This window comes from Coturnix japonica, chromosome 4, assembly GCF_001577835.2.
Source record: "Coturnix japonica isolate 7356 chromosome 4, Coturnix japonica 2.1, whole genome shotgun sequence".
NCBI lineage: Eukaryota > Metazoa > Chordata > Aves > Galliformes > Phasianidae > Coturnix > Coturnix japonica.
Genome location: NC_029519.1, coordinates 74,811,865 through 74,931,871, shown reverse-complemented (window position 1 = coordinate 74,931,871; position 120,007 = coordinate 74,811,865). Strand labels below are relative to the sequence as shown.

At 41.0% G+C, this 120,007-nt stretch overlaps 2 protein-coding genes and 1 long non-coding RNA gene across 5 annotated transcripts; 2 read left to right on the top strand and 1 right to left on the bottom strand.

Annotated features, from left to right (window-relative positions):
- Window positions 1-2,321: 2,321 nt before the first annotated feature.
- On the top strand, window positions 2,322-67,905 carry FAM193A (family with sequence similarity 193 member A). Its single transcript, XM_015862793.2, has 22 exons — window positions 2,322-2,803; window positions 29,584-29,649; window positions 32,401-32,646; window positions 34,629-34,795; window positions 35,081-35,248; window positions 38,412-38,646; window positions 40,403-40,527; window positions 43,504-43,648; window positions 47,983-48,060; window positions 49,582-49,694; window positions 49,849-50,091; window positions 51,407-51,560; window positions 51,661-51,840; window positions 53,312-53,563; window positions 55,880-56,078; window positions 57,267-57,539; window positions 57,861-58,143; window positions 58,838-59,024; window positions 59,948-60,178; window positions 61,833-62,676; window positions 64,843-64,924; window positions 67,016-67,905. Exons 1-22 carry the CDS (start codon window positions 2,552-2,554, stop codon window positions 67,107-67,109), a joined length of 4,617 nt encoding a protein of 1,538 aa, XP_015718279.1. The 5' UTR covers window positions 2,322-2,551; the 3' UTR covers window positions 67,110-67,905.
- A 22,803-nt stretch (window positions 67,906-90,708) lies between these two features.
- Window positions 90,709-102,553, top strand: LOC107314055. 3 transcript variants are annotated; one of them, XR_001555284.2, is made up of 5 exons: window positions 92,020-92,694; window positions 92,785-92,877; window positions 94,859-95,124; window positions 99,142-99,226; window positions 100,526-102,553. It is a non-coding gene; the product is annotated as an uncharacterized LOC107314055 (long non-coding RNA). The 3 variants fall into 3 exon arrangements; XR_004307067.1 differs by lacking the exons at window positions 92,020-92,694; window positions 94,859-95,124 and adding an exon at window positions 90,709-90,905; XR_001555281.2 differs by lacking the exon at window positions 94,859-95,124 and having other exon boundaries at window positions 92,355-92,694.
- On the bottom strand, window positions 99,667-107,760 carry TNIP2 (TNFAIP3 interacting protein 2). The gene is given in 8 exon segments (XM_015862925.2): window positions 99,667-100,676; window positions 101,146-101,277; window positions 101,733-102,014; window positions 102,555-102,644; window positions 104,306-104,611; window positions 106,946-107,511; window positions 107,514-107,696; window positions 107,699-107,760. Coding segments are annotated over 8 exon segments (1,902 nt in total). The 5' UTR covers window position 107,760; the 3' UTR covers window positions 99,667-100,394.
- Window positions 107,761-120,007: the final 12,247 nt, after the last annotated feature.

Sequence of the window (120,007 nt, the reverse complement as noted above, 5' to 3'; positions counted from 1 at the left end):
CACAAGGAAGGAATTTTAAAGAGGAGGAGTTCATCTTTCTCTCTTCCACTGTTTGGGGGCCTAGCCAGGCATCAGTCAGTAGGTGGAGAGCAATTGCTTGTGCATCACTTGTTATAAACATTCCTATATACATATGTATGTGTCATAATTGTTATCATTTTCTCTATCTTAGTCAATGATTTTATCTCAATCCACAGTTCTACTATTTTTCCACAGTTCTCCCCTCCATCCCACTGCAAACTGGGGAGTGAACAAATGACCGTGTGCTGCATAGACACCTGCCAGGTTAAACTACAACAAGTAATACAGATACCTTGGATCTCAGATGTATATGCAAGACAAGACCAGCACAAATATTCCAGCCAGAAAGTAAAACCATATTGAGTTTCCCCAGCCATTGTGAAGGCAGAACTTAAAGATAACTGTGACCAGTAGGGCTGTCCTCACAGATCTTTATTTGCCTTATGCTTCACAGATAGAACTGTAAAACCACTGCAATACAGCTGGTTCAGAGGCAGTCTAAGCTGATTTGGCTGCTGTGATTTGGGTTGAGTGATTTAACTATAATATTTCCTCATAACAATGCTTTATATCTGTAACACAGGGGATAGAGACGCTGACAGCTGGGACCATGTGAAGGTGTCATTCTGAAGGGAAGATAAAGCTGGCTGTATGTAGGTGTGAAATAAGCCATGTCAGCCTTTCAAATCACAGATACGCACCCTGAGAATAACGCTGTGGATTGAGACGTTGAGAAGTCAAATTTGAGTTCGTATTACGGGGCCTAGCATCCATTCATTCATGGCAAAAGGCCGCACACAACTGTGTGAGTGTTGTGTGACCCTACAGCTGGTCATCGGTTGTGTGTGCTGAGTGTGTCTGTGGATCATAGAGTGGTCTGGGTTGAAAAAGACCCACCATGACCATGATCATACCTGCAAAGCTCCTTCGTGTGTATCAGGGCAAACTGAACTCCTTCAGCACAGACACATGTTATCTCTGGAGCTGCTGGTGCCTCTGGTAGGTTGTGTTGTTTTGGGTTGTGTTGTGTTGTGTTGTGTTGTGTTGAGTTGTGTTGTGTTGTGTTGTGTTGGATTGTGTTGTGTTGTGTGTGTTGTGTTGTGTGTGTTGTGTTGTGTGTGTTGGGTTGTGTTGCATTGTGTTGCATTGTGTTGTGTTTTGTTGTGTTGTGTTGCGTTGTGTGTTGTGTTGCGTTGTGTTGGGTTGTGTTGCATTGTGTTGTGTTGTGTGTGTTGTGTTGCATTGTGTTGTGTTTATTGTGTGTGTTGTATTGTGTTGCATTGTGTTGTGTTGCATTGTGTTGTGTTGTGTGTGTTGTATTGTGTAGCATTGTGTTGTGTTGTGTTGGGTTGAGTTGTGTTGTGTTGTGTTGTGTTGTGTTGTGTTGTGCTCTGTTGGGTTGTGTTGTATTGTGTTATGTTGTGTTGTGTTGCGTTGTGTGCGCATTGTGTTGTGTGCGCATTGTGTTGTGTGTGCTGTGTTGCGTTGTGTTGTGTTGCGTGTGTTGGATTGTGTTGTGTTGTGTGTGTTGGGTTGTTGAGTTGTGTTGTGTTGTATGTGTTGCACTGTGTTGCATTGTGTTGCGTTGTGCTGTGTTGTGTGTGCTGTGTAGTGTTGTGTTGTGTTGTGCTGTGTGTGTTGTGTTGTGCTGTGTTGTGTGTGTTGTGTAGTGTTGTGTTGTGTTGGCCAAGCTCTGCCTCCAGTCACCATGTGGCACCTCCATTTTACCAGCAGTGCTCGTTGCCTCCTCACTCCCCGCTCCCACATCCCGCTCCATGGGCCATCAAAGCTCGGCTCCCGCACAGCTCTATATTACAAGGCGCTGCTGGTTGTGCCGCCTCAATCCGGCTCTGAGACTCTTTAGTGCCCGATGGCAGCATGAGGGGCCGCCATTCCCCGCGTTCCCCGCGGCCTCGGCCCGTGTCTCCTCAGGTGCCGGCGGCCCCTCGCGCCTCAGTCTCTGTGGGAGCGCCCGGCGGCCGCGGCCCCTTTAAGACGCGGGGCTGCGCGTCACGTGGTGCTGGCCGTGGCGCTGCCGCGCGGCGCTGTAGTCCCCCGCCCGGGGTGGCACCGTCGGCCGGCGGGGCGAACGGCGGCGGGCGGGACTACCGCTCCCAGGAGGCCTCTCGGCGGCGGCTGACGTCAACGGCCGCGCCCAGCGGGGTCCCGCGATGCACGCCGGGAGCTGTAGTCTCCCGTCTGAAGCGTCCAGCGGCAGCGGGGCGCAAGAGAACTACGATTCCCGGCGCGCCCCGCGGGGCGGGTCACCGTCAGCGCGAGGGGGAGCCCCCCGACGTAAGGGGGGATCACTTTCCCCTTGTGTCCGCCATATTGGACGGTAACTCCGCTCACGGCGCTGGGGCCGAGCGGTTCGTGCTGCCGTGACACTCGGTGCGCCCCGCTCCGCTCCAAGGCTCCGGGCCGCCCCGCCCGCAGCCGGCAGCTCCCCGCGCCCCTTCCCCTCCTTCTCCTCCTCCTTCTCCTCCTTCTCCTCACCCCGCTCCCTCCTCCCCGCCCGGGTGTCAGCGCGATGAGTCCGGCCGACGCCAAACGCGGAGCCAAGCGCCGGAAGAACAAGCGGGGCGGCGGCCTCGGCAGCAGCGGCGGCCCCGGACCCAGCGGGGGAGGCGGCGCAGGAGGACTCGGCAAGGCCGGGAACGCGGCGGGAGCGGCGCCTCTGCGGGCTGCGAGCCAGGCGGCCACCGGCAACCAGAGCGCGGGGGGCGGCATCATCAGTGCCACGGGCGGAGCGGGCGGCGGGGCGGCGGCGGGACACGGAGAGGTGAGGGAGGGCTGGGGGCGGGGGGGGCTGCAGCGCCATCCGACATCTCCTCGCTGCCCTTCGCCGGGCCCGGGGGTGGGGGGAGCTGGGGAGAGGCCCCTCGGGGCCGTGGGGATGGGAGAGGCCCCGGCTCCTCGGCCTTTGTGGGGGAAGGGCGGCGCGGAGCCCTGCTGAGAGCAACCGGCTGCGGGGTCCGCGCCTCAGGCCCCACCTTCATCGAGGAGCTGATGGACGAGCCGCGGGGCAGCGGAAATCGGGGGGGAGAGGGACGGGAGCGTGGGGCTGAGCCGGGCCGGCAGTTGGCAGCTCGGGTGGGCGTTGGGCTGCATGGGAGGTTGGACCGGGGCCTCCAAATCGTGTAGATCTGGTCCGTTATTCCTTAAGATGGTGACACTCATTAGGAGCTGAGCGTGGGGTGTCATTGGTTCTTTTTTCCCCCCCAAGAAATCTCTCAAGGATTAAACCTTTAGAAAGGCGTCCGATGGCTCAAGTGATGAGAGAGTAAATAAGTTGATATGTCTTTCCCTTAGAAGGGTTACCTCGGGTTTTTCTGTTGTCCACACAAAGGTTGCATTGAGGTTTTCTATTGACAAAAGGATTTCCTGCTGACAGCATCTTCAGCCGGCCATGTGTGTCATGCAGCCTGATCTGCTTCCTCTCTTGCCCTCACAAACTTGTACGCATGAGGGGGAAGGAGAAATGGCTTTTGTGCTATGGGGGGGTTGAGATACTGTCATGCAACAAATGCTCTTTATATATATATATATATATATATATATATATATATATGTATATATATGTTTTTATATATATATATAAGGCTTTCAATGTAATATTTGGCCCTGCTAGGCAGGGGGGTTGGAACTACATGATCCTTGAGGTCCCTTCCAACCCGGGTGATTCTGTGATTCTGTAATATTTTGCCCATCTATTTTGGTAGGTCAATGAGCAATTTGGTAATGGTAGGTGAGCATATTTTGTTCTTTAAATCTTTTTGTGCCATCATATTTTGGTTATCTGGGGCTCGCAATGGTTCATAGGAACCGTCTGTGTGTTCTAATCTAGTGCTTATTTCCAAGTGTTGTTAACATTTGTGATGGTCCCACTTGTATGACTTGGGGTTGGACTCGATGATCTGTAGAGGTCCCTTCCAACCCCTACAATTCTGTGATTCTATGGCTTATTCAGAACATTGTGCACAATGGTGAAGAGGTGTGGAAGTTATTTGTGACTTTACAAATTGTCACTGAGCAGTGTTTGTGGTAAAGCCTCTTGCTTCACCATCTCCTGTTGGGAGATACATCTTCCTCTTTGGTGTCTTGGAATCCAGGTTTATTCTGGCACAGGTTCCTAGGTGTCACTGGGATAAACATGATAACACCAAAGGAAACAAGCAGTGGAGTGATGTGCAGAGCAGCACGTGGATGTGATTCAAAGCAAAGGCTCCGCTATCCGTGAGGTTTTGATCTCCTTGTGTCTCATGGTTACGATGCAGTCCAGGACTTTGGTTGTCAACTAATTGTACTCGATCAGATCTGATGACATTTGCATTAAAAGCCAGCAGCACCTCTAGGTTTTCTACTTTGTGTTTCTTCTTCACTTTGGACCAAGTAGTTCTTAAGAAGATTTCTTAGTCTTCAGGGTTCTTTGATTGAAGAGTGTAAGTTGTGCTTCCCAAATTAAATGCGGTATTTCAGCATTCAATTTCTGGAAAAATACTTTGGTCTATTCCTTATATTAATCCATTATTCATACTCTTCCAAGTACGTGCAACGTTATTTTGAAAACATTTGTGACTTTGTCCTAGTTTTTAAGGTCTCAGATGTGCGTATGATTTCATCAAGTGTTTCTGCCTTGTTAGCATGGTAGGAGTGATCCCGAAGGCTGGTGGACGTCAAAGAAACCATTTAGTTAAGCCAGAATAAACCTGTGGCAAAGATCTTATTTGATCGAACAGTGAACATTATGGCCTCAAGTTGCGCCAGGGCAAGTTTAGGTTGGATATTAGGAAGAACTTCTTCACAGAAAGGGTAGTTAGGTACAAGAATAGGCTCCCCAGGGAGGTGGTTGAATCGCCATCCCTGGATGTGTTTAAGAGCCGTTTGGATGTGGTGCTCAGGGATATGATTTAGCAGTTGTTAGAGTTAGGGTACTATGGTTGGGCTGCAATTGGACTTGATGATCTTTGAGGTCTTTTCCAACCTGGGTAATTCTATGATTCAAATTGGTATATAATGGAGATAGATAAATCCCAATCCTCAGTTTCCAAAGGGTAAATGCCTGTGCTTGCACCTTTAAAATTGGCACAGAAGTTGCCAATACTTAACATTTAAATGACAGTTTTGTTTCAGATGCGAGATCTCAAATTGCCATTAACTTGTTGCTTATTTGAAAATGTGATATCCTTAATGGTTAATAATTCGCTAATTAAGGGTACATGGTCAAAACAAGAGTGTGTTCTGTGAACGAAGGACTGGCATATGTTGCTTCTGGATGAAGTTGAGAAGGAAAACTGTGTGTTTTAGATGACTGATCGCTTCTAAATTAGGTGCAATGTTTGTTTTGGCTGGATGGAAAGTAAGCAAGGCTCTAATAGCTGTGAAGTAGTAACCAGACTTGCTTTACTTGCATCTTATGCAGCACATTGTAAAGTTCCTGTTAGTGGGCAAGAACATCAGCAGTCAGTTCTCTGCTGGACCCACGTATTTGGGAATATAAGTTTATTCAATTATATAAAACATTGAAAAACAAAAAAGGAGAGGGGATTTTTGTATTTTCTGCAGTGTTTCTAGTTGTTCATGTGCTTTTCTGTTTCATCTTGCATCACTTCCATGAGCTGATATGGATATTCTGGATATTGTAGGCATGTTCTTCTATTAAGTTGCATTAAATGCTTCTCCCAAGATTTATCTAAACTATAGAATGAAAGAAGAGGTTTAAGAAATGATCCTGTATGTGTTCTGTGTTCCTCTCTATCCATAATTGTTTAGAATTAAGTATACATTGTATATCTTTTATAGAATGGCTTTATTTGTGGTTGAAACTAAAGTGCGTGCTCTAGAATTGATGTTCTAGGTGAGACTGTTGTAGCCAAGTAATATATTTTAATTGAGCCTCTTATTCATCATCTTTGGAGTATTATTTTTAAGACTGGAGGCCTAATTGTGTGTTAAAGTGTGTGCTAAGTCTTGCTCTGAGCTTCAGGTGGGTGACACCTAATGGAACGTTACTGTTAGCTACCTTGCCCCGTGCACGTGCTTAAGAGCATCAGAATTCACCCACTGCAGCATTAGCAAATGTTTTAGAATGACTGAAATGAAAGTTGAATGAATGTTTCATTGCCTGTGTTTCGTCTTACAGAACTGATCACAGAAGCGTTAGGAACAGTCAGGTATCCTACAAGTGATGGTCATTTGTGATCAGAAAATGAAATATTCTGAACTTTGATATGTGTATTTAAAGGGAAAGGCTATACTGTCTGTTTTGAGTTGTTTTCAATTCAATAATACGCTGCATTGGGCCTTCTTAATTTCCTCCTCTCCATTTTTGGGTATTGGTTGGATTATTCATGCTGTAAGGAGCACTGGGCTGTCTTAACCCAAGTGCTGCTGTGGGCAGGTGGGCTGTACTTGATGTGTTGGGATAATAGGGATGAAGGGCTGCTGTCCATGGCTGCCCTGCAGTGGTGGGATCTGCTGCAGCCCCGATTGTCTTGTATTCAGCTGAATAATTCAGAAGCCATTTGACCATTTTCTTCCTTCCTTTTCTCAAAGTATTGTTTATATCTGTCAAGTGTAGCAATGATTAAATCTTGCATTTGAGAGCTGGCTTAATTTTCATAACCTATTTTGCTGGACTTTTCTTACAGATACAGTTTCTTAAATAGATACACTATTCATAGCGGACTGTACATCGCCGCTCTATGGAGCAGGTTTGCTCATCAGCTTTGTAGTTGAGTGCTCCAGTTGATTGCATTTCACAGATATCCGTGCTTGATTTGTTGTTTGAGGTTTTCCCTTTTCTCTCTTTCCCCTTCAGTGATTCAAACATTCAAAAGAAAAGATATATCTCTAAAGGTGAGCTTTCTCGTGAGCTCAAAGTTGATTGAATAGCCAGCTTTTGTACTTTTGTGTAGCCCCAAAAAAAGGCAAATGTGTTTTGATCAATTTTTATTGAGGATCAGATAGATTAGATAGCTCTAATAAGTAATGTTGTAACTTCAGGTTGAGGAAGTAGGTATTTTTATCAACTCAAAATACTTATTTTATGAAATAAAATCTTTGGACAGTCCAGGAGCACATTTATTTCTCTAAATGCAATTCACTCTTTATTTTAAATGGAGGTGCAATCTCTACCTTGAAGAGCTTATGCTCTGCTTGCTCCTTAATAAAAGGAGATATAAGAGAGCAGATGAAAGTATTAGGATTGGTTTTAGGTGGCATGGTTGAGTTAACTTGCTAATTTAGAAGGGGAATCTATTGTGACTAAAAGTTTGAAGTGTTCTACTTAGATTCATTCGAAACAAGCTTAATGGTTGCATAACATTCGCATTAATAGCTCTTTCTTAGCGTCTTCTCATGATCAGTTAAGGCATTTTTCTGCTAATAGATGTGAGGCCACAGGCATATCCCTATTACTGTTTGTTCAGATCGTGTAATGCTGCTCCTGGGAAGTGTGTGCCTGCGTGTACTCGTGACCTTGACGTATTTCCAATCCCCGATGGCTCCATTTCTCCCCCACCTCCTGCACCTGCTGCATCGTGATCAATTGATAACGAGAATAATTGGTTGTGAGCTATGAAACTAAATGTGGGGAAAGTGTGTCCAAAACAAATTGCATCTGGGCAATTTTAGTGGTGTCTAATCAGTACTAGTGAAGTGTCCTACTATGGCTTTGTTATGAAGGCAATGGATTTCTTTTCATTGCTTCATTGGTTACAAAGCGGTTGAGAGATGAAAAAGATATTTTTGACTATTAAAGTAGTAATAATAATAATAACTCCGTTCCCTTCCCAACTTCTGCTTCCTGACTGTAAATGAAACCTTGTTGATTTAGAGCTTGATTAACATGAAAAGTTCCTCTTGAAATGTGTGCATATTGGTGACAGTATTCAGGATTCAGGCTGCTCTTCCCTTTCTATTATTGATCCAAAATAGTACCTGGTGTTTCATTTTTTGTGTTTAATCTCGTATTTTCTTTGTTACTGCATTTATCCTTTTGTAGTGGTGTCCCACCATGAGGGGAGTCCTCAGATCCCTTTTTGTTTCCAGTTCACGTATGGAAGGGATTCCTCTTCTTCCCTGACATCGTTGAGTGCATGTGGAGTTTCAGTTTGGTTGTACTTGGTGCCTAAACGGGTAACATTCACTCCCTGATGTGTTTGAAGTTATTAGGAGAAATAACTAGAAATCATCTTGCATTACTTAGGATATATAGGGCTTCTTGTGTGTTCCAGGCAGGGTTCTGGGATTTATGTGGATCCTGGTAATCAGAAAAGATGTAGTATTTGTTGGGGCTTCCTCAATGCTGGGGAAAGAGGCTATTAGTCATCTTTTATTTGAGTTTTGAAAGCCGTTCCTATGCTTTCCTTTCTTGTGGTAATTTTTTACTTTAATGGTGACCAAGGTAGCTTTGAACGGATCTGTTTAGAGGCGCATTCTATATGTGAGAGCTTTGTAGGATAATTAAAATAAGGAAATATTTGAATTAAATAGATAGATGAATGCTGCGGTCCCTGTTAATGACTTAATCTACAAGTTTCTTGTGCTGCAAATGAAGAGTTCAGCTGGGAAATGACACTTATAATGCTGCCCTTAATGTTATTATGGGAACTGCCAAAAATGAGGCTTGTCAGGGAATGCAGTAAAATAAATACACCATTATTTTTTTGATGTGAGAGTTATTTAATTATATATTGTTAAGATTCAAGGCAGCCTATGACATTATTGACCTTCACCTCATAGCCGTGTGAGCAAATAAACCAGAAATAGCATGAAAGCTATGTCTGAGCAGCATAGTGATTCTCCCATAGTATATTTTCTCAGGGCAAATAATTTGCTATATAGGATATACAGCTACTCTAGTGGTGCAGAGCTTAGTCTGAGCACCACCTTAGTGAGTGGATTTCAGGGAAGCTAATCACTGCTTGTGTGATTGTGAGTCTGCCTGTGAGCTGTTTGGGGCTGTGGAACTGGAACTGTCTGTGTTTGACCGGTGATAGTGTTGGAGAGAGACTTCCTTGGAGTGTGAGTTTTAGCTTTGTTCTTATATGATTAACTGAACTTCTTTTGTACAAGCTACGTAACATAGGAAAAGTGTAGTTCTCGCCATTCTAATAATTATAAGGGACACTTGAGCACCTGAGAGAGAAGCAATTCTGAATCATACTGTGGAAGAACCTTCTCTCTCTGCTCTTTGCTATAGAAATCCCTAGGGGAATTTGGTACAAGCTGGGTGCCCAGAGTTGGAGAGGGTGGAAATCTCTGTAGTAGACTGTATTTATCCTTTGCCTCTTTATATATGACTTTCTCATTAAAAATAAAATAGAATTAGAGCCCAGAAGGGTTTAGATCTTGCTCTCATCTTAACCTTGGTCAATTCTTAAAACTGAAAAAAAAAAGGAAAAACCCAATCTTCATTCAATTTTAGGAAGTAAGAAAGGATCGACTAATTCACATTTCTTGGAAGAAAAGCTCTGAGTATAAAGCCCTATGAAACATGTTATGTGTGTTCTCTTCTGAAACCCTAAGGAAGAAATCAAGTTGGCTGTGGATGCTTCTGTAGATGTGTAGTGTTATCACATTGGCACTTCATGAAGTAGATCCTCTTGCACAGTGCATTTTGGCTGTAGTCATCCTTGAATGCATCCGTTTATTGAACTGCTGTGTAGTAGGTTTGTCAAGTGTGTGCTTCTGAAGGAGCTCCAGAAACGTGAGTCCCCAGTCACCAGGTAAGTCTTTGAAGATTTCTGTGACACTGTATTTTGGAGTCTGGAGCTTTGGCTGTCATAGGTCTAGAGCAGGTTCGTCAGCAGTGGCATCGGGGTTTCAGGACTGTGGCTGGGGAGATGCATTGCTGCTACCGCAGGAAGGCTGGGAGCCTGCGCTGTAAAGGGAGCGAGCGCTGGTTGCTGGGGGTGCATGTGGATGGCAGTGGCTTTTTGAGAAAGCGGATGGATATTTTTTAACTGATTTGGCAGCAGTTCAGTGGTCTGTGAGCCACGAACAGATGGAGGATGTGATCAGCTGTTGGGGCAGTGTTTGCTGCTCTAAATAGCTCTTGCTTGTCTTCTCCAGGGAAAAGGTACCAGGCTGGTTAGGTGCGCCCGGTTGGCAGCCCAGGGGACTTTGCTGTTCTAGATCTAAATCTTGAGATATCCATCTTTATTTTTCTAGGTGCTAATTATGCCTATGCCATCAAAAGTGTTGGTTAAATGATGCCTTGCAGCGCAATGTCAGCGTTTGCCTGTAAGTCAGTTGTTGCTCATTTTGGAAATTAGAGTTTCTCTGCTTAAAAATTAAAGCAGAATCAAACAATTTAGAGACAGTGGTTGGTTCATTTCATTCTGTGTGTATGCTGAAAAAATAAGTTTCCTGAATACTGTATAAAATCATGCATCACTAGCATATGTTACTCTACTGATCAGTATTGGTTTACTAAGCACTAGTTGATATATTCCCCATAGTAAATAAATACAGTAGTTGTCCTGTGAGTTTGTAAAGGGCTCCATGGGCCCATACCAAATGTGTAGCTTCTTAATTAGGAATGTAAACATTAGCAACTTAAGTCTACACTGGGGCTTTTAGCACTTAGACTTCTGTGGACAGCAGTGAAATAATTGAGAGATGTTTTTGTTTACTTACCTTTTTCCTCTGCCCCTTAACGTCTGCTCACTCACCTTCTTTAGGAAATCTGCAGGCATAGTAGAGGTAACCATTGAAACTATTCCCCAAGCGGAGTATTGGAGATTGAAGGATAGAGTACTAGGCATGTTTCTCCACAGAAGCCTTAGGATGCTGACCATGGTGGGAATCCCATTTAGTTAATAATACTCAGCTTTTGGGGAGAAAAACAGACGTGGCGCTTTGTGTAAGGACCATCCATCTCTTGAGGTGGCTTTTATATGGAGTTGACCATCTGAGGTAAGAAATGATCTGGATTTGTGGTAGTAATATGCCTTTCAGGTGGACTTGGCACAGCTATGCAATAGCATGGCTGTCCAGCTGGTGTGGAGTAGCCCTGAATGATCTTGTACCACCATTACCACCACTAACAACTGTTTGGGAGTTGTGAATCTGGGTATATATAAAAAGACCAAGTCCTGACCAAGACCCAGAAACAGCATCTTGATGCAGTTTGTGTGCAGGAAAATACTCCCATCTCAGGGATTGGAGTTGGGTTTTGTTGGCATGCTGCTTGTCCCCATCTGTCAGAAGAAATGGGTGGCAATTACAGGTCTGGTAAGTTAAAGGAAGTACAAGTCTGTTCTGTGGTTAGTGAATGAGGAAGGAAAGAATAAGACTAAAATGGTAATTCTTTTCCTCCCGTGTGCCATGGGAGAAGAGTTCATTTGGATGAGGAGAAAGAACTGCAAAAGAGCAAACATTATTGATGTTGCATGAAAAGAAGCCTAGCCTTTTGAGATACGTGAATGAGCTGAGGAATGAAGGACTCTCAAACATCAGCTGGGCATGTCTGTATGTAACCTGCTTCTGTTGAACTTGACTAATAAGGTTTTTTTAATGTATCACTAATGACAAACACTCAAAATCTGTGAAGGGCACGACCAAAACTGAATTATATTGGCATTGTAAAGTGGCACAAAGGCCATCCATTGTATCCCAGTTATGGAAGAAGTCTATTAATGCAAGCTGCTAGTCTTTAAAATATGCTTTCCTTTTTTTTTTTAATTAAAACATACCTTGTTTGTAGCACTGGAATTTGTTGGAGAGTGCATTAAAAATAATGTACGTGTAATGTTTTGCAGAGCACTGGGAGGCTTTACCTTGACTCCTGTTCTGCATGAAGCTTTGTACTGTCAGGCTGTCGGTGGCAGCTCCTCACAAACAAAAGAAGCGGCTTTAGGCAGAGGTGCCAGACTTGAATGCGCACTGCCACCCGCTTCTTGTCTTTGATGCTTCTTTCAAAGAGCAATAGCTCACACAGCTGCGTGTTGGTGCGGTTGGAGTCGCTGTGCTGACTGTGGTCACTGCAAACTTTTTGCTTTCTTCTGTATTTTGTGACTAAAGTAGTTTTGCTTTTCAACTACGGTTTTTCTTGCTGCATACAGAAATGGCAGCTCTCAGGGCAGATTTCTTTCAAGGCTATGAAGGTGGTGCTACGGCTGCGTTGTACCTTCAGCTATTTCTTAATATTATGTGGTAGCTGTTTATTTATTTATTTTTTAATTTCTTTTTCTCCCCTTGGCCCAGGTGCAGCGAACTAACAGGAATGGTGTGGTTTGAGAAGTACTCGGAATTAATGGTGTTACCATAGCAAACTTTGGTTTGGATGTGACATAAAAAGTTAGAGAACCTCTTTCAAGTTCCGTAACCTTATCAGAGAAGCACCCATTAATTGACTGCTTCACACTTGTAGGGAATGTCCCACAAAGGAGAAGGTGAGACACTGCATTCGGATAGTCCTGATGTTGATGTGAGCCCAGAGGCTTTCACGGACAGATGTGTGGGTGAGAATGCATGTGTGCTCATATGTGTGCATGTAGGTATCCCAGCTCTTTTAATCACGGCGTTCTTGAATGTGGGTTGGTGATGTTTCTCTCACAGTGTAGGTGTGAACCGATCTTTGTGTGCATGCAAATATTTTTGGGTTAGGAGAACATGTAGCATATGTGAGTGTTTAGGCTGCTCACAAGTCATAAGTAAATGTCTGAAGATGTTTTCTTTTAACACTGAGTTGCATGGTGAAGCCAGTCATTGGGGAGCACAAGTTTGCCTGAAAAAGCAGATCTGAGCCACAGTACAATTTTGCCAGCCTTTAGTGTTTAATTGGTGTGGAGTTAATGACCAAAAGATTTCTTAATTGCAGTAATGCTTCCAGGCTGCTTATCTTCAATAAGCCGCTACCACAACAGATGGCAGGTTAGTGGTTTAGCTGAGGTTGACTGGAAGTTTTTCACCACTTGATTAGCCATAAGTTATGTATGTGACTATAGAAAGTAAGAATCTTCATTGGAGCAGATATCAGATGCATTTCCTGGTATTGTGTTTTATTTTATTTTATTATTTCATTGAGTAGGCAGTTGGCTGAATATGAGGCAGCAGTGTGCCCAGGCAACCAAAAGAGCCAATGGCGTCCTGGCTTGTATCAGGAATGGTGTGGTGAGCAGGACTAGGGAAGTCATCCTGCCCTTGTACTCTGCATTGGTGAGGCCTCACCTTGAGTTCTGTGATCAGTTTTGGGCACCTCAGCACAGGAAAGACATGGAGGTACGGGAGCCCAGAGAAGGGAAATGAGGCTTGTGAAGGGCTTGGAGAATCAACCCTATGAGGAGAGGCTGAGGAAGTGGGGGCTGATTAGTCTGGGGAAAAAGGAGGCTGAGGGGAGACCTTATCGCCCTCTTCCAGTACCTGAAAGGTGCTTACAGTGAGAGCAGGGCAAGTCTCTTCTCACTCGTGACAAGTGACAGGATGAGGGGAAATGGCCTCAAGTTGCACTAAGGTAAGTTTAGACTGGATGTTAGGAAACATTTCTTTATAGAAAGGGTAGTTGAACACTGGAATAGGCTCCCCAGGGAGGTGGTTGAGTCGCCATCCCTGGTTGTGTTTAAGAGCCGTTTGGATGTGGTGCTCAGGGATATGATTCAGCAGTTGTTAGAGTTAGGGTACTATGGTTGGGCTGCAATTGGACTTGATGATCTTTGAGGTCTTTTCCAACCTGGGTAATTCTATGATTCTAAGTGATGGAATGATTTTATACTATCAGAAGGAACGGAACTTCACAGTATTGTCTGTGTGATCATCTGTACTTCATATTTGCTTCTTATTACTGGCTATTCCTGTGATTCATCTCCACTTGCTGTGATTCTGTGCTCCTTGCCATGGGCTGTTGGGACTTGTACCACTGTGTGCTGTGATTTGAGGCAGCTTGGAGCAGCGGGCTGGGGCTGACGGGGCTTTTTGTTACTGCAGCACTGGCTGAGAGGCTGAAACCCAGAAGGAAGAGTGGACAAACTAAAGCTTTCATGCTGTATAGGTACACATCGCTTAAAACAAACAAACAAAACCCCAACAACTTACATTTTCTATGTAAAAAGGTGATGTTTTTTTCTGTCCTGGAAGCTGCTGTACTTGAAGGCTTTTCTCCCCTAGCTTGAATTTTGAAACATTAAGTAGGAGAGGCAGGAACTTTGTACTGAGGAGCATTGCATTATAATGAAGTTAAATATTAATTACTATCTGATGTTTTAGGAAGGGCTGTTGCTGGCCACCCAACATACTGGTTTTGAGAGTTACAGGGCAAATCGTGACCTTAATAATGATATATTTAAAATACTATGTCAGTTGCATTTCTTTAAACTGGACTTGAATATGTTTTATAATGAAAGTGAAGAGCAATAATCTTCTGTAGATGTTTCAAGTTATTTCGGGCTTATGTTTTCATTTATTTCATTTATTTTCACTTTACGCTATTGCTTATAGCTGTTCCACATCCATGCTTTACCTTTTGAACTTCATGCTAAAGGCTTTGCTGCTGGTCAGGAGTAGCTGCTTGCTCTGACAATGCGTTGCTACAATCTTACCAAAATACATATCTTCAGTGTCACTGGTAATAAAGATAGTGTTGCTGAATAGTTGGGTGGTTGGTTGGTGTGTGCAGGTCTTGGAGGCTTTCTTGCTAAGGAGCCCTTTAGAATCTGATGTTTTATACTTGCAAGGTATTTGTGTATTGCCACAGCATTCCCTAAAAGTTCCTTTTTCATAACCCGAGCTTATTAGACTCTCAGTGGGAGCTCATGCTGCTGGATAGTTTTTTGGTTCCTTTTGCACTTTAAATACTATCTTCCTGTTTCATACCAGGGCTGAATGTGATGTTCCAGAATCTATCTGTGCTGTGAGATCTTAATTTCAAGTTTCATTCCTTCTTATCTCATTCATTTCTCCCTCTCCTGGCCAATGGAGACAGTACTGGTTACACTTGTCAGCTGTTTGCCTATCTGTTCTCATAATGACCCTATTGATGGAGACACCGCAGCCTCACCATGCAGCTTATTTTTGTCCTGAAATGCTTTACTGTTAGTTTTCTACTGTATGATTTGACTCTCTTGCTGCAATTCAAGCACTTCATTGCTCGTTCTGTTTGAGAACTGACTGTTCCTACATGCAGTAAGCTGGGTGTCCCTGCTTCCTTCCAGCCTCCCTGACAGGTAATACTGTGTGGATGTCATACTTGTTCTCTTGTAGAGTTTCACCACGCTGTTCATGTCTGCCTTGAACTGCGCACAGGATGAGTTGCAGTTCTCCACCTAAGACCTTCTGGAGCAGTATTAGGTGGAAGGATTATGTCATGTGTCACATAAGCTATATGTCCCATTGTAGTATTAGCCTTTTTTCAGGTCTGACCTTGCTGACTCTCATGTATGTGTTGCCTGTATCTGTTTGGAAATTCACAGCAGTTCTATCCAGATCTTGATTTTTGTCAATTAAGCAGTTTCCTGAGTAAGGCTGTCAAAAACTGGATTAATCAAGTAAATCAGGACACATTTTATTTTTTTTTTTTTTCTCGTGTAAGTCTGTCATGGCAAAAAGACGTACTGATTTGACAGTGCTTTTGACAAAACCAGAGTGGTGCTCCTCTTCTCATTATCATCAAAGTGTTTAACAGTAATAGGTTCAGTTACTTACTTGACTTTTCTGGGAACTGAAGCAAGGCAGAATTGTTCCCCGGGTGCTTGTCCTTCTTATTCCTTCTTTTTATTTATTTATTTATTTAAGTAGTTTGTTCGTTTTAAAGAAAGGGTCTTCATTCACCTTAATCTTAACTTCTGGTACTTTGGGCATCCTCAGAGTTTTTGAAGATGATTGATTTCAGGATGACTTGAAGGGCTTCCTGAGCTTCTTAACTAATGTTATCAGATAAAGCCAACCTGAGGAGGGAAAAAAGCAAAAACAAGACCAAAAACCCACAAAATATGGCTGTTCCCAATGGTAGGCTGACTCTGAGTGGGCATTTTTCCTCTTTTGTTGGTACTGATTGTGCGAGTCATGTGCTTGTAGCTCATCTCTGTAGTGAGGACCTATTCTTCCTATATACTTTATTTCCTCTTCAGTAATGGACAGATTCCTTCTCATTATTACTAATGTACTCAGCGTAGCAGCCTCAAACTGAGAATTATTTCATTTTGTGCCTTCAGCCTTTTTGATTTGTCCCCTCCATTCTCTTGCTCTTGCTACGCGTGTTATTCATTTTCTCTGTGCTTTTTCTGAGTCATTATTCTCTTGCTCTGTTTTCTGTTCTCTTCTTGTGCTTGGTTGTCTTGACTTTGTGTCTTTTATGCCATTTGAGACTTAGTTCTTCCTTGCCTTAGTCTTCTCTTCTCCGAGTTCTTATTTAATGATGTTAAATCTGTCTCAGTTTGTCTCTTGCTGTTCTTTTTTCCTTTCCCTCTTCAATAACCGTTGACTTTATTGTTGCTTCTAATGAAACTGTCTCTCAGTGTTTACTGTCAGCCACTTCTTTCTTGCTGTCTGCAGCTAAAGGGAGACTGTTGCTGTATATGTTTTAAAACAAAAAGTCAGCAAGTTCTTCAATTCCTGGTGGACGTCTGTGTTCTGTTTCCAGCAGATGCTTAAGTTCTTAATTCCTTGTGAGAAGAGCTCCTGTGATGTACTTCACTCTGCCTTGTGTCCAGAAGAGGTATCACCCACTCATGCACTGTTTTAGGTGGTGTGTTATAAGCTTGTAGCTTTGTTGTGCCCACGTGCTTTCTCATATTTATTTTAGCTATAAGGCCTAATATACCTGGGCTTTTGGAATTAGTTTGTTTGGTATTTGTTTCTTCTGTGAACTGATTGCATCCTCTTTCTTTCAGCCTTCCAGCTGGAATTTGGGGCAGTAGATCATAGTCTTGACCATGTCTGAAGAATCCCATCTCCTTTTCTCATCACACAGTAGTGTGCACATTGGTAATACACTAGTGGGTTGGTTGCTTGTTTCACATCGACTTGATGTGAATAATTACATTCTTCTTTCATTTTTTATTGGGTTTCCATTGCTTATCTTGAAACACTTGTGTTTTGCTTGTGTAAAGAAGTATTTTATTTAACTGAGGTTGGGAAACAGGACAGGCTTCTTTTATGTCTTAATTCCTTGAAATCTTTCTTATTCTTGCTTTTCAGCCTGTGGAGCCTCATCATAGGATCAGAGTAAGCAGTTTCTTTCTGGTGCTGTGACCAAACACATGGGATTTGGGTTGTCTGCATGATTAATTATTGTCATGTCTGAGTTGTTATATGAAGGGCTGGTTGGGATCTTTCAGCTTCAACCTCTGCTTTCTGCGGGGCTGTATAACTGCTGCTCACGTGTTCCCGTTCTGTGTTAACAGTGTGATCAATTCCTGCATGAAAAAGCAATCAGGAGCAGTAGCTGATGTGATGAGAGAACACTGAACAGACCCTGTGAAGAAAATACCTATCTGCTTGTAGGTTGGACGTGGTGTACATAGTTTCTGCTTTTCTTAGGAGCTGCTGCAGTGAGTTACTCGGGGCTGAAGGAGGGCAGAGAACAGCTAGAAGAATGGAAGGTGAAGCACACCAAATGTTATGTTTCAGTAGCGTGTTTCATTTGGCTATGAGAAAATTAATAAATAGTACAATGTATGAATGTACAGTGGACAGCTTGAGCTGGGCAATTTTGGGAAAATGAGGTGCAAAGACATAGTGTGATATGGATGGTAGCTCATCTTGCAGTTCATTAGCTCTGTGTTCTAAGTAAGGCCTCTATCTGGTTGTTATAATTCCCGTGTTAACACTTAGTTGCTGTGTGTTCTGTAATTCTGATGATTGTTGTTAGGTCTGGCTATTATACCAGGGCTCTGCATCTTACTGATGCTCATCTTGCAGAATTAAAGGCACCTAGACCCAGCAAACTTTCTCTGCCTTAATTGTCTGCTCCTGTCCACAGCGTGTGCCACTTACCTCACAGCTTCATTTCTCTGCTGGGGCGGAGAAGAAACATAACTGGTTTCAAATATTATATTTCGTTGGACCTTCTGAAAATGCTGTTCCTTACACAGGGCTTTCCTTCATGTCTCAGGAGATCTTACTGTCAAGAGTATGGTTAACTCTTTATCAGTGTGCCTGATTCTTTTCTACTCTGCCCTGGTGAGGCCTCATCTGGAATATTGTGTCCAGTTCTGGGCTCCCCAGTACAAAAAAGACAGGGATCTCTTGGAAAGAGCCAGCGGAGGGCCACAAAGATGGTGAAGGGCCTGGAGCATCTCCCCTATGAGGAGAGACTTAGGGAACTGGGTCTGTTTAGTCTTGAGAAAAGAAGGCTGAGAGGGGACTTGATCCAGGTTTATAAATACCTGAGGTGTGGGAGCCATAGTGGTGAGGCTGGTCTCTTTTCAGTAGTGCGTGGGGACAGGACTAGGGGTAATGGGATGAAAGTACAGCATAGGAAGTTCCGCACAAATGTGCGGAAGAACTTCTTTACAGTGAGGGTGACGGAGCACTGGAACAGGCTGCCCAGGGAGGTGGTGGAGTCTCCTTCTCTGGAGATAAATTTAAGACCTGCCTGGACGCCTACCTGTGTGACGTGGTGTAGGGAGCCTGCTTTGGCAGGGGGGTTGGACTCGATGATCTCTAGGGGTCCCTTCCAACCCCTACAATTCTGTGATTCTGTGATTCAAAGATGAATTTGTCTACAAAGGAAGGAAGGATTGTTATGTGGAGCGTGTGCTTCTCATGAAGTTTGGAGGTGTGCAATTGAAACAAATTCTTCTTTCCCTTTTTATCCAAAAAAGCCTGGGTTTTGGTGGCTGCACAGCTAGGGAGTACAGACCTGAATCTCCTTTACTCAAGTCTAAGGTTCTCTGCTGTTAAATTCTGTATTCTGTATTCCTGCTGCCATTTAACTTGTAAACTAGGGAACTGCATTTAATGCTTACAGTGAACTCTTAAAGTATAGCTAGTTATTGTATTTTAATGAGTAAGAGACACAATTCTCTTCCTCCCATCATGACTTTGTGTTAAATTTGACTTTATCATACTTCATCCTTCTAGTAGTCAATACTTTTGCAATACTTTAGATAGTGAGTGAGCATTTTTGAGGGCTGTGAAGCAGCACTGATACTCTCCAGTGTCTCAAACAAGCAGCATGGTGCATCTTAGAATCGTGTTTCCCTTTAGCAGCCTTTGGGATGAGCTCAAACCACTAGTATAGGCATGTCCTTTTGCTCATTCACTTCCAAATCTTGGTAGAGAATTTATCTCAGAGTGTTTGTTAGCAAATACAGCAGGAGATGCTTTTGAAGCCCTGAACTCTTCTGAGTTCTTTAACGTTTCTTTAAGATGAGAAATGTTTAGATTTGGAGAGAGCTGGTGACTGAAAAGCTCTGACAGTTGGAAGTGTGAAGTATAAGAGATGATGGGGAGAACTTAAGATGGAAGAAAGACAAAGTTATCAGTACAAATCGTAAAGTGTGGGCATACACAGTCATAGCACTAAAAAAATAAAAACAGAAAAGTTATTTCTAATACTTGCTTTTCAATTTCCATGCAGTATCCCAGATGGATGTAATACAGAATTTGGAGAAGATAATGGTATTAATTGCTGCTGGCTTTAATTGAATGAATGTTCTTATTCAGCCAAGTAATTGATAGCACACAGACATACTGTAGTTTCTTGGCTGCGTAGCTTAAGAGCTGAGAGCCTCGTACTGCCATTTGTTGGGTTTTGTTGGAAAATACTTTTGTTGTTGTTGTTTTTAGTTAGGAAGAGAACTAAGATACAATCACAAACTGGATGAGCACAAACTTATGTTGTGGTTTGTGGCCTCCTGGTTTGTATGGCATTTCTACTGCAAAACACAGGGTTTGGATTCTTCCTGTCACTGCAAAGGAGCAGTGAACATGCAGACGTCTCATCATTTTGTTAAAGCAAGCTGTAGTATTTCTGCGCTAAACTCCATTTTCACTTGTTCTCTCATTAAAATTAAGCATAGATTTTTATGACCAAGATTAATGGTTTGGTTTTGTTCCGAAAGTGAGGTTTTTCTTCTATTTGTGATCCTGTGGGAAAATGGCTCACGGGCTGAGACTGTCCAATTGCACGGAGTGACGCTGTTGTTTAAAAAGGGAAACTTGACAGTTGGATAAAACTACTTACTGTTGTCCCCCAAGGGCAATATCTTTCATCTGCTGCAGTACAGTAGGAATTTCACTATGGTAGATGATGCGGGTTTTGCTAGTACGTGTTTATGGTTTTAAACGTGGTGTCAATTCTCATTCTGAGACTTGAAGCTCTCTTATGAGCTGAGGCGGATGGCTTTGGGCTCAAGGGAAGGGGAAGACAAGATCAGACCTGCAAGCAAGAGGTGTTTCTCATTGCATCCAGGACCTCTTGCTTTCCCCACTGAAAGGCAATTAACTATTAACCACGGGAGGCTTCGGGCAGCACTGCTCACTATACCATTAATAGCTGTTGCTTGGAAGCCTGCGTCCTCCTCTGGGAAGGGCATGTGCCAGGCTGCAGGGACGGGAAGGCTGTGTCTTGTCTAGAGCTTTTATCTTTTTGTCCTGGGAAGCTGTTGGTTAGTAATTACCATTGCAGCTGTAAATGTGTATGTGCCTGGTGGGTTCAGGGAGCTGTGGCAGCTCTGTGAACTTGTGTTTCTGTTGCCTTGGAAGAATACATGAAACTTTATCAGTGAAGTTTCTGAAGAGCACAGCGTCTGGGATTTAATAAAAAGAGTAATAGGAAGCTTTCAGGTGATACAGGATGGATGGTTCTAATGCAAGTGTGGCCATGTATCATGTAACCTACCTAGGCAGATAGACCTTTGTGGTTGCAGCGCTGAAGGCACCTATATGCAGATGGATGCACAGACTGTAGTTTATTACAATAACTCCACTAAGTAGCCTGGGCCTTGAGTCTATGACTCTTAATAGTATCCAGTAGAGGAGCTGGGTGGCTGTTTTGTATCTTGTTTATGCTAGGTCATGTCTATTGAGAAAGCCTCCAAGCAGGAATGAATTCAGGAAGATCCTTGGCCTTTGTTACACAAATTTCATGTGGTAGGCAGGGCTCAAATATTTTAGTACAGCTTATGTAGGCTTGCTTGTATTGGTGGAATTCAACTTAGACTGTCTACAGATTTAGGCAGCACTTCAAGTAGGATCTGGATACTTGATTCTGCAATGCAGCTGCATATTTAGTTTTTGTGGTGTTTGTTTTTTCCTTAGGACAGTATTTAATAATGATTAGTTATCACATCAAACTTAAGAAAAGGATAAGGTTATTGCTTTGCTTGACGTGAGAATGGATAATACCCATCTGTAAGTTTCAGAGAGTTAATAGTTCAAGTCTGCATCACTGAAATTAGTTTCCAAGAAATACGTTTTTCCTTGTTTAATAAATGAAAACAAATGTATAATGTTCCTATAATTTCCAGCTTAAAAATTAAATGCTTGCTGGTCATGGTATTATAAAAATCTGATCTATATTCAAGTACCTTAGCTCCTTTCTGTGCGTGCTAACGTTTTCCTATGGTTGGCACTATAACTCATGAACTCTATTTCCTATCAAGTGCTCATTTCCTGAAGGATGTAATTCAGGTTGATTCAGCTGGAAGAGAAATTGAGAGTGCAGGAGGAAGGACTCTAAAATACAGACATGGCTCCTTTAAAGCTCGTTATAGGATAGGGATATCAGCATCCTTTTGAAAGCAGAGCTTTAAAGCTGCCTGTTGTAGATACTGTTTAAGAGGAAGAGGGGAAAAAGGAAATTGCCAACCCTTTCCTAGAATACTTCCAGTATTCTTGCAGTGTAGCTCATGTCACTTAAGATGACTGTGTTTCTGAGCATATCATTTTGTCAAGGTTTGGTGGGTTTGTGAGTTTAAGAGGCTCCTAAGTGTTCAGTCTGTTCTGATTACTGTGTTAGGATAGAAATATTGTATCTCCACTCTGAAGACCTGAAGGGAAAAAAAATGCATCTGTATAATAAACAATTCTGTGTACGTTCACAGGAAGTGTTTTTCAGAGGACCTACATTCTTAAAGAACTTAAAGTTACACGTGTTTTTTTTTAAGCTATTCTGCTTTGTTCAATGCTTTATTTCCTTCCTGCTGTATTTCTGAGCTTGTTTTTCTTCTGCGTCTTTAAGTCATCTTAAAAGCAAAACAGAACTTTGATTACGTGTCCTTTTTACAGTGATTTTTTTTTAACCTATGTATTTGATCTGTTAGTTGCTAACAGTGCATGGCATTGAAAAAATAAATGCCTTTAATGTTCCCAAGCTGTAAATCTTTATGCTGTAGGTTGAACAATGTGATTGTATACAGGTTGGCCTCCACCCACCTCCATCCCAGGCTGGCTGGGTAACTAAGGACTGTTTTAGGAGGAGGAAGGAGAGGGTGATCATTTTGGTTTTGGGTAGCCTTGCAAGGATGAGACATGGACAGCCTCCCCACTAAACCGACCTCTGCATTAACTCTTGTGCTAAGCCAGAGGGTTTGGTCTCTCTGAACAAATCCGGTGTATACCTAATAATTAAATTTTCTTTTCTTAATATTTTCTCTCTCTAGGCAGAACCTCTGCAGCAATAAATGCTTCAACTGGAAAAAGTATTTCCTTTGTAATTATGTCAGCTTGTTGAAAAGTCTCTTGAAATCTTTCACCTAATATTGAACATCCTAAGGAACCACTATTGGAAAAGAAGCACAAGTTGCATCTGGCATCTTGGGGGTGGGAGAAGGACCATGTTGCAGGGGTTTTTTACTCATTCATGTTTCACGATCGATGTGTGAGGTAGTTCAAGTTTTCTACATGTAGCTGCCTCACCTTATCAGTTTGTTTGACCTCATTTATCACTCACACATATTTATTTTAGATGTATTCTTTACAAAGCCATGGAGTTAATACTGTTTACATAAATCCATGTGACAGAGTTTTAGTAATAGGACTTGTCAAAGGGAAGCCTTCAAAGAACCTGTCTTGCAAGTTAGTCCAATTCTGTAATTTTAATGGATAGACGAAGCTCTGCAAGTCCATGTTACTGCATCAGCTGAACAAAAACTGCAATAGAAGTGTCACCAAACTGAAGTCTTGTAGAGTTGAGAGTGTATGAGTAATGTGAGTCATGAGCATTAATGAGGAAATTATGAACAAAAAAACCTGTTATATTGGCTAAAAAGAAGTTCACCTGGGATTACACAAACTTTGTTTTGGTGGTAGCATAATTTTAACTGGATTGAAGCCACTTTTCTTATAGATGTTTTTAATGGAGCTGCTTGGATAGTGAGTACCTGATTTTGGGGTGTCAGGTATATCTCAGACACTGAATAGATTTGCTTTAATATCTTATTCCTAACATGTTGAAATGATAGCATGCTTTACCTTTCAGAGAGTGAAATGAGTGACCTACTTGGCAACAGCCTTGTTAGCTTCTGGAACTGAGTGTTTGGTTTTGTAATTGAGAGCAGTACTTGAGCTGCTCAGCGTTTTTCTGTCTTCTTCTTGTCTTTACAGACAAAACAAGTGCAGATTCTCTCAAGTTAAATGAATCATCTTTTTGTGATGTCAACATTGTCTCTCTTCTTCCTTCCCCATTACAGCTGATTTCCCATGCTTGGTGCTCGGCTGCATAATTCCCAGTGGCTGAGCAGGATACAGGGACGGTGCTGCAGCTGGTTGCTGTGCTTTGCAGTCTCAAGATGTCCAGCCTTCCGCAGCCACCTGTCTGCACACAACATCTTAAATCAGCGCTAGTGCTGCTGGTTGTCATGGCTGGATGATGCATCTCTCAGCTAATGTGCTCTTCTGCTACAAACCTCGTTTTGATTCCCCTTGTTCCTCAAATGTGACCTCGAGGGGTTTGTGCCGTTCCCTTGTGCTGCTCCTTGTGCTGCCAAGTGGAGATTTGGCCATTTCTACTTGAGATCAGTATGGTGAAATGAAATGCTTGAGCTCTCTGACACACTGTGATATTAATGATTTCTGTTAAGTACCATAGCTGTTAAATGTAAATGTGCTGTATGTTGGGCTCTAGCATAGATACGGATTAACTGGACACATTAGCTGTATTGATGTGGAGGGCTTTCTGCCATCTGGAACCGGTGCCAGGTTTCTCACTAATGCGCTTGGCAGCTGTTCAACTTCTGGCAATTTCTGTTTCTCCCACTACTTAATTAGTTCAGAGCTACGAGGTAGTTTATCTATATTTATCTATATTTGAGGTTCGGTGTTTCAAATCTTGGGGTATATCAAGAGTCACCAAAGCCTTACAGCATTCCTTGGAATGCCTCCTTCTCAGGCTTCATTAATTGAGGTGGGTTCATTGTAGAATTGCAAGCAGTCCAGTAGCTGTTGAAGGAATGTGAAGGGGCTGATGTGTCTCACTGACTGACTTATGGTAACGTTTACCTTAATTGGGAAGTTTTCCCATCTCAACAGTTTGGGCTGTGCTAGAATAAAGCTCGGAGAGGATCAGGTGGGAGGCTGAGTTTGTGCTCTAAATACCACGCGTGCTAAAATGGATTAGTTGTCTGCACAATTAATTGTTGATATAGATACTCAAATTTAGATTATCACCACCTTGTCTGTTCTTTCTCTAGTTTCTATTTGTAACTCTGAAATCCTCAGTAGGAACAAAGATAGTTTTTTGTGGGAAGCCTTCCCAGCATTCCCTCTCGGTGCCTTTCAGCTGGTGACTCCTGCAGCTCCTCAGTAATCACTTCCTCCGCCCCCTGCAATGCTGAGGCTCCTTGGCAAGCCAGCGTGTGTGAACAAGTACAAGTGTCACTAAAATGTGTAATTATCACGTTCACCTCAGGTGTTATAGGAGCAGTTTCCAAAGCAAAACGCTGCTACTTCTAAATCAGTGTCAGACTCAGTGATATTTTGTTCTTTTACCCCTATGATGACCAAAACTGTTTGCAGGAGCTTATTTGTATACAACTTGTCCCCCTAAAAATGAAGCTCAGGGCAGTTTCGCTTCTGTGTCATGTTAAACCACGGTTATGCTTGTAGGTAGGAACCTCCAAGCTCTTCACTGTTGCCAGTCACATATTTATACCAATTTACAAGCTGTTCCTTAAAAGCTCTTTGGAATTAAATCCAGAAGGATTTCTTTTTGTCTAAAGCAATAATAATTAACTCTAGCTTCCTGAGTTTCATGAGCATTGCTGTGCTAATAAACCTCGAGGTGTGTTATGCATTGCTGATTACTTTCATGCTCGTTAATTTTGCATTCACCTTGCTCTAGTGCTAGGAAGACTATTTAATCCTATTTTGGTATGATTTCTTGGAAGGGCTTGACCTCTCACTGAAAAATCTCTAGTTATTTAACAAAGGAAAGCAAAATGAAAAGAGAAAGAAGTGTAGATATCTGCTTTCTGTTACAAAAACTGTGCAGTCAAGAGCCTCTTTGGGGTGGGAGTTGCATGACTGTGGGCAGGGAGTGGTGGTCACCTCCAGGGAGGTGTATTGATGGTTTACTCTGTGTGTGTTTATGTGTGTGCATGTGTGTATTATAACAACCTTGAAGATACTGTGGCACTCGTGGAAAGCGTAGGTTCAGGTGATTCAACAAATGCCACTGTTGAGCTCTCTATAAAAATACAGGAATGCTCTGAAGTGGTACAGAGCACCTTTGTTACGTTAGGGCACAGAGAATGAAATGTAACCTTAATCTGTGCTCAGTGCCATCTCTGTCTCTGGTCTGTGTCATTCCTAATGCACTTGACAAAGTCAATGCTGTGTTTCCTATCTTTTTTTTTCTTTAGGAGAAATTTGATTAAAGGCTGCATTTGGAACAGGCTGCCCGGACGTGTGATAGAGTCACTGTCCCTGGAGGTGTTCAAGAAACATATAGATGTGGTACTGAGGGATGTGGTCTGGTGGATGTGGTGATGGGTTGATGTTTGGGATAGGTTATCTTGTTGGTCTTTCCCAACCTTAATGGTTATGTGTTTATGTGATTTTATTTATTTATTTATTTATTTTTACAGCATCACGTTGCTGTTGAACTGCCGATGAGCTGAATTTAATTTATTATTTCCTCTGTTCTTCTCATTTTCCTGAGTTTTCATGTGACTTTGCATCTCTTTTTTTTCATGGAGCGTGACATAGCCAGTCTTCCACTCCAGGGAAGCCTGGGGTGCGTTTCCAGTGCAGTAATTTACCCCTCAGCTCTGGCTTTGATTGCAACATGAGGTTACAGCAGATTATGACAGACTTGGAGTGTGTGCACTCTAATTGCTCAACCAGTTCGTCAAGGTCAATCAGGTGAGCTCAGAGTGTTGGCTGTGACTGGGATTCTCACTTTCTTTGTACACTTTGGTACAAATTATCCCGTGTCAAATAGTCTGCCTGTTTTCCAGAAAATTCAGGTTTTAAAGAGGTGTCTTATTGTGGCAGCAAATTGCAAGGAAGAGTTTTGTTGTTTTTTTTTTTCCCCATTATAAATAACATCTATAGAAAGGACAGAAAGATATTTCTTTTTTTCCAATTAATGTACAGTGAAGAGTAGGTGTGCACAGTTCCCCTTTTCCTGATCCATGTCTGCTTTCTTTCTGGCATTGACCTGTGCGAAATAGCTTTTTGAAACAAGTTTTACAACAGCTAAAATGGAAATCTGGGTCTGATATATATATATATGTGTGTGTGTATACATAAATATACTCATATATATATTTTTAAAGAGCTTTTTGGTGTACAGATGTGACAGTTGTCTAGCTTGTCTCTTACTCTAAATTTATGCACCCTGAATTGTATCTGTCAGCATAAGGCTCAATAACCAGGTCCTGTAAGGTCCTTCTGCCATCCTGCAGTGTCTTGAGTAATGCAAAGGATTTGATGTTATTGGTTAACTTGGTCAGTTAGGGACTTTCTTGCTACAGACTTAGGACAAGGGAAATTTCCATGGTTCACTTTGGGAATTTAATAGTTTTTAAAAGTTTATCTTTTGCTCCTTTTGGTGGTGGTGAAACAGGAAACACACGCTTTCATATTCTAGTTATTAGTGCAACTGTTAGATCATTAGGCTTCTTTAGGACTCCTGGTTGAATGTCACCTGCTCTTGTTGGCTAGTTTGTGTATGTCCTGTTGCCCCCACCCCTCTGAACTGTGCCTTGCATGGAGGCAGCTCTTCCATTCTTCATCAAGATCTTCCATTCTTCATCAAGGCTTTCCCTGGGAGAACCTTTCAGCCCCTCCATAGTGAACATGAATCACAGAATCACAGAATGATCCAGGTTGGAAAGGACCTCAAGGATCACGAAGCCCCAGCCCCCCTGCCTGTCAGGGCCACCAAACTTCCACGTTTACTAGATCATGAAGGCCACGTTCAGTGTTTCTTGCCACGACCTTAGCTTGTTTTGGCATTTCTTTATGCATCTGTTGTTTGTTTACTTTAACCTTATAGTTCCTACCAGGTTCCCTACTCCCCATTATTACTCATTTACCTTGAAAAAGGTGATGGTTATAGCTCTCACATTTCTTTCCTCATTTCTTTAACTTCTGGGTGAGAGTATCTCATTGTATGGTTTTCTGTCTGTTTTAAGCTTGCTATTGTTTCAGCCCCATCTGGACTTCTATGAGATTCTTCTAATATTTCCTCTAATATGCAATCCAGCCATCTCCTTCTCTCCCGTCATGTCATTGTTCCCTTCCTCCCCATTCCAAAGTCTTTGCTATGGATATTCTTGTATTTTGTCTGTTTCACATAATGTCATAAATCTCCTCATTGCTTACAGACATTTTACTCTTGATGATTCCATTTGTTTCATCTTTTGAGGTTTAAAAAAACAAACAAACAAAAACAACAACAACAAAAACCACTCTTGCTTTAAATTCCTTGGTTTTCATTCCTCTTCCAGATATTGTTACTAAATTTGGGAATTTTATACTAATATTTTGAATCTATTAATGCGCGGTACCTAAGATCAAGAGACCCAATGCTACTAACAGAAGAAAAGGCAACTTGTTCCATGAAGCAAGCACTCCTGACACCCAATATTGTCTTGACATTTACTGGATATTGGAAACATCCCACTATTTTTCTCTTGTCTTTTCCTAACATTTCCGGGTGATCTTATGGTCACTGAGCACCAACATGTTTAAATAATACAGCTGGTGGTTTTTTGTATGATCTCAGTCTTGAGTGTAGAGAATGTAAATGGATCTTCTTAATGAAAAAGTGGGGATTTGGGACAAATTTGTTTACCAGGATTTTCTCAGAAAAATGTTTTTAATGCTTAATTCTAAATTTTGAGCTGGTTTCTGTGTTTTTATAGGCATATATATCCCACTGACAAAAAATAATATATATATATATATATATATTATACATATATACATATATATACACACTCTTCAAAGTTTGAGTGTAATATATTAGTTGTGTTGTTTCCTATTTGTATGTTTCCTAGCAATTATTTGAAGTTTGTGTTTTATCTTCTATTATGCTTTTGAAATCCTGGCTGAAGGTGGTGGCTTCCCAGAAATCTAACTGGCTTATGAAGCAACTGGTCACTGATCCTGTGGATGAATGAAGTTGAAGGATGCTACTTTGTGTTGTGGGAGACTTCGTTTTGAGTTCTGGGTTTGGTAGCGGGGTTACAATATTGTCTGATGTGTCCATGTGTTACTGAAGGTGCGGAGATTCCCAAGTTAAACAGGGGAGTTGCTGTAGCTGCCTTGGAAGGAGTGTTAAAAATAGTATCAGACTGTACTAGGTAGAAAAATGGAGAGCAAAAGGAAATTACCAAAGGTAGGAGAAGCAGAATGGAGGCAGGAGTTAAATTATGTCTGAAATTTGGGAGATGAAGCAGTGCTTACAGAGGGGTGATGGGGGGTGAAGAAAATTGACTGCCTGTCCCCCTCCCTCCCTTTTTTCAATCAGATACCTTTATATTTCTCTTCACATCAGTGTGGTCTGGGGCCCTTTGCCATCAGCAACTTCAGTTTGTATGCTGTCTTAACTTTGCTCTTGTTCTAGTGTCCTCAGATAATACTTTATGGAAACACTCATGGCTTTTGAAAGGCACTTCATCACTATCTGGTGCAGAAGAGATCTGAGAGATTTCTGTATGAATTATAACTGGTGTAGGAGGAAAGCTGCAGTGCAAAAGCTGGATGCATTTCAGTGGCTTCCTATGGAAGTCTTTCTGGTTAACATAGCGTATGTTTCTAAGCAGTATTGTATTCAGCTTTCTAAAGGAAGGAATCTTTGGTAATTGTCCCAATTTACAATAGAAGCTTAAAAGCAGAAAGCAAACAACCAAATGCAGAGAGGAACGAAGTTGTTTTGCTTGTGTCTTAATTTTTCCTGTATCAGTTCTTTCTGATCAGAGTTACGCTGTTAATAAAACAGCTGTGCTGCAATAGCTTGAAATACGTAACTTGAATCGGTAGGATTTTATTACAAAAAAGTTATCCGTGTCTACAGTCAATCACTGAAATTTTAGAAGCTGTTCTATCAGCCCTCAGATTTGGGAATTGATTTTTTTTTTTCTTTAATTTTATTTTTAATTTTAATGCTGTTTTTAGGATAAAGCTTGATTATTGTAACCATTTTGCTATTACTTTTTGTTCCAGGTTTCGCTAAATGGTACCCAGTTTACAGATGGTTCTGTTGGATCAGAGTTCACAGGCGTTTCTCAGGTAAGTACAGACAGATTTTGTGGGTCCGTATGGTAGCACAGTGATATTAATGGAAGAGAGAATTACAGTGACATGCAGAGGAAAAGCCCTGAAAATGTTCTGTTTGCATTGAGGACTTTGCTAACTGAAGTCAGTTTGTGATCACTTCACGGTTCAAGCTTTAAAAAGCAGTGGAAGTAAAGTTTTATTGTTATAATAAGCTTGAAATTGGACATGGGTGTGAAAAAAGCTATGCAGTTTTATGGTAATAAAGCTATTCTTGGAAATAAATCTAAATACATAGCAGAGGCAGTTATTTCTGTTCCAGCTTGTCCTACTTCCAACTTTCCTTTATGAATGTTACATCTGAACATGTTTCAGAGAGAGAAAGCGAGACTGGGTGTTTTTTCTTTTTAAGCTTGACTGGTGAAAAAGTCTCTTGCTTTGCTTATAAATGTACCCTTAACTCTGATGATGCTGAGGAGAAACACAAAATGTATGCATGACTGAAAACCAAGATAATGGGAAAGTTGATTACTGTTGTAATGTTCACCAATGTTCACCACATTTGTAATGTGTTAAATACAAAATGGCAATTCGTAGCTTGCCTTTAGGATGACAAAGCTATTACAGGAGTTGGTCATCTATGTGATATAGATTTTTGTCTTGGTGTCATTTCCAGGGAGGTGTTTGAGTCACCGTTTGGATGTGGTGCTCAGGGACATGATTAAGCGGAGGGTTGTTAGATTTAGGGTAGTATGGTTATGTTGTGGTTGGGATTGGTGATCTTTAAGGTCTTTTCCAACCTGAGCAATTCTGTGATTTGTAATTCTATGCTTCTAGCTATCAATTTATTAGAAGGAAACTGCTTAGTGAGAGCACTTGGACGTGTGACCACCCCACTTTTCATTCTTAGTAGTTGACTACATCTCGGTTTTGGAACTAGCTCTCTGTTTGGAACTTAAAATCTTTCTTTGAAGCTCTTGGTTGTGAATATCAGCCCAGTTGGGAGACTCTACTAGGATTTTACTGAGTCAGTGAGTTAGCAGCCATTGAGATGGTTGTTCCTGCTCAATTTGCTGTTGTGTGTTTTTGTTTGTTTAATGATACAGATAAAACTTGCATAACTGATGCTGCAGCTACAAGAAGTCTTTGTAGTGTCTGGGGTCTGTTTACCCTGAACCTTACCTTAGTGGAAGTGTCCGGCTGCCTTCATTTCTGGATGTTTGCATTGCTGTCCTCTACTTTTCCTCCTCATTGAAAGGTGTTTTGCTGCTGATGTTTGTAAGATTTTGCCTTCAGAAGCTGTAAACTCGTCTTTGTCATATCCACAGAAATTTAATCTGGCTTCAGAAATGTATTTTAAGAAGGAAACTTTCAGACAGAGGCCTCAGCAGCTCACTGTGCTTTCTGTGCAGTGTTTAGGCATCAGTGTAAGATCTGCAATGCAGTCAAGAGGAATGTTTAACTTCAGAAATCTTTTTGTGTTTGGAGAGTCTGTAAGGGGGTGGCCCCAGACCTCCAGGAGGCAGAGCAAGTCTTTTCTCTTCAAATCTGAAAACCTGCATTAACACCTGGCAAAGCTGTGTTTTTGATTTAGTGCTCAAGTGTGAGTTCTTGAAATGTCACTGAGGGAGGAGTTTAGCTGTTCTAATTAAATCTGTTAAATTAAGATTATCTTCAGGTTCTGAAAGGAGAGGTATTAGGAAAGATTATTTAAATTTGGGGTTTTTTTGGTCTATAATTTAGTCTTTCTTTCCATATTGCTGAGTTAATTTTATAAATGCAAACAACTTAAAAATTAAGCTCAATAATGCTGTGCTGTTTCTCTTCAGATGTCAGCAACAGAGAATGGAATTTACTTACTATGAAGACAAGGGCAATCAGTTGTGTTATAGCTTACTTAGTTCTTTGCTCTGGAGAACTTGTTTCACCCATGTTTGTTCAGTACAGGCTCACAGGATCATAGTGTTGAATTTAGAGTAGTATAAATGCTTGAATGCTTTCTTTAAAATGTCCCTTTCCTTTGAGAGAGATAACAACTATTTTCCAGTGTCTAAAAGGGGCCTACAAAAAAGCTTTTGTCAGGTAGAATAGTGATAGGACAAGGGGTAGCAACTTCAAGAGGAAGGGTATGTTTAGATATAATACTAAACTATTATGTGTGGCGTTGTTTGACTTGCTCTGCTTGACGTGTTTTAGAACACCATTCTTGATGAATAATCATTATCTCATGAACCATAATTTCATGCACAGTAGCATCTTGGAAGAGAAAGTAAATTTTTGGTTGCCTCTGTCCTTAGAAGTTTATTTGATTTAATAGTTGATTCTAAGGCCTCATTGATTGGTTTTGTTAAAGTAAAGCTAAGCTTTTCTTTTGCAACAAGCTTAGCTAAAAGTATCTTTCTTTCAACAACTATTTTAAAAGGGAGGTGACACTGACCTTCAGGGTTGTTATTTTCCTTTCCAGTTCTGAGAATGACAACAGTAAAAGAAATCATCCTTTTTTATTTTTACTTAAAAGATTTTTTCCTCTTAGGTTGAATTGTTTTGGAAAGGAAAGCTGTATCCCTGGAAGAATTGCTTCGTAGATTGAATTTATTCATAATCACAATTGTTTGCCAGGCTGATGTTAAGACTGCTGTATTTGATCTTAGGACAATCCAAATATTCACCATTGAATGACGAGCTTTACTTTGAGAATATCAGAATGTTTTTTTCAGGTGTGTGTTCTGTGAATAATCACTTCTCCCACCTACCATTTATTTGTAGACACCATTTACCTTTGGCTTGGGCCAAAGGGCACCATATTCAACTGGCGAGCATTGTCTTCTTTGTAGAAGTGAACGAAAAGATAGTTCGCTTTCAGAGAGCGGAATAAAAAACTCTAGCAAAACAGCACTTTCCACATCTCCAAAAGCAAACAATATGCTGCATCTTCCACTGTGGGTGTGTCCAGACTGTAGACGGACAGTCGAAAAGGAGGAGAGGCATGCTACAATAGAGCAATCTCTTGTGGTAAGTTGAAGTACTTCAATAGAATAAGATGTGCTATGAGATGCTGAGTGCTACTTTGTGCTTTGGAACTACTTCAGCTTCAAGTGCAGAGAGTTTTAGTTAATCTTGAGTTTTTTTCTGTGAGCTAAATGAAACAGGTGTGTTGTTCCATGAGTTCAAAAACTGGGTGGGGGGTTTCAAGCCTGAGATTCAGATGTCTGAACAGAGAAGTTTCTTGTGCTGATGTTATTGTTTTTTTCCTTAAGAAAGAAAGACAACTTTTTATAGTGTGAATGTAACATGCTTTAATACCCAGTGTAAATATTTCAAGCTGTGCTTTTTATTTAGTTTTTTTAATCTAAGTGCCAAAATATGTTTTCAAATGAGAATTCAACCTCACAACGAGTAGTCTTTTCATGACAAAGATACAAAACATGAGTAGTTGTGTCCAGCAAATCCCATTGGAGCTGAACTATAATACTACATCAAAAAAACAAATCTTCACATATGATTTGGGGAGCCTTAAATTTCTGATAAAAAAAGGCACATACAGATTTTATTTCAGTAAGCAAACCAGTGTGAAATAAGATTGTTTTTGTATAGCGTATGCAGTTAAACTCATATTAATGTATGAGTTCCTATGGGTTATAATATAGAAGATTTAAGAGTGTATAACTTGTGCTTACAGCTGAAGTTTGCTTGTTTTCTTACTGTTAACAAGGCTTAGGGAAATTAATCCAAAAAGATTATATCAAAGGGAATTATATTGATTTCTTAGATGGTATCATATTCTAAAGATGCCAAAGGACAGCTGGACTGAAGCACATTATTGTTATATTGAGTAAAAAGATCTGACACATTTCACTGTAACTGAGCTCAAATGGAAAAGAAATCATCCTGCATGTGTGAGCAAGGCAGAACTTGTAAAAATCTTGTTCAGTTAAATATACTCCGGATAAGATCAAAGTGGATGGTATCTGGCAAGAGGAATTTTTAAAAGCAAAATGTCCTCCAATTCCAACAACTTTAAAAAGCATCTGAATGGATTAAATGGCAATTCACATTTGGAAAAAACAGCTAGGGGAAAAAAGAAGCTCAGAAACCTGTTCAGTCACTGCGAGCCAGAGTGTGAGTGGCTTGCTGCAGATGTTCTTGTGTTCAGGCTGCTGTTGCTGTCGTTACCTTGATGTTCTGATGCTTGATTTGCCTCAGCACCAGCTGCAGTAGCTGCTCATGCTGTTGGTGGTAGATGTGTACGAGTTTGTTTTAATATCTGTCTTCATCCTGCTCCAGGATCTGGGGTGAAGTACAGAAATCCATTCAGTCCTGCTCCTAATCTGAGAGAGGTTTCTGCCAGGCATCTCAGACTGCTGGTGGCAACCTGGGGAGGGTGCAGGAGGGGCAGCGTGGTTCGGTGGGTGGAGCTCAATAGAGGAACAGAAACTGGAGACTGAAATACCAGCGGCCTCTGGAGAGAACTGTGTCATTTGTTAGCAGTGAGCAGCACTGCACACAGGAGATTGCAAGCTGCTGTTACAGGGAACTGATGCTAACATCCATTACGGTCAAGTAGTAAGTCTTGCTGTTATATACAAGGAGATTTTATGCTTTCTCTGGAATGGGTTATTAAACTACACGAGTCAAACATACTGTCAAATAAGAAACTAAAGAGATATGACTAGTTTACGTGGTTAATCGTGGATGATGCAACCCTTCTTTTAGCTTAGTTCATTGTTTATGCTGGAATGCGTAAAAGTGGTAATTATAACCAACGCACTTCAGTTATTGGAAATGAAACTATTTACACTGCTGGCTTTCTCAGTCCATCTTGTGCATTTATTGGGCTTTTCAAAGATAAATCCTTTGTGACCAGTTGAGTCTTCTCCCAGAATATATTCAGCACTAAGGACTGCCATGTCATTTGCCTGTGTATTAATATTTCTCACTTGGATCTTGCAAACCAAAGTTGCTACCAGTTTTGTTTTTGTTTTTTTTATTTTCAGAGCCAAGACTTCCTTTTGCACATGCCTCTTGGAAACAGTGGATCACAGCAGGAATCTGTAGGAGGAGGAAGGATAACTGTTGGTGCGCAGACAGTGCCTGCTGCCGATCTTAACAATTCCTCTCCTTCAGACATAGCATGCAACTGTGAGGCCTGTAATGAGCGCAGGTAAGGACTGAATTCAGGCTTAGAATAATGCCTGTACTCAGACTATCAGCGGTCTTGTCACTTATTTGTCAACATATGCTTTAACTACTTAAATGGGGTTATCTATCAGTAGCAGTAACTTAAGCATGGCAGCTTTTATTCAGTTTTTTACTTTATTTTCTGCATGTACTCTTTAGGTGTTATTAGACATGATTTTCCTGAGAAGAGTCTTTGGCATAGTGGGAATCAATACACCTGTGTGATGTACAAATTGAGAGGGTTTTTTTTTTTTCTCATTGTTTGCAGAGAAATTTCAGCAGAGACTGAACGTGAATCTCAGCAGCTTCAAAATTACTGGTCAGAAGTAAGATACATGGTTCGATGTATATATCGCCAAGCTGGGACCCCTTTGGCAGACGACCAAGACCAATCATTGGTACCAGATAAAGAAGGAATGAAAGAGCTGGTGGATAGGTACAGCACTTCAAAAAACTACTTATTAATTACTAAGAGATGTTTTTTTTAAATGAGTTCTAAGTTATTTAGTGCATTTCTTTTTTACCAGAATTTTGTTTACCAGCTGTAAGACTGATGGCTTAGAATGATTCCCTCTCCACTAGAATGGAAAGTTGTCAGCTGTATTCCATGCAGGATTTTAAAGTGCTGGATTGAGTGTGTGAAATACGTGATAAATATTTGTATGCATTTGCAGTAGGGATATTAGTGCATAATTATGAAAAGATCCCCAAAACCTTAATCCTCAGAAGATATTGAGGTGATTACTACTAACAATAAGATGCTGTTAGGCTTGAATTTCCCCTACATGAAGAACCTTACCTTGCTGAACTAGCTTGGTGATTGCATTTTATAGTAATTGTAGCAGATAGAAGTTAGAGAACGAAAAATTTGGACATTGATCTTTAGGTAAGGCAGATAGTGAGAAGTTTGTTTTCATTTCAGAAGTTGAAAGTGCTTCTTTTTCTAGGTGTAAGTCAATGATGTGCTTTTGAATTCTTTGGTTGTTGGTTTGTTTTTTTCCTTAGGAGAACAGTGTGGCTGTCTCTCAAGTGCTCCAGCATGTTCATTTCATTTTCTGTCCACTTTAGTGTGTGGTCAAAGATTCTCTTATTGGTTCTATACTTACTTAATTTGCAAAGGTCTGACTGGACTAAGAAATGGTAGTTCTTAAAGCAGAATTTTGACTTGAGGCAATGCTGGTAAGGTATAGAAACTTCTGAAAGATTCTGATCTAGTACAGCTCTTTGTGACTATTTCTGAATGAGTCTTAGTAAATAATTGAATAAGCTTCGTGTGCTTCTGCTGTAAAAACTTGAGTGCTCAGTTTTGAAAGTGAGTTGTGTTACTGTAGAGTAATACAGTATGCCTTCCTGCTAGTCACACTTGGTTTATTTAAACTAAGTGATCAAAACATGCAATATAGCTTTTGAAATCAAAGGTTCTTAAATTGTAGTGTAATGTCTGTGTAATTAAAACTGAGTCACAGCTATAGTTTTCCTTAATGGAAAAACCTTGAAAACTGTAGCACGTACTGTGTAGCTTTCTTATGTACATAGATGCCTTTCTCTAGACCTGTTTGTCACTGTTGAGAAACATGATTAAAATACAAAAGGGAAGAAAAGAAGAAAAGAAAAAGAAGAAAACTTTCATTACTACTATGATGATTTTTCACTCTAGAATTTCTTGTGGTCTTCAAATAACGAAGTGAAGTTAGGATGCTTGGATAGTGTAGACACTGGTGAGTCCAGTCTGTGATGCTGATGTCATGCACAAATTGAGCAGAACTTGTCACTGTAGGTACTGAAAATGTTTTTTGTTTGTTTCTAAAAAGCAATTGGGGAGAAAAAAAGATGTAGGTAGCATGCCAAATATGCTCTGTGTAATTTAAAAGGCAACTTCCTTATTGATAACTTAATGCTCAGCTGTGTTAAATGCAATTGGCAAGAAAAAAATCACCTGCTTTGTTGAAGTAAGTAGTGGTGCCAAGTATTGTCCCTACTGTACATCATAGCAGTTCATGATGGTGCAATAGTACTCTATAAGTGATGAAGGAAGAACAAGGACTAGACAATAGTGAACTTATTCATTTCAGTTGTAAGTGCTTCTCTAATCTCTTTGTTCTTCCTGGCTTCCCTGCACTCCAAAAACCTGAGACAAATGCTTACACCCAAAGCCACAGGTTTTTAAATAGTACAATTTCTATTTCAAAATGCTTCATTGTAGCCATCGTGTCAAGTGGTTCTGAGTATTGCTTTGGCTGAAAGCTCTGAAGATGGCTGACTGGGATCCTGCTCCTACTTTTAACTTAAGTGCCCACTGAGATTATGAATGATTAAGTCCGTTTAGAGGCTGGTGACTAAACCTTTGTTAAATATGAGAACTCTCTCAAGGCATAACTCTTCTGTATGCCAGTTTAGGCTCGTGCTATCTTCCCCCACCAAGTAGTTGTGCCCAGACACACCATCAGCAGAAGGCAGACCTTGTTGGGCAGTGTTCGCATGCTGCTTCAACTGGAGCACAAAGTTCTAGATTGTCGGAACTTCTGATGTAGCCACCAAAGCACCTGTCCAGGAGCCAGAGAACTATTTTCCTCTATGTGAGGAGGTTCAGACCCATGTCTCATTTGTAAGACAGTGTCAGACAGCTCCGTGTTGTCCTTTGCAGGAAGTCCTGGCCCTCTCAAAAGCTGTGCCTTTCAATATCTGCAATGCTTCTTACTGTATGACTGAAGGAATGCATTGAGGGCAGTGTATTACTGGAGTTTTTATGTTAGTCTTCTTCCTTAGGACAGACAGCTCCCAAGTTCTGGTCTCTACACTGGATTCAAAACAAAACTAGACTAAAATCACCCATCCCTTCTAACGATTGCAGCTTATGTACTAAATGGTACCATAAGTCATGTTCTGTGAAGGATGTTATTTATGACCCTGTGAATCCTGTACGTCTCTCTGTGAAGTAACATAGCTTTAATAAAAGTGTAAAAACTGTTTTTGTTCAGAAGATCTGCATCTTAGGGTACAACAAACTCAATGAAAATGAGTTTAATGAGTGTCTTAAATATGTGGTGATTGTATGAGTTGTCTCCTTCAGTTGAATTTAACAACAGAAGAGTCACACAAAGCAGTCACTGCTGAGTCCTGTCTGGCTAGTATGTGTTTAGGCAAATGCTGAGTGCCTAATGTGTCAAGCTTCTCTAATGGCTTGAGGTAAAGGAATGTCCTATATACATAAATTGAGTTCGGATCTGGCTGTACTAAATGGGACATTTATTAAGGCTGTATGGTAGAATATTAAGAAGTTGTAATGTGTGTTTGTAAAGCTGTATGCCAAATAAGTACGGGTTTTTAGCACACAACTAGAAGTGAAGCACTGAGGTCCCAGATTTATTTGTTCTTCAGGTGCAAATGTCCTTTCCTAGTCCTAAAGCTACATAGGAATTGAGTTCCATAGCCTAGAGTTAGGAAACTGGGCTGTGTTCTCCCAAACCCAAGGTAGTTCTGTAAACCCTGGTCATTGTTTCTTTTTTGTAATAATAATGATGATAACCACTAAATATTTTTAAAATAGTGAAAATTGTTGATTAGATATGTTTTAAATCACAAATATTCTAAAACTACAGGCTTTGTGAAAGAGATCCATATCAGCTTTACCAACGGTTGGAACAGCAAGCTAGAGAGTATGTACTTGAAATGAAGGTTCGTCTGCTCAGACACTTGTCACTGGGATCTAAAGTTGCATCAACATTAGCAATACAAGGGCCACCGCAGGCACATCAGTTCATCTCACTCCTACTTGAAGAATACAGTGCTCTCTGTCAGGCTGCGTGCACAATCAGCGCCTTCCTAGTTACTCTGGTAAGACTGAAAAACAACCTGGTAGGAGTGATGCTAACTGAGCTGTTTCTGGGTTCTTTAAGAAGTCATCTTTGATTTGTGAAACATGAGGTCTGTGTGCAGCTATCTGTATTGGCAGCTAGAAAATGAGCAGTAGCCTTAAATCATCTGTTCTTGTTTAACTGTCAATGATGTGTAATTAATAAATGTTACTGTTTATAAATAACATTGGTCCTTAAACCTTTTCCTGTACAACCATTTCCAATAGCTGTATTCAGTACTTCCTTTTTCTTGTAAGTGGTGATATTTTTTATTGCCAATTAGATAAAAGTGATTGACTGGGAATCTCAAGAAAGCAAAAGTGTAGCAAGTAACAAATTATCACAGATAAGAGAGATGAGATGGAGAGGAACTTGAGTGTCAGTTCTGAGGAGGGACTGTTGTGAAATGGAATTGACCGAAGCAGGAAGATGTTTCTGTGTAGAAAAACAGGCTTTTTCCTGTTGTCAATGGCCTTTATTTGTTATTCGCTGTACTGTGTTTCCCAACTTTAACACTTCGATGGAGATATGTGGTCATTGCCATTTCCTGTTAATTGGCACTTTTTAAGTCATCAAATCTATGTGCTGTAGGGAAAGTAACTCTTAAAGCTGAATGGCATGGGAACTTAAGAATTTTCAGCTATGAAGTGAGTGGATTACAGTAAAAAGGTTTGTTTTATCACGGTAGATTCACCACTAATGAATCCAGTAGTGCCAGAATTATAGAGATGATGAGCAAATAGTCTTCTCATATTTTTTCCCCAGTGCTTATTATCAGTCAGTATTCAAGAAAACTTGGCAGTTATGGAAAGTGGGATCAAGTCTTCAAGACAGAAAATGCCCATCCTCTCCAATGTCACGCTTTTCTGACAAAATTCAAAGTAAATAAAAAGGCCTCTTGTCTTATAAAAAAATTTCTGAAAAGCATTTTATAGTAGCTGTGAGTATTTTGAAGACGGAGTATTCAAACTGATACGGTGCGAGTCTTTTGTGCAACTGGGAGGCAAAACCAACAATATTTCTAACTAATAGCTACTCAAAGAAGAACCTCAAACTTCTCAATTCCTTTTTTAATCTTGATAGTCTGGTATTTAGATCTTGTATAAATACATTTTAATTTTTTTAACCACCACATTAAACAAAATGTTGAAATTCTGAAGCACTCTTGTATTTCTGGCTACTCAAGGCTATAGTGCATGGGCCTTGCTTGCTGATATGATAGAACAGTTGCATTTAACTTTGCTGTATTAGGGAGTCCTGCGATAGGAAAAGCTGTTACTCCTATGTATGTATGGAAGAACTTAACTTGAAAGAAAAAATTTTCCTGTCTTTGGTAGAGAACTCTCTACTTGACTTATGTCTGTGTTAAATGAAAATTACAGCTTGTCATCAAATGTCTGTTACTAGATAGGTGAGAAGAAATGAGAAACAGTAACTGATTCATGAAATAAGTCTTACAGTGCAGGAAAGAATGGAAGCTTTCAACAGCACAGTCTGTTGTTGTGGTTTTTTTTTTCCCAATCCATGACAATTTAGAAAAGATATGAAACTATGTCTGAATCATTAATTGTTAAAGAACTGTTCCATATTTTGAATATTAAAATGGAGTAATTTCTCAACTGGATAATGCAGCCTGTTGGTTGATGAGTTTAATAAAATATATGTATCCAGACCTGAAAAAAGCATATCTTTGTGTTCTATGATCTGAGCTTATTTGTGGTTGTTATTCATTGTAGGAAAATGAACACTTGAAGAAATTTCAGGTGACGTGGGAATTGCACAACAAGCATCTGTTTGAAAATCTGGTATTTTCTGAGCCACTCCTGCAGAATAGCTTGCCAACATTAGTGTCACAGCTAAGGTAAAGATTTAAACTTCACTTTTGTAATTTAAAGGAGAAAGCAAAATCTATCTTTGCAACCACCACTTAAAAATACAAAAACAAACAAACAAAAACCCCAATAACCAGCAACAACAAAACAAGTCTGCTGCTTGTCCAGTTTGATAGGTAACAAGTCTTCTTGATCTGTTTGCAATTGAGCAACCTGCTGTCATGACTTGCTTGTCAGAAGAATTACTACCCTAATCTCCTTACTTGTAGGTTATCTAGCAAAATGTCAGTGTCCTGTTAAAATGCTGATGAACTGTAATGTCCTCACTTGTCATAAGGCACTGGTACTGTTTCCATTTCTCTACAGGTGAAAAGATGGATAGAAGAAAACACAAAACAAAAAAAACGCCCTTGTTTTGTGTAATGCATTTCCCAGGGCTTTAAAATATATACTTTGTCAGGATGATTCTGTTTGTGTTTTGTGTACCTGAAAGTGCTTGTTTTGTCCAGGAGAAGTATTATTAATTTAAATAAATATTGTTATTCCTCTTGAGTTCTGAATTTTTATGAAGATTAACTTCATAAAGTACAGCCACACATTGCTCATGTTGACCTCTCAGACTTGTTTCTGATCAAGCTGTTACTACACTCTGTGTATTTGTCCCAAGTGTGTTGTTTTGGGTATTTTTTTTTTCCAAGCTACAGGGACTATTTGATTTAGTGTATCAATTGCAAGAAATATTGCTTGTTGCAAGTGAAGGAACTTCTGAGTTAGGCTTTTGCTAGCATTTATTAGAAAGGATAGCAGGAAAATTTAATTGTCACTGGACTCAGTACTGGGTTACTACCAAGACCCTGTTTTTCAAGCAGGTAATTCTGCCACTCTGTTAAACAACATGTTGTTCAATTGCAAGCTTTCCCTTTGATCTCTTTGATCTGTGCTTGGCTTTCCAGTACTATTTTCAGTGACGCTGTCCTCAGGCATCTTGCACGTTTTCTGCCAAGGCTTCTCTGCACTTCTTGATCCTTTAGTTTCTGGTTTATTGAGGCTGTTGATACTTCCTTTACCTATGGAGATCGGTCTTATGTGAAACTTAGAGTCATTTCTTAACAGAAGTGCTGGGATTGCTTGCATCTACCTGTTCTCAAACGCGTTTGGAATTCAAATCTAAGCAACAGAAGTTGTGTCTTTGCTGAGCTTCACTGTAGTGACAACCATCGTCAAGTTTTCAAGACAGAGTCCTCTTCCTTCCGGAATTCCTTTCTGGATATGTCTGTGCTCCCTGCATAGTGTTAAGGGTGTTTCAGTTAAGAAACAATGATTTTGCCAAGACTGGTTATCAAAGGCCTTTTATTGAAAGGAGAGGTTCAGCACAGACTTGTCCTATTCCATGATTTCTATCCTGTTTCTTCTGTAAGCATGGACTATTGCTGTTACTTTTCATATATCACATGTTTTTTTCACTTACGAGCTTTTTAAGGCCGAAGTCTTTCCTAATAAATAAATAAATGAATCTGTTATCGAATCATTGCCTTAAGCACATAGTTCTATTTAACTGCAAAGCAGTAGAAAAGTCTTTGAAGAATTTGTAGGAGCATTATGTTGTCTGCTGTTTCTACAAAAAGGCATTTTGGACTTAATGTATTTTCTCAGCAGAAACCTATTCCTAATATGAATCTGAAGGGTCAGCACCTGTTTTCTCTCAAACTTACTGAGGTACAGGTAGTCTTACTCCTTGTTTAGGATACAAAACAGACTTTATTTTTTGGCTGAAGTTCAGGTTCCAGGTTGGGCAGAACCTTTCACTTCTTCCCACCCTGCACAAAATAACAAATGGCAATAAAGTTGCCTGGAATGGATGTTTTTCTGGTGGTAATCTTTACTGACACATAACCCTTTTCAATTTTGCCTTAATGTGGTTAGAAGGTCTTTCTTTGAAGCGATAGATAAAGTGCTGCCAGAGTTCCATGACAGAAGCCATTGGCTTCCTTGCTTTGTTCTTCTCCAAACGAGAAGTAGTTTTGTTTTGGCATCTTGGCTTCATTTACATTTTGAACATTCACCCCTTTCTCTCATCCCTTAGCTAAGGGATATCACTACATCATTTGTACATCTCTGACTTTTGAAAAAGACTTGGAATTATCCTGTTTTCTCCTTAATTACCCAGTAAGAATAATGTTGAGAAGCTTTGGTCTTTACCAATTCATAGGTCGTTACAGTTCAGTGTGCTTTCGACTTATCCCTAAGAGAATTTTGACTTCTTTTGTAGTCAAGATTTATGGAGCTTGCTTATTTACTTGAGACATTGTGATGATGTGCTTTACAGCAAATAAAAAAAAAAAAAGAATAAAATCATTATGAAAGCCTATTGGAAGTATTGGAAAGGACATGAAGTCTTTTTCCTGTTCCTGGGACCACTCTTGGGGACAGTCATCAGTGAATGGCATGAGCATTTTGAAGTTGATGTTGCAACTCAAGTGACAGTAGATTACTGCATGCAACCAAATTATCCCTCGAGTCATTCCACAGTCATTTCCCTCTACTGGACCTCCAGTTTGTCTAGTAATGCTTTTCTCATTGATCATGAGATTTCAGTTTAACAAGCTTCTGGCTTTATTTTTACAATCTAACTATTCAATAAATAGTTAACAGGTATATTTAGGATTTGAAAGGATAAATATATCGAGCATCAAAATTTGAATAAATATTGCTCAGAAGGGTTGACATCTGGTTACCTGTGGGAAAGAGGCTCCAGAAAGGTTGCACTTCCCACATTCTTTCTATTATTGGTTATGGAACACTGGAACAATTGGGTATTTTTTGAAAAACGACTGAATATATTCATTTTGAGATACAAGCAGCTATGTGGGCCTATGTCTATCAATAATTGCACTTCAGCACTTTACTGGCTGGTAGAACTATGTGTGATTGTTTTTGTGTTTTTTGTTTGTTTTTTTTTACCTGTCCAATATCTCATGTGTAACAAGTGCTCCTTGATCTTGTAGGCTTGGAACAACACATGATTCCTGTAGTGAAGATATGTATAGTACCTTGCTACAAAGGTATCATCAACTGGAACAGGAAATGGGGCAAGTTGCTGAAGCATGGCTTGAATGCCAGAAAAGAATAGATGATTATGTTGATGAACAGGTAAGAACTGTGTAAACAGTTTCATGACTAATTATGTTGGGAGTGGCACATGGAAGGCTGTGCCTCTGGTGATGAATTTCTTTGGCATTGCTTTCCAGAGCTTTGAAGCTGCAAAATGTAACCTTTTTAGTGATGTCAGTCTTCTGAAATAGAGAAGAACTCTAATATGCCAAAATGGGACAGTAATTTTACAGAAATGCCATCAAATTATTGAAGCAAGTTGTTATGCTGTGGTTTGGAGGTAGTCTTGGAATGTTTTTGAATGACTTTAGTCTATAAAACACTTGTAGTGCGTGAATACGAACATTTCTTTCCTAGATGTTACTGGGGGAGAAAAATCCCTGAACACTAGGCTTCAAAAATAATTTCATTGAGTGAAATGAATAGGAAGAGGTGGCTTTAGAACGACTTGTATTTATACATGTTTTGTAGTGTGACAGTGACCTTTGTACAGCTTTCAAACGCAGAACTTGTACATCTCACTTCACAAGTATTTGAAACATCTGCAGTTACCTGCTTCTTAATTGTGAATTTTCACAGCTGAGTATTCTTTGTCTATGCTGTGTTACAGGACATGGTGTATTGATTTGTATACTATCAAGGGCTTGCTTTCGGAAAAGTTTGCTGTTTATTTGGAAAAGTGTTTTACATTTTCCTGAATTTACTTACTTTTTGTCCCTAGTTCAGACAACTTGAGTAACTGAAGATGGAGTTTTATAGTCATATTTGTATCTTAGTTGTATGAGCATTTCAAGTATGGAGATCTAATTTAAGTCTTATTAATGCTATGCTCCTCTTAAGAATAGTAAGATGTTTTCAAGTGTTATGGTAACACTGTAAATGCCCTTCAGAGGCTCTTCTGTGTGATGAAGACTTAAGTAAATTTTTACCAGTAATTTCAGTGCATTCAAGATGGAGATAGGGCGTAACTAAGTTTATTTTTGGAGATTGTTCTATTTTTAGGGTCTGCATCACTGAGCTATTGGTTACAAAGTTTTCTCTTGGTCATGCTGCTTTTGCGCACCTAAATAATAGATGGCAGCTCAGTGAAATTTCACTTCTTGTGTTACTACAGTGCATTTTCCCTGTGGTATCAGGGTGCTCTGGCTGTTATTGCTGCCTCTCCAGTAAGAAAGGGAACCCAGTTCAGTTCTCATCATGTTGGGACTTAAATATGAATAACATCAAACTTTGGTTATTTACACATAGGCAATAATTGTCACAGTTTCTCCTTAGAACCTTTGTTGATGTTGTCTGTGGTGGTTATTATACTTTCTTAATCAAAATTGTGTAATTCAGTTTGACCATCTTACCTGAATTTGCAGTGATATTTTTGTCAAGTAGAAATCAGAGAGACAAGCTATTATGGAAACTGTTGATCTTAACTGTGAATGCATGTTCATTATTTGTTGCTTCTTGGCTCTACAAAACAGTTAAGTTCTATTGCTGGTGTATCAAAGGTTAGAACATGCAGATCAGCACAGATAAATGATCCTTCTTTGTCTTTGGAAATATACCTCAATGTTTAGACAGGGCATCAGTGGAGATAATACAGATCTCTCCTACAGTGTTTTGATGCTTGTTCTATATGAATAATGCAATTTCTTAAAAGACTTTGCAAGACAGCTTTGTCTCACACACACTTGTAGTACTAATACACTCCTCTTTCATGGATGTACACTGTAAAAAACTCAAGCAAATCATTTGTTCATATCAGCAGCTTTATTAGTGTCTAGCTCAGGTCTGAGGAAGATGTTCAAAGTATCTGAAATACAGGAGTTTAGATAAATGTAATCTGTATTTCCAGGTCCTGGTATTTTCCTTACCAAATTTAGATTGTATTTGACTTGAGAAGTCTGAAATATATTTGGATCATTACCATAAGTAATGGCTAGATGTGTACTTTGTGGGCATTTCCATTTCCATAATACTACTGGCTCCCACAGAATGAAGGAATACAGAGCTGCCTTTGCGCAGCACCTCAAGAGCATAGAGTTTCTTGCTCACTTCTCTGTTGAGTTTGTTGGAGTCCTGGTGAGCAGAGTAGAAAATAACTTTTGTATTTTACAGGTGTATTTGTTGGTGTTATTTTGTTGTCTTTGTACTACCTACATAAATCCAAAAATCTCTTCTTGTTTTTGGACGTTGAAAGTTTGTGATGAGAATAATTGATTTTTACTTCTAGTGAAACAGGGTAGGAAAATAGATAAGTTTGACAAGATGGAATTTAGGATGCTCAAAGGTACTGTCCATATTTAAAAGGTATTAAAGTATCACAAGATGCTTGATGCTTCCAAACATGTGAAAGCAGCAACGTTTCTTGTAGAAGATTTATTGCTATATGTCAGTTCTGACCAAACTTGGTTTTGTTTTATGATTAAATCTGTTACAGATGGAAAAATTAATTATTCACCTGCCTGTCTCACTTAAGTTTGTCTGATTGATCTCAAACACTCGTTAGCCTTTAAATAAACAGAGCATGGTGGTGGACATGTTTTTTTTTTCCCACTGGGCAGCATTGCTGGCATATTCATTGCAGATGTGCCAGATTGAAATGTATATTTTTCTTTTTGATACATCTGAGTTTATATCTCCCACTTCCCAAAAGATTTCTTGGACATGAATCATGTGGTTTGTGTTGAAGCTGCTTTTGTCTACTGAAATAACAAATATTCATGAGGAGAGGGGAAAAATGATGGTACAAGTGATACCCTGCTATTCATGGAATTAATAAGATACTTGCAGACAGGGCTATAGGGAAGACTACTAAGCTGGAAGTAGGAAAACATTAATTTCAGCTCCTTCTTCCATTAATACTTAAGAATACAAAGAGTTGAACTGTGCTGTTTTCCTTGTCAGTTTCTTGGCAGGCTCGATTGAGTATGCAGCTCCCAGTTAATGCACTGGCTGTTTGAAGCAAGTATAGGTGCATGTCTTTAATGGTAACATATCTGGGCATCGAAAGCTATGAGTTCTATTGGCTTTGAATGTAGCTGAAAGGTGCTTAGAGATGACAGTACAACCAAGATGAAATCTCTCCCTTCTGGTCTCAGGCTCTGCAGTAATTAGTAGTGTGTCTAAGAAATGGTACCAGTGGTTAAGCATGTTTTATACATGCTGTTCTGTTTAAAAAGGCACATGCATGAACATGATTAACTCTTTGTTGTTTGTGGGTTTTTTTTGCTATTACTGTAGCCTCTCCGTACCAAGGGAAATCAAAATTCACTGCAGTAATTAGAACTGCATGCTGCTGATTGTGGTACAAATTGATTAGGTGAAACTCTGCCACTTAATGCTGTTTCATATTCCCAGTTTTAGAATTTCAGTTTCCCTGGTTAAATAATGATAGTAGCGATGGCTCAAATTAATATTCTGGCATACAACTTCAGTTCAAGTATGAGTTTGGGGAGGCATATTTCTGAAGAATAAAGGAAGATTGCAGTGGTGTAGCCTACCGAACTCTGATTGCATTTTGTTTTAACAAATCTTTATGAATGAGGTTGGTATATTCTAGTGCTGGAATTCTCTTTAGTAACAAAACAAATGGGAAAAAAAATGTATAAGATAACCTAAATAATTGCTTTCACTCAGCAATGAACTTGTGCTCTTCAAAAGGTGCAGTGTACAACAAGAGAAGATTTGTTCTTGTATTTTGCTCTGTTAAAGTTCATGGAAAGTGTTGGGTTTGTCAGTAAGTTTGTTCGCTAAATTGAGAAAAGTTGTTTCTGTACAAAAAGTTTTGGACTCTGTGCATTTACAGTGTGATTCGAGACCTAGTAATTATAAAATAGTGTTCCAGCTTTAAATAAATCACAGGTATGAAATACATTGAGATAACAGGAGTGGTGTTAGTTGAGGTCACTACTACTTATGTTTACTCTTCTAATTTTATGCACTCATAAGTTGGATGGTTAGTTCTACATGTGGTACATGGGTTGGCACTGAGCCTGTGTTGAGGCCTTGCCAAAACTTGTCGCTACATTTTAGTGGTTTTCAGTGGATTTGAGTTGTGGAAGATTTAATGCCAAGCACGACTTACGAAAAGTACTGTGAAAATACTTAATTTTTGGAGGGGAAGAAGCAAATACACACAAATCCTGAAGGAGTAATAGTGGAAAAATCTGTCTTGAAGTGTAAATGAATAAAAATTATTTATTTAACCGATTCAAATAGTAGGATTAGCAAATAAAACAAGTGTCATATTGACTGAGGATGCGAGTACATTAGAAATGATACAGGTAAGTTGCATTTCACAAAACTCTGGTAGAACAACTGACTGTAAGTGTATGATTTCTGTGATTAAACCACTCAGTTTTCCTTCAATTTTGTTTTAGATGGCAATGAAAACAAAACAACGCATGCTAAAGGAAGACTGGGAGTTTTTTAAACAGAGACGTTTTATTGAAGAGCAGGTAGGACTTTTTTTAAACCATGTGAAGTAATACTAATGCTCCATGTGTATTTTCAGAATGCAAATGTTTGAGTGCAGTATATTGTACTAGTTCTATATGATCTAATTGTGTGACTATGCCAGGCTTTAAACTTGATCAGTTAAAATACAAAGTGAGATCCAAGTTGAGTACATACGCTTAGTTACAAAAAGGTAAAAACATAAGCACTGTGGTGTTAGCGCTGAGCATGCAGTATTAAAATTCTTGATGCTGCAGAAGGGGAATTCTCTGTGCCTCCAATCCAAAACAGCCAGTACACTGAATGTGGAGCTGCCTTGATGTACGTGATAGGGGAGTATTATGTTTGAGAATGTATCAAATTCTCCTGTGTATGCAGAGCTGCAGATTGAGAGAAACAGCAGCAGGGCAAGATGATTGCATCTATTCAGACTTTGGAGCTGGGAACCCTGGAGATGGCTCTTAAATCTTTTCTGGTGGCAAAGCTTGAGCAGAGCTACCTGCTTGATTTTAAGCTGTATCCGGGGAGGCGCCAGCAGCACTTCCCAGTATCTGCTGTTTGAGACACACTCTATTCTCTAGCCTGAAAGTGTTCAAGCATGTATTATTTTTTCCATAAGAGTACAGAGTGACTAGGCTAAAGCCAAAGTTGGACCTCTGTTCATGTACAACTGTATGGAAAGAAGTGCTAATCATGAATTAGAGTGTATTATTATATGTTTTAATAAACTTGAGCGTAAATTGCTCAAAACAGTCATCAGTACTTTTTTCTATATGAAACATAAGTATTTATTAGCTGCAACTTTAGAGCATCTGTTGAACAGAGCTCCTTAGAGGACTTGAGAAAGAATCCTCTTTTTGCTTGATCCTAGTTGGGCTTAAGCGAGCTGTAAGCAAATGGCTGCTTAGGTAAGGGTCAGGTCTGAAGCTTAGGCACATCCTTGTTTAACCTAAAGTTTGTAGGTATGTAATGAAATAAAGTGCTTTTCAGGATTAGGCCTCTGCCAGTTGGTGGTTATGTGGATTTTCTTTTTTTTCACTATTGTGGTGAAATCTTGTTGTGGGCAGCTACGACTTTGCTTGAATTTATCTAGTTGTGGCTACACATTAGTCCTATTTTGTTTTATTTTTTGCAAGATAAGGATAAGTTTGCGTTCTTTCATCGTTTGTCATCGGTGTCCTTTTGTGCATACTATGGAACAAGATGAGAACTGCTCAAGCTCAGTATGTGTCAGCAGAAATACCATGCAGGATGCATTTACAAATGACTAAGGGAGGTGGACGTGACTACTTTACTTTTTCATAGAAAAAACACAGTTTCTTTGAAGTTTGTCAAAAGTGTGTTGTTTATAACTTGGAATCTTTTAACTTGTGATCAAAAAACTGCTTCGATTAAAACTTTCTTTTAAAATATCTTGCCCAAAGAACCTTTTTTGATTGTGCCATTTGTTAATCTGATGTGCCATTGAATTGTTAACGAGAAGACTTGCAGTACTAAAACAATGCCTTTATAATTTACTTCAGCTTAATAACAAGAAAGCACTAGCTGGGGAGAACAACTTCACAGATACAATGAGGCACATGCTGTCATCACGTTTGAGCATGCCTGACTGTCCCAACTGTAATTATAGAAGAAGGTGAGCAGATGTTTTTAACTTGAAATCATAATAAATCATTCATTTCTTGTGTTAGAGGAAAAAAAAGGAAGCATTATTGCAAGAAAGAGTCTGGTTGCTTCAAATGAATGCTACTTGAAGGTCATAAAAGTCTGTAATCTTAATTCTTGAACAGATGTACTTGTGATGACTGCAGCCTTTCACACATTTTGACGTGTGGCATCATGGATTCTCCTATAACGGATGATATCCACATTAACCAGTTACCACTGCAAATTGACTCTGCTCCTGATTATCTATCTGAGATCCGCCCACCTAGTATGTCTTCAGCAAGTTCAGGATCGGGTTCCAGCTCACCTATAACAATTCAGCAGCATCCAAGGCTGATCCTCGCAGACAATGGTTCTGCACCAACTTTGTAAGTTCTCAGTTTAAAAACTTTGGAACAGTGAATTGAACTTGAGAAGGCAAGTTATGCAGGCTGACCATTGTTAGATAATGCTGTTTTTAACATCAGGAAATTATCAGAAATTAAGTTAATCCTGATATTGAATTCAGAAGAAGCACAGATGAATGGGATGCTTCTGATGAATATGATTTCACTAAGTTCAGTTTCCTGTTGTATCCACTGTGATGTATGACTTGCACTTCCATAACAGGACTAGAGTTTCTGTATCAATTTGTGGCATGTTTGAAAACAGGTTGTGTGGCAATGCAGATTGCTACATAAGCCACATGTTTTGCTATTTCTATAAACTCTCATGAGCTTTGATGCTTAAATTGAAACAAAGAATGCAGAATTCAGAAAATAATCCAGTTGAGTCCAAGTATATACTATAAGTATATAGTCTATATATATAGATAGATTTTTATTTTTTTTTTAAGGGAAATGTCACTGCTTCTTGAGGGAGAGACATTCCTTGTACTGGACCTAAGCCTGCTTGTTTTCTTTCCTCATTGCACATTTCAAGCATGACTTACGGTGCCATCACTTAAATTTTGGTGAAGTGTCTCATAGAATACAAACAGATGTGGTGCTCAGTGTGAGAGCTCTTTCTTAAGAGCTTTGGATTGCTGTGAACTAAACAATATTTGTACATGAACTAAAGGATATTTGTAGCATTTCCCTAGAATGGGTACTAAAACGTGCATGTTCTAGCTGTCTGTAATAGGGGAGAGAAGGCTTCTGTTAACTGAAGGAAGGTTAGCAGGAAATTGCTTAGGTGAGGGATCATTTAGGAACTAATTACAGTAGAGAAATTCAAGATTTACTTTCACATGTTCAGTGTCGATTACTTACAGTTACTTCTTTGACATATTGTGTATATATTACATTTTTTATGCCACTTCACGCTCTCTTTAAGCAAAATCATTGGCAGAAGTATTTTTCATCAAATTAAAGGTCATCTGTATCCTGTAATTATAAAGACAGTAGATCTCTTGGTCACAAGGCAATGATGGAATAATATTTTACACAGAAATAGAAGATAATCTTATTTCAGTACCAATTAGCTGTTCAGGCATGAAGCCACTGTATTTAGTAGGATTGTACAGAGATTGCTTGACATTTATTTGAAAAATAAGGCCAGTTGACTGAAAAGAAAATAGTTGAATTCCTAATTGGGGTTTTTTATACAAGTGATGTTCTAAACTTTATTTCATTTTGGTGACTGCTTTCATAATAACTGAGGTTACCGAGCACAGGGATTTATCTAAGCTTCTTTTCCTCTCAGTGGTAGTGATGATGAAGATGTTGCTCCATTATCAGCAAAGTTTGCTGATATCTATCCATTGAATAATTACGATGATGCAGAAGTGGTAGCCAACATGAATGGAATTCACAGTGAGCTAAATGGCGGAGATGAAAACATGGCACTGAAGGATGAGGTACGGCACTTAAATTGTCTTCTTTTTTCTGGCGTTTGGATCTTGCTGCTGAAGAAGAGCTTGTCCTTCACTCCTGTGTTAATGAGTTGATGTTATACAGTCTCCTCAGGTGAGCAGTACTAGCAGCAGTTCCTCAGAAGCAGACGATGAAGAAGCGGATGGGGAGAGTAGTGGTGAGCCACCAGGGACTCAAAAGGAGGAAATGTCTCTAGGAAAAAGGGCATTAAGGAAAGATGAAGCGAAAATGGATAGTCCACCACCTTCTTACCCTAGTCAACAGGTATGGTAACATATGAAGAAAAAAATGCAACCTTTTAGTAACATCAGGAATTTGACTGCTTGATTGATAATGCGTTTATGTCTTAAACCTGAATTATATCTTCAACTTTGAATATATTGAGTTATCAGTAGGTAGCTGTTGATTAAACATTGTCCTAGGTAATATCCTTCTTTTTTCACAACCTTAAACACATTAGTTATATTGAAGATGTATTCAGTAAAAGTGATTTCTATCTTTGTGCTTATATGAATGAAAAACAGATACTAAGAAATGTGTATTGGAGGTTTGAACGTGGTCTTTGTTAAATGTTGGTATTATGTGAAACTGCTGTTGAGGGGGTTACAATGACGGCATGTAGTTAATGGGCACTTTTTAATGTTACATCTGAGGACTAATTTGCCTTGTTGAAACCCTGTGTAGTAGCCTGTTGTATAGATAATGTGTGTAGGTTTTTGGTTTTTTGTTGGTTTTTTTTGTGTGTGTGTGTGTGTGTGTTTGCATGTTTGGTTTTTTTGTTTGTTTGTTTGTTTTTAAGATAGTTGCACTCTCCTTCTGTAAGTTCACTAAAACACACAGGGAACCTCACCCAGAGTATCTGCTCAGCAGGGGTCTGGTTTAACAGCTGAGCAAATAGCTCCATGACCATCAAAGTAATTCATCTGATGCACGTGTCTTTGTGTATCTTTCAATCTGAGTTATCCTCAGCTGTAACATGGGTTTACCACTTTGAGAGAGGAAGTACCACTCACTCTTATTGTACAATAGGTTCTACAGCAATTGAAATCTTAGAGTGGTTTGGCCCTCCCCCTCCATTTTGCCCTGATGAGTCCACATCTAAAGTGCTGTGTCCAGTTTTGGGCTCCCCAGTGCCAAAAAGACAGATCTCTTAAGAGTCCAGCAGAGGGCCGCAAAGGTGATTTAAGGTCTCTTCCAACCCCAGAAATTCTGTGATTAGGTGATAGTCAGGTGGGAGCTCCTGAGCAAAAGAGAGAAAATCCCTTCCCTTGACTTAGTGGCCATGCTCTGCCTAAGTCCTAGGACTTCTTCCAACTTTGTCAGCTGATCAGCCCTTACCTCTGCTGTTCTGTGTACTGTTTTTCCATATACTTTGATATAAACATCCAATTCCACTATAAAAATGGAACTGATCTATCAACTATCTAATGTTATCAAGGTTTCCTATTCCTGTCTGTCCTTGGTAATTTGATACAAATTTTTGTATTGCCACTGATAGTAGGTGTTCAAAATCTGGTATCAAAATGTGTTAATCTTGAGAGCGTTTGATATTTAACTAAGATAAAGATGCTCCATTAGTGCTTTTAATGTTTTTTCACAATGAAGGAATTCTGTGGATGCTCTGAATTTATTAATACATGTATTCAAAAGTAAATCGTATCTATGATTATTAAGAAAAGGGATCTAGGGAACTGATTGTATTGTCAAGTATATTGATTTTATTTTGCACTTACAGGCTGACCAAGGTCCAAATGCTTGTGAATGCCATGTTTGCAAACAAGAAGCTTCAGGTCTAACAGCCTCTGCACTTGCAACTGGACGCCTGCCTGCTGGCCATCAGTTTATGAATCCTGAAAAACCTGCACATCCTGCACTTCATCTTTATCCTCATATCCATGGACATATACCATTGCATACAATTCCCCACCTTCCTCGTCCACTTATCCATCCCACCTTGTATACAGCCTCCCCCTTTACACACAGTAAGGTAAGTCTGCCAAGGTAGATGTGTCCTGATCCTAGGAAATTACTGAATGCTGGTATAAATTAGCAGGTGACCAAGTATCTGTAAAACTGTAAATGTTGCTTTTTAAACTGTGGTCTGTTTGGACTCTGATAGGAGTTCTATTAGAGGGAATAGCAAAGTGTAAGGAATAGGGCATAGTCAGAACTGGAGAAAGGCTCATGCAGCAGAGCTAAGAGTAGCTTTGCATCAAGAAGACTGATACTTTCCTTGCTTTCATTAGAAAGAATTTAGAGTCAAATGGGTCTTGAATGGTGGGAAGGGTAATAAGACTTTCATCTCTATAATAGGACTAATTAAATCTTCATTTAATATATATTGGAGGTCAAAATTTAATATTCCATTTTGGCAATAATGTTCTGAGATTTTTAGTTCAAAATGCAAGTACTTTTTTTCATTTTTATTTTTAGACAGGCATTAGGAGCCTTTCGAGTGGTTTTTGTGCTTTGAGGGAACTTGGTTTTTTGCAGGCTCTGCAAAATTCTTTTCACTCAGAGCAAATGAAAAAGAAGGAGGTACAGAGCAAGGAGAAAGACCTGCTGTCTCTTTTTTGGAAGTATGAATCAAAAATTAGGAATTGATATCGATGTGGTGCCATTTCACATATTTCATTCAGCTGAACGATGGGCCCTGCTTAAAGGGGTTACTGTGATGCATTCCTCTCACCTTCCTTTTTTTGATCCAGAGATCTAGTTGAAAGAAGAGAAGATAAGCTCACTGTGATAACCATTAATTAATTCTTAGCACTGCTATTAGCATTAACTTTGTTTGTCCTGTCTTATTGTTGTCTTTTCCTTCTCTGTTGCGTTGTATTGACATTTCTTAACAGCCTACAGCCTTTCTTCTGAAATCCCAAATTTTACCACCTTCTGCCATCCTTCCTGCACTCATCCCCATCCCTTTGTAGCAGTCTACTCGGGCTGTTGTCCATGTGATACTCATATCTCTGCTGTCATTCTTTTGAAAAGATCTTTGCATGGTAAAAACATCTGCAGTGTATTTTTGAGGCTACACCAGCAGCTCCATATGGAATGGCAAGCTGCTAGCACCGAGTGGCTTTGTTATACTGACCTGATCTAGTAGTTCTGGCACAGCACCTGAACGAGCTGGGCTCTGTGTGTTTTTGTTGTGTTGGAGCTAGAAAGACATATGTGGAAGCTGAAGATCTGGGGAACTTTTGTATTTGAACAGCCAGATTAATTCAGCTTAGCTTGTAGTAAAAGGAACTAATAAACTCTGCCAGATCGGGGCTTGGTTCTTTATATCATGGATAGGATGTTCTGTCCCTGTGATGTTTCTTTTGTACCCACATGTGCAAGTTTTCTTTTATGGAGGATGCTTGAGCTGCTTCGACCTTCCAGATCAGTGAGATAATGAAAATGTCTAGATTAAAAAAACAAGAGTGACTGGGTATATGATGAGTTTTCTTCAATGTGTTTAGGTGTTAGTGTCTGAAGTGTTACTGATCTCAGCTTTTAATATTGGTCTACATCTGTGTAATGTTTCATTGCATTAAATGTAGTGCAGAAACAGGACAGAATCACTTCCCTTTGGCTTTTTGAAATGTGGTAATTGAACATAATGCTTGCATTGCTTGAGGTCTCTGAACCCTGAGCAACAACTTGCCTGTATAAGACAGGAAGAAGCATTTCTTTTGTTTTAGTTGATTTCAGTTGCTTTTCCATTGCCTGTGGAATTTTAAGTCCGGAATCTGTTAATACTTTAGATGAGAAGAGCAGACAAATATAACCAAGTTGAAATGATGCTTTCAGATAACAGCATTTTATTTGTTTTTCTACTGTGCTTGTTTCCAATTCTGAAGTGTTAGTAATCCCTTTATCACAGCTGTTTTATGTAGTAATGGTTGTTATGGTCACAGAGGATTGTTTTTAGAAGCTTGGGCTTTGGAAGGTAATATTTCCTATTAAGTTTTAGGTTGACATAAATACTTTTTTAGATGAAAAATGAGGATCCACCTATATACATTAGCCCAAATGTTTTTGGAGAATACTTCATTTTGTATTCATCTGTTATCAAAATCTGAGAGAAATGTTTATGATTATAAAATAGACGATTGTACATAAAATCTGTGTAATACATTATCTGCTTTTAAAAGTCAACGGAGAGATCTTTTTATCATTCTGGGAAATAACATTTATTACCCTCAGCTTTTTATAATGCCTTTCACAATTGAAACAATTTATGATTTGAATGTTGCTGTTGGAGTGACTGTGTAAGCAAACAGAATATCAATGAGGAAAATACTCTCTATTTTTGCAGGCATTACCACCGGCTCCAGTTCAGAATCATTCAAACAAGCATCAAGTATTCAATGCATCTCTCCAAGATCATATTTATCCAAGCTGTTTTGGGAGCACTCCAGATTGGAATAGCTCTAAATTTATAAGTCTCTGGGGGTCAGAGATGATGAATGACAAGAACTGGAATCCTGCTACGTTTTTGCCTGATACAATTCCTGGTGAGGTTTTGTTATTGCTTGACACTGACTAGTTAAAATACTTAATGTCATGCAGTGGAATGTGGCACTTATTTCCAGGAATGATAGGTTTCATCGTCATGTTCTTAATGAGATGGGATTCTGGCAGGGATTTGCTGCCATTTCTACTTGAGTGGGACTGAAAATTGGAAAATAAATTCTTGCATCTTGGGAATAGGACTCTGAAGGCAAAAGGATAGCATAATGTTTTTCATATGTGCTCATTGTAGAAGTATTTTCATCTTAGAATGTTTTAGGATGCAAAGGAATTGGAATTCAGGGGGAACTTATGTTGCTTTTAATCTGTCACAAAGATCTGCTTATTTTCTACGTGACTGCACGAACACTGGTAATGTGGTACTGCATTCTCCTCCTTACCTTGCACAGAGATAAACCTTGTCAGACCAATAGAGGCATTCACCTAGGACGAGATTAATGTAAGCCAGGAAGCCTTTGGAGATATTAATGGTTGAAGTTAAATAGAAGAGGTTAATAAATAGAGAAATAAGGTCTGATCACAGAGGTGTTCCCATGGTTAGCTGGAATTATCAGTAATTAAAGATTTATCACATCACATTAGAAGAATGTGCCACTTCTTCATATGTTGCAATTGTTGCATGGCTAATCTGGACTTCAGATATTGAAGTTCACATACTTAGTATGGCATCATAGAATCATCGAATTACTCAGGTTGGAAAAGACCTTAAAGATCATCAAGTCCAACTGCAACCTGACCGTTGTACCCTATTAACAACCCTCAGCTACATTGTATCTCCGAGCACTACATCCAAACAGCTCTTGAACGTGTCCAGGGATGGTGACTCAACCACCTCCCTGGGGAGAAATAAAGTATCCAATTTCAATTCTTCAAGAATAGATTGGTAGCATCTTTGCTACTTATTAATACATGTAGCAGGATTCTTAGAGCTGTAACTTTAAGGTTATTGACTTCTTTTTTGAGACTTAGTAACGCATTTTGTTACAGCTGTATTCAGGGCAAGAAATTGTTTGCGGGGGAATCACTTCGCTGGTCTGACCCAGCCTTTGTGAACAAGATGCTTGTTGATCTTGTAATATCACATCTAAATTATTACATGCTTAATTCTGAGTGCCATAAAAACAATTCTATAGTTCTGTTGTACTTAATTATTCTGTGCACTTCAATTGAAGGGAATGATATATTAACGCCAGCACTCTCAGAAATAAGACCCGAAGCACTTCCTACCACGTCTAGCAATGAAGGATCAGCAGTTACTGATGGCAAAGAGAAGAAAAATGCTGCAAAGAAGAAATGTCTGTACAATTTCCAGGATGCCTTTATGGAAGCTAACAAAGTTGTCATGGCAACCTCTTCTGCTACTTCTTCTGTCTCCTGCACAGCTACTACAGTGCAGTCAAGCAGCAACCAATTCAAAGTATCATCTAAGAGACCTTCATCAATAGGTAAGGATGTAATTCACACACTTCTTAGTAACTGACTCCAGTGCTTACAGCTAATCAAAGTTTTATATGTGTTTGTTGTAGTTTGTATTATCTTAATTGGTGTTCTTAATACTCCTGAGTATTATACTTCCCTAGCTAGAAGAAATTTTTAAAGCATCTTAATTATTAGGGTTAGGGACTCCCAGTAGGCAGATCAGGAAATACTTCATAGTTTTTAGTGACTCTGAGAAAGTCTGTCACTTTGAATGACTGTTACGGTAATTAATTGGAGACTTAATTTCTTTCAATTGTAACTAGTTTCTTTTTTCCTTCCAAATTTAGGTGAAGTGTTCCACAATATTAGTAAAGAGGACCATAGACATTCTGCACCAGTTGCACCACGAAATAGTCCTACCAGTTTAGCATCGCTTCCTTCACTGTCTCCTGCTGCACTGTCTCCAGCTTCTACACCCCATCTTCCAAACCTTGCTGCTCCTTCTTTTCCCAAAACTGCTGCAACAGCCCCTGGGTTTGTGGATCCCCATTCAGGTCTTTGTCCTACTACGGTTGTACCTCCTACTTCCACCACAGACAGCTCTGTAAGTGCCCCACCAAGTGTCTGCAGGTAAGTCTGGCGCTTGGGTGATAGAATCAGTGAAGCATTGATTTCTACAGAGTTGTATCTGTTGTTCCATAGCACGTGCTGTCTCACTGTTCTGCTTAGTCAGAAAGTTTGAGATAGCAAGCAGTTACCTATTGTTATATGTTTTGTTTTTCCTCTCATTAGAATACTGAATTTGAACTTTTTTTTCTCTGTTTTGATTACTAATTTTTGATAAAACATCTTTTCTGGGGGAGCTGGAAGAGTGAGTTTCTTGCTTCAGAAAGAAGGTGTGCATATGTTTTGTAGATATGAAAGGTTATGATATTTTCACCTTGCTAATGTATGAACAAAGAAGTAATAACACTAGATAAGATCTTCCTTTAAATTTAAAACTTCTTTACAGTTCAAACAACATCACATCTGCAGGCTACTGATCTATTGAGTCACCTAATGAGTTTTTCATAAATCTCTTTACAATCAATGATATTTTTCTTTCTGCTTGGTTTTGAGCATCTCCATTTGAAAGCTTCTGTATGAAGGCCTTAGAATTTGATACATCACTGGTTATTTACATCCCAGTTTGAGAGTCATTGTTTCTGGTAGATGTACACGTAACTGTATGCTTTTCTGCTTTTCTTTTTTCTTTCAAATATTTCCATTATTATCCAGAAGTTGTGTTATTTTTTTTTACCAACTTCTACTTAATTTCACACAGTGATCCTGATTGCGAAGGCCATCGCTGCGAGAACAGTAACACTTATGATCATCAACAGTACGATGGAGAGGAGAGCCAAGATGAAGACAGCTGTTCAGAGCATAGCTCAAGTACCTCAACATCCACAAACCAGAAGGAAGGAAAATACTGTGACTGTTGTTACTGTGAGTTCTTCGGCCACGGCGGAGTAAGTTTCAATAATATCCAATTCATTTTCACAAGTGAAATGCTCAAAGCTATTTAAAGGTGCTACATTAAAGTTTTTCTTAACTTAAAATTATATTTCATTGCTGGCCTTATTTTATCTTTATGTGTGTAGTGCGCTTTTAATAATCAGGTCACAAATGAGATTTGAGTCTCTGGCACTTTTTTTGTATTTGAAGTAAAAGTTCTGCTCATTGGGCATGTATTTGGTTGGAATCTACTTCATCTTAAAGTCTGAAGTAAATTAAAAGGCCCTGCCCTATGGCTGAAAGGGGCAAAGGGGGGATCCCATTTCTTGCTGCATGTTTGCACCGTGCTCGTGTTTCATCTGTTTTTGACAGCTGTCCAATCGAACAGTAAGCTGTTTGATGTGCCAGAGTGGCAGAATAGAATGCTCAGGATTTTATAGAAGTTAATAGGCTTTGTTTTGCTGGTGTAGTGAGTTGAACTAGTGTTGCCCCAGATAGATGGGCAGGCATAGTTCCATGCAGGGTAATCAACCCAGGGGCCCATGTACCTCAAACTCTGAAAGAGGCTTGATGAAAATTGAAAACAGTAGCAGATGTCTGCTCTTCTAAATCTCCAAATGTAGTACACCCATCACAGGAAAATACCAAAGTCTCTTCTTGCGCTGCTAAAGGCCTTTGTCTTCTCACTTGTGTACTCCTCTGTAAAATTAGTCATTCTTCCAGTTGGAAAATAGAGTTCACAAGCTAGCAACAAGCTTGATAGGTCTGTTGCCTGTTACATACACCTTCAGGTACGCCTACAAACAACATGGAATTCGGTGTTCTGGTTTGAACTTCTAGGTTTTTTTTGAGGTCTCTACAGTTTCAAAATCTTGAGAGTGTTAGGTCAGTGGAACTTTTATATTTAGTCACTAGATATTTCTCTGGTGTCCTTCAGCCACCAGCTGCACCTACCAGTAGAAATTATGCAGAGATGCGAGAAAAACTTCGTTTACGTCTGACCAAAAGGAAGGAGGAGCAGCCCAAGAAACCAGATCAGATCTCTGAAAGGGAAAGTGTTGTTGACCATCGAAAGGTGGAAGACTTGCTGCAGTTCATAAACAGCTCTGAAACCAAACCAGTTAGCAGTTCTCGGGCAGCCAAGCGAGCAAGACATAAGCAACGAAAGGTAAGATAAAAGAGGGTGTTTATCCTAAAACCTCATATATTTGAATCTGTAAGCATGTTTTGAGCTCACCTGGTAAGAGTACCATTATGTGCTGACTTAATAATAATGGCTTAATTGTTTTCTTTGTCATTTGTGATGGTCTGTTTGCTTAAGTGAAGCTTACTTACCTCTTCCGATGCTGCCTTAGAAGTTTCTTAGACTAGGAAGATTTCTCATTACGTTGCTATTATGTTCGTAGTTTCAAGTCATCTTTATGTGGGAATTTCCCACACAATTATTTTTAATTTTCAGAAATAAAAATCTGGCTGCTGTATTAAATGGGCATTGAAGTAGTGCAGGAAATTAGAAAGTTAGTGTTTCTTTATTGGAATGATGGATGACAGTAGGAGGCCAAAAAACATGTGATTGATACTTTCTTGAATGCGGAGAAGTCAGGTTTTATATTTGTAGTATGATTGCATTGGGCAACTTGGAAGGGGTTCATGATGACATGAAGGACCATCCTTAGTCCAAGTGAAGTGCAAAGCTGCAAAGAGTGGGGAATAAAAAAGAAAATAGATCACTTTGTAAAACAAACAAACAGGAAAAACCTTTTGAGTTTAACAAGGAAATTATTTTCTAAAAACAACATTTGCTTAGTTAACAGAAGAAAATGATTTTTCTAAGGTGAACAAGAAGAAAGATTGCTTTTCTTGTTGCAATTTAGTTATCAACCTTAAGTGTGAAGTTTAAACTGTAATGAGATTGATTGCTGAAAGTTATGTATTCTGATAATCATGTTATATGACTTCACGGGAAATATTTTGTATTTGTGGATTAGTTTCTGGCACTATGTCTGCATGCTATAATGTTTCCACAGGTTCTGAAGACATAAGAGAGAGATGGGGCTTTTTGCATGACCTGTATAACTTGAAAAGGAATCTGCTATAGATGCTTTTAAATACGTGAAAAGAGTTTATGATTATAATTATTGTCAGCATACAGCTTTTGTTTTGCTTGTCATGCAAGATAAATGTTGCACAGAGTTTCAGGTACTTGCAGTAACAGTTGGTAGAAGTCTTTTATATCTTTATTTTACGTGGTAACAGTACAAGGTACAGGTAACAAAATGTCACCATCCTTACTGTTCTTGACAGCTCTTTAAACACCTCTGATATACTTGGTGTTTTGTTTTGAGTTGCTTTTAATGACTACTTCTCCTAATGTTAATAAACACCGAAGCAGAGTAGCTGCTGGCATATATAGCAAGAGAATAGATAAGTGATGCAACGTATGACACAAGCTTTGGTTACCTCAGTAATACACAAATAGATCAGAGGATCAAGTGGGAAATTTCATTTTCAATGGGTTTTTGTGATTATAGAAATCTTTGGTGTGAAGTTAAGCCTAACAGTAGCAAAGAGAAGATGAACAGTTGGTATTGACATCAGATGTGTTAAGGAAACATAGAAATTCCAAAAGGATTTTAATGTACTTTAAAAGGCAGTTTGTTTTTAAACAGTTATTTACTTCCTGCTGCATGCTTGTGGATCAAATAAATTGGTTATGCTAACATTCTGAGACTTAAAGTGTTCACATAGAAAACTAGTGATGATAGCTAACACTCATATCCAAAATCTGTGTCACTTCCAGTAATCTACTTGTTATTTTGTAGCTTGAAGAAAAGGCTCGACTTGAAGCAGAAGCCAGGGAAAGGGAGCATCACCAGTTGCTTGAAGAGCAGAGGCGGCGAGAGGAGGAAGAGGAGGAGAGGCTGAAACAAGAGCTACAGCGGCTTCAGGAACTTCAGCAGTTGAGGGCTGTAAAGAAAAAGAAGAAAGAGCGAACAAATAAGGACTGTCAGAAGGTGGACGTGCTTACTCAAAACTGCCAGGCAGCAAAGGAATCTGTCCCAAATGCACCCGAAGACATTCAGAATGGTACACTTGAGCAATCAGAAAAGATAGAAACCTCCTCTGGTTCACTGTCAAGACACGTGAATCACACAGAGCAGAGGCCGCTTTCCGAGACAGGCTGTGAATCATCCAATGCTGTGAACACTAGAGACTCAAAACTGCTTTATCAGAAAGAGGGGAGTGTAAAGCAGCATGAACCCCTCTCTTTTCTGCTTGATATTATGCATCAACATAAAGAAGGAAACAACAAACAGAAACTAAAGCAAATAAACAAGCCGTGTGCTGATCAAGTTAAAAAGCCAGTTGAATCTTGCAAAGCAGCTGAGATTCAGACTAAAACCAGAAACCAAATAGAATCCAAAGCAAAAGCAGCAGAACTCCCAGTGCTTGCAGAACCTAAAAAAGAAGAGAAGAAATTAAACAACAACAACAAAAAACAGTTGAACCACATAAAGGAAGAGAAAGCACCCATCACAAGCGAATCCCCTTCACCAAGTGAGCAGCAGCAGAATAATAAGCTAATACTTGCAGATTCTCCTCAACCAAAAGGCAAGAACAAGAAAAACAAGAAGAAAAAAGGGGACAAAGTCAACAATTCCATTGGTAAGAAAAATGAAGTTTGTTTTTCTTTTTTGCTGTTACTACTTAAGTGCAGAAGTTTAAAATCTTTCTTTAGTCAATCTGGAAATGTAAAACAAATGCAACAACAAAAACCCAGAGAAATTGGTGTAAGGAAAAACTCGAGTCACTGTAACTTCAGTTTGTTTGTAATGGTGCTCACTGGTGATGCACAATCTGAAGATAGCATTTTCCTTTTAGGATATGTGTATGTGCTTCAAGTGAAAAGATGTAGAAGGCTTTAAAGCCTCAGTAAGGTAGTGTATGCCACTGTTTTTGTAGGGTTTTGTCTGTTAGCAGCATGCTCAATTCCATTATGAATTTGTGTAAAAGCAGGGATGTTCCTCATATAGAATTGAATTTAGTCTAAAATTGGTTTTAACCTTTGCACAAGGGGAATTATTGGATTCTGTTGTCAAAGAATAATAATACATATTCATTTCTTAGTGGTAATAATTATTTTCGTATACTATTTACATCAACAGTAAACTAATTCACTACTTGTTTTTTATTTGCCGGTGTGAAAACTTAGTGGAAAGTTGTTTAATTAAATATATTGAGTGTTTTCTCCATGTGAATATCAGTTTGTGCTAGGAAGTAGATTTTATACACCTGATAATAATAATAATGACAATAAAAACATAGAATTTTGAGTTCACCCAAACAAGTTGCAGTGACATAATTTTCTTGCCATTATGTTTTTTTGTTTTCTTTTCCTGAAAACAGCTGAGGCTAATATCAAAGGTGATGAACACATGCACTGTTAGCTGATTTGCTTTGGCAGCATGCTAGTCTATCTGCTGCTTTGGGCCACTGGTCTGTTCCTGAGTGCTTTTGGTCCTTCCTGGGGCTGGTGGCTGGGGCAGCTTTGTGGTACAGAAATGTCTGCTCAGAGCACACAGCTGAGCAGCAGCAGCGCACAAGTGAAGTGCTAGAATGACTTAACACTGCAGTTCATGCTGCTGTGCTGCCTGGTAATCATATAACAGCTCAATCCTCCAGTGGCAATCTGCACCAGTGTGCAGCATTGAACGTTTTTCTCCTGTACTGTAGTTCTTCTGAATACCATATCGTTGTGAGGTTTTTGGGTTGTGTTTTTTTTTTTTTTTAATTCTTTGTAAAATGTTAATTTACAGAGAACAGCATACTCCAGTCATTTAACTAAGACAGAACTCCAATCTTTTCTGCATAGGGGTGGGTGGTGTACTGTAGGAGGAATTTAGGTCACTTCTTGCACCTCTTCCTCTCTTTGTGTATGTGTATACACACAGATACATGCTTTTTCTGCTATCAAAACAAGCCTATTTAACAATTTCTGAAAGCTATTGTTCAAACATAGGAAATGTAGGAATACAAGTCTGATTTTATATAGAGGTAATTGTGCTACTCCCTGGATCTGGGCTGGGTAGCCACTGGGAGTAGTTCTGACTTTAGATGTAAAAGAAAGATGGTGAGACTTAGAGGAAAGAATTCTCAATTTGGTTTCTGCTGCAAATGACATTCTCTGAAGTTTTTATGATAGAAAGTTCAAGAAAAAGAAGTGCTGGGACAGTGTACTATACCAGTAGCTATAATAGCTGACGCGCTATTTTGATTGTGTTAAAACATCAGAAGAATGTTTGAAGAAGAATCCTAATTGCAAATAGCATGACTTGCACAAGCAACCTGTAATGTCCCAGAAGGGGTTCTGCAGTTCTATAAAACCAGAATTCTTTAAGTCTTTTCTTTAGAAATACTATTTCTTTCTAAAGCTGCCTTTATAGTAGCAAGGCCATCAAAGTTCAGGCAGTCAAGCATGATTCATTTCCTACCTGATTCATCACGCCTCTTCATATAATACAATGTTTCTCATGTGTATTCCAGGCTCTTGGCATCGTTTGCAATCTACGTGATCAGTAAATTCACTGTTGGTTTGTCTCTTCCTTGTTTCCAATGTAACTCCTTTAAAGATTAAGCAGAGATAATAGTATGAGGTTTTTAAGAACTCATTTTCAATTACAAATCTGTATTAATTCAGCCTAAATATGAATTATCACTGGTCTGCAAAGCTCAGACAGCTCTCAAAAAACCCATATTTAATCCAGCTTCTTCCTTTCTCCTCTCTCCTTCCCCAGTGGAATCTAATGTAGTGTAATCCTTTTCCCTTTGTAGATGATGTTTTCCTACCCAAAGATATTGATCTAGACAGTGTGGAAATGGATGAAACAGAGCGAGAAGTGGAGTATTTTAAAAGGTAAAGTGCTGTAATTCCTGCGTGTAAAGCTGTTGTGGTTCTTCCACTACAATTAGTCACCAAACCCTAGGATCATCTTGCTACAGTTCGGTTTTTTTAATGTAAAGATGATAAATGCTCTGTAAGGTGCAACTTATTGAACAACCAACTTTTAGATTTCAGATGCTGTTTTTCAAAAGGTTATTTCATGAGTTTTCTTACATGTTTATGGGAGCTCCTTGGAATTTTATACTGCATATAAAACAGAGATAGCCCAACTGCAAATATTAGTTTCTATTAATGATAAGGGAGGATGCCTATACTAGCACAGTGACAATAACAATAGAGTGAACTGGTACTTGAGACTGTTCTTTTCATTTTAGTTGCTTTTGGAGTTTATGCATCAGATAAATCAACTTTCTACAGTTGAATTCTTTAGAATCAATGGTTGTTTCACAGCACAACTAAAGCCATTGATTTTAAAGAATTGGGCTTTTTGTTTTTAAAATCAGGCTTTCCGTATGGATATCAAATGTTTTCTGAACTTAGATACTTTTGGTAGTCGGTGTGCCTGGGAAGTAATATGAATCGGAATATTACAAGGGACAGCTGCCTCTCTATACTGAGTATTATTTCTTTATGACATTCATATGTTATTTTATACCAGTGTTATAGTGTTTTAAAGTCAAAATATCCAGAAATACATATTCACTACTCTCGAATGACTGATTTGTGCCAGCTAACAGATTTTGTTGTTTAGATTGCAAGTTAGGTTTTATAGTTGCAACGTGACATATATTAAATAGTGCTAGTGTAGGAATGTGTTCTTTATATGTGAAAGTGTGGCTGAAATTCACACAAGATTTTGCCATACGTGATTCCAGATGAATGGTTATAAAACAGTAGTTATGACTTTTAGACAACTCAATGATACAATCTATTTAACTTTCATCTGTTTGGGAGTTTGTATAACTACAGTTTTCATGCATACCAATTTTCACGTTTAGAAGAGATGCCTGAAATGCCCCTATAAGTGCTGTTCTAGGCAAACAGCATGGAGAGACCTTTAATATATATCATTTAATAATTACCAGTATAATCAACAGCAAGCTAGCAACGCTGCTAGTTCTCCATGGCAGTAAGCTGCACAGGAATTAGTCTCTCTACTGATTCTGTTAATTTATCATCCTTTCTCCTTGCTTTGGAGCAGAGCAACAGATAACATCATTACACCTGGACTTCAGAATTAATTTTGCAAACTGCTTCTAACTTTGGCATGGAAAGAACAAAAGAAATCTGCTTTTTGACTGTCCACCATACCCTTCCTATTTCTCTCCTTCTGTTTGCTCCCTGTATTTGGTTTTCAGTTCTTGGAGAAACCATGTAGCCTTCCATATAGGGAACTCCTATGCAAAGGAGTTACCTTGATGCTGTCATGGATCTTTTAGCCCAAACAAGCTACACCCTCAATAAAAAGGACCTGAGCATGAATTAACAGTCCCTGAAACGCCTGTTTCTTAGTGCATGCCAGCCTTTTCCAGAAGTTCTTCCCTGCGTGTGCATTGCACCCAGTGAATGCTACTAAGTGGATTTTTTGTGCTGAAGATTCTTTTTCTAGTATGTGGACTATTTATCTGCTGTATTACAAACATCCTTTCTTCAAATGTTCATTTCAAATGCCACTTTGCTGTAGTCAGACTGGCATGAGGACAGAGCAGTGTTCTATGCCCTTGGTGCTTGTGCTTTATGAATTACCTACTATTCATTGTTATTGTTGCAAGGGTTATGGTAAATACAGTCATGTCAGTTGTGGTTTTTGGTTAATACTCAGCAAGCATCTGTGCTGATAAATACGCAGTATTCTTTGTTTCTTCTTCCAGCTGCTCTTGCCAATACAGTAGTGTTTAAAATAACTGGTTTCTGATCTATGTGGGTAATGAGCAAATAACTTTTTTTAATATTATTTTTTTAAGAAGTTTTGCCTTTCCGAGTGGGAGCTGCCCTTGAAAAAGGGATGCCATCACTTTTAGGTTTCTTTCTTTTTCTTTTCTTTTTTTCCTTTTTTTTGAAGTATATTGGTTTCACTTTATCACTTTTTTTTTTTTCTTCCAGATTCTGCTTGGATTCTGCCAGACAGACAAGGCAGAGACTTTCCATCAACTGGTCCAATTTTAGCTTGAAAAAAACCACCTTTGCTGCACATTGAAATGACACAATACGGGGAGGGAATCCTGCAGGAATCAATGAACGACGACTCCACTTACCTGTCCTGCTGTGCTGAGAGCTTATCTGGTCTTGAGCCAGTGCTGCCTTGCCTTGTCCCCAGTGCTGTGTGGATCTGCACTGAACCCTTTGGCCTGATAATTCTTGCGGACTGAAAAATTGCCACTTTCTACCTGAATTTGTTAGCTTGTGTGCTTGTAGTCTGTGAGTGAGACTTACTTGATTGTAGCTGTATGCCGTTGGAGATGAAACAATAGCTCTTTTCCATCTCCTTCTGAATGCCTTGGCCTCAGAGACTTTAAATTGCTTAGGCTCGGGTGGAGGCCAAAATACTAGTTTGCATCATCTGCAGTGGCTCCTGTCACTTCTGCATCTAGCTATGTTTTGTCATTCTGACTCCTGACAAAGGAATGGACCTAGTCAGTTGTGCTTTCATCTGCTCCAAAATTCTCCTGACATGACTTCATGAAAAAGAGGCTCTTACGGGACAAGTATTTCCTCAGTTCTTTCACAATCTACTGTTTAAGAGTGTACAAGTTACGCTATTTGTGTTTTGATTTTTTTTTTTCCTGACTTGTAGCCAGCTTGTGTAAGAATACTTGCAGAATGAGAAAATTTAAAAAAAAAAAAAAGAACAGTACTCACACTATTGAATCTGTTATAGAGTGTATAATTGTATTAACACTGAAGCCTAACTGGCTACTTTTTTAACATATTGTTAAGTAATATTAAAATCATGTCTTTCTTTTTGAAAGATGGAATACATTAGTATGGCAGAAGACTCGTGTCTTGCTTTTTTCTACTTGGGTGGGGTGAGGGAAGCAACAAATGTACTTGGTTAGAGAGTGGTGTTCTAAACTAAATCCAACCTTCTGTCAGGATCGGTCAGTGAGAGCTACTTGTTCCTTTAGGAACGCTTGTTTTCCACCTCACACGATGGGAAAAGCTGTCTGCTAGTGCAGCAAAGATTCCTGCTGAATGCTGGAGTTGTTTGTGAATTCTGTGAATTACTATGATGCTTCTGTTTTAACAGATGCTTTGAGAAACAAGGTAATACAAATACTTCCCATGTAATATTAGTAGGTAGGCTCAATGTTACTATTGTGTAAGTAATTGGGGTTGGAACTACATGATCCTTGAGGTTCCTTCCAACCCGGGTCATTCTGTGATTCTGTGTAACAATTTAGTGGTGTTTTACAGGTTGCTTAGTGTTTTAGTCTTGATCTGTGTAAAGATAATGCACTTAGAAAGGTTTTTCTGATACCCTACTATTTAGAATAGAGCTACGTTTCATTTGGATGACCGTATTCACCCAGGTTATAAGGCCAGTCTTCCATTGTTATTTTCCTTACATAAAATTTATTTTCTTTACAGAAAATAAAACTTCCATTCAATGTATATTTGAAAGGACAATGCATTTTCAAAGCCCACTGGTTTTCTTCTCCAGAACCATTCCCATCCTTTTTTTATTCTTCTATTTGCTAACATGTTTTGTGATCCAGCTGCTGGGCTTGAGACTGCTTTGCAAGAAGACACAGGGCAACTGTGCTTGGCTTGAGACTTAAGAACATTGAATGAATTGTTGCTTCTGCTTCCCCTTTAAGGCCAGTATGTAGCAGGAGGGTTGGCTTGGCTACAAACCACTGAGATACCTACAGTTTCATATCCCTCTTCTACCAGTCCTGGAGTTCCCATCCCATTGTGCTGCTCATCCAGAATATAGTTGCTCAGTTTACATTCAGCCATCGTAGGTAAATGAGATTTCAGTTTTCCTCATATAGGGGAGGGGGTGATACAATACCCATTATCAAATTACTGACCTGGGGCTTAAAGGGGAAAACTTTTCTGTTACTCTTCAGGTTCAATACAACAATAGTGTAGCCTCATTTTTTATTATTTTAATGGAATATCATAACATATAATGGAGTAACTTAACATTTTGATTTACCTGTGCTGGAGGAATAGCATCTCAAACCTAAAAGCTAATATCTGTGTCGTTGAGCTTTTGCTGTCTGCGAATACTGTTCAAAATATCTGCATCAGTTACTGGAGAAGAGCAAGCTTTGCTGTTTCTTGGGGCCATTGAGACTTGCATGTGTTGCAGCCTGAATTAAGTCTGTTACATAACAGTGTAGAGGCTTTTAATATGGCACAGTGGCTGTGAGAAATGCTATTAGTACACCTGAAGCTGGATGTCATGGGAATCTTTGCAGGGTTTCTCAGTTCTGAACTATAACACAAGGTGGCAGTGTATGTCATCACTTGGACCTTCTATGTCTGATCTAAAATCGAGGCACAGAGTGGAAAAATGAGTTGATGTCATGTGACTAAACAATGGTGCAGATTCCATTTTCTCTAGATTAGGGAAGCTTTGAGGAATATGGAGTTATTTTCAATGGTGCTGGAAAATTTATAGTTTCTGCTGACACGCTGGGGAAAAAAAAGTAGTCTTTATTCTTCGTTAACAAAGATGTTATGAGTGATACATGACTATGATGTGCTTTTCTTTATGTTGAAATCCTCAAATAGGAGAACAGAAGGATTCTTTGGGAAGTCCTAGGGAATATGTGTCTGCATTCATTATCTTTCTCAAATATACTTGCCTGAGGCTTCATCACGTGTTATCAATAAAACTGATGTGATTGCATGCAGTGCACAAAAGGCACGAAGAACAAATCTGAATGGATCCGTTGTTGCTGCACCTTGATGAGAACTTAAAGGCAAGTCTTGTTTTTCTCAGTTCTTAATTAAGTGAAGATAAGCGCGGAGCAGTCTGGGAGGCATGAGATTTAGAAGTAATAAACTCAATTATATGAGTTATGTGGCCTTGGGCAAATGAGTTAATTACTGCCACTTTGCTTGTTGAAAGGTTTTAATAAGGATTTGCTGAATTATGAGCATGTTTCACTAGTGCCCAAGTAGTGATGTGAAATCTGCTGAAATGCAACACTAAAGCTTCTTGGACACAAAAACGCTTTGTGACTTCAGATGTGTTAAATCCAGACGCAGTACATTCAGGTATAACTTGCAGTGGAAGAGACCTCTATAAATATATGATAATCGAGTAAATTTCTTACTGTTGCTCTTTTCTCGGGCAACTGTTGTTTGAAGGAAGATGTTTTCTCTCTTTTCTGTTTTTCCAACTGAACCAAGAAATAACACCAGACCTCTCGCATTGTTTCTATTCTTCACATTTGTATATTCAGTTTCAGCTTTGCTGCAGCTTTTAGCTGTATTGTGGGGCCTCCTCCAGCTCAATGCTTAGAGATATTGAAGTAAGTACCTGTTGATGCACTCTGAATCTACATAAGGTGAAAAATGCATCAGGTAAAGCTTTGTATTTCTGTAACTGTACTGTCCAGAAGAAATGATATTGTTCTGCTTACAGAGATGGTAGTTACAATTGGGATTTTCAAGTGGATAGTGTCCAATTTCTGTCCTGTGGTTTATGGAAATTGTAAAACGAAAAGAGAGAAGGTGGATATTAATCATCTACTGAGTTTTCCACAGTGATTTATTTATATATATTTTTTTGTAAACCTTCTACTAGTCTGAATGTATTTTTTGATCAGAAATATGTAATAATATTATGTCATTAGCTATACTTTATGCAGAGTCACCAGGAGAGCAGTTGGTATGAAATCTGGGTCTGTAACCTAAATGTTCATTCCAGTACATCTGTGTGACTGAAGTACAGCAGGTCCACAAATCTGCATAGATGCAAAATAGCACGAGGTGCTACTTGACAGTACTTCTCTGGAAATCCTAAGAAGACTAACTTCACATGACAGGCCCTAATAGCCAGAAAGTGATCGTTTTGAGTATGTTAATGGCAAAGAAGGTGTAGGAAGTTAACATTTTTGCTGCAAAAATACTTACATCCAACTTGTCCTTATTATAAAAGGAAGCAGTAGGCAGATGTAGTACCTGTAGAGGAAAAAGGAGTGCATAGTATTACACAGTAAAATTAATAAAATACTATAGCAATAAACTCACATGTGATTATCTGTAACCTACATGATGTGAACTAGCATGCATTCCACGTGAAGTATGTCACAGCTTACACAAGTCTGATTTTTCTGAGGGAAAGATGTCTGGACATGCTTTCCAATTTTGGTTTCCTTTGAGCAGGCAGTTGACTCACGTTAGTACAACTGTTTGGGATGGTAGTATTATGCATGTAAGCAGCGTGATGTTGTCTAAGGGTGCTTTTTACTTATGACTAAAGTACAGGATTTAAATCCAGGGCTCTGGAGAATGACAAGCTGGGAAGCTGAACTCATCAGACCAAATAAGTGTATTGCTGCCTGCTGTTGCTCCAACAGATTGCATGCTGCAAACCACTCATCTGCATCAACTTACTGAAGAATGATTCTTTGTAAACTGGCAGTACCTGGTCAGCAAAGCCCTCTTCTTCCAAGAAAAGAGAAAAGTGGGGGGAATCAAGTCACTTAGAATCATGTGTTTGGATATATAAGTCTTATTTCACACACTCTGTATTCAGGACATTTTGAAGCTCTTTTGTCCATTTGCTACAGTGCAGTGGATTCTACAACGCAGCTAAGAGCAATTAAGTTGAGGTTTTCTGATGGATTTTCTTTTGGTCTTGTTTTTGCAGGATCAGATTCACAGAAAGGCTGAGAGTAGCTTGGGTCTCTGGTCCAACTCCTGCCTGCAGCAGGGCCACCAGAGCAGGGTGCCCAAGGTCACGTGCCCAGGCAGCTCATGAAGCTTTTCCAGAAGGGGACCCCACAAACTGTGGGTCCTTGTGCCAGCTCTCCACTACCTGCATAATAAAGAAGCATTTCCTGGTGATCAGATAGATCCTTCAGTGCTCCAGTTTATTCCCTCTGCCTGTTGTCCTGGCACTGGGCACAACTGAGAAGAGCCTTCTTCTGTCATTCCTTCAGGTATTTATAGGCACTCATAAGTTAAGAGCAAATAAGAAATAGCTGATTTCTAAGACAAACAGCTCCTCTTGGACTAACGTTAACAGACTAATGGGGAATGGTAAACTTCAGCATTTCATCACCTTATTCACTGACATGTGTTGATTATATCAGGGTGTAAGTTCTTTGCTCTAGTGAGTGAGACCAAAACTCTGCAGTCCTGTTGACTGCAAAAGGTGTGATTGCTCGAACTGTTACTTGAAAGTGGGAGTAGTGGTAGTACTGGTAGTAGTGGTACTCCTGCCTTCCTTTGCTCTGTTATGCAATGTCATGTTTTCAATTTCTTAATTGAGTTTACCCTTACTTTCTGTAGCAGCCAGCAGATTGAGTTTTTGCCTCCCAGTTAGCAAGTGAACAAACTCTTCTGTTCACAAAGCATAATGGAAACACATCTTATGTCCAGCTTCTACTTGCATCTTTCTTTGTCATCCATCTTACAAGCTTTAAAAGGTAATCTTCCTTTCTGAGACTCTGAGGGCATATCTGAAAAGTCCATTTAAAGAACTGATGAGCCTTTTCAATAATGTAACTGGGTTGCACGTTACTTGCCCAGGCCATTTGTGGTCTACAGTGAAACTTTCAGTCAGTCATTCTCCCAGCTGCCTTTGAGCCTGTGTCATTTACATTGATCATACTTTACATATTTCACCAGGCGGGGAAAATTTCTGAATGCTTTTCTGTAGAAAAGCTTATTTATTCTTTCAATACCATGAGTTACGTTCCTTGAGTGGAGAGGTATCTTCACTGTGTAAAATGGAGCATTGACTGTTCGTTTTTAAAAGTAAAATAAACCAGGGAGTACCTGTTGTTTCTGTGTAATCCTGTGATAAGCTGGCCTAATGTTTCTAAGTATATATACAGAGTGGGTGAGAACAGAATAAAGGCAGAAGGCTTAAGCCTGTTATATAATATGTTGCTCCTTATCTGAGCTATGCCAGGTGTTAAACTCTTTATAGCAATTTGTCAAGCAACCTGCAAGAAGTAGTTTTGAATACATCATTTACCTGCTTATGACTGGATTTTACTGCTCTGTAAACTGATAAAAAACATTATAGGTAGTTGTGCACTGGTGAAAGGATTAACATGATGTACATGTAAAGTTGCAAGAAGTTTCAGATGCTACTGAAATTCTCTGATGAGCTGCAGCTGGGGTTGTAATGCTACACAGGGAGATGAGAAAGTGAGAATTAAGCAGGTCAGTGGACTGATTGAGTGGTGTGAGAAATAATTCTCAAGCAATGTCAGAAGTGTTTCTCTCTTACAAAACTTTCTTAATTTCAGTTCAAAGACCAACAGTTGAGATCATTATAGTAATGGCTTTTCTGGAATCCTTTTTTAACCCCTCTTGACCATTGGGCAATCAAAATGTACCACAGCTGAGTTACTAGAGAGAGGCTGGCATCTTATTTGGTCTGAATTTGCAGTCTCCTGCTTTTGTTACTGGTAGCTGGTGTGTTGTGTTTTTGGTTTTGTTTTGTTTTTTTTTCTCCACGTACTGTGCTTGTGCAATAAGAAGTCATGTCTGCATGTTTTGGAAGATCTTAGGCATAGAAACTGAGGGGTCTTGGATGGATTAGGTCTAGGCAGAGATGTCCTTGTTCAAGATACTGCCAAAATCTGCACGGTGATGCATGCAAGTAGACTGAACACAGAAGTCTTAGAATGAAGTCGTTACCCATATGAAGGTATGTTTGTCTCTCAATGTCAGTCTTTTAAATTATGTGGTGTAGGGGTTGGCCTGCTTGCCAATTCCCTTTTCTCATACCAGCAATACGTGAGCATGTAAAGGTATGAGACTGTGGGAGCTGGAGTCTTAGGTGATAATCTCTAGTCTTGGGAGGTTCTGCTTGTTGCTCAGTTTCTTGTTTAAACAAACAAAAACACTTATGTATTCAAACCAGGAGATTCTCATCAACACCTTAGATTCTCTTGACGCTCTCCATAATATTTAACTTCTGGCAATACAGGTTCACCCAAACAAAAGTAGCCCAATGAGGAAACAGTGCAGCTGGTTGAGAAATTGTGGAAGTGATAGTGTTTTGAAATGACTGAGGAGGAGAAAAGCAAAAGCCTGATGCTTTTTGGTCTGGTCTAGAATGCCTTCTATGTGCTATATTGCAGGAGATAGTGCAACATAAATGAGAAAAGCATGCGTGTTACCTGTTTCAAATAGGTGTATAAAAATTGATGTCCTGTTTCAGGCCTGTTACTCCATTTAAAGATAACATTGTTTGAAATGTCTCGAGTTTAAACATTGCACAGAGATGTTGACTTCAGATCCTACTTCCTCTTAATATTTTTCAGCTTGTGGTAACATTATCTTGTGGGCCTAAACTTTATAAAACCCATTATTTCATGGCTGTGCTCAATAAACGTGTGCTGCTCAACTTCATTTTATCTCCTCGGGGAACCAGAATGAGGTAGCTGTGAGTAAATGAAGAAGGGGAAAAAAGATAATTTAAAGATATTTCTAAAATACGTGCTAAAGGGTGTTGGTTGTTTTTTTTTCCATCATGAATTCTTTAGTGGTTCCTTTTTTGTTGTTTGTTTGTGTTTTTGCATTGTAACTTAATTTGTAAAGAATGTGGAAGTTTTACAGTTTGAGTGCAAGTTTTTCTGGCTTACAGCCTTTTGGAAAAGCCACATTGCTCTGTTATAGGACTCATTTCATCCACTTACTTTCTGAAATGGCTTTTGCTTCAACCTGCTGACAGTATTTCTCATTCAGTAACAAATCACCACACTGAGACTTGATCTTTCATTATGATAATTACTAATGAATAGTTGGGTTGTATTTAAAACATAGAGGCCTGCGGCAATGGCTGGGTTTACATGTCTGACTTATGTTGTGAAAGCATGTACAGGGTCTGGATTTAAAATTTTTAAAAGAATAGAAAGAGGTGATTTTGCACATTGTGAAGCATTTGAGCTTTTAGCTTCACGGTGTTCTGTGTACCGAATGTTCTGTTCTTTTGTGCAACTTAAACCACCACATCCCAACAGTTGTTCCTTCTTGCTTTTAACAGACCTTGTGACTGAGGTTTTGTGAAAATACTTATGAAGAAATGGAGTTGTGTAAGCAGTAATGTGCTGTGGAGGCTTTGTGGCAGTCGAACTTAGGGATTAGTACAACATCTAGTTTCTTTGGTTAAACTCTTATCTCACTTATGCCTGTAAGGCTGCAGTTATGCCATAGCGCTTCTTATCGTGTGTGGACAGATGCTTGGCTAAAACCAGATGAAGCAACCTCTACCATAGTCAGACCATGCTGTGAGTAAGTTTGATAGGGTCAAAATGAAGTAAAATTCCTAGCTGCTCTCCATGTGGTTGCAGATGAGATAAAGGGAAGAGGGTCTGGTGCTTTTTCAGCTCTTCATTTCAAGCATAGTAATGGTATTTTGTATGCGGAGAAGACAGTCAGTGAGGCACGTAGGTGCTGTTGATTTCCTGGCCTTCTTTCATCTCATAAAGGTATTGATAAAGCAGGAAGTGTGTAACTCAAAGCTGTGACCAGGCAGTAATACAGACCCTTAGTGCTTTGTTTTTCTGTGCACCTTTCCCTTCCTGCTCCTGGTTTTAGTAATTTTGTCTTTTGCCACATCAGGGAATCAGGTTGATTTAGTTGCAGTTTTTCCTGTCACCACATTTCCTTGAGGGAGTGGGAGCTGTGAAGGGATCTGAAAACTACATGTCACTGTTCTACACAGAAAGATGCTTTAATCATCATTAAATAACTCTCTTGTGTCTCTGAAGGATGCTTGGTCCCTAGAGCACAGAATGGAGGTGTGGTGGGGAGATTTTCGTCTGTAAGGTCTTATGCAGAATTTTAGCAGCAACTGTTAACTGAGGTGATAGGAGCACTGAAAGCTAATTAATGGTGTGGGTTGTGTTCTGGGCTCAGTGCTGCAGGGACTTAACTGCTACAAAATCACCACCCTATGTACAAAGAAGTTATGACTTAGATCTTGAATACCTCGGAAGCAGTTTTGCTGTGGTATAGATGTGATTTCAAGCAGTGATTGTCTGCTGTGCACAGTGACAATGATATCTACCCACTAGAAATGAATTTCCAAGAAAGCACGTGACTTATTTTACTCACCTTACTTTCTCTAATGGAGAGAAACTAAGAACTTTCATTAGAAGCAGTAAGTTTTGTATTGAGTGAGGATTCTTGTTTCATAGCAGATGTACTCATTTGCATGGAGTGGGCTAATTTCAGATGATCAGCTCAGAATGGATTCATCTAATGCGGCTACTAAATCTTGCCATTTCCCTCTGAGATGTGTAGAGAGAATTGAAATCACCTGTTGCTGTGCTAACATGAGGGAAGGAGGCAAGGAATATGCAAATACTTTAGCAAGTGCATTTAGGCCTCCTGGTCTGGAGGGAGTAGAATGAAAAGTTGCCTTTTCAAGCTTTTTATTGAGAATCCAGCATGAAATGTGACACTTTATTTACTATTTTTAAAAAAAAGAAAATACGTTTTCCATTACCTTTGATTTTTATGGACTGTTTAGTTGAGGAAATAATTGTCCTTTTATCCAGCTGTACAAGACACTGGATACTAGATTTCTGTATGGAGAGTGCAATGCTTTTAAATGAAGAATTGCTGTAATCTGAGCAGAAGATGTAAGTGTGTTGACTGGGGTTACCAGGATTGCAAAAACTGCAAGTTTTTCAGGAATGATAAGACCCAGTGGGTAACCTGACATGTTCAGGTACCTTTTGATGAAGTAGTGATGCTCATGTCAGTGATCTTCCACTTGCCCATTGTGTAATCAAGGAAGTTTGGTTATGCTGTGGAAGCTTCATCTTTAAAATACACTCGGTCTGAATATCAGCTGTTGGAACCAGAAGAGTGATTTCTGTGGATGCAATCATTTTGGAATCTGGAGGTTATGTATTGTTCTTCCCCTAGGATGAGTTGCTGAAATACTTCTGCTCTGCATGCATTCTGACTGCATTCTTGCAGTCCCTAGTTGTAAGAGCCGCCCTGGAAAGGAAATGCTCTGCCCATAGTGAGAGTGGTGTGGCCTGTACAGAAGTTCATCTGCTCTGCAGCCAAGTGAGCTTCCTGTTTATGTTCACAGTCATCTTCTGCTGTCTGCCATTGGCAGTGGTTGATCATTTTTCATGAATAGAGATCAGCATTGGGACTATTTCAAACTTCATCCAGATTTTAAGTAACTTCCAATTTCTTTGTCCCTGTTATCCTGTGCACGGTGTCTCATTGCACATATCTCAAAGGGCAGATAAGACAGTAGATGAGCTCTTTAAGCAGAGCAGCTGTGCTCTAGAGGGGGCAGGAAAACATATGACATGTCAGTTCAAGCAATGAAAACATGACCAAAGCAGTTTGCTGTTCCTGCCCAAGTATATGGGACAGCCCACTGGACATCAGAAAGAATACTATAAACTCTGCCTGTCTCCTGAGAGCTTCTAGCCAGGAGAGGTGGTTGAAACCAGAAGACAAAATAGAGTAGTTTTAAGAGTTTGGCTGGAATTCTTTGTTAATTAAGAAAATGAATGTTTAGCACAGATCAATGAAGACAGGTAATGTGCTCTAGAGAGCATTACCAGCTGGGCTTGTGGCACAGCAGGGTGTTTACAGATTGGAGAGTGGAGCAATAACAGCTGTGCTGAGCTTCCTGTGCCCATTCAGTACCAGCAGGGCTGGGGCTGGCTGCTGGTGGTGCTTTCAGGCTGCATGGGAGGTGGTTGGGGAAAGTCTGCACCCAGTGGAGGGTTTGGCTGCTGCTCATCAGGAAATGGGCATTTTACAGAGGTTTTGGCTTCCCTTTCAGATTTTGAACTTGACTCAATTCTGTATGATTCAGTTTGATTTGACAGTTCCAGGAGATGGACTTTGGCCATACACGCTGCAAGATGCCAAGTCACCTAATCATTGCCTACTGCATTTGTATTCTAACCCAACTGCAAACATGGAGCATGGGCTGCAATTTTCACAGTGGCTGTGAGCCCTGAAATCTGGTGGGGCAGTGAAGTGTAACATGTTACAGCCTGGGCATTCCTTATAGATGAAATCACGGAATCACAGAATATCCTGATTTGGAGAGGACCCAAAAGGATCATTGAGTTCAGCCTCTGGCTCCACACAGGACCACACAAAATTCAAACCATATTTCTGAGAGTGTTATCCAAATACTCTGTGAGCCCTGGCAGGTTGAGGTCATACCTGCTGCCACCCTGGGCAGCTCTCTGGTGTGCTTCAAAGCTGCTGCGTTACCTGGCACCAGGTAGTCACAAAGCTGGCGTCCATTTTGCTGAGGAAAAAAGTTATTTGGTTACAGGGGGCAATTTTTACTCTGAATGCTGCTTGTGTTCGTGTCCATATTGCAAGCCAACAAAAATCAGATGGTCTCTTCAATCAGAGACTGAAACCAATCCCAGACTGAAAATAATCCCAGAATAGGAGCACAGGATAGGATTTTTCCGGTCAGGAAGGACTTGTGGAAGTCTCTAATGCAACTGTTCAAAGCAGAGTTAGCTTTGAGAACAGATCAGTTTATCTAGATGTTTACTCAGTTTGACTTTAAACTGTTTAGGGTGGAGTCTGTAACTTCCACTTGCAGCCTGTTTAATGACTTATTAGTTGTAATAAATGGGCATTTTACCAATTCTTGCTCATTATTTGGCTGTAGCTCATTTCTTCACGTCATTAAGTTTTCTTCTGTTTATATTTAATTTACAAAAAAAAAAAAAAAAGGAGAGGAGAGGAGAGGAGAGGATTAAAGGATTAAAGGAGGTTAAAGGATTTGCAAATGAAGCAGTGCTCCCAATTCTCCATTTTGTTTGTTCTCTCCCCACTTTTTTTTAATCTCCACTATCTTTACCTACTTATTTCTCCTTTTGTGGTTCCTCATCTATCGCTGTGATGGTGGTAGAGGAAGGACTGTTTTTCATGTGTTCTGGGCTGTTGCTGGGGTTGTTTTAGTACCTTTTCAGTATCTTAAACCATTTGATGTTCCTCCCAGTGAGTTTATTATCACTGCAATTCCTGAGGAACTGAAGTTTGGAACAGTGAGATGAGAACAGGACACAGATCTCCTGTTTCTCAATCATCAGCTGTTCTTGGCAATTTGTGTTCAGATAACTTACATCTACACTGGATGGTTGAGCTCCTGGTTTAGCTCAGTCTTGAGGCAGAGATTCTGTTCTTACAGGAGGTTACACTATGTGACAAAACAGTGTTGTAAGCTTTGTGGTAAGTGTTAGTTCTCGTCAGAGTAGTGTAGCAACTGGCATGCAGTGTGATATGTTTGTCAGTGTTGGTGTGGGCTGTTCTTTGTTGACACAGAATATTGTTCCACTTTGGGTACATGATGGTTGTTTCAGGCCTTTCCCTTTTTTGACCTACACAATCTGTGTGTTACATTAAGAAAATACTAAATAAATGGCATCGGGTTTTCCCTGGCTGAAATTAGTCGTTGACCTTAGGCGGCTATAAGCAACATTTACTAAAAGCCCCTGCTGATTTTCCTGGTGCACTGAAAGGTGCCTCTGAACAGCTTTTTGTGAGTTAATGTTTGGAGGAGGAATGGAAGGGGTGGTGTGAATGCTGCAGTGCGGGCTGAGGGTTGTTTGAATGAGTGGACTTCCTGATTCAGAGGTAAAGAATGAATGGTCTCTCCTCATAGTTTCATTTTTATTATAAAAGGTACTTGAACAGCTCAGTGGTGTCTGCAGCCCTACGCAAGTGCTGCCTAGACAATCATTTCCATTGCAGAAAAAAGTCCAGCTGCCACACCAATGGGAAGTTGAGGCTTTCAGTTCATTAAAGCAAGCTTCTGTGAGTGCATGTACTCAGCTGAGAACGTTGCAGTGTCAAGAAGGGTCTGAAAAAGACTTCAGCTTTAAAAGCTTCCATTGTCTCAAGACACACACTGCTGCAGCTCAGCTGCCTCCTGTTGTAGCATTGGGAGTAAGCGTGTAGCTGCTGCAGCTTTGCTTTATTACTTGAATCCGAAACATGTACATGGAGTTATCATGCTGGTGGCTCAACTAAAGAGCCTGAGAGCTGATGAGATGCTCCCTGTATTTTTATTCATTTTCCTAGTTTTTGTCTGGTTTGTTCCCTTTGCTGAGCTGATTCCCCTGTGTTTGCAGGGTAGGTCCTTCAAACTGGTTATTGCTATGATGTAAAACTAATATGATGTAAGTGGTTTTGGAAGGCGGTCTTGTATGCTGCTTTCTTTTTTTAAACCCTTTTGCGCTAATGGTTACTTTGGCATTACATCAAAATACTGCTGTTTTACAAGGCAGCAGCAGGATGCTGGCGACTTGTACTAAGAAACCTTCTCCATGTTAAGAGTTGAATCCAAGCTTTAAAGGAGGAAGCTCTGTATTATTGAAAAAGTTAGCAAAAACAATGAATGAGACTGAGTGTCTTCCACAGGAAAGTTGTTTTTCTCTTTTTGTCCTAAATGAATTAGTTATTTTACTGTATTGTTGAAGCTGTGCACGTGCTTGCCTTGACAACCATTGAATAGTCCACCCTTCAAATTAATCTCTCTCCAACTTAGAGAGATGTTTTAAAGTGCAGCTTTGTGTTAGACTCCATTGTGTTTTTACCTGAGATGCTGGTGTCTAGAGGCATAGTTCTATCTTCTGGCAATGTAATTTATATGTTGAGAACAGTGGGTGAGCTTAACCATTTCTAGTATGCATCGGTATGTTAGGTCTTCTGTCCTTCTGTGTAGGAGCTTTTCAGTTGTGTCACAGCTGTGTTTAAGGTGATGGACTGCCCTTACATTAGTACCTTAGTTTTTTCATTAGATTGCCGAAGAATTTGTGATGCCACCTGGGAAATTTATAACTGGAATAGCTCAGATTGGAAGGGGCCTTTAGAGGTCACCACCTCCGGCCTCCTGTTGTCTTTTGGGATGCCTGGTTTGCTGAAATAGCCCCTAATCCACTCTATTTTGGCTCTGGGTCATGTGTTGTTTACAGACTCAATATGCAATGAAGTCTGAGAGCAGACCTCCCCAGCAAGGTGAATATCTTATGTTTGTGGCCTTTTTCTGTGCTCCTTATGATTGCACCAACATCCAGGGAGGTGGTGGAGTCTCCTTCTCTGGAGATATTTAAGACCCGCCTGGATGCCTTCCTGTGTGACATGGTGTAGGGAGCCTGCTTTGGCAGGGGGGTTGGACTCGATGATCTCTAGAGGTCCCTTCCAACCCCTACAATTCTGTGATTCTGTGATTCTGTGATTTTCCTTGCTACTGAGATGGCTTTTAATGCCTTCTGTGCCTGGTCTGTGTTTTAACTCCAATGAAATGACACTTTCCTGTCCCCTGTATGCTCAGAGACACTATGTAGACACTTCTGATCTAGATGCAGCTTTTATGGTATAGAGTGGCTTTGAGTATCTGTAGATTTATGTTGGTCTGCCTCTTACGGTTTTGTCACTCTTTAAATCAGTTTGCAGATATGCTGAACCTCAGATGAAAAGCACGTTCTTTCACCTACTTAATACTGTTGCATAGATGTACACGTGTGTTGTGTTTCTGTGATAACTTCAGCCTTCTGGCAGTTGTCTTCACTGCTTTTCTGTGTGATGGGTTGTGTCTGTCTGTCACGCAGTGGACCTGAGAATTGGTCCCCAGTAAGGAAGAACTAAAGAATTTTTTCTTCCTCTCTCCATTGTAGAGGAGCAGAATCAGATAGTGTCTGACCTGTCACTTCCTCCTCCTCTTCTCAGAAGCTGGAAGACTGCAGTTCCTGGCTCCCACATCCTCATCTCTACTCAGATATGTGCATCAACTATTGATCATTATAAGAAGTCCAGGGTTCTTCAGGTGAATTCCAGCACGGTTGTGATGGCTCCTAAACTGTGCCCTGACTATCTGAAGGGGAACTATCCTAGAACAGTTCTTGGGAGCTCAATGCACACTTCCCCTGAGCACTTCTCCATAGCTGTGGAAGTTACAGTGTACTCACTTGCTGTAGTATCTCAGTATCTCCTTTCTCTTTGAGGGATGCCTGTGCATGGTATGAGAGAATCTTCAAAAGAGAAACCAGCTGACCATAGTGGTTTATCCCTTCCTCTTCCATTCCTCAAACTTCTGCCCACTGTCAGATGGGATTTCTTTTGTAAAAGCTCCAGAGATGGGTCCATGTACTTTAATGTATGTGCTCTTTATGGCACAGCACTTGTCTGTTGTCACACCTATGTATATGCTGTGTTCCCTGCGCAGTTGTTGTCCGGGTGAGCTGCTATGATCAAATTGCTTGGGTTTGTGTTCTCCTTCACTGTCCCTACCTATAGCCAGAATAACATGCCTTGCAATGCTTGGTTCTGGCAAAAACACTGGTTCAACTTGTCTTCAGCTGAAGGGCAGCGCAGTGTTCTACCAGAGACAGCAAGAGGGGGGATAGATCAAAAGCATTGGCAAAGGATGAAGGATTTTTATTGTCATTTCTCTGCAGAATACCTCATGACTCCAGTTAGAGAATGCCTGCTGTAGCCATGTTTTTTCCCACAGCAATTTTGCCCCCAGCTGAGTCCATGCTATGGTTTTAGTGAGGCAAGGATCTCCTGGTAATGTAAATATGCAGCCATAGCATGTAAGCAAAGGAGTTGATTTGATGCTTTGCTGGAGAGAGTAACTTCTTAATTCTGAGTGTGTTTATACTTGTAACCCTAATAATCTTTCACGGTAGTTTATGCTACTTAAACAATTATGAAAAAAAAAAACCAGTGCTCTGATAAGATTATTTTACACCTGCTTAGCACTTTGTATATAAACATTCCTGCGGAGGGCATGCATGACATTCGTAAGGTCAACTGGAAATAAACTGCAAAGTTAAATGACTTGCTGAAAGAGTCACTGAGTGTGGGTCATCTTACCTTGTCTGCCCCATATATAGAAATGCAAAACGTGAATATATTTGGAACTACTGCTGAAGAGGATCTGTCACTTGATTGAAAGACTGTAATGCTCAAAATATATCTAAGGAATGTGCAGGGTGGAAATGAAATGCGCAGGGCTGGGAGCGTAGAGCTTTGTACCCATGTAGCACATCTTTAAACAGTGAGAAGTCTTGGAGGGAAAGGAAGGGAGCACTGAGGAGCAAGACAAATGTGTAGTGTTATGCTGGTACTTGGTGACCCTGCACATAGCAGGGGGTTGTAACTAGATGATCACTGTGATCCTTTTCAACCCAGGCCGTTCTATGATTCTGTGATATGATTGTGCTTAAATATTCCATTTTGTTTTCTTTATGCTCAGTTGTCACCTGCTGTAGAAAATGGCAGAGCTTTTTCACCTAATCTTATGATAGGAAAGGGTGAAATAATTTCTGTAGAATGGTATTTTGCCTTTGCCAGATGAAGGCCCAGTTTTGACCAACTGATATTTCTTCATTTTTAGTGTTTGATGCTGCTCTAGCTCTTAGTAGAGCGATCATAATTGGAAGTTTGTGTGATGTCGAGCACTGCAAGTGCGGAGTATAAAGCTGGACTTCAGCCTAATGAATGCAGCTTTGTGTTTCCTCACTGCTAGAGAATGAATGTGAACAACCAGGCGAGGCAGACGGTGAGTTCACTATCACTTGAGAGCCATTAATCTGATACAAATGCTTTCTTTCTCCTTTCTGATCTCCTTTTGAAATGTTGCCCAGTTTTAAGTGTCAAGAGCAAATGAAGCGGATGAGCCGTACTGCTTCATACTTATGTTCCACAAGCTACATGTTTCTCAATTATAACTTCTTTGAATTGAAGCAAATATAGAGCATGTTAACACAGTCAGCGTTGAGGCTAACCTCTGTTCTTGACCGTGAGGTTTTCAAACCCTTGTGGTGAAGGCTAGTGATGCTCAGAGAGAATCCCACTAACAATTTCCACCCTCTTGTCCTCCCTGCTATGCAGAAGGCTTGCTTAAAATATCAGCATACCTCAACCACAGTCTGGTTGTGGTGGCTTAATCTTGCAGTAGTTCTGGCCAGCTTGGTAATTCCAGCTCACTCTTCATGTGTAGGTAGCTCTACTATCCTGGGGCATTTCCATGCAATGCTCCCAGGCTGACACAGGGTGTCTGTCTTTGTTCCTGTCTGGAAGGATTTGTATCTTTGGCTGCAGCCCCAGCTCCATGAAGCTGCTGATGAAATTCCCATTGACTTCAGGAGGGCTTGGCATTTCCCACTTGCCGCTTCCTTCATGCCTGTGTTTGTTCATCTCTGCTTTTGTGCTCAGCTCTCCTCTCTAGCCCTTCCTCCACCACTCATCTTAAAAGATGATAGAGGTGTGTAGAAATGGCATGCTCTACCATCTTCAGAAAGGTTATTTTGTGGTTTCCTGGAGAGTCTAAGCTTGTGTCTAGCTCACTTGTCAGACCTTTCTCTTTTTTTTTTTTCTTTTTTCTTATGAAACCTGTGTTGAAGGCCCAGCCTCGCAGGAAACCATCTTTTACCAAACCACAGCAACAGAATTGTCACACAGAATTATCCCCCTCCCCAAAGCTGTCTGAAAGATCACATAAGTGGCACAGTTTCACAGCCCCGAGAATTTCACTGCTTTGCAATGGGAATGCACACACTGAATAGGAAATCCCAAGATGTTCCACTGCCTCTGCCTCAAAGAGCCAGCCTTCACTTAGCTTCATATCAATTCCTCTTAGGGTTTTTTCATCTATATGGGGGTGGGGGTGAGGGACATGACTTCTACCTACACGACAATTAGCTCAAATACAGGAGATCTCATCCAGGCTGTGCCTGTGCTTGAGGAGGTTGTACACTGGGGTCACGATGACCTTTGACTAGACTGAACTAGGACTGAGAATCAATTGGAACCTTTTTCAACTTGTTACTTGTTGCCTACCTGTCATGGTCCTTTTCTTCTTTTCAGTTCCTACTGTTTCAGCATCAGTACAAAATCAGAGTTTGATACATTTGTACTATTAGTGTTGTTCTGGTTGGTGCCCAGTTTGGGGAGTTTACGCATTATCTGTAGTAATAAGTTGTTAGTTCAACTTGGTGGTACAAACAATCACTTGAATGAGACTTAAGGGAGGTAATGTAGGTAACGCAAAATCAGAATTGAAGCTGGAGTGTGTGTTGAAAAGCCTGAGCACTGCCTTGTCCAGCAGCTGGTGAGCATCTGAAGCTGTTCAAGTTTCATCTCACATCCAAGAATTTTTGCACTATTTACAACATCCTCATGAAACAAAACCAAATTTTGTGCATTGATTAAAAAGAAGAAAGTCTTGTTGATTAAAAGAAGAATCCGTGGGTTTGTGAGACGCTGCATCTTGGAAGTGTCCTCCTGTGTAGTTCCTTTTGTTTAATTAGGTTGGCTCAGACTCCTCAGGTTTATCTGAGGTTTTCCAGCCCTACTCTTTTGTAATTCATTGTCAGGAATAATTAGGCTCAAGATTTGCAATACTCAGTGAAGGGCCAAATTCTGCATCTGTTGCTGGTTGGCAAAATAGCCAATTACTACTTCTACCTGTTTTAAGTTAGTATTTATTTTCTGCAGTAAGTCCTACATTGCTTATAATTTCTTTAGATCTAATTGACACACTACATTTTATGTAGTGTGCTGAATAAATTACATTTGCATTAATTTTTTTCCTCTCTTTTGATGTCTTTTCCTTGAAGCACAACTCTTTCCTTGTTACAAGAAATCAGAAAGACGTGAAGGAAGGCTGAGTTGAAGACTAAGGAAACCCCATTCCCCTGTTGCAGGAGGTCTTAACAGTGGCTGTCAGAATCTGCGTGGATGTGGAGCAGGTTTGAAGATGGCTGTAGTCAATATACAGGAGCTGCAGCTCCCAGGTTGCTGTTGTGTCCCTGTGCCTGCGGGTGGAAGCTCACCCATGTGCAATGCCTGCACTGGGGTCCCCACACTTATCAGTCAGCATCTTCCAAAGGCACCCAAGTCTCAAACCCTTTCCTTCAGTCAAGGAAAAGGACACAAAACTATCAATGATGACAGAGTGAAGAAGTTTAGGTGGTATTGTGTGTAATGGGATTGTCATTCTGGCCTTCTCTGCCTCATCCTTCTCCTTGAGTTTTTGTTTGCTGCTGTGTACAATTCTGTTTTGGACAGGTGGCTTGTGCCAGAGTCAAGAGGGGAATTGTTTAAAAGTATTACAAGCAGGTGGCTGGAGTGGGAGGTGGAAGCAACTATTATGGCCGAAAGGCATTTTGACACAGTGCGAATGGTCAGGTGTGGTCACTTCTCTTTTGTCCATGCACTGCTTCAACACTGTCCTGCCTCTCCAAAGCCTTTACACCACTGTGTGTCTCTGGGGCTCAGAAACACAATCAGGAGCCTGGTTGTAGTTCATGGATTAACTACTGAAAATAAAAGCAGCCACCATCGTTTGCAAGCACCTGGCATGGAGAGGAGAGGCTGTGGGACAAGCAGCATAAGGAACCTGTTCAGGATGGACGATGTGCCCCACATGGCTGTGAGATAAGGCAGAGCCCTGGTCGCATGACTACGAGATAACGTCTAGCACACAGCAGCTCTGACCGCAGGTAGACTGCAGCAGTTGGATGGGGAGACAAGGGGGAAAACCCAAAAGAATTTGAAAATCTACTTGAAAAAAAAAAAACAACACAAAAAGTCATAGCCCTCTGGCTGCACATTAAGCTAGAAAAAGCTGCACACGTAACGTTCAAGTAACAAGCCATAAAAGAGGCCACACTGCAAGATGAAAGATTTTTTTCTTGACGTGATGCACTAGTGATGAAAACTGCCAGAGGATGTCGCAGTCGATGACTTAAGGATGGAATTTCCACATTGCTCCTGAGTCCTCTTGGTTTTGCGGTGACGCCAGCCCTTAAGGGTTACTATAACGCTGATGGTTTTGTAACAGCTTTTAGCATGCAGCCGCTGCTTTTTGGTTTGGACATTAGCACTTTTATCTCAGGAGTGAATTTGTGTGACGTTTCCATGTTTCTGTTGAGGAGATGTGAGAAATCCTTTCCCATTCCTGTACGGTCAGAGGAGTCCAGGGAAAGAGAATGGCTTGGTTGGTTCTCTGAATGAATGCAAGTGCCCAGTGCTGTTATGTAGTCTGATGCATTTATGGATGCTCTTTGGAGTCCAAAGATGGATTTGATCTCATGGGAATGAGAGGCTGTAAATAACACTGTATGATTGCAGTTCCCAGTAATGGGGCTGTGATTTTGAATCTGGTTGTTCTCCGTGTAGAGGCGAGCAGAACTGCACTGGTAGGTAGCAGTTGGCTTTTCTGCAAGAGATTAATGGGGCTGGTAGTTTGCTTTAAACTGAATACTTGAAGATCTACTCCTCCTCTTCAGATGCAATAGGCCAGTGTGTTTAAAGTTACTTAAATGAGTCTGAGGAGGAGGAAGATTGTGTGTCTTCACCCTTAATCTCATGATTCCAGTTTCTGGTATTTTTCACTGAGACAAGCCACCTGAGGTGATTCTTATTGTCGCTTCTTGGAGGACTTGCTGAACTATTCATTAAAACATGAAATACATCCCACTTTAAGTAACTTAAACTTTAAGGACTCTTAGCACTTTTGTTTCATTCCTGGAATGGTTTGCAACCCGTAGTTAAATACCAGATAAGACACGGTAAGTTTCTCTGTTGCATCAAGTTCTGTGACGTGACAAGTTTAAAAACGTGATGTTCTAGGAGAAGTTCGTAGCTGCCAACAGGAATTGCTTCTGTCAGCCCAGGTTTTGTGATAAATTGATATGTTCTTGTGTGCGTGTGCCCTCTGGGTCAAGGTTGTTTGCAAAACTTGTTAGAATAAGTCGCAGAGAAGCATATATCAGTCTTTCCTGTGCAGCTGTTATCCTTTGGCTCTGGTTAAAAAGCATGCTTCTCAGCTTCCTGTACAGTGTCCTTAGGCTCTGCAGCACGCGGCGTGTGATGAAATCAGGGAATTTCAGCGAGCTCGAGGAGGAAGTGAATGTTCAGTTCTCCTGCATGGTCATGTTCAAAAGTACCCTGATAAAATGGGGGGGGGGGGGCAAGTTCAAATAACCCCATAAAATGTCTTTTGCTTGTGCAAGTAGGTGCAACGTCACTGAATTTTTATAAGTAATAAATCTCCAGCAGTGGCATTTTGTGGACTAAGTCCTAAGACAGTTATACTGTCTGCATGGGTTTTGAAGCAAATGCCATGGTCTAGAGCTGGCAGGTGGTTTACCAAAGGGAATTTCATTTTGCTATGGCAATAGGAAACCACAAAACATGCGTCTTCCTCCAGGTCATGCAGTGGGCATTCAGAGAAAAAAATCCTGAGGGTGGAGGATGTGGGGAAGATGCTAAAAATTCAGGTTTACGTTGCTCTGGTCTATTCAGAGACCACTCTCCAGGTGGGTGGAGAGTGATGTGTGACCACAGATATCTCAAACTGCTGTTCTTCAGCCAAATCAAGATGCGTTGCCAGGCTATACTTAACTCTACCTATTGTAAAGGGCATTTCTAAGTACTTTCACCAAATGCTGTGTTCGCTGGCGTGTTTGTTTTAAGTCAATTGCAGTGTCTTGCTCAAAAAAGGTCCCTCTTTAAAAAAGAAAAGAAATGATATAGAAAACTTGAGTTTTAGGCTGCTGTGTATTTGTGCTGGTGGTGTGCTGGGATCCACTTGGTCACTTTGTCTTTCAAACGATTGTTGCTGTATGTGCACCAGCAGATCATTCATGGTTGTGAGAGTGACTTACGTGATCCACTAATCTGACTTTTGTTCTATCAGTTTTCCGGATATTCTGATCTTGTTAGAATGAGCAGAATTGAAATTAATTACACAAATCCACAACCAGAGTCCTTGACCTTGCAGTAGGAATCTCCCGGAATCAAAAAGCAATATGGAGCTTGTTCACTCATGATTTAATAACTTAAGACATCAGTCGTCTCTTTTCCTACCTAAAAAGGTTAAGCTGATTTAGTCTTTGTTTGGCAGCCTTTCTGTATCTAACTAGTTCCCTTTTTGTATGTTTTATGTGTTGTATTTCATTTATTAGGATGTGTCCCAAGCTGTTCAGCTGGCAATGAGAAATGGATTTATAACTTACCACAGTGTCTTTGGCTTCCCGCTCTGACCCTTTCCTGAAAATTCCCCGCTCCACTTTGTATTGTAGTAGTACCTTATCCCTGCCTTGATATATATCTTCATCAGGGAGCTTAGAACTCAGATCTTGAAATGGCAAAGGATGTAGCATTTCCTGGAATGGCTCAAGACAGATATTCTTCCTCTGAGTACTAGTTTAGACTTAGAGTGGAAGGAAATCCCAGTAGATGACAGTTGAGGCATGGATCTGGGATTTTTCTAAAGGTGATTTACTAAAGAGAGATGTCTTTCTATTGTTAGTATTACAAGTTACAGTATCCGTTGCCCTCAGATCCAGTATGTGCTCATTTTCAGCTTTTTCCTCTATCCCTTCCCAGTTTCTGAGCAATGGAGAGGAAAATCTTCCCTAAGATGTTACGTTCCTTTTCAGGTTTGATAGGAGGGCACTCGAGTCATGCTCCAGAGTTCTGATAATCCGCCTGATTACAAAATTGCCTTTTTTTCTTAGGAAAAAAAAAAAAAGTTTTGATTTTAAGAAGAAAAGAGCTTAAAAGAAAACAGGAAGCTGATGTTGGCAGTCTAATCTGTGCTGCATGAGGAATCTGATTTCAAAAGCCGTCCTAAATGCAGGGTTAAGGGATGCAAACTGCCATGACTTTTGCAGCCATTGAGGATTTCTGTCATTGGCTCGCACTACTCTCTTTTAGAGGAAGGTGAAAACATGAGACTTGGTCTGTTGGTGTTTTGTGTTTGTGTATTCTTGATCCTACAAGAAAAAGCTACTATAAAAATGTCAAAGTCCACCAAGAAACGCAGGCATCCAGCAGCGCTCTGGAAGCCAATAGCAGGAGGAAGTCACCAGTGCTATGGCTGAAGCTTTTCATGAATTTCTATAGAATCTTGATGAGTTCTAGAGAACGCTGGTCTTATTTCTGGAACTGTTCATTTTTTCTCTCTTTTAGAAATAACAGGCTAATAAAAGATAAAATAAATGAGACCTCAGTCTGCAGCGCTTGACTTGGATTTCTGAAGAACTCTGTCACCTTCCATTCACTCTGTTGTGTCTGTGGAGTCACACACTGGAGCTGAGGCAAATCCATGTTGTGTTTCCTTCTATTTTACCTGCTTTTATTCATTGTTTTCTTGGATGATTTTTTCTGGCGTCCCTCCTGAACACTGCTAAGGCACGTGGAAAACAAACATGACTGGTCAACACGGCTTCACTAATGGCAAATTGCACCTGACAGATTTGTTGGCCTTCTGTGACAGGGTTACAGCGTTGAGTAAGGGAAAGCTTGGAAGGCCAACAGTATCCTGGGCTGCATCAAAAGAGGGGTGGCCAGCAAGGAAAGGGAGGGGATTGTCCCCTTCTGCTTTGCCCTCATGAGACCCCATCTGCAGTTCTGTCTGGGGCCTCCAGCACAAGAAGGATATGGAGCTGTTTGAGCGGGTCTAAAGGAAGGCTAAAAAGATGATCAAAGGGCTGGAGCAGCTCTCCTGTGGAGACAGGTTGAGAGAGCTGAACTTGTTCAGTCTAGAAAAGAGAAGTCACGGGGAGTGTACTTTTTTTTTTTTCCACTTCTATTGTTTTGTGTTAGTCACCAGTGTTGATTAAAGCCTAATCCAAATTAGTTATTATGATGACTCCGCTGCCAGAGTGTCAAGAAAAAGGAAGGTGAAAACTGATAGGAGGGTGCTACAGCTGAACCTGACTCTGCATGTACAGCAGTTGTCCATGTCTCTGTCTGCCCAAAGGTGGTGGTGCCTTGTGCGAGGGCCAAGAGAAAAGAAATGAAAGGCTCGGCCTAGGTAGGTGGAGAAGGGAAGAGGGGGCTGCAAAGAGGAGCAGAATAGCTGTCAGAAGGGATTCAGCTTCTTGAAACATGCATCAGAGGAAGGAGTTGGGTCTGCACAGCTGGTGGAAGAGCCTTCCCTGTCTTTTATTCAGTTCAGGCAAATAAGGAAGTTAATGTGCTGGAGGTCCTGAGTAGTGCGTGGTGATACAAAATGTTCCTCTGCATTTTATATGAGTTTGAGGAAGTGCAGCTTCCCAGCTCTTAGGCGGGCACTTTGCAGAATGTGGAACCAAGTCATCTCCAAATTGCAGTATTTAAGGAAGCAATTAAAACAGGGTTAGATATTTGAAATCACTGAAAATGCCAGGACTGGAGATACTTGCGAAGTTTTGTAGAGTTAGTTTCATCTTGGAGAAAGATGACCAAGAAGAACAAGAATATTTATTGAAACTTATGTGTTTAAGAGCAGTTTGGATGTGGTGCTCAGGGATGTGATTTAGCAGAGGGTTGTTAGAGTTAGGGTACTATGGTTAGGCTGTGGTTGGACTTGATGATCTTCAAGGTCCTTTCCAACCTGGGTAATTCTATGATTCTATGATTAACCTCAGTTAAACTGTTGGCTCTTCCAGGAGAGAAGCCAAAGGAAAGCTCATGTGCCTATCGGTGTTGATGAGTTCAGCACTGAACCAGAAGGCATCCCTGAGCTACCTGCTATAGCCACACTACTGTCCTACAGTAGGAAAGGTTTATGTGCTGGCACCAGATGCTAACACGCATGTTTGCTGTCCCCAGACATGTGCTGTTGTATTAACTTGCATATGTGGATTTGGACAGTGCATTGTGGGCAGTGCTGTGAGCCAAGCACAGGAGGCAATACATGGCCTGGCTTCCTTCAGGTTCAGTACTGGAGTACTGTGTGATGCATGCTGTGTCTGAGAAGGGACAGGTAGCAGTGAGGAGCTGCTGTGCTTGGTGTCAAGTGAAATAGAAGGAGGGATTTCTGCGTCCCTGGGGGTGCCTGAGCTGGGCTTGAAGATGCTCCTACAGAGCACAGCAGGGCTGCCAGCTGGCACGGGGCTTCACAACCTTCCTGGAGGAGGGATGTAGATCTACAGCCCGAGCCTCAACAATGGCAGGAAAGAGAAAATTTCCCTGGGAAGACTGCAAGGACTTTTCTAATTGGGAAAACTGATGTAATTTGCTGGGCTGGAAGGAGACTGTGTAGCTTCCCTGCCTTCCACAAGGGTACAGCCTGGCTTTCCTCAGCCTTCTGACCTGTTGTCATAGCTTCTGATCCTTTCCTTAGAAACTCCCTTGTTCTTTTGTCTGTTTTCCCCACATTTTTCTTGATGTAGAGGTTTCAAAGCTCAGTGCAGCTGCACTTTGCTAATGCAGCACAGAGGGATTTCTTCATATCCAGCTGACAAAGCTCCTGTTTGTTTTCTTGCAGTTTGATGTCTGACTTATTTACAGCAATGTGTGACTCATTCCAGCCTCTGAGCCGCTCTGAGGAATTGCCCTGTTAATGATTCCTTGTCCTGTGTTTATGCAATTAACGAGTCCTGAAATCACCTAACACTTTCTGAATTGTCTGCATTTTTCAAACCAGCTGTCCAGAACCTATTCTGATTTGTCAGCTTTGTGCTTGCACCTTCTTTTAGCTTGAGGTCTGTATGTGAATGTTAATGTCTGACCTAGCTCCATTGGTGGCAATGGGAATATTTGTGTGTTTGACCCAGGACCAATCTTTAAGTCACCTAGATGATATATTCTTCAACTGATGGGTTTTTGCACACTTAGAGGTAATACTTTCCTCAGTTGACTTATGGAAAATGCCGTGTCAGAAAGGTATCGACACTCTCATTCCCATGATATTTGTTAACTATTCCCAGGAGCTGCTATCCTATAAAAGGAGGAAGCTCAGTTTGACCAGGCGTAGCAGCCAGCATGGATTTGTCAAGGATAAAGCACTTCCTTGCTGTCAGGTAGGTACTTGATTTCATATGCTTGCTCTTTTCTGGAGGTGAGGGATTTGAAGATAAACAATTATTTTCTTTGTTTTAAAGATGTTTGTCCTTTTTGATCTTCTGGAGTTTCTCTATCACTTCCCAAACAAGACCACTTATGAGAATTCAAAACATTTAACCAGCTTCTCACATGTGCTTTGCCGATGAATGGCAACATGTTAAGCTCAGCAGTTCAGTAACATCAGTGCTGAGCTGCACCCTTCCTTCCTTCACTGTTAGTATCTGCACTTTAGATCTTGGATTGGAAAACAATAGCAGTTCTAGTTCCTGAGTTATACAAGGATCAGCATCACCGGGTCACCTCAATGCAGCTTAGGGAAAAGCACTCGGGCTGCAAGGCCGTGTTCACAATGCACTTGCAAACTCATGTGAGAGTTTCCAGTGTGACTGCTTGGTCTTAGTCAACACTGCTATTTCCTCACCTTGATGAACAAAGGAGTCACATCAAGGTCTTAATACCAAGGGGGGAATACTGCAAAATCTCACAACAATCGTAAGGGATTTTTGTTGTCGCCCACTAGTTTGCACATGATCTGGTGTGATTCATAGTCTGCACAAAGTGGGAGAGCAACGACAAAGCGAAGGACCCTTTTATAAAGATCATCCAATAGAGCAGTGAGGAAATCAGACACAACAAACAAGTGGAAATAGTTGCAGTACCCCCAGGTTTATCATAAAACCTTCACAAGCTGCAGAAAGTACAGAAGCTACAGACTGAGAAGTCTGTAAATCAGGAAGGAACGAGATTTATAGTGGGAACATTCTGTTGGGCTTTTCCTTGCTGTAACTCGGGCACCCAAGTTATGAGAGAGGTACCTGCCTTGGACCTGAAAGGCTTTCAGGGCTCTCTCTTTGAACCAGTGTGTTAGCTGGGGTTTCTCTTCACTGCCCACCCCTGCCAGCAATGGGCAGTGTCATCATGCTTACAAGCACTTGAAGTAGTGTTTGTCTTGGAAGCTATGCCAAAGAAGCCATGTTCTGATTGTTAAGCACTGATTACTTTCCTAACTGTGTAACCTATGGGTTCTGTTCAGCTGAGGTTTTAGATATCTCTTTTGTATGTCCATGCTACACGTATTTTATTGATCTGTAGATCTTGAATGTTGTGTGTAGTAGTGAATAAACAAATCTCAGGATGAGTTCTGGGGAAAGGAGAGCAATAGGCCTGTTATTTATTGTTCTTAAAGCATGACAATTCACTGAAATCAGCAGACGCTTCATTTTATTTAGTTTTGCAGTTCATTGTTGTGTGGATATTTTTGCTTGAACACAGTCCAGGCAAATGAGGATGATGCAAACCAAGCTGGCTGCAGGCCTGGGTGACCTGCTATAGGTGTGGGGCTGGGTTTAAACCATCTGCAGAGCTTCCTTCCAGCCTTCCTTCCTTTCTCCCAACCATTCAGTCAAATGGTAACTGCTTACTCTGAAGCCTCATAGCAGCGTTAACACCAGCTTGAAAATCAGCTGCTCCAAGATGCAGAAGAATCACCCTAAGTACCCAAAACCAGCTTCTTATTTATGGGCATCCTTTTCTCTGGGTGCTGGGGGCATTATGTAACCCTTCAATTAGGGAAGAAACTTCCCTATTAGAAGTTACTGTCTCTTCTCTGAGTATTTGTTTTTAAACTATTGCAGCGAAAAAGAAATACTTGCAAATACTCTCAGAGCAAGTGAATCTTTGCAGGGGTTCACTCCAAAGCTGCCTGCAAGGAGGGGGAAAAAGTAGCACTCAGCCTGTGAGAACTGGTTTTACTGCTTAAGTATTTCTCAACCTTATTGCTGCACCATGTGTGCAACAACTGATGTTGGTGCATGCAAGAGCACAGCAGAGGCAGAAGGGAGCGTGTCCCCATGCTGCTGCTGTTTTGCAACACTGCACTTTTGAAGTTCCTGGGCTGTGCTAAGAGGATGTGGTTATTCGGTTTTGCTGCCGTTTCAGGAAGGACGGAGCTCCAGTAAACTTTCCCTGAAAGAGTCACCTGGAAACCACAGAGATAAAACTACCTGAGAAGGGAGATGCCAGTGGGAGATGGGAACGTGGGGCCAGATGAGCCCAAATCCTGAGCTCAGGAGAATGATGAGAGCGATGAAATGCCCCCTGCACGCGAGCACTGCACAGCACATGCTATTTTTGCCCTGAGTGGTTATTCTTAGGAGCTGAAGGCTTTGACATTCTGTGGGAGGGGACGCGTTGTGGTGTGAAGGGTATGTAAGTGCAACACAACAAAGCCCCAGGAGTTCACAAAATCAGTTGCCAGTCATTCTTGGGGTGGTGGTGGCTGCGCTAATCAATTTTTTCCACTGCACGCCGTGCCTTCCCAGGAGCTGCCACCGTGCAGCAAGTTTAGGGGATTCCACGTCTGGTTATCAAAGAATGGATCTTGTGTGGGAGGGGGAAGCCTGCCTGCACCCCACGCTGGCTCCTCATGTCAGCCACAGAGATTCATCTAAAAAGATGACTTAGTGTGCAGAGCTGCCTTTAAAGCACCGTGCTGTGGTCCCACTGCCTTGTCTCCGTGTCACCTGCTTGTCTTGCTGTCTCTTTCAAGCAAACTTCACCATATTCTCCTACTCAGACTGGCTCCTCCCTATGAATTCAATCCATTGCATTCCTCTTTCCCTCCTTCGTGGTGCCACGTTGCTTTCATTTTCATCCCATCACTTGCTTTTCAGGGGGCTGTTTTTCATGTGTGGCGTTAGGCCTCATCTCACAGTTACAGGTAGTGCAGCTTCCTGTCTGGGGATGCTGATGGCTGCTGCTCTTCTTGCTCTCTCAGGAGGCTGCAGCCCATCTTAGCAGAGTCTCAATGTGCTCTGGACTCTTGTACCTCTTCCCCTCAGGACACGCTCACCCAGCCAAGAGCATCCTGAACAAATGAGTGCTGGTAACTGGAGGGTTATTGTTCTAAGAGCAGTTAAGAGCTCTAGAGTAGGCCACTGAGGTCTGTTGGTTTATTTTAATTGAATTCTGTATTTGTAGTCAGTGAGGACTCCTGCAGCTGATAAATGAAAACTCTGAACAGCGTTTGCACCTTGATGTAGGCATATCTCGTACGTACGCTTGTTTCTTATGATGTCCCTGCTCTGCAGAGTGCTGCAGCAAAGCACTATCTTCCCACACATCCCAGCTGCCTTGCTGAGGACAGGGGAACACATCCCTCACCCCAAGAATCATCCTAACCATTTACAGTGAGCATCTGTTTGATCCAGAGACCCAGGTAAAAGCTGTTTCTCGCAGGGAAGAGTTTGCCAACCCCATAGCAGGGGATGTGTGTCCCTGGAGAGCTGCTCCCAGGAAGGAGACCTTCCCCAGTGCCATGCCCAGGTGAGCTGGAAACATGGGGAGAGATTGAAAATACACCCTTAGTGCCCACCTCGTGTGTAGCAGGTGCTGTTTAGGTGTTGTTTACTTACATGGAAATTATGTGCTCTGGGGGTGATGTTGTGTTGTAAGTAAGGCTCTGGCTGAGTGGACTCCAGCACCTGCACTGCTGTCATCTTTTGGCTCTTGGGCTGCCCCATTGTGACATGGAGGTTAGAGGTGGTCTTGTGCTGTTAAGGAGCAGGTAAGAGGGGCTCAGCTGTGTCCTGAGGGAGGTGGAGGCTCTGCCCTGTAGTGTGGCCTCGCTTTGTGAGCATCACCTTGCTCCTCTGAGCTGTGTTCCCAGCTGGCTGGTGCAGGTGGCTGCTGTGGGGTGAGCTGCAGCTGGCCCTGACTGGGGAGGGCTGTGGGGGCACACCTGGAGCCAGGCATGGGCTGGTCCATCACCCATGAGGAGACCTAGTGGGGCCAACACAGGGCTCACCTCATAACACATGTACTCCACCTGTGAAAGCTGCCTATGATACGTGCACGTAGCCAAGGCAGTAAGGTGCCTCTTGGAGTGGGGAGGAGATGCTTTCTGTGTCACTGCAGATTTAGCAAAGAGATTGGATGCGTTGGTGTGGCACTGAGTGGGTGGCTGACAGTGTGAGCAGTCAGCACCGTCCTGTTCATCCTGGTCCGTGAGTTGGTGCTGGGAACTGAGCTGGGGAACAAGTGCCTTTAAGTTAATCATATGCTTCTAATGCTGTGTTTTTGTTGTGTTGTTTTTTAGTGCCACCTAGAAATAAGCTTTCTCATAACCCCCCCGCTGGTCCAGTGCTCGCTGTGCTGTGGTAACACCACAAGCCCCTGAGGGAGGTCAGCAGCCATTACAGATACTGGACAACCAGCACTTGTCATGAAAGGTTCTTTCACCAATGGCTTCTCACTCATAAATGTAAAAAGAGGTAAAAGTGGATGTAAGAATGAGAAGAAGAGAGACTGCACTGAATGGCAGCAGGATCAGAGGCACTGAGCCACTTTGAACCTCGGTGCCTTGAACATCCACTGGAGGAGCAGCTTCAGAAGCTCTCCTGATCTTCCTGGAGCTGTGACACCCTCAGGCAGCATGTCCTTAGAAAGCTGCAGTGTGTGAGCTCAGCTGGGCACTGCCCTTAGCTGGGGACGTGAGGTGCCAGGTGAGAAGCCAGAGCACACAGCAGCAGTGAGAGCTGCTTAACCTGGTATCGCTCTGCTTTGCTGCTTTGACCTAATAACGTGCAGGTATTTCTCATGCTTTAGATGTGTAGCTGAAACTCACAGGCTGGTTGCTACTGGAGCATGCTGTTAAGAAATTTTACTACAGCACACTTTGAATTCACATTGATTTTACAGAAAAAGAGTTTGAGACTTCTCTTTTTTTTTTCGAGTGAGAAGCTGCTGTTCTGAGCGCGATGCTGTGGCATGCTGCTTGGAATTTCCCTTGCTTTCTATATATACACATGCAGCAAAGCCACAGGAAATAGAAGTTTAAAAAAAAACCCAGCCATAGAACATAGGTATCTTCTTGAACAAATGTTATTCTTGTCATTGGTTTTATCATTAATGAGCACTTAATCGTCAGGCGTCACTTAAGGCTTGTTTTAAAAGATCTGATGCCCTATAAATCAGTTGAGGGGGAAATGCATGGCCTTGTAGTTGCTGAAAAATGAGAGGATTTCTAGGCTCTTGGTTCTGTAGTTCTGTACTTGCTGTGCTACAGAAGGCAACTTTATTGTTGATCTTCTTTCTCTTGGGGCTTTTGGGGTGGGGACTCAGTGCTGAGGTTTCTCCCAGTTGTCTCTTCTGTGATTCAGTGAGTCACTCTTGCCTACAGTTGCTGTCATGATAATCTGCTGAGGGCCTATTTCTGCATGGCAACAGGCATAGTCTGGCGTTATAAGTAAACAGCATTTACTTTAAAATCCCATCCAAAATATGGCATCATAAAATCCAGCAGCCATGAAGACTTAACTAGCCAACACTCAGACTGAATCTGTGGTCTGAAATCGTCATTAGTGAGAGAACTGCTCAGGAGCCCTGAGCCAGTCCTGGAGAGCAAAACTTGAGGAAGGTGATTCTGAAGAGGGAGCAATTCTAGGAGAAGGGATGGACTTAATCACGAAGGTAGTTGGGCAAATACACCCAGGCATCTCTGAATGTGTGATAGCACATTCATACAAGATGGTTTCCTGTCTCCTTCCAGACTCCACAGGCCTACAGGGGTACATCTGCCAGCCTTTCAGTACTGTTCTGCCTCTCGAGTGAGGGTGCTGCTCATCAGTGCCGAGAGACTGACAGCAATCAGAGTGGGCCCATAACGGGGTTTGGTTACATTGGATGCCTTGGGCAACTGGTGCAGCAAATAAGGAACTGAGTCCCATGTGGTCATGCAGACTTCTTGCACGGTTTCAAGAGCCTGTGCAATTTTACAAGTGTGTTTTCAGTGAACACATGTCGTACAAATGGCTACTGAAAGGTCATACAGTTTATGCTGTTCGAGTCGCTTTCATTCTACGCGGTTCCTTTCTTACTCACGCACTGTCATTGCTTTCTTTTGGGAAAGAAATTGCGTTGCTTTCACTGTTTGACCAACCAAGATATACACGACATGGACAGCAGCCCAAGTGGCAGAGAAAAAACTACATGAGGCCAAAGGAGCTTTTCTTAATGTATAATGGTTTGTCTAATGAGATGCAAGGCAAGAGAAATAAACTACCTATTGAGAGATTAGCTGTGTGCCACAGGAAGTTTAATCATATTTTTCTCAGCGTATATTCTGGGTGCTACATCTAATCTCAAAGACCTTAAAAGGAAATGTTTGAAATGGTCACCATAAAGAAGAAAAAAGAAAGAAAAATCTCTTCTACTTCTTCCAGCTGTTCTGTACAAATATAGACTGAGTGAATGCACAAATCCTCTTCAAGGAAGCAAAGCAGAAGATGGGGGTGGTGTTAAAGTAAGGTGGGTGGATTTCTTTGGTATATTTGTCTGTACACCATCCAGCTCTGACCTACTGAGAAATACTGGAGCTGTGGCTGAGAAGAACCCTCCAGCCCCAGCGTGTAGACATTGTTATGTCTAATCCTTCTTCTTAAAACAACTTCCTCATACAGCTGAGGGATTATCTCCAGTGTAGACAGGATGTGAAGAAATTTAAGCTAGCAATGGCCTAGTCACAAATGTTGTGCAGCAGGTTAGGGCATTAAATTTACTCCCATGCATCTGAAATGTCATTTGTCCTCTAAAATGAGTGATTTTCAACATATTTGAATATAGTTTGAGATGCTGGTTATCGCTGCAGGAATGGAATAACTCATACCTGAAACCATGACATTTAGTAAGCCAATAAGGAGCAGACTCTTTTACACTTAAATACACTAAAAGATAGTTTTGACTACTAATACAGTAAAGTGACTGCACAATCATTTTTATTATAAAAAATACTTAAGTAAAATTGGAATACAGTCAATAATTACACAAACGTGTAAATTCTTTATGGCACAGAAAAAAAAAATAAATATCCCTGTACATTGTTTCTGTGCAAAGAGACAGGCTAGAGTTAGTCAATAAACAACCAGCCCTTCAATTCTTCCTTTACTTCTGATTGCAGTTGAAAATAAGGATTTTTCAGTTCAGCTTCAATCTCCAAGAAAATACTTTTACTTTAAATCCAGATAAAGTACAAGATTTCTCTTATCTTGTGCCAAACGGTTCCTTTCCCCATTCTTCAGCATGTGCTGTTTGGAAGAGAATGATGTTTTCAAGTTCAGCGACTCTTTTTCCACAAGCCTTCAGACTGTTGTGAACAATCAGACTCAAGAGTCAAACTGCAGTCTAAAGGCAGTTACCACTACATCTTGTTTTCTTTAGTTCATAGTAGAGTTTGCATTACACTTGCTGCTTGCATTGCTTGCAATTGTTAAGTTCTTCACGAAAACATTTTGCTTTTTCTCCAAGTCATTTCATAGAGTCCATGAAAAGGTGAAATCAAATAAGAGGTAGATCCTGTTTGTCCTCCTAGTTCCTAAGAGGTGTCCATTTAAATTATTCTGGTGTAGGACCATAGGAGATGGGCCACGTTTGACTGTCTATAGAGTAGTGATTGATTTATGTGCCTCATATCACATTGTCATTGACAACATTCTGTAACATGCTTGAGAAATTCATCGCTGAGTTCATCACTGAAAAACCTCATACAATGAGGACATCTAAGTTCACCCTGTGCCCTGCCCTCTGATCCTGAGTTTCCATTGTCTGCAGGTGGGGAAGTCTGTTCAGACTGTGAGGCTGTTCTTCTTGCACCTGGTTGGCCTGGGCTGCTGCCTCGTAGGTGTTCCACTTTTGTCTGTACATGCGTATGATTTTGGTTACCAGTGTGAACTCTGAAGCGACTACTTGTGTCTCTGGAGTCCTAGAAAGAGAAAGAAGAGCTCTTGAGGAAAAATAAAATAAAATGAAGTAAAAGTCTATCTCCAAAATAATTTTACCACCTTAATCTGGAACGTGGCTTATGTCTTTACCTGACAATTTGGAAACAGGCAACATTTTTAAAGTTCTATTAAGAAAAAGCAGGTTTGTAGAAAACAGGGCAGAGCCAGCATGAGACTTTAAAGACGCCGCTGTTACAAAAGTCAATTTGCCCTCTCTTCCTTATAACAATTCACTATTACTGTGGTCAATGAAAAGAGGGAAAATGGGCTGGAAAGAGATACGTATGTAGTGGAATTAATTTCTACTACAACACAAAGCCATGAACCAATAGTTTGTGATGCTGCACTGAACTGAAAAGGTTTTAGAAGTACTAAGATTTCTTAATGTTTTCCTAAGAGTACATTGTAGATGAGATGTTCTCATTTGAAAAACTTGTTTTGTCTGTTTACCTTCTTGCTTTCTTGTCTTCTTGCTAGCTGGTGTTGCAGACATGAAATTTCCTGCTGAAGTTCTTGTATTTTACTCTGTGCTCGTTCCCTGTCTGATCTCTCTGACGTGAAATCATCTTTGTAAACTAGGACCTGAAAAAGAATTATGTCAACATTTTAGTAAGAGTATGGCAGGTGAGATTAAATAGAATCATAGAATTACCAAGGTTGGAAAAGACCTAAAAGATCATCCAGTCCAACCATTCACCTATTAGCAATAGCTCCCAAATAGTTGGGGCTGAGACTCTGCTTTGTAAGCATTTCTTTCCAGAATCTCAGACCATCTCTATCATATCTGTGCTTTAAATGCAGCTGTATTTCTTTTTCAGATCTTACATATTGTAATATTTTGTCAAACACAGACATAAAAATACTGTAATGGCAGCAGAGCTGCTTGTAATCCTTTAGGGAGGGTTTCTTTTTCCAAGTGTTGTTAAGTAGCCCAATGAGACAAGTGGCAAAAGGGAAACATTTGAGGTCTGGCTAAAAAGAAAGAACTCCCAAATCTAGGAGGGGGGGGGAAATAAATAAATAAATAAGAAGTGAACCTGTTGCTCCAGCATTTGTATGCGCTCATTATCTCCTTCTCTGGCCTTCTTCACTTCTTCTAATTCTCTCCTTGATTTTTTGCACTCATTCATTTTTTCTTCCAGTAGCTTGTTCAGCCGGACTATCTCCTTCTGCATCAGCTCAGAATTGGTTTGTGCTGAAGCTACACCGTGCTGCTGCTCCAGCTGCGACTTCAGCTCTTTCAGCTGCAAGTGGAGCCGCTTCACATACTCATCTCTACTAGCATCGTACTTTTGCCATTTTGCATTTAAGTCTTCCACCTGAAAGAGCACCCAGTAGCGTCACAACATGAAGATGCAAACTTCCAGGCTCTCATAGATTGTCTATACAGGCAGGACCCAAATTTCTCTACATATCTAGTACATAGTACACTGTCTCCACCACCAACTACCGATGAGCTACTCCATGGGAGAGCAGAAGGTCATTAACCCATAAACTGGGTCTCCATAGACAGCTGTCCCCATCTGCCAAGTCACAGAGATGGTATCAAATCATATGGAATGCAAAGGGTTGGTAGTCACCCCTGAACTAGTGCCATTCTACTGGAGTGGAATATCAATGCAGGGAAGGAATAAGAAAGCCATTTCCTTCTGCATTGTATTTTTAATAACTAAAATAGATTTAAAATAACATAATAAGCTGTTCTTGGCCAAGAGAACAAAGACTGCCATGAAAGGACTAAAACCATCGTGGAATTGCATTAAACTGGCCTTTAAGTTTGGAACAGGTAGGCCTGGTTAACCCAAATACTGTCATTCAAAATAATCCAATTCTTACTTAATAAAAAATGAAGTACTCACGTGAGCTACTTTTTGTTTTAATATTCTGTTTTCCTCTTGCAGTTTGCAGATAAGGGCTTGAGGTGAAGTTTCATTGTCTAATACCTGTAACTGTCAGATAAAGAAAGCATTACTAAGCTATGCTGTTATACTGGAGGTCATTTCTTTTATAAGTACTTGGTATCAGTAATACAAATATGTACATCTGCCTCCTTTCTCTCTATTTTCCTATACAGAGGACAGTCTACAGCTTTTCATCTTAATAAGCACCATGTAGTCAGGTTTGTTTGTTTTTAACTGCCTCAGTATTCCTTTTAAATGTCTGTGTGGTCTCATCATATCTCACTCAAAGCCTCCTGAAGCAACAAGGCCAGTAACACACACTTCACATGCCAAAGGGTATCCACTGCTGACAGCAGCACTTGGCAGTTGACACGAAGTTATTGGAAACAACGTATTTGGAGTGGGGAAAATGCATGACAAGGGCACAAACGTGTCTTCATCTTGCTCTGCTCTTACTGTCAATTTTGGCTACTATGAGAAAGCAAGCGGCTTTTTAATAGTAATTTCTAAATCGACGAAAGGACACCAGTTTTTTTTTTTATACGGTTGTGACATCTGCTTTAAAAAACCCCAGTGTACGTGAGTAATACAGAGCACTTTTGTACAAAATTCCCTAGAATCAGCTAGTACTTGCCTCTGAAATTTCTCTTCAACAGGGAAGTCCCCGCTGGACAAGGTTAGCTGGTTATTACATACATCAAAGTCAATCAAGTTTCCTGTCTATCAATTATACCGTGTATGAGAATACTGGAAGTTTCAAGTCCCTTATGAAGTCTTTTCTTCTTATACCAACCCCACCTCTGTTTCTTACAGGTAGTTTTAGCACGACTAAGTTTCCTCTGGAAGTGCTCCTTGAGTGTTTAACAGAGTGGAAGTGACTTACACACGCACATATCACAAAATCATTGGTGCACAATCATCTGAAACACAGCTGCACCACTACATGATCAAAATCACCCAACAGAACAACACATGCTATGGAGTGCTACAGCATCTTACTCATCCTATCTGGTTTTAGAGGCAGCATCTCTAATTTTACTCACTTATAGTATTTTCATGAATTACTTCATCACTGCAACCCGCTGTGAGTTCTGGAAGAGTGGAACAACACTCTACCCTACACTGAAAAGCTTCAACTAAGGTGACGATGTTGTGAGGCCAACACAACACTGTGTTGTGGCCTCACAACAAACACAAAATCCAGGTGCTTGCAGCTCCTCTGCCCCCACCAGGGACATTTCTACCCCTTCCCTACCATGAAGCAGTTTGTCTAAACACGTCTGCTGGAGAGAAACATCATCTCAGAGTGGGAGGGCAAAGGGGAACCCCAGAGCAAAAATAGGTAAGACATTTTGACCCGCTCTTTCCTAACCAACCTCCTGTAGCTCCATACTACGCGTACAAAGCCACGTGCCATAGAGTTGTTAATAGAAACACCACTTGAAAAGAATTATTCCTTATTCTGTGATTTAGATGCTGTCAGCAGTCATCACGTATCAGCTTCAAAAACACAGCACCATCTAGTGATGCACACATTCTTCAGTCTCAGGATGGTATCTGCCTGCTGGACGTGCAGGGAAGAATTGCAGTCAGTGAGTCAAATTATCTGAAGGCGTGTTTCTCACTGCACCCAGTTATAGCTATTGTATTATAACGAGTACCTCAGAAGCTAGTAGTACGTACACAAAACATAGCAGCTGTAAAGATACCTGATTAGATCTTTCAGTAGCAATCTGGTCATCCGAATTCCCCTTCTCTTTTCTTTGCTTCTCTTCTAAACATTTTGCCAGATGTTGACACATTTCTGCTGTGGATGCTAATTTGCGTTGAAGTTGGTGAGTTTCATCAGTCAGTGACCTGCACAGAACATCACTGGTGGCCTGAGCCTTCTCCCGCTCTGCCAAGCTCTTCTGAAGTCGTAAGATTTCTCTCTCCTTTTCGTATGGAGGCTGATTTATCATCTGCTCTATCTCTGCGTTTTTCTCCTCTAGCTGCTGATTCAACTTCTGCACCTCCTAAACGTAAGGGAGGAGGAAGTTATTTAAAGCGTAGTGAACACAAAAGCCAAAGCATAAGATAGAATTTTAGATTGCAGCAGTTCCATATTGCACCTATTACTCCCTGCAAAGTACTTATAAGGTAAAAATAGATCCATTCTATACAAATGCACAACCTTAGAACTGTTGTTGAATCAAGACTGTGGGTCATCCACATTGCAGCAAGTTGTTAGCATCAAACCTATGTTCTCTGAGAGGGAAGAAGGCAGCTTACAGACAGGTATGACCGCACTCAAGCAGCATGCACTCATACTATACCAGTCCTGACTGCCAAAAGCAGTCTGTGCCCAGCATCCTCAAAAAGCAAAGGATGCCAGTGAGTGGCAGATCTCTGCAGAGCCAGCACTGCCTTGGGTGCCAGCACAGACACTGAGCAAGGAATCAAGCTTGACTCGACCCCCCCAGTCCTTCAGGAGCATCAAAGTCAGAGGAAGCACCGCCACCACACGGGGCAATGACTTCAGAAAGTGTCTTCTCATCATTATTTCTGGTGGCATCAATCTCAGCATTGTATTTCTGAAGAAGTAGTTTTCAGTCTAACTTACAGAAATAGCACTCGTTCTTATTACTAACACATTCTTTCATATGGTGCTGAATTTCCCCTTTGCTACAGATTAAAGGCATTCAGCATCAGACTTTGGAACATATTTGGATCCCACTGGTCTGCAAGCGCCACTAAGATCATCTCTTACTACGAATTTCCAGACCTGAACACATTTACATGTGTTTTAGGTGAGCGTCATATGTGGAAATCGTTTTGTACAAACATTAGGTCAAGAGAGGGCTTATGACAAAAACACTTGTTTCAATTTTAAGTACTGCTTCTTGGGTCGGAAATTCCTCCTTTATATGGCTTCATACAGAAAGAAAGGCTTAGAAATTCTTCAAGCATTCTTAGACTGAGCATGGGAAAGTCTTAGCGGCAGCTCCAGAAATAGGTCCTGGGGGTGGGAGGGGGCACAGCTCTGTGCTGCATCAGAAAAGGGATCCGATCTCCCCCTGTCTGCCTCGTCACTATGCAGAGTGCAAAGCTCCTAATGCTGAAGTGCTTTCACTGTCAACACAACGCCAGCCATTGCTTTCACAAAGATAATGGAGAAAGCGGCGTTACCCATCATCTGTACTTCATTTGTACCAACTACTTCATCTGGTGCAAGGAGTTTATAGCATCTTCTGAGCTGGAGGGGAGCCTTAAAGGCCATCTGGTCCAACTGCCCTGCAATGCACAGACACCTCCAGCTCCACGAGGTGCTCAGAGCATTCTGCCAGCGTGGCTATGTCCAGGGGTGGCACATCCAGCAGAGCTGGGCAACCCCACCACCACTATTGTACAAAGCTTTATTCTTTATACCTCATCTAAACCTCCCCTCTTTTAGTTTGAAACCATTTCCCCTTGTCCTATCCCAACAGATCCTGCTGAAGACTCGGTCCCCTTCCATCTTATACCCCCCCCTTTAGATACTGAAGGGCCACTCTCAGCTCTGCCACAGAATCACAGAATGACCCGGGTTGGAAGGGACCTCAAGGATCATGTAGTCCCAACCCCCCTGCCTGGCAGGGCCACCAAACATACACCTTTACTAGATCAGGTTGCCCAGGGCCCCGTCCAACCTGGTCTTGAACACCTCCAAGGACGGGGCATCCACAACCTCCCTGGGCAGCCTGTTCCAGGGCCTAACCACTCTCCTAGCAAAGAACTTCCCCCTAACATCCAACCTAAATCTTCCCTCTTTTAACTTAAAACCATTTCCCCGTGTCCTGCTATTATCAGCCCTTTCCAAGAGTTTACTCCCCTCCTGGCAGTAAGTTCCCTTCAGGTATTGAAAGGCTGCAATGAGGTCACCCCGCAACCTTCTCTTCTCCAGGCTGAACAAACCCAACTCCCTCAGCCTGTCCTCATAGGGGAGGTGCTCCAGCCCCCTGATCATCTTCCTGTCCCTCCTCTGGACCCTTTCCAAAATCTCCATGTCTTTTTTGTACTGAGGGCTCCACACCTGGACACAGTACAACAGATGGGGCCTCACAAGAGCAGAGTAGAGAGGGACGATCACCTCCCTATCCCTGCTGACCACCCCTCTCCTGATGGAGCCCAGGATCCCATTTGCTTTCCGGGCTGCCAGAGCGCACTGCTGGCTCATGTTGAGTCTTTCGTCCATCAGGACCCCCAGGTCCTTCACTGCCGAGCTGCTCCCCGGAGCCTTCTGTTCTCCATGCTGAGCAGCCCCAGCCCTCAGCCTGTCCTCGAGTAAAGCAACACAGTAAAGCAGCTCCGCAGCTCCCCGCACTCCTCACCTTGTTCAGCGCCTCCACTCTGAGCCCCGAGAGCCGCTCGCTGTCCCTCAGCCGTTCCCGTTCCTGCTCCAGCTGCTCCAGCAAACTCTCCACCAGCGAACGTGCCGGCTCGGCTCCTTCCCCTCCAGCCCCCGGCTGTTGTTGCTGCTGCTGCCGGGCCAGGCTGCCCCGCAGTTCCCGCACCGTGGCTTCCTTGGCTGCGAGCTGCAGCTGAAGGTGCTTGAGCTGCTGCGCGGACTCGTGGTACAGGGTGCAGAGGGCGTTGTACCGGGGCACTTTGCTCTTCAGGCTCCTGTTCTCCCGGTGCAGCTTTTCCAGCGTTTCCTCCACCTGCCTGAATCGTGCCACCAACGGGTCGGTGCTGCCGGCCTCGCTCACCGAGCACATGGCGGGGGACGGGCTCTGCAGTATCCCGGCCAGGTGCATGGACCCCTCGGACACGGTCCGACGGCTGCTCGGCGCTTCGTTCTTCCGCCTCCCCCAGCGCAGGAAGAGCCGCCCGCCTTTAAAGCCGCGGGCCCCGCCCCGACGCCGCTTACGGAGCGGGGAAGCCCGCAGCGGGGCGACCTGCAGGCGGCAGCGGGCGGCAGAGCGGGGGAAGCCCGCGGTGCAGGGAGCCGGGATGGGACGGGATGGGAGCCGGGGGGAGGGAGAGGAGGAGAAACAGGGGGGTTACGGCGCTGAGAGCCGCCGGGCGGGGGGCTGCCAGCGCAGCATCGCCCGACCTTGCGAAAGAGCCGCGCCGAACCAGAGGAGCTGCGGGGACTTCCGGGCGCAGGAAGGGGACTTCCCTCACCATCATCACCATCACCATCATCACCATCACCATCACCATCATCACCATCACCATCACCATCACCATCATCACCATCACCATCACCATCACCATCATCATCACCATCACCATCATCACCATCACCCCCCTGAACACACCTTGGCCCGTGCCCACCCCGCGCACGGACGGCAGCGCATATTGGCATCAGTGGAGCCCTGGATACGTGCGGGTTTTGTTTGCGATGCTCAATAAATGCACGTCTGTGCGCAGCGACATCGTTATTCAACAAGGCTCTGTAGGTGCAGATGTGAGGGAGGGCAGAGCAATGTGTGAGCTGCGCTGGTAGTGGCCACCACGGAGACACCGTGAAGAATTGGTGTAAAATATGCAGGAGTCAGGACAGGAGGCGTGTAGAAGAGGTTAAGCTGTGGAGCCCAGGTGGTACTGGATTCATTTCAGCCCATTGTGAAGGCTGTGCTGATGCAAAAGAAACATTTTTCCCTGTGAGGACAATGAAGCTCCAGGGCGGCTTTGAGCAGTTAGGAACCTCCCAGCATGAAGTATTGTCTGAGTCAATGGATCAGTGACAGAAAGAAAGCCATTATTTGGTTACCTCAATACGAAAACTGGATGCAGTAGAGTCATTAAGGTTGGGAAAGACCTCCATGATCACCTCGTCCAACTTCAGCCCATCCCCACCATCCCTCAGTGCTACATTGACCCTTTCCTTGTACCCCTCCAAGGTCGGTGACTCCACCACCTCCCCGCAGCCTGTTCCAATGCGTCACCGCTCTTTCCAAGAAGGAATTTTTCCTAACAACCAACTCAAAATCATCAGTTAGTTCTGCTATTTATAAAAGCACCAGTTGAACGTTATGGAAAGTTATAGAAGACCCCGCGTGATGGGAAATGGTGAAATGCTTGTCAAAGAAGGTCTGCGGTACGTTTGTTATCCCATCCTTTTGTAACACTGATACTCTGTGATTGCACACTGAAAAGTGCTGTGTGCAGGAATGCAGTTCTTGATCCTTTAATTGAAGGCACGGTTGAGTCTATGAAAGGGTCTTTGAGTAAAGGCAGAGGAAAACACCACCAGCTTGAGGGAAATTTGCCCTGCGTAAATCCTGAGTGAGAAATGGATCCCTGATGTTCTTGGGAATGCCCTTGGGTGACTGTTCCCTTTTGTCATTTCTGAAATGTGGAGGAATTCTCGGGAATTCAGTGACTGGGAGCTGTGCCAGATGGTGAGTCAGACCCCGCCGTGTGCTGCTGGTGATACGGCTTTTCCTGGATTGCCTTCAGCTGGGCACGTTTGCTGATAAAGCAGCTGAGTGGATCAGCAGCTGAGTGGTGCCGTGTCGGTTCTCAGTTCATTAAGTGCAGCAGTTCTGATTAGCAGGTAACTGTGTGAACAGCAGATGTGTGGCTCTGTGTGGCTTTGTGCAATGGAAATGCCTTTCTTTCCATGCCTCACTCATCTCAGCTTGCAGTGTTCACTTCAACCCTTTCTGTAGCAGTGCATCAAAACCGTATCAGTCAAATTTAACCTCACATAAATTAAAAGAAACGTTAACAGAAGTTATTTAAAATCATTTATTTTCATGTATCATAACCCACAATTACGATGTCTGCGTATGAACAGAAGAGATGAGGTGCTCCCTAGGAACAAAAAGGAGATAAAGCAGATCGGGGGAAACTGGTAAGTGGGAAATGTGAACGGTGTGGTTAGATTGGGTGAAGTGTTTGTAGACATGGGAGGGGGCTCATTTTTATATGCCATTTTGAAACATGAGTTATTTGTAGTGTTGGTAAGAAATAGTTTATAAAAATCATAGCTGAAAAGATTAATTCCTCAGCTTCCTTCGCTGTTGACTTTTCAGGGCAACCAGGAGTAAAAAGCCATTGCTGGCTTATTGGCCCCAGTGACATCTCCTGGTATGTCTCCAAATACCCATCACTATATAAGATGCCCAACTCAGAGCCCTGTGTGTGTCTGACAGTCTGATTTTTGTGCTAAACGAAGACAGAGCTTCTACGTATGTGACTCATGGGTTAACACTAATCTGCAGCCATGTTTACGGTTCTTCTGTAAACATCCTTTATATACATTACCGTGTTGGCTGTTCTGTGAATTCGCTGTTCTACATGTTTTACAGTTGGAATGGGAAACCTGAGAGGTTACTCTGGGGACGTTCAGTACTCCCAGGCTGGGTGATCTCACTGCTATTACGTACATATGTGGTTATTTCTCTGCTTTGGGTTTCTGGTACGGATTGCAACATTCTTCTTTCAGTCATGTTTTCAGTTTATACACATAGAATATTTGGTGTTGTTAGGAGAAATAGCGTGGTTTTCATTTATTTCTGGTGTAAGTTTTTCCATGTGTTTTATGTCCGATTTGAACTTTGGAGGATGCCAAAACCAGAATTGTTTTGCTGTTTAGGGCAAGTTCCCAAGACCCGTGTTCCTAATCACAGTGTGGCTGGAATAGCCAGAATGAGGAGCCATGAAGTGGGACAGATCTGAAGCAATCCACTTGCTTTTCACTAACTCTTGCCTTTGTTTGGACTTAGGCAGTCAGCTTCATCTTTCTGGGTGGCAGTAGATAAGCAGGATATGCACTTCTTATGTCTTATTTATGTCTTTGGATCAGTTTGATATCCAAGCAATAGTCTTTCTGCTTTGCTCTCTTACACTTTGGTGCTTTAGATCTTTGCTGCATTTCACCTTTTGGTTCAGGTTTACCTGTCTTCTGATGGATATGACTTCTGCTCAGCAGTTGTTCTACTTCAGGCCCTGCTCTAGTTTCTTAGAAACATAGAATTCTTAGAGTTGGAAGGGACTTTTAAAGGCCATCTAGTCCAACTTCCCTGCAGTGAACAGGGACATGCACAGCTACACCAGGTTGCCCAGTTCTTGGTCCAGCCTGGCCTTGAAAGTCTCCAGAGATGGGGCATCAACCACATCACTATGGAACCTGTTCCAGTGCCTCACCACTCCCACTGTAAAAGACTTTTTCCTTTTATCCAACCTAAATCTACCCTCTTTAAGCTTGAAACCATTTCCCCTTGTTCTGTCACCACAGACCCTGCTAAAGAATGTGTCCCTTTCTTTCCTTTTGTTGTTTATTAAACTAAGGGGTTTGCCAATCATTTCTATTCCTGGTGAGGAGTGCTGACTTGTGTAGATCATAGGACGTGTTCTCCTAAGAACTGATGCTCCAAACAAACCCTTTTCAGGTTGCAGGAAACTCCTCACCCCTGACATTCTCAACATGTGACCCATGTCACAGATCCTCTGTGGATCCTGCGTAGACCGACTGAATTTTTGTGCTCTGCTGAATGCTTTGAGCTTTGAGCTGATTCTTGTTACCTATCCTGAAGCTCCAGGTCTTTTTTAAAGCCAAAAATGAAAAGTGGGGGAAAAATAAAAGAAGGAAAAAAGAAATGAAAGAAAAAAAGATGTTTTATCCGTGGCTAAATGCCAGTCATCCTATTGTGAGATTGGAAACAAAAGAGTGCAGGTGAAAATCTGATTCTGTGTGAATTTATCTGGTACATTAACACCACATTTTGAAGCTTCTGAGTGCAGGCTCTGTGCTATCTCTGATCCAGACCACTCATTCTAACTAGAACATCCATTGATACATTTCTTATCTTCAGTTTTTCTGACCTAAAGAACAAACAGATCCCTGGGGTTTGATGAGATAAATGTTTGATTTACATGTTGTAAGTATTTGTTTTAAATGGATGACTGAGAATGGAATTTTCCCATAAGAAACCTCAAAAGAAATCATGCTTGAGTAGATGGCTCTGTGTGAACAGATGAACAGAGATACTGGAGGCTTCTTAGGATGTCCTTGTACTAGATGGTACTGAAATAGTGACCAGAAATAGAAGTCTGAAGAAGGGCTGAGAGGCTTTAAGTGAATGGAGCAAGAATGTGGAAGTGCCCTTACTATGCCATGCGTTCTCCCCTCCCATACCATACCACTTCCACATGAATAACAGCATTTACCCAAATTCTCTTTAGATTCCTGCCTCTCAGGACATTACCTGGTCTCCCCTCAGCCTCTTTTTTCCCCAGACTAAGAGCCCCAGTTCCTTCAGTCACTAATTAATCTTAATTGAAGAAATATTGTCCATCACATTTTAAAGTAATTTTGATGCTTCCTACTCTCAAAAAGTGTTCAAGGAGTGTGAACAGACAGCATGGCTGGGTAGGCTGTGTACCAGAACCTGTTCAGCCTCAGCACAATGAAGGTGCCCAATGTGGACATGCAGGTAAGTGTGATTAGGGGAAATTAAAGCAGCAAACCACAGGAAACATCCTTCTTGAAAGTGGTACCTCCTTAAAATTGCCATTGCAATGTTTTTTGTGGGTGTCCTTCAGAGGTAAGGACTCAGATTTGCTGCTCAAGAGGAATAAATCTTGTTGGATATGAATAGCATGCTTTCTCTAGCTAATTATGTGTATGCAACGTGTTATGTTTGTTACAGAATTAATGTGTTTTAGAGCAGATGACTTGGGCAAAATTTGCCCTAAGCTTCAGAGGATGGTCCACAAGGAACTCAAAAGCTGTAATTCTCTTCTAAGTTCTTGATGGAAATTACTAGTATATTTAATGGGTAGGGAGGTCACCATCTAATGGATTGAGTTTGAGAATATAAATGGAGAACTACAGCACTAATTTCTAGCATCTCTTCCCCTGAGCTTACTGCCTGACTTCGAGTAAGTCTTTTCTTCTGTTATGCCTGTAGTCCATCGCATGTGCACCACCATTACTGTCACTTACATATAAAGCTACATTTTGTAGCAGTTCTATCTGAATTTCTGTAGCTATGGCGATGGCCATTAGTTGACCCAGGAGCTTTAAAAAGTGAAACACAATCTCTGTCATTTCTGATTTCCTGTGATCTATCCAGGAAGTGTCTCAGAATGAAAGAAAAGCTACAAATTTGCCAGATAATGAATCCAACTCTTTGTTCACGGTTCTTTCCTGTAGGCAAAATTATAGGTTTCTTGTAAACTTAAAGGAAGTGAAGGGGTTCACTAGTGTAATAACAAGAGCTTCCAAATGGTTGATCGGTGTTTGAGGAGTAAATTGGCCATTACTGGTTATCAGAGATACTGCGGGGCACTCTACAGTTGACCTTTGGTCAGTGTGGATCAGCTGTGCTCACCATGTCCTGTAGCAGCCTCATGCTCAGCCCCGACAGAGAAAGCCTTGATGCTGTACAAGCACTGCTCAGCAATAACTTAAACACCTGTGCATTATCCGTACTTCTTCAGTCATAAAGCTAAACCACAGCACCACATGGGCTGTTAGGAAGAAAATCAGCTCCATCGCAGAGTTACTCCAAAAAGAGATGGCGAAGGACACTGCTGTTTTGGAGCATTTGAAGGCTTTTTCAAATTTCAATTAAAAGAAAGCAATGACAAGTGGCAGGACTAGGGGAAATGACCTCAAGTTGCGCCAGGGCAAGATTAGGTTGGATGTTAGGAAGCACTTCTTTACAGAAAGGGTAGATAAGTACTGGAATAGGCTCCTCGGGGGGGTGGTTGAATCGCCATCCCTGGATGTGTTTAAGAGCCGTTTGGATGTGGTGCTCAGGGATATGATTTAGCAGAGGGTTGTTAGAGTTAGGGTACTGGTTATGCTGCAATTGGACTTGATGATCTTCATGGTCTTTTCCAACCTGGGTAATTCTATGATTCTATGTCAGATAGTAGGGCCAGAGTTTCTGTGTGACTATTGTGATAGAAAAAATGGTGGTTAGGACAGAAAACAATTATTGTTTCCTCCCCATGTTCGCTTATAGATTAATGCCAAGCTGTACTGGAAGGTTATACTTGAAGTAAAATGTTCAGTCCCTCCTTTTCCCATCTCTGGTAGCAATGTTTCCATCCTCAGCAAGCATCTCAAAAGTGTCTCCTGCAGATCAGTGTAGCTAAATGGAACCAGATTCTGTGAGAACAACACCTTCAAAATGTACAGGCATATCTCCACAACAGCTGCAGAATGTTTTTGCCACAGTTGAACCATGATGCTGTCATGCCAGAGGCTTTTCTGTAGCGATTCTGGCAGAGCATGTGGCATTTAAAGGGCTGTTTTCGTTAGGGTCATCCCTGTGTGTTTATTCCTGTGTTTTGTGGAGCAGTGAGGTGCTGTTCCTGCAGGTCTTGCAGCCAGCAATGGCTAGCTTGTCTTTGGGCTGGCTAGTTGAATGAAATGCACTGTGAGATGTGGTGAAATGGGTAAGCAACAGTGTATTACTGCCATTAATTCAGGAGGGTGATGCTGGGTAACTTGAACAAATGTCTCCAATTTGAGTTTTGATTTCAAATCTGCTCGGGAGATATTCTTCATTTTCCCAGCACGTGCATCACTGTTTTGAAAGTGATATGATGTTGATGTTTGGGAAAGATAAGCTGGGCAGATGAGTGCATGCAGCAACTGGCATGGAAGTGAAGTGGGAAATACCCACATCTCTTGTGTTACACACGAGTGTGTGCTTTGGCTCATGGTGGTGATCCAAATAATGCTGTAGGTGGTTCATACACAGGGGCCATCCTGCCATGGTCACAGAATGTACCATCCTGTCCTACAGCCCTGGGGTGCTGAAGGTATCTGTTGTACCAAAGTATCCATGATAACGAAGGGGTTGCTTTGTGTCCTCTACATTTGATCTCACAGCCTGAGGCATGTAGCATTTTTCCAAGCAGGTGGTTTTGGACCTGTATCTGCTATGCTCACCATGTTCTCTTTCACAAGAGGTGTTTGTGTGTGTTGCACTGTCTTAGAGATAAGAGAAAGATGAAAATTTGCCTTATGTATGAAAATGATGATCCTGTGTTCGCTGGGAGGACTGGTGACACTTATCACCATCACTTTTCTGGTATTTCACTTTCTAGAAGCTTCTGTCAGACATCACTAACTGTATGTCGGGAGGTCAGCATTTATACACTGACCTCTTGCCATGTGTGCAACCTCCCATAAGCTGTGCTCCCTCTGTAAAGAGCATTTCTACTTGGATGCGCTTAATTTTTCATATTAATCTATGAGTCATGCTGGTGTTTGGTTGAACGTCTTATCGCAGTGTTCTACGTGTGATAGTAAGGCTATATAAAGTCTGTGCAGTGAATTTGGGTGCATTGCTACTTGGATGCTTACTGCGAAAATGAAGTATGACGCACTTGTCAGATGTGATGCTGGACTCCATTCAATTTGCAGCATCCTGAACCTTATTTTCAATTGTATTTGTGCAGCAGAACACTGAGCACTGGAGTCTGTGTGCCAGGCAAGAGAAGCAGAAGCTGTAAGAGGGCAGCCCAAGCCCTGATGTTTCGGTGCACAAGAACATGTAACGTTCCTTGTTCCGGAGGTCCCCTGTTCAGCCCGTGATCTGTCAGGCAGGAAAGTGGCAGTCACAGCTGTGTTCATGACTTTCTAAAACGTTCTCATCATTGGAAGAACTTGGACTGAACCTGGGCATAACCACATCAGTGCCATTACAGGAAAACTGCAGACAAAATTTGGTGTAGTGAGACTGAAGCACGTACTGAGTCATAGGCTCTAGAATATCTTTAGGATGCTGTTTGTATGCCTTTCCCGTTTGCATGATGCTGCAAACCGAAAGAAGTGATTCCCCGGGCTGAGAATGACTCTGCAGTTGTGTGATCGCTTTCCTGAGCCAGATGGGTTTAAAAATAGCTCTGCTTACTCAGATGTAGCTGATGATTGAAGAAAAATGCTGCTCCGTGGTAAGGATGGAACACCGTGTGTTTGTTTCCCATAAGCAAAGCAAACAGAAAGCAAAGTGAAAAAGAATTAAGGAGAGAACTCACAGCTTGCTTTTGGCACTTGGGTTGGGTCCTTTGTGAGAACAAGCTCTTCAAATTCCTTTTGACCTGTTCAACTCCAATGGCTTTAATGGGCACTAATGTGCAGTGTACAGAAAATCCCATTGCCTTAATGCGTCATTCCCATATAAATACAGATTTTCCCATAAAAGTTAATGACAAACCTTTTGAAAGAAATACTCTTCTGATGCAAATGTTTTGGATTCAAAGCTTTGTTAGAATCACATTTTAAATATTACATAGAAATTACTGTGTCACCTTAAGAGCAGGTTTTATATCATTGGCTGGCAGCTGTGTGCTTGCATAGACACACATGGTGTATGTTGTACTGTGTGGTCCTTGCAAATATAGCACTAAAGTGGTACCTCATGCTGTATGAATCTGGATGAGGAGTCCAGTCCTGTCAAGAACACTCATGAATTTTTGGGGGGTTTCTCTGGAGCCGTAGGTAAGAATTGAAATATTGATGACTGAGAATGCTAATAATCATCTGATTTTCTTTGGAACAGTTTCATAGCAAAGCATTGTGGATCATGTCCACAGTCCCCTACACCCCTTTCCTTCAGATGCTCCTTGAGTTGCTGCATTGAAAAGAAACTGAAATGGAAGTAATTCTACTGTGTTTTAGCTTTTTTTTAAATTCCATTAACACTGGGATGATTCACAGAGAGGTCAGGAACCAGAGGCCATTTCTGCGTCCCTTGGACAGGACAGACCAAGCTGACTGGGTGCCGGGACATCACATCATGATCGGTTTCAAGATCTCTTTCTGGTTGTTTTTCTCTACAAATCGAAAGGGATGGGAAGATTATTGTAGTCAGCAGCAGGAAAATGACTTTGAGAAATCCTCAAACCGAACTTTTGGCCTGAAGGATTTTATTATTTATAGGAGCTTTTCTGTGGTAGTTCTTGGTGAGAAAATCTCTGCTTGGACTTCAATAAATGAAACAAGCAGGTTCTGGAAATCTTGATCTCTATTGAGCTGTCATCCTACTCAAAACAAAAACAAGTTACTTCTGTGTTAATACAGATTTATGAGTGCTGTAATACAAAGAGGTCCTAATCATATTTTACAGTAAGATTTGTAAACATTTCCCCATTAGCAATTGTTCCTTTTCTCTGTCTCACTTTTGTACTTTTTTGTGATCTAAATAGGGGACTCTGACATGTGTGGTTTTCAGTAAACTAAAAGGAAGTGCATGCAGTGAGCTTACCAGGCGTGTCACCTCAAGTTGACTCGCCTCATTGTTGTAGAGGCTGAGTTTTCTCATTCAACATGAAGAGAAGAATCCTTATTGCCTAATTAATACATGTATTCAGTAGAGCCCTTTATAAAGTATTGAATAAAGCAAAACATACATCTTAATTGGTCCAGTTACCAGGAAACTGCTACAATCTTCTTAAATACCAGTGTTAGTTCAAATTTGTGATTTATATGCAATGCTAAAGTCAAATGTTATCTATCTCTTTGGCTCAATGAAATATATTGCAAATTGCTATTGTTTATAGCAATTATAGTGATGATGTTCCTTAGCATTCTTCATCTGCTCGTGGAACTGCTTACAAATGATAAGTGTAAGTCAGCTCTGAAGGTGTAACTCTGTTTAGTGGTAGTAAATCCTGGATGAAGAAAAATGAGGGGACAAATAGAACTACAAGCAGAGGAAATTGGGTACAGTAAAATATAAAGCAGCCAAAATAGAGAAGAGTGTTATCTAGATATAACATTCTGGAGGTTGCTGTTTTTCAGGACTAACATCATAAGTGGAATGCTCTGTGGTCCCTATTAGTTGTAAAGATCCATAGCTATGCTTCATAAGCAAGTTCTGATAGTAGCACTCATATTCCTGTGCTGTCTCCATGTGTTTTCTGTAGAAAGCAGATAGATACTTGATGATCTTGCAGGTCCTTTCCAACCTTGCGTGATTCTATGATTCTAAGATATGAATCAGAAATGTCGAGCCAGCTGAAGCTGGTGCACCAACAGGACAATATGTTCTTCTGGAAGTTCTGCCTGTCACCATTTTCCCATAATAAATGTTACACTTTATGCCCTGCCTCCCTCTTTCCTTTTATGTTACCAGTAAAGGCTACCCTGTTTTTAGTAATGCTCTTTACTGTAGCCAATGTATGGAAAACTTCCACTTTCCTTCTAGAGAGGATACGCTATGTACCAGAGATTCAGTTCTTCCTCTCCCCAGTTTTTCTTTCTCATCTCATTTCAAATAACCCCAACCTCTACTTCAGATCTGGTTAATTTAAACACAGCACAGGAAAGCCATTGAAAGTAGATTTATCGTTCATCAGAGTTGATAGTCAGCCTGTATCTGTTGTCTTTCCCCACAATCGCTCAGGTTTCTGTTTCTGTCCTCCACTCTCATGTTCAGCCACCTGCCACATTCCTTCTGTTATTACAGTGTTACCAAAACTGCTGCTGGATGTTAACATAGTTCTGATTTATTTAAAAGGAATTTCAAAAAGTCTCCATCTGAGAAATCAAACTGAGCTTATGGAAGGAGCTGAGAAGTGATGCTATCAAAAAAAAACCAACCTCATCTACCATCATCAGTTTCAGTAAACTGCTGATCTAAAGAACATCAGGCAGCAGAGGGGTGTGTTAACCTTGCAACTGTTGATCATCGTCATTTGTAAGAGTGAGATTTTCCATTAAACAGCCTTTAATGTATTGGCAATGGTGTGCTACACCAAGTCTCAGCATCTGTGCATCTGGATGCGATAGACTTGGTTTTCTGGTTCTTACCTCTGAAAGGACAGCAGAGCCAGCAGGATCGGAGCTGTTTTGCATCTTCTGCTCAGAAGCAATTTGTTCTTAACAACTTCACATAATCAGTGCTTTCTCTATGGTTTGAAGTGATTTTATGTGACTTTCTCATATACAAATACCACCTAATTAATTTGACTCAATACATGAAAAACATCTTTAAATGATCAGATGCCAAGTGGAGAGCCAAAGTATAAAATGCTGAGCAGATCAGTTCTCCTTTTGCTTCTTTGTGGCTGAATGCTGTAATTAGACAGATTAACATTTCATCTCTCAATTTAATCCTGCCAGGAGAATTGAATTACCCCTCCAGCACCCTCCTATAGCTGGTAATTGGCCATGGACAGAGAGAAGAGGCACGGTGCATGGGTTTGTTCAGGGACTCTCAGATCTATCATGTGAGTCACCCACAGGAGAAACCCTTTTGGATAATGCTGCTTTTGTCCGTACACATTGGTGTGTATTTTGAATTTTGCTTTGTTTGCTTTTCCCACACATTCATCAGAACTGTGATTAGAAAGAGATTATCTTTTTTCTTTTTTTTTTTCCTGACTTTTTATCATCACCCATATTTCGTGTGCAGTGAATTGGTTTTCTGGGGGCTGCCTTTGTCATGCCAACGTAGATCCTCACCTGAAATGAATTCCTTCTAAGTTAGCAAAGTCACACCACTGCCTCTGAAGTTTGTGTTTGAAACTGATGCATGGTTTTAGTCTACATTTACAAGTACCCAGGGCTGATCTTCATGGAACCTTTGCAGCTGTACTGCACTGTATTATTTGAACTGTCACATGATTGGGGTGAATGTGTGTGATAACACTGTGTGAATGATTCTCTGTGGTCTCAGCCGTGAGCTCCTCGTTCATGTAATCAGTGTGTGCTCATTTCTCAAGAACTCTGCAACTGGAAAGCCTGATTTGATTGTCAGAATAATTAGGTAATTGGAGCAGAAGCTTCGGGGCTTCTGGTTTAAGATTGCTTTGGAGCAAAGCCCTCTTCACAAAGATTTCCTTGCAGTATTTTGTGGTCCCCATAGCTTCTAAAACATCTGTGCTCTTAGCAGTATACTCCAAATTCTCAGATGCTCTCATTCTTTAATCTATCTGCCTCACATCTTCATTCTGCTGACTTTGAAGTTTACTGATTTGACATTGTATTAGTCCTCTACTCTACCAGCATCATCCCTTCACTTCTCCACCATTTTATCTGTTCTTTCAGCTGCTTCTTATCATCTGAAGTAAGGTCTCAGAGCATGATGGAAATAACGCTGGTGCCTCCTCTTCAAGTCTTTGCTCTATTGTGAAACAACAGCAATAATTAATACAAAGAACTGATCTAATCATTGTCTTTCCTGGGGAAAAAATGAAAAAATAATTAAAAAAAATTAAATATATATATATATTTGTTCCTTCTGTTCATAATTTCTCTCTTCTATTTCAGCTGGGGTTTTGCCCTTCAGATAGGTCTGTGGAATCATGAAGTTACAGATAGACTTCCATTTATGTAGATGTGGCCCATTCAAAGTCATTTTGTGCTACTCAAAAGCATAATACTAATCTTATATATAAATAAGGGTTTCTGCAAGTTTATGAGGCTTTGGTATTTGAATAACCCTCAGTTAACTGAAATGAAACAAATAACC

What these genes read in the sequence shown, in the direction of transcription:
- FAM193A (XM_015862793.2), top strand. Translation starts at nt 2,552, where the DNA reads ATGAGTCCGGCCGACGCCAAACGCGGAGCCAAGCGCCGGAAGAACAAG. An exon ending in ACATGGCACTGAAGGATGAG is followed by an intron (nt 51,561 to 51,660) that starts GTACGGCACTTA and finishes GATGTTATACAG; the next exon opens with TCTCCTCAGGTGAGCAGTAC. An exon ending in TTTGCCTGATACAATTCCTG is followed by an intron (nt 56,079 to 57,266) that starts GTGAGGTTTTGT and finishes CTTCAATTGAAG; the next exon opens with GGAATGATATATTAACGCCA.